This window comes from Amblyomma maculatum, chromosome 3 (assembly GCF_055883805.1).
Source record: "Amblyomma maculatum isolate TAMU_Amacu chromosome 3, ASM5588380v1, whole genome shotgun sequence".
NCBI lineage: Eukaryota > Metazoa > Arthropoda > Arachnida > Ixodida > Ixodidae > Amblyomma > Amblyomma maculatum.
In genome coordinates this window covers 212,673,285-212,778,685 of record NC_139346.1, presented here as the reverse complement: position 1 = coordinate 212,778,685, position 105,401 = coordinate 212,673,285, and the positions used below count along the sequence as shown (strand labels likewise).

The 105,401-nt window shown below is 46.1% G+C and overlaps 1 protein-coding gene across 1 annotated transcript; it reads right to left on the bottom strand.

Annotated features, from left to right (window-relative positions):
* Window positions 1–574: 574 nt before the first annotated feature.
* Window positions 575–58,843, bottom strand: fuss (SKI family transcriptional corepressor fussel). Its single transcript, XM_084597216.1, has 14 exons — window positions 58,757–58,843; window positions 33,176–33,247; window positions 31,162–31,962; window positions 28,361–28,752; window positions 21,020–21,246; window positions 20,252–20,358; window positions 11,202–11,235; window positions 10,305–10,385; window positions 8,530–8,586; window positions 7,212–7,286; window positions 4,052–4,126; window positions 1,498–1,563; window positions 763–810; window positions 575–698 (listed from the first exon to the last, which is right to left on the bottom strand). The coding sequence occupies exons 1-14, from the start codon at window positions 58,841–58,843 to the stop codon at window positions 616–618; spliced, it is 2,205 nt and encodes a 734-aa protein (XP_084453342.1). The 3' UTR covers window positions 575–615.
* Window positions 58,844–105,401: the final 46,558 nt, after the last annotated feature.

Genomic DNA, 105,401 nt, shown 5'->3' with positions numbered 1-105,401 from the left:
AGCAGCTATCAACCCGAGGCCAGGTATACTTGACTCATTGCGTGTTATGGTTGCTTTTGGGCCACCTAGCTATGGAGCATTTCACGAGGACAGAAGAAGTGGGGGCAGAATAGGAAGCAAAGTACATGGATTAGACACATGAATTTGTACGCTCTCCCTTCTTTGTTATTGGTTCCCAATTTTATCTATGAACAGAGCCTGAGGGAACGGCTTAGTCTTATATGAATTTGTTCCGCAAATAAGGTGATGCGACGCTACGGTGTCCTTTTTTTTTCTACCAGCAAAAACATCCAAAGAAGGGGAAAAAAAATGCTTCAAAACATGTCATGAGCGCTTGACCGGCTTCGTCACTTGCGGCTTTTCACTTCTGCGCGCATCCGCTGTTGCTTCAGCGTAGAGTTTCTTTGAAATTAAAACTTGACTCATGCATGCCGGCGTACGGTACCGCGCGGCTATGAATAGAACAGGGCAGCGCCATTCAAGTGCCGACACATGAGAAAGCGGTCCAGTGGACACAGCCAGCGACGGCAGCTTCGATGGCGAGTCGCAGGCCATCATCGTTGCAGCTCTGTCGCGATGAAGTCTTGCGTGAAGCCCAGCGCCGGCGACGAGACTTCATTCTCCTTTGTAGCTGCACTCGGCACAGTGTCTGGCGCCCAGCATCTTGCAGGCGAGATGCTGCATCGTGTCATGCGTGTCTGCACAAAATGAATGAATGAATGAATGAATGAATGAATGAATGAAACCCTTCGTGGTACCTACCGGCGATGATGCTCCTTTGCTGCATCTGCTGGTAGTGCAGGGAAAGCTCTGCGCGTGGAATAGAAGACAAAACGATTGTATTAACTTTGTTTATTGTGGACTTGTTGTAAAGAATGTGCACCGCACGTTTTAAGCCTCACCTGTCTTCTCTCAGTGTAAAGTTACATGTTTTAACTTCAGTTTTAAAAATAAAACCGTATCTCACGAGTTTGTTGCACTGATATACAGGTAAGTGAGTCACCTACACACTCGGCAATGATTACTATCGTCACGATCGCTGGGTAATATATTCGGATGCAAATGAAGAACGAAGTGGCAGGTACGTCTCAAGAGAAGATGCTCCAGTCAAAGGCTACGATCGAGTACTACGATGTAGCGTTTATTCCGTGTTTTACCCTCTTCCTCCTTCCAGTTCGCTCTGGTCACGCAAGCAGTTGCAAAGGACTAACTATATGACGTTATGGACATCGATCGATGTCCTTGCTGGAGGCTCAAGTGTTTAGGGGCTTTTACCTCTGCGTTCTCGAGTTGTATCCAACTACAAAAACAGTGACTTTAGATACGAGCATCTGGCTATGCTATTATGTCTATTTCTTATAAGCACTTAATTTTTTATGAATTTAGAGACAGAGCTTCGCGTTTCATACTCCAAAGCAGCCATTCGCTACGCTTGACCATTCGAATGGAACGCGTTAAAAAAAAAAAAAAGGCAAACATGAAAGTTACTGTACGCACCTTTCAGCTTGGCTTGCACAGTAAATCTTGCCTTGCGTTCCTGGTCCAGTTCCTGGCACAGAGCATCTGGGTGGGTAAGGTGAGCATTTGTGTCAGCTGAATTTTGAGAATACAGGGCGCGCGCAAAAGTTTGGTGGCGTTGAGATGTTACAACGCAGGTGCTTTAGAGCACGTGGCAAAATCGTAACACTCGACACGTCATTAGTTCTTGTTTCTTCCGCTGCGCGGCCTGGAGATTCATTGTTCCCGGAATATGGGAGGCGCTGTGGTTTTCGCGCGCTCAAAGCTAAAAGCAGAAATGTGTTTTAGCGCCGTTCAGTTCTACTGTTAGCGCTCTTCGAATGCATTGCAAGACCTGACTCATACTAAAACCAAGAGGAACGTGTAACTCATTGTCAAATCTCTGTAGCATAGGGCTTCAGGGAAGCTGCACCTGCTGGCCATTTTGATGGTATTGAGGGCCACTAGTCAGATTAATCATGTCGATTTGGAGGCCGGCTAGCCAGGCAAAATATTAAAACGAAGCACGCACTTTTGAAACGCCGCTTGGAAAAGACGTGAAGGGGACGTTTGCTACATTGTAGCTACAAAGTAAAATCAGAGTGCATTCCACGGGGGAGAAAAAACCCCGCGCATGCTCAAAAGTCGAAGGGACGTAGACAAAACCGCGAAAACAGTGGTCAGCCTTTCAGGTAATAAAAGGAATAAATGTACAGGAAGAATGTCTCGCTAACTTTAATATAGCTTTTGTTAAATAACTTTTTATCCAACCTTTATAACAGAATGTGTACGGATGCGCATGTCACCCTGATTTTACGTGCATCCAACTTTTCTCAGGCCTGCTGATGTTTGTGGCTGCCTAGCTGTGTGCGAAACATTGAAACCAAACCTGTAAGATTCATTTTGATGGTTGCTTCTGCTATATAGCATGCGATGCTTTGCTGTATTGGCGTTAGAATCAGCTGGCCAGTGCTCTCTGCATTCGCGTTACCCCTTGGCCACGCAGACACGTAAATGCGGATATGAACTAGCTGGTGGTAAAACGCAGCCGATGAAATGCAACAGCGCGAGAAAGAGAGGACGAAAACACATGGGCAGGACTAGTGCCCTTCCTGCGTAATGAATGTTTTGTCCTTGTGTTCTGACGCCATTGAATTTCGTCAGCTATTTCTGTAATATTTATTTGTTTGCGCATGCGCCGTGTTTTGCTCATCAGAGGACGCATTCTACTAATGCGATAGCGTTAAAGGCTCCGTCCGAACATCCGGCGCCGTCGCTGACGTTGTGAGCGAAAAATCGCTAGCGTAACGCTGGGAGGTGGTATAGCTGGCAGCTGAGATGGCCGCGCACTGACTGGACGTAAGCTTGTCTGACGTTGCGTTTGTCAGGAACTGTCGGCTCGGGTCTCTTTTTTGTTATCTTCATGAATAGTAAAGGAGAGGTTGGTGCCGCATAGCTGCTCCGACTACTCTTTTTCACAATCCGTACATATATGTGGGTCAGTGATATCAGAATCAGCCTACCAGGGCCCTTGCCCTGGCAGGCTGACAAGTTACTCCTGACAAGCCTATACCTATGCTATCGCAAGCTTATGTGGTCCCCATAGCTTTTTTTTTTTTTTAATGTGTAGCATCCGTTCTGTCCTTAATTTTTACAGCTACATTTTCTTTTACAAACATATTTCAGTAGTCGACAAAGGAGGTGCTGTAGAAAAAAAAAAAGGGAACAGAAGTGATATACGAGGAGTCAGTGGGGTAGAAGGAAGGTGTAGAAGGAAGGCATCCATGGCGTTTGGACGGTCTTATTTACAATGAGGCCCACAAGAGGAAATAGTCATTGTCACTTTTTAACCGCTATTATCATTGCCAACACAGTCCTCAGATCATGTTTCTGGGTGGGATATGTTAATTTGATCTACACTCAGCTATGCAACCTGATTGGATGATATGCTGCAAAACCATCAGTTACATTAGGCCTGATAACTAAATGGCGGGTACTGCGCACAAAAAGACACGGACCAGAAGGGAACACCACAAGCGATTGTGGTGTTCACTTCTTGTTCTTGTTTTTTTGTGCGCAGTACCCCCTTTTATTTATCAGGATTGACCGACTGGCCCAACGACGCTCTCTCTTAAAATTCATTAAGCTTCCCTTGATGGCGCTGACAGAAAGAAACCTCCATGAATGTCCGCATCTGATGCGGGCATAGTCACTCTAGCCGAGACCAATGGGGTTTAGAAGTAACAATGGAAGCGTGAACGAATCGGCGGTTGAGATTAGCAAGAAATGTTTGGAAGATTGGCGGATAAATAGCAGGGAGGGGACGAATTGAAGCTAAATCGAAATTAAACAAGGTTATTTAGAGGTAATCCGTGTCTAAAAGTAAAGTTATTATTGTTGAAGAGTTATCTAAGTTAAAAAGCAGAAAAAAGAAAGGTTGATCATGGTGGCGATCCTATTACCGCTCTGTTTCAAAGGTTTCAAAGGGGACGCACTTAACATCCACCCACCCATCCTGGCACATCGAGGCACTGCAGCGACTGTATCTTCTTACCTCGCACCACTTGCAATTGCTTGGTGAGTTCTTCGCGGTACGCGACTTCTTTCTGCACTTGCTCCTCGAAGGTTTCTGCGCAAAGAATTCGACGCGGTTATGTTTTTTTTTTGTCCCGTCTCATCTGCAAATGCCCTGCGGACAGGAGAGGCTTGCTAACTCAGTGCAGTGAATATAAGGCCACTCTCTGCAAATACTGTTGTGCCGCTAACCCAGTGGAGTGAGTATCTCTGCAAATACTGTTGTGCCACAAACACTGCATTTTGCTCAGGTTAAAATGATGCTCAGAATTACAGCGAAGCATTGATGTCGTGGTCTTCGTTTGCGTAAGTATTCGGTCTTCACTTGTTTTGTGCGCGCGCATGTTTCAAATTATTATTAGAAACATTTAGCTTAGCGCTACCGCTGACTGCCACCGTCTACCGCTACCGCGCTTTAATGTGTACACAGAGCTTTTACCGAAATAAGGTTATTTCAGTGTAACTTTCTTTGTTTGCAAGAAAAATACAAACGGTGTCTCGCACGTTGTGCCTCTATAGTGCGGTTAACTCGTTTGATAATTCGTGGAATTTAAATACCCTACCCTTAAATTCAAGTCTGAAATTTCGTCTTTCCAGAAGTATTTTCTTGTAGTTGTAATTTCTTGTACGTCGGAGCTGGTGGTGACATTGCGCGTTTGAATATTTTTATTGTTACGATGAAGCAATGCTATAGGGTACGCGCTTCGTATCAGGAGAATATACGCCAGCTTTGGTACATCACTAACTTCTTAGTCAATATTCTTTACAATTACATGGGGAATCTAGCTAACGTGAGCGCATAAACACGGACACAGAGAGAATATAAGGACACAGCAGGCACTATGTATTCGCATCAGCTTGCCCAGATATCTGCGCAGAATCTGACGCAGAAGCGCCTCATCTCCGCTGGTGAAAAACACATTGCAAAGATTTGGTTTGGTTTATGTATTTTAACGTCCCACAGTGACTCAGGCTATGAGAGACGTCGTAATAGAGGGCTCCGGAAATTTCGACCACCTGGGGTTCTTTAACGCGCACTGACATCGCACAGTACACGGAAGGCTTCTTTTTCGCTTCTATCTCAAAGAGGCCACCGCTGCCGGGGTACATCGCAAAGTGATGTGTTCCTGCGAAAAATGGCACTCTGATCATTTGTTCAGCAGAACGTCTCAATGTTTTTTCACTGAATGAAAAGGTTAGGGCTCAAGTGGCAAAATCTATTGAACAATCCTTATATATTCAGAAATGTGTCCCATGAAGTCTGGGACTGAACTGAGACAGCACGCGAGGTACGGAGGTCTCGAGCTCGCTCTTCACCGAGTAGCGTGTTGTTTTCCCATTCCGATTTCATCCTAATCATCTACAATCCATCACTTACCCACAGCAAACGAGAAAACTGCATTTCCCGATCTCTTTAATTGGCTTTTACGACTGTGATACCTGTCCCTAGTGGATTATTCATTCGACGAGCTTGTACATTCACTCAGCGTTTCCATCGGCCCAGATTTCTTAGCTCACGTGACTCGCTAGTCGTTTTCCACCGATAGCGTGAGACGGTGCTTACTCCACAGCTGCGGTGGTGTCAGCGCCGCCCCAAGGACGTCACAAGCGAGAGCTCCGCGCAGCGGCGCTTGTCGCCGCCAGCCACGCAGGTCGGCGCAACACCGATTCGGCGCCGCGAATGTTGATGCAAAACTCGCATGCAGGCGCTTTGGCGTAACTGTGTACCGGCTGAACGCCGCCGCAGGTAAAAACACTCCGACTAATGAGCCTCTCGGTGTCCCCCGTGTTTAACAGTGTGCGGCACGCGAGCCGAATATCGGTGCCGGGCTGAGAATAGGAGCGCTGTTTTGAATATGTGCGGAACCTCGTGTACACAGCAGTATTCGCTGACTCGCTCTATAGTTGTGCCGTCGCCAAGTGGCGATAGTAGATATAGCGATGGTTACGTGGCGGCCCTCGGCTTCGCCCTATCTGATTCTGTATAGGTAGCATGACTGCAGCAGATAATGAGTGCGGCTACGTATAAGTAACTTCACGAGGGCCTGCGCTCAACAGTGGCTCGCTGAATAGGGAGATAAACTTTAGTGCGATGACCTACGTGCTTTCTTGCACACAGTTTCGCGGTTGAGCGGCTATTTGTGCCACTTGTTTTTACTGTTTATGTTCCTCGTTTCAGCCTCCCACAGCTACCCATCAGAACTTGTATGTTGTTTTATTATTTTTTTGCTGCGCATTTATTTGTCAAAGACTTTCTTTCTTTCACCTTTGGGAGGAATAGTCCTTTTTCTATTGTTGTCTTCATTCACTGCCCTTAAAGCAGGCAATTTGCTTTATTTCAGCATTCTGTAGAAAATCAGTCTCTTTATAGAACAAAATCGTGGGCGGGGTTGGAGGGATGAAAACTGTTCGGGGAAAAGGTGGTGTATACTACCAGATCTTCAGTGAGGCTTCGCTGCCACCCCACAAATTCCCACCAGCAACAGCAGGAGGGGCAGGTAAGGAGGTCACTGTTTTGGTTTTGCTTAAGAGCCCACTGCCGGATTGATCGCTTCGACGTGTGGCTTTCTTGCGTGGAGAAAGCGTCGAAAAGGCACTGCAGAAGCAGGCAAGGGTTGGTATATATGCATCAATTTCAACTCTAGATAGAACATCGAGAAAGTCCTCCGAAATAGTTTACTTGCCAAGGTGTGTGCATATGCACTCTGACCTGGGTGAATCGTTTCAAGATTGGTTTGGTTTGTTTTGTGAGGGTTTAACGTCCCGAAGTGAGCCAGGCTATGAGAGACGCCGTAGTGGAGAACTCCGGAAGCTTCGACCACCTGGGGTTCTTTAACGTGCACTGACATCACACGCCACACGGGCGTCTTGCTTTTCGCCTTCAACGAAAAGCAGCCGCCGAGGCCTGGATTCGATACCTCGTCCTTGGGTTTAGTAGTCGAGTGCTCCCGAAAAATAATTCCGCCACCGTTAAAAGACTTCTGATCACTGAGTCTTTTTGCTGCATGCTAAATTAAGCCGTTTGCGCAAAAAAAAAAAAAGGAAGGAGGGGGGGGGGGGGGGGGGCGATATTGCCAACATCGAGAGCATTTGCGCACCCCCCTCCCCCTCTCCCCAAAGAAAAAGAAAGGCCTGCGTACCTCGCATGAGGCGAAATTCTCTCTCTATTTTCTTCCTGGCTTGGGCTTCTCTCAGCAGCACGTCCCGAAGTTCATCTGCGAGTAGATGGAAAGCAAAATAACGAAAAATAAAACACACGACACGCTGAATTGACTTTGCTTGGCTTTGGAGGATGGACGCTTCAGTTTCTGTGGCTTTAGAAAGACGCCGGCAGTTTAGAATTTTCACACCGGCGCAGTTTTTGTAGTAAAACGCCTGCTCCGTTGACATCCAAACTACATCCACTCTCTACCCTGAAACTTCCTAGTCGCTTCTGCCCACCTGATTTTGTGTCGCCTACTACTCCATTCGCCTGCTGTTGGAATACATCCCTCCGTAGCTTTTTATTTTTTTTTTATCTAGACGTTTACGATAGGAGCAACTACACGCTAAAACGATTGAAAAAAATATTTTGGATTGTTATATATTCGTAATAAATTGATAACCTCTTACTAACACACAGAATTCTTATATCTTTAAAATACACTGTGGCTACAAATGTCGGCCTGAGCAGCTGGTACCGCAAATAGCAGAAGTACTATCAGCGACAAAAGTTTCCAGGACGCATCATCAGGAAAGCCAATAGCTTTGTTATTAGTCGGTGTCCGGAGACCAGACCTGACGGTCTGAAGTTTGCACTCTCATGTTGGGCGCTTGTAAAGGATGGGGCGCTTGTACGCCAAATTTCCTTTTCTCATGTCCTGGAAACTTTTGTCACCAGCAGTACTCCCGCTGGGCTACCTGAAGTGCGTGAAATTAATGTAGAAGTCAAGTTTTTGCAGCAGCGGTTGTTTTGCACGCTTGAAGTGTGTGTGTGTGTGTGTGTGTGTGTGTGTGTGTGTGTGTGTGTGTGTGTGTGTGTGTGTGTGTGTGTGTGTGTGTGTGTGTGTGTGTGTGTGTGTGTGTGTGTGTGCGTGTGCGTGTGCGTGTGTGTGTGTGTGTGTGTGTGTGTGTGTGTGTGTGTGTGTGTGTGTGTGTGTGTGTGTGTGCGTGTGCGCGTGTGCGCGTGTGCGCGTGTGCGCTTGTGTTTCTTCTTATTTCTGTTAATCTGGGATAAAAATAAACGCTTTTCAGCTTTTCAGCTGTCAGTTTCTGAAATCTTCATTTCCAATTTATTACTGCATACTCCATAAATTGTAGCTAGCTGCCACGTCTAACTGCGTACAAATTGATCTCCGTACAACAGAAGGAGATGGATCTGCTTGCCTGCATCTTGTCTACAAATAACTCATTACTGCCTGTCGCAACAAGGGGGCGAATGAGCATGAAAATCTTAACGTTCAGTTTCTCGTGACTTACCTTTGCTTAGTGTGAATATACTCGAAGGATCCAAAGAGTGGTCGAAGGTTTGCGTTTCTAGAGAAATAGAAAAGCCAGAACAAACCGGCAAATTTGTGAGCAAAGCGATTTTATGAGCGTGCTACGGACCGCACTGAAACGTCACCAGAGATTAAACAAAAGCGGCACCTTTAAGAGTATGCGAGCACATGCATCACCACATTAAACCTTCTTTTCCCACTCTCTTCTTGACCGCAACGACATCGTCATGATTCACGTGCAACTCAGTTCGAGGAGATTGCTCAAAAAGATGGGTTCCAATGCTCAACAACAAGTAGAAGTTCAAGGGTAAACCCGGTGGTTTTGTTTTTAATCCTTCCGGGTCACGTTTATAATTGCGGCTCAGAACTATTTTTCGGCTGGAGTAGCCTATCTGGGCACAAAAAAAAAAAAAGTTTCTCAATGAAAAAAAAAAAAAAAAAAACCCACAGTGGCTAGCTCCTTCCACACATATGCAGAGCCTCTTATATACTCTCAAGACAGATAGTGTAACATCAAAATGCTAGGATTTGCGACCTCAGCACCCTAATGATCGTTGTGCATCGCAAGTGCGCGTGACGCAAGAAACCCATAAGTAATGGTACACATTCGTACTGACTGAAATGTCTGTCAGCCACAAGACGGCGAAAGAAGCTATGGCCAGCCCACTGTTTCATGGGACATTTTCTGTTGCGCACTAAAAAAATAATAAGGAGGCTATTTTCAATGAAAAAAATGTCCGATTCTCCTGAAAAGAGGAAATTAATGCCAGCTAAATAACACTCTGGATAAAAGACAAATAGTGTAGGTGGGGACAAAAGTAAATGGAGCCCGCTGCTGGCTTCTAACGTGTTGCCTAATTGCACTCGCTAGCTATGGTATGTGGATGCAGGTAGCAGACGCCGGCGAAGCTTTTTATGAGGAAGCGAAGATTCTTCTTTTGCGACACGGAAGGCGTGATCGGTTCAAGAACGAAACGTTTTGTTCCATTTACTTTTGTCCGCACCTGTACTGTTAAAACGTGGAAGCGCAATATCAATAGGCAGGGCTGCAAAGTGCTGAAATTTGAAACAGGATGGAACTAAGGGTACTAATTAAATATTATGCTTGCTGCTGGTTGCAGTTTGACTGGGTCCAGAATAATGAAATGAACTCACTGTCTTAGAGTTTTCAATCTGCATTTCTCGTAACAGCGCACAGCGCAGCACATTTTTGTGGCTAGAATCGCACCTCGACAGAAAGGCGGGAAAAGCATTGACAGGCAAGCAGAACAACTGCGTCTTTCTCTCCTCGAAGTGTTACATTTACTGTTGCTTCTGAATTACGCTAGGTTGAAAAACTTCATTGCTGAGTTTTTACCTGGGATTTTACCAATGCTCGCGAAAAATCCTTGCCTTTTTTGTGGCGGTCTCATGAAGCAGTGAAATACTCAGTCAGTGTCGTTACTGTGGGACTGCACCAATAAGTAGATAAAGAAATGAGCAACGACGCAATAAATAAATTACGATACCACAGTCACGATACCCCTCACATCACGATACCCCAGTCAAAAACGTCGCGCCTGTTTTGTATACAGGAGTGCATCATCACACAATTCGGTTCGTCGCCTTTCACCATTTTGTTGCTCATTTTGAAAGATCACGCTTCAACTGATGCAAACGTTGCTGCATCACTGTCTCGAGAAGTTCGTCAATGTCACAGGCAGACTGCAGAAACACTCAACGCGACATCGCTCGCAAAGCGGGCTGCGCACGAACCCGAAAATGGTGACGCTTCGAGGGCGTCTCGCTTCCGGCACTCTTCCTTGATCAGCTGCACCACGGACGTCACGGCGTTCTCTGGGCATAGGAAGATAAACACGCTGCAGCAGCGCCAACTGACAGACGCCGCTGAGATGGCAGCGGCGACGAATTACGTCATCATCATAGTCGTGATTATAAGCCGTGATAAGATTGCTGCAGATAAATTGCGCTTCCCGATTCATTTCCAGTCATCCTTGTCTCGCGCAAGTCGCAGGTTGTCATATTAGAGTTACGTTTCTACCTTATGCGCACGTTTATCCCCAACACCCTCAATCTGCAAAGGTGGTTGGTGGTTCTCTTCGAGCGTTCAGATGAGTTTGCGCCAGTTCTTTTTATTAGGTCTTATAATGTTTGACTCCCAGCTGTCGGTGCGAGCTTATAGAATTCGTTATCGTGTCAAAGTCAATGCACCGGTATTTCCGAGTGCAAGATGCGATCAGAGCTAGCCCTAAACCCCTTCTTCTCCTTTCATAGGTAGTTGCAAAAGAATTGTTTCGACACGTAGCGCACAGGGTGACTGCGCCCCCTTCGAACACAAGTGATGACGTTTACTATTATATATGTACTATTACTGTAAGCGACAATTTGACAATTATAAGGCTATATGAAGGATTTCTGCCTCAAAAGTTGTATGTGAGGGTATGCATGCAACACTTCTTAATGGAGGAGGAAGCGACCACGACTAGGTAAGGATAACTTAGTTTTCGTGGCTAGTGCGCTATATCGTACTGTTTTTGTATATTATAGGGATTTGATCGGGCAGTGTAGACACTTTATCGTCATAGAAAGTCCTTTTGCAACGATACGGTATGACGCAAAGAAGACAACAGGACTTAATGGTTTGCCTCTCACCTGGTTCAGCGTCGCGTTTGCTCGTCTCTTCGTCCTGCAAGAAACGACAGCCTTCAAGGTGTGACCGAAGAATAGCTGACACGATACCGCATTAATGCGTGTGTGCAAACATCTCTGCGATAATGAAAGCACATGTTCAACTAATATTTGCGGCGTTGTTGTCTTGTTTCCTGTTTTTGATGCAAAGCTATACAACTAAGAACAAGTGTATGTTTATTTAGAAGGAGGCATGGTAAAAGCTAGTGATAATGCGTGCAGACATGAGCCTGAATGTTTACGCGTATCTGCACTTTTATGTTACTTCGATGGCGCCACTGCAGTAGAAATTGCAAGAGAAAAAGCACCAGAAGTATCAAGCCGGCATTTCTCACCTCTATCTATAACTGTAACTATATATATACTATAACTATATATATATACAGGCAGATCAATTAAGGGGAAATGAGGGTGCTCGTTATAATACATGAAGGAAAGAAGCCAACAGTCGGCGAGGCCAAGGAAAGCGTTGGGGATGTTACTTTATGTCTTTATTTAATGTTTTACTTGGATAATCACAGAAATTAGTAATGTAATCTTGTTTAGGGGAAAGATAATTAAACACAAAGTAGAAGAAAAAACAACGTGCCGATGGTGGGAACCGAACCCACGACCTCCGAATATCGCGTCCGGTGCTCTTCCAACTGAGCTACATCGGCCGCTGTCCCCCCTGCTACTTGCTTGGGTATTTATGTTGTCTGTATACGAACCTTGAGAGTGTTGACCAGCGCCACCCTCAACCATAGCGGCGGACGTAGAACGTTACCGCCAGCGTCACGTAGAACGTGATCAAGAGCGAGGGCGAAAGCTGTATATATATATATATATATATATATATATATATATATATATATATATATATATATATATATATATATATATATATATATATATATATATATATATATATATATATATATATAGCTTAAATCGCAATAAATAGGCGTTTTCGAAAGAAGAGCCCTGAATGAATTTGCATTTCACACTGATAGATCGAGGATAGCAAGACGGGATACTTTACAAAATGAAAAGAACTGAACCTCGGCATATATAGCCTCAGTCCACCCAACTCTCTTGGAGGGTGACTTGTTTTTTCGACGAATGTACATTTAAGAACTATCTGTCGGACGGGAGCTCTCCTCCGGCATTCAGATTTGCCTGCTTTCATTAGGCCCCAGTCGGCTCAACTAGAAGCTAGCGAGATGTATATTTTTTGCCCTTTTACCTGCGTAATACTTGCACCTGTTCACTGTATTTCAGTCGACATAGCTAAATATGAAGGCTTTGCGGTTGAAAAAAATAAAAAAGCTTTGATCGAGGCGATCAAATTAAAACTTGTGTTGCCGACGCATTGTATGCAGCACACAAGTGAATAGAGAGGCGCCCGCGTTCTGGCTCGGTTAGCGCATCCAGCAACACCGAAACAGACAAAAAAAGAAGAACACCGGCTGCATTGAAAACCGGCGATGCGCGGTTCCGAATTGCTCACCGTGTGTGTACGCGCAGGTTATTTGTGGCTGTGCAAGATATTTAAATCCGCCTGGAAACACACAAAATGGTAAAAGTCTGGAGCTCGTAACAAGAGATGAAAAAATGACTACTTTGCATCTAGCCGTTCGACGCGCGAGTGTGCGGGCGTGGTTCACCCCCGTCTACTGGCGCTTCTATCTTTCTGATTTCCTCGTGATTCGCCGTGTTCAAATATGGCTCTAACTCGCTAGAGGTGCGGCGCGTGGAGGTGAAAAGTAACGGCTCGTGAGTTATTTTAGATGTGCCATCGAAGCATGGGGTTGTCGATGCGAATCTTTCTTCTTAAAGATGTGTATACTTCAAAGGAGGAGAAAACGTTAGAAAAAAGAATTAAATGGGTTAGAGGATTTGCCCCTCTAAGGCGAAGGTTGCTTGAGGCATATTCATTACAAAAACTGCATTCATTACTTGGAGCTTAAAAGAGTCTTTAGAGACTTCGAAGCGAACTGAGGAGAAGGGCAAAATGAAAGGTGCAAACACAAAGAGATCAAAGGAAGCTTTGAACGGGTGTATAAAAAGGAAAAAATGCTGTAATATTATGCATTTGTGCTGGCCACTGAAGAAGTACTTTATTGGAAGTGAGCATGTCTTCATCGAAGTACGATCAAAATTGACGACGGCAGCTGAACGCCGGCAAGCACTGTGATGAACAGAGATGGCCGTGCTTGATGAATAATTGGGAGCTAATTATTGTGCCGCAATATAGGCCCATACAAAGGAAACACTTTTACCTAGTCGTCCTTTTTATATTTGGAAGCTGCAACTAAAGAAAGTGATGATAGGACTTGTGCGAACAATTGGCAACGCTTTCGAACACCAGTGAAAAGTTGAAACGCATTCGAAACAACAAGAGAAATATAATAAACTCATTTAACGCTTTTCGCATCAGAGCACTTCAAAAAGCTAAATATATAAATTGTTACGCTCCACAATATGGTCTCTGCCTTCTTTTTTAACGTTAGCTTTCCCGCACTAATAACCTTACTGCGGCAAAGCACGCTTTACAAGCGACCGACTGCGTTCGGCTGTATAGCGTATCGAAGAAACGACCGGTGTCAATCTTGTATTTTCCTCTAAAGCTCATGAACTATCTTTGAATTTGTACAGACATGTGCTTCATTATGATACCATACAAATACAAAAGGGGTGTGAGCTGGAAGCGCCGTCACTAGGTCACTATATTTGAATTCATTCTTCGCCAGCCTGCCTTGTCATGCATTCGGCGCTGCTCGTGAGCGCAAACCAATGTAGGATATACTTTACCAAAGAGAAACTCCGACGTCTACCGCACCTGAGGGCACTCGTGTTATTCTCTAGCCTGTGTGAGCCTTGGGGAATGTGAAATACTCTTACTCATATGCGACACGCTGATCTATATGGCCAGCCTTGGAAGGCTGCTGTTGTCTGTCAAGCAGCAGCATGTCCTATGCACAATGTCCATGGATCACGTAGAACACACTCCTATCACGAGTTCATGGGATCTTCCTGGTTTTTATTATAATAATTATTATTATTTTTTTAATTTTTTCCATGGGGCCAGACTCGACTCCGACGGGACGGGGAAGGTGGGTTCCGAGGGCCGCGCGCGAACCGCCGAGGCCCTCTTTTGTCCGCGACGCGGTCCGGTGCCGTTTTTCTTCACAGGCATCGTCGCGGTAATCACTGGGCTGTCCATCGGGTGATCAAGTTGATGCCAGACCATCGGATGGCGCGAACCGGGGGCGCCATGCATTCTTGACGAGCGGAGAAAGCCCAATGGTCCGTGGTCACACCAGCCATCGGGCGTTGGCTCTCACCGACACAATGGCGCAACCCTGCGCCACCCCCACCCCTACCATTTCCCGTCGTCACGCATGCTGCACACAAGTCAATGGGGAGGAGGGGGCTATCATTTTACTGTCGAATATGAACGGACGGAACCCGACGCCGCCAATGAGGGACGGGCGTAACGCCATTAAGCCTTTGCTTAAGAGCTAACCAAATTCCCTTAACGGCACGCGGAAAACGGCACGCCTGCATGGTCACGTGTCGCCGGTACTTTCTGCGTGCGAGCGAACGCTTCTATATCTCTAGTCGACAGCTCAAGGAAACATAATCGGCCGAGGAGTGTTCAGTGTGCAGCTAAATGCACGAACAATGCTTAAGTAAAAACATCATACGCGTTTGCGCTTTAGGCTCCAGCGAGTGTTCGTTTACATTCTCAGATATATGCACAGTCTAGGTCAAAAGACTTCGATATGACTTCAGCTGCGTGAAGGACTTGCGGCACAACTGAAGACCGAAGCGTCTTGATAAGCGAGGACGAGGCTCCAAATTCTCGCTGCACATAAATTTGCAGCTTAATCGGCCTTTAAGAAAACCCTACGGCCTGAAGACTTTTGTTGGGACCATAGATGCGCATGCTTGCGGGCATCATTTTTTTTTCTTCGAAAATAATGTGCACGAAACAAGGACGTTTGTCGGTTTTATTATAAAAGCCGGCGATACGTTAAATAAGTTTGTGAAATAATGTGAATGGTTTGACGATCATCGGCAGGAGTACATCTGAGTAAAGCACGAACAAGCTGCGGTAAGATCACGAGATAAAAAAAAATTGTGCTCTAATCCGCGTAACACCTAGGTTACACCGAAGATATGCATACGTGTTGTACCAAGTTATGATAACATGCATATGCAAGGAAGACCGCAAAGAAGTCTTTTTTTGACCATCTCGCGATCGTATTCTGCATTCGTAAGAGAATAAAGTTTATCACCCGTCCGCGTCTTTATAAATGTTTCCTTAAGAGTTGGGCATGATTGCGTTATCGAGACCGTCCAGATCGCATTGCGCGTTCGCTAGGTTCACCTTTATTCAGCTTGAACCAACGAGCCTTCTTGGTCTTAAAGGCAGCGTGCTCGTCGCGCAGCCCGAAAGGCATGGTTCAATGCCTGTACGTACAAGCTAACCCAGTTTTACTTCGGGTCAATTGCTTGCTTTTAGTTCAAGAAACCTTCCTGAAAAATGTAGCATAAATAAACGTGTTTCTGATCTGCTTCTTTTTTTTTTCCGAAACTGTTATGCCCTATTGACATAGCCATGATACTGAAGTGTGGATGGACGGACAAAATTATTTGAAAATGCAGCCGTGGAATGCATTCCTGCAGTAAGAACGACACTAACAGGCGCTTACGAAAGGCGACACAAGGCACGGGGTGTTCGCGGCCAGTGGTAACGAAATACGGATCCCGCATAGCTGTAGTTTTCTGCGAGTAAGGAACGCGTGTCTTGTATGGCTATGAGCCAGACAGCAGCGATCGTGAAATCATATGCGATGCCCGACAGTTCGTCGCCGTAAGATGGGGCTACGTTAACAAAACGAACCACTGCAGCCTTCTCACTTCGCTTTTGGGGATCTGTGGCATTTGCGATAGGCTGCGCAGGCCGAGTTTCCGGGTCAAGTGTCGAGCTGGGCTGCATCGTGAAGTTGTGTGCGAAGCTCAAAATTGCACTTGTGCTGTGGTTAGGATGAATGTTAATAACAGGCACATACATTATTTCGGGCCATTACACCGCAGCATGCACACAATATCTTACACTAATGTATTCATGAACGGTATGATCACAAGACTGGTCATCGGTGGGAGCTCCGCGTGCATATTATTTCGCCGATACCGCCTGCAGTTATTGTACTGAAGAGCTCTAAGTATCTCCTCCCATCCGCGCTCTCGCGTTCACGTTGACAGTTGAGCGCTATCTGCTTGTTCGTGCCACAAGTTATCTCCCAAGGCGTGCTTCCAACGTATATAAGCGGTTGTATAGCTCCAGCTGAATAGCAAAGATAAGAACAACAACAACAACAAAAGAAGAACTTCGAATCAGAGCCCCTGCAGAGACATGATTGTCGTGTGCAATCTGCAGCATTAGTAATTATTCACAGCTTTGGCACATGCTCTACAGAGCAGTTAAGGACTCTGCCTGCTTCCTATATAGCTCTCACCCTTCGTGTGTGCGTGTTTGCCGCCTTCGGTATAGTTTGTAATTCAGATGGTAATCGAACTCAGTGGGGACAGGGATGAACACACTGAATGCTCCGTCTTCGCATTTTGCGCGGCGTTTCGAGCCTCGTTCGCTTACGCCGCCGACTGTGGGAGGGGGGGGGGGGGGGGGGGGGTTCCCTGCTTGTCGGGGATCGCGACCCTCCCCATCTCCTCCGCACAAGTGCGCGCCCGGGCGCACCTGAAAAGAACCTCCGGCGCGTTTTCTGTTCATTAACGGGCGCCACCCAGTCAGCGCGAGGGCCGCGCGGGCTATGCACATGCATACGCGCGAGCACCTTTTGTTTCCGGACCACGCTCTCGCTTCGGGGAATGGCGCCGTCGATCGCCTGCGGCGCTGGCGACGCCAGTGTCAACAGCGCGCTTAAATAAAGGCGCACTGATTTCATGCACCAGCGCGCGTTGAAGCACTTCGAGTTCAGAGAGAGACGATGATACATACTCACACAAGAGAGAAAACAAAAATGAGCGCCGCCTCGTGACTGCTACAGTACGCGACGAAAAAAAAAATAAATAAAGCCGAGAAGGCGAACACCCGCAGTGCATGCACATTGCTAGTACGTGGAATCGAAAATTCGCTTCAGAGTTCCTGGCGCTCGGCTGCTATAGAAAATATTTTCATTCTTTTTTTCTTCTTTTTTTTCTTTCTTTCCCGCGGCGTGCGTGTGTGCACTGCTACACAACAGCAGGCAGCGTCGGCAGAACCGGCGGATCGGCGCCGTTCGCGCTTCTCTCAAAGCGAAGCGACCGGTAAAAATGCGCACTTGGAGCGAGGTGCGGGAGGACTGCGTCAAAAGAAGGACGTCGACGATGAGCGGCTCTGTTTACACTGGCGGCGGCTTGCGATTTTAATCAGTGCTCAAGGACCCGTTGAAGCGCGCGTGTCGGACGTCGAAAGAGTTGCCAGGACGCCCTCTCTCCGTCTCCGCCGATCCTGCTTCTTTTCGCGAAAGGCGTCGACAAGCCAGCGAGCAAGCTAGGGAACTAGGCGCTGGAGCCGACACCGGCGGTCAAGCAGCGCTGCTGGCGACAATGCATGCGCTTCGATTAGCGCCGTCGCGCGAGTTGACACAGCGCCCCTTTTGTGCCAGCTGGCAAGCGACGACAAGTGACTCGTCCTCCTCCTCTCACACCCCTACGCGCTCAGCACCCCTTTGTATCGCGCCAAACCGGCGGCTGCTTTCCAATTTGCGCTTCGACTGAGCGTGCTCGTCACAGCATCAGTGTGTGTTCTCGATGACGGTAACCCTCTCTCTATGCGATCGGGGCTCCTTCTCTCCCTTGGCCCGCTACTTCTCCGCTCGCGTGCTCCACGTTTACACATTCTTGTCGTCGCTGGCGGCGGCAACGGCAGCCCTCGCGTGTTTGACGAAGAGGCGCGAACCGAGATTGGATTCAGATGGAATCCGGTTGAGGCGCGCAGGTAGTGCACAAGTAGGTATGCGCATTTCATTTTATTGTCCCGAGAGGTAGAGGAGGCGCAGAATTCGCCAACCGTAATGTTCTTTACGTTCTCTCTCTGTCTAGATGAGTCTTCTCATTTTGTATATTTTATACAACAGCTTTTGTTGCGTATAATGCAACCCTTCCCTCTGCTCGTTTTCTTTAGCTCCTAATACAACATGGGCTATGTGGCGGGAAATGTCAGTTCGTGAGCCCTAACTTAGCTATTCTCTGCTTAGGATGTAAAAACCTGCATCAGACTGCGTTTGGGTTTCGGGGATAAGATATATTTCTGCTGGAATGTCAGCTTTACACACTCAGGAGAAGTTGTCTGTGGCAGGACTACAGACTGTTCTTTCAGTGCCTGGTTCAGATATACTGATTTTTCCGTTGGCAGCTAGCTTATGACAATTGTCGCAGCAAGTGACCATGGAAACCCATCTGGGCCGTGTTTGTGCTTTCAGTGACTTATTTAGTCCCTTTAATTTTCAGCTCACGGCTGCCTAATATTGTACTGCATACGCTCAATTGCCGTGCTCTTCGCGACAGACAGCTTGTGCTACGGAGCTCTGTCGGAGCCGCATATGAATCAAGACGAAAAGAAAGCGCTGATGTGTAGGCAAGAACTAGACAGCACCACGGCATTCATCATCACCAACATTATCATTGCAATGTTTCGGCAAGAAGGAAAATACCACGATATGGCTCAGAAGAGCTTGATGAGGATGGTGAAGGTAATTAATTATACGCTCGTTCCTCTCGGACAGGTATTTTACTCTATACGCAGCTGACAGTATTAGAACCTTTGCGGGGGAAGGGTACTAAACAAATAAATAGCTAACATTTTTTTTTACTTTCGGACAACCGTTTCACAACCATCGTCGTTAAAAAAGTAATTATTCTGCAGTATACGAAGACCACTTCCGTTAATTTTTGACTGGGGCCTGTGACGTGGTAACCACGGCCTCGCTGCCGCAGCAAGTAGCCTAATCTTGCCGCCGCCGTAGTTCAGTGGTAGAGCACCGGGCTTGAAATTTGGAGTACGCGGGTTCAGATCCTAAAGGCGACATCTGGTTGTCTTTTCATCTACCTTATAATCGATTATCTTTACGATTACATTATTATTTCATATTGGTCAACCCATTAATGACGTCTTATGCTGATGTTGGGTCCCTTCTTGTGTGTCTCATAATGAGCCCTTCAACTCTCTATATGGGTTCACTCTTCCCATTACGTTATTCTGGTGCCTTCGGCCGCGTTTCCCATTCCTTGCTATCAGTCGTGCAGCGCGAGTAGACCGTCAATTATCTCCCCTGCGCATAACATATACACCATGCCTAAACCACTGTTTTGTCCTGCATTTAGTCATTTCTAGCAGTATGTTCAATAAACATCTTTGAAAAGCAGGCTACCAGGATCGAACTATATTTATTTATCTTTCCATTTCTCCTGCGTATTCTTTAGCGCTGTTTCGAAAGAAAACATTGACATTTTCGCGATAAGAATGGCCGTCTGAATCGCAAGGCAATATTTTACGCAGTGCAATGGCTTCCTTCTGTAGTGAATTACGATGCTTACTTAATTGAACATCGCTCTTCGAGGCAGAAAAAGCAGATCATGGTCCATGCGAACTGACGTACCGTAAATGATAGCCTATATATGGAAAGCTTGAGCGTTGCCACCATACAGTGTCGTCCGCTCTTAATGCGAACACAAGAGCAGGTGATCGCTTTTTTCAAAGTGTCACTGCGTTTGACGCGCTCTCGTATTGAAACGAACTGACTGGTCATGTGGAGCACCGTGTACAGATCCCTGTGTGTCTACGCACCTATGTGCGACCGCGTCGGATGCAATGGCCTTTGAAAAGAGCGACCTCCTGCCGCGTGCTGCACGTCACATTACACAGCGCTGTTTTTACCGATACGTGCATTGTCTCTGAACTTGGCACTTCCTAAGAGCGGTCACTAACGCCGAGTAGCGTTCTAGTTCGCAATGTAGGCGCTTACCTGCTTGTTGGCGATACCGGCATCGCTGGTGTCTGGCACCGGCGTGCGGGCGTCCTGCCGACTCTCGGGCGCTGTCTCCGATGCCGCCGGGCTTGGCGGGGGTGACGCTGCAAAGGCACGGATGAGTTCAGCGAGATATACCTGTTTTTACTTGAACCCTTGCCAATAAATGCGGCGGTAAGAAAAAAAAAAAGGAAGGAAAGGCAGACAGAGACGCGACCAAGGAGGCGCGCATAGGGTGGTGGGAATTTCTCCCTTTAGTTCATTGCGGCTACGTTCTGTCATGAAAGCAATAGTTTCATCAAATCGCCAACCTACTCCTCTGAAGATGAATTTTTGAGTTGACGAATGATCTAATAAGCTCCTGAAATAATAAAGCCCGAAGTCCTCACCGCGATGGCTCAGTGGTTGGAGGGGCTCATCCACTGACCCGGAGGACTGAGTCTGATCCCGGCCGCGGCGGGCATGTTTCGATGGAGACGAAACGCAAGATGCCGTGTACTATGTAATATCAGTGCGCGTTAAAGAATCCCAGCAGCTCGAAATCATTCCGATCCCTCCACTACGGCCTCCCCGTAGCCTTACGTTAACCCCCATAAACCAAACCAAATTAACGCAAACCTAACATACGAATAATGTTTAAGATCATTATTTACGGTACGGTTTACGGTAATATGTACGAAATGTGATAAAACTTAATTTTGACGGCGCTCTGTTTTCGTGGTTACTGTGGTTATCATTCTGCTCGACATGTTAATTTGCACTCACAGCTGGTGTGCGCCTGTGCGGCGGCGGCTACTGTCGCTCGGCCGTCGTCACTGCTTGTGTCGGTGACGTCCACCTCGCCGTGAAAGCTGTCCGAGTCGTCGCCGTCGTCCTCCTCCGAGCGCGCCCCGTCGCTGGCGCCGTCGGATCCTGCCGCTGCGGCCGTGCCGCCACCCGACGCGCGGCTCGGGTCCGTGGTCGTGTCGCAAGCGGGCGTCGATGACCGTAGCCTGTGCATGAACATCATCTGCTGAGGTCGGCCGAAACGACCGCTGTTACTTGTGTGCTCTTTAGAATTAGTTACACATAGATATAGTCTGCGGCCGTGAGATGAACGAAAGAACTCTTCACAAGCTTTTTCATGCGCAACGTGGCGAAGCCCAACTTATGCAGATAAATTTTGTGACTGTATGAATGATGAAGAATAAGATGCTGTGATAGTTATTTTTGTGTATGTTTGTGTTTTTTTTATTATCGTCTGTGCCCCTTTATTCATAGTTTTTTGCCGCTTTTCATAACATAGCATAAATTAATTTCCTTCTAGGGTTCTTGCGATATTCATACCCTCGTCACCACGTCTCGCACTGCTCTTTGGACGCTCCTAGTCTCGTTTACGAGGTGTACAGAACAGTGACGTTAAACGTATAAATTTCCAGATCTAGTCAAAAGAAAAGTAATAACAAAACCCTGCTAAAAATGCGACAAAATGTTTTACTGTTTTGTCCTGACGTTGGACTTTTCTGCAGTTGTTTAATATTTTTGTAGCTCTGTAGTCTCTTCTGTAGTACTTTTCTGTTAATTGTCTGTAGTTCTGCAGCGCTGTTCTGTTGTGACTATACAAACTCCTGATGTTTTGCAAAAAATTTTGTTGTCCTGACAGGTTCACGGCCAAAAAACAACTCAGAAATTCCGATGAACACAGTAACTTTGTTGCAGTTTTTTTTTTCTTCAACTGGGGCACCACCCTCCCTTAGCTGGAGGCATTATTGCTACTATCTACAGAAGCCTAAACTAAAACACGGGTCTTGCCACCTAACGGGAGTCTGACTCGACCAAGAGTATCGCAAGAATGTCACAGGCTGCATGCAGATGACTTATTTGTGCCGATAAACGAGCCATTCCCGACTCAGACCTGGATCCTATAGAGCACAAGCTCTTGCAGGAGCGAAGAGATAGAGAAAAGAGGATCCTGGAGGAGAACGGTTGCATGCCTTCTGGACATGCCCCCGCATGACCTCTGCGGGTGAACGGGTCCGCGAAAACCTGCCCGTAATTGGTGCGGCGAGTGAGTGGCCGGTATCGTAAATTGACGGTTTCACTCGTGTGCCAGCAACCAGTAATTGCGGCAGCTGACCTGCGAGGCTTAGCGGAGCCCGCAACTTTGTACAGCTGTAAGTGCCGCTGCGGTCGTCCGTGTTAAACAAAGACTCGCAAGCAGCGCGGGAGCTCTGGTCATTGTAGCGTGATTAACACCTTTCTTCGCGCAAAAAATAGCGGCAACCAGTTGATGGTTTTTAGTTTTGACCATCACGCTGCTTAAGTTAGGTCGCAACATGAGCTGCGCAGAGCACACTTGGTTTTTTGTGTTTCTGTTTACCAGACAGCTTGAGGAGTTGCGTCTTCATTACGATGAATTGTCGGCAAACGGGATGCTTATGAGTGCCCAGAGTGCGTCGGACGGCAGAGCTATACTTTGCGATCAATTTAGACGGCAGCTGCGGTTTTTCTGCGTGCAACTGGAGTATAAAGTCGCCACGGCTGGTGTTTGACCCCGCGACCTTTGCTATGTTCACCGGCTCTCAGGCAGCCACCGCTCGTGCCCCAAGAATGTATCGTGAGTGCCGCACGACGCACACCGCAGAGCACTCGATCAGCGAGCATTACTTGACTCTTTGAAGTCTAAAGCCGCGTTCAGACTACGTGCGCATCCGTCGTAAGTATCGTATTTATCGCAGTGCGCATAGTGGCTGGAACTCCCGTTTACGTAGCTTGCGACCGCGCATGTTCACACTGGGCCGTTCGGTAAGATGCGTTCTTTACGAACGGCCAATCAGCGCTCTCAACATGGCGCTGGTTAGCAAGCGGCTGATAGCGGAGGTCTGGGCTCTTCAAGCTCAAAATGAGATGTGAAAGAAAAGACTGGACACACAAATAAAATACGAAAAAGAACAATGGGTATATTAACAATTAACAACTCGATTATAAATACACTTCGTTTCACACACGCACGTTCGCACACAGTTTTCAAACGTCCGCTCACCGTGTTGACGCACCGCTCACTCCTTCGCACATTTCACGCGCCCGCTCTCACTGTCGACGCACTGCGCACTCCTGCTCGGTGTCCCGTGATCGCACTCTCTCGCACCAAAACAGGCGTACGGTCCGCCTGCATCCCTGCTTGCGATTTTACCAGTGCCCCGGAGCGATCTTGGAGACGGGCCGGGGCGGTGACTCAAAGGCCGTACTACTGACTCCAAACAATGAGCCGGGGCGCGCGGCAGACTCGGAAACGTCCGCGGAACCTCGTCCCCCTCAGAAAATGCTGTTTTCTTTTTCTCTTTTACGGTGAGCTTCTTTCAAACTTCGACGAGTCCCCACCAGCTCCGTTCTGCGGCCCGACCGCAACGTCTCCCCGCATCGGCCTTTCGCTGCAGGCCAACTGTTTCCTCACTTGTCAACGGAGCCGATGGGCTGCGAGAATGCACGGGGATGAAGCGGGCATCCCCCGCCTCCATAACCTCACTTTTCTAAACTAGAGGAAAGATTTGCTTGTTGAGAGCTTGTTCGCGCATGAAAAAACGGATTGATAAACCACTTACTACTTTGACTCAGCGCACTGGCAATTTGCAGCCAGGCATCGTTTTGCACTTCTCTCTGTGCGATTTCAGCTACTCGTAGTAGAGACAGTAGAGAGTCGGCCTCTGCCGAACTTTTTTTATGAGAGGCTGATAATTCCACAGCGAAGATTCCGCACTGCACATGATCAAGCTGCGGACAGACACAATCACCGACACAGACACAATCACCGACAAAACACCAATAACACCGGCGAGCCGAGACACTGCAGCAGAGTAGGAGCGTTGGATGATGTCGCCTACTAGTGGTTTGCGCGCGAAATCTGAAAGGACCGGAAGCCCCGTGACCGGAAAGGGAAAACCGAAACGGCTGTGCGCATTGGTCGCGCGTAACAGACGTATCTGTAATAGTCGTAAAAGTCGCGGGTCCTCCGACATTTACGCCCACGCTTGCTGCGTACGTTGCGCATTTTACGCTCAATACGACAGCAGTCTGAACAGACACGTTACGTTTTTTGCGCTTACGCTTACGATCCTTACGAACGATACGTGCGTTGCGCACGTAGTCTGAACGCGGCTTAAGTGCTGGAGATAGGAACAACATCTTTGTTTCACTAGTAGTGTTTCATCGACGCAATCCGCGAGCTTGTGCTGTCGGGGGAGAAAGCATGCTGTATTGCAGGAAGCGCTGCAATGAAGAGTAATCGAGAAGGTGACAATAAAACTAAAGAAAAATGCATTGTAAAAAATTACCAACGAGGGTGCGTTTGTTACGGTGTTTGGAAGCTGTTCATTACTTTTTTTTTTTTTTTGCGCATTTCGTACACATTGCTTTGGATTGCTGTAAACTTCTTGCGCACTGCAATTACATAATATCGTATACAGGTATTCTGGAGGAAATGTTCCTACACGCTTTGAGGCGTCCTAGCTTTGCGACATATAAAGAAAAAAAAAAAGAAGCGCGCCGAAAACAGCGGAGCAAAAAAGCTGAGAACAAAATCGGCAATGACAGGCGCCAACTACAAAGTTAAATTTATTTTTCATATATTGCTAAAGCTAGTTAAAATGTTATCTCGTCGTGTGAACGCTGTCGTGATCCTGACTTATCAGTTTTCGCAAACGTGAGAATGAAATTTGGCTAATATACTGTTCTTAGTCGAAAACTGCGCGTATGTGGGTATTCAGCGCCTTACTTTTTGTCATTTGTGTGCTTATTCTGTGCTGACTGTCTGATTCTGCGCTGCTTCTCTTGATATTCGATATGATGCAACTATTTACTTATTTGTACATACGAGATTTTAGCAGGGTGGGGTGCGTTATGATGTATAGTATTATAGGTGCAATTAGACAATACAGCAAGCATACAAAGTTCAATACAAAGCAATTGACAACTGAAGCAAAATAAATCATGGCAAGCAGAAACAATGCCATGCTTCTAGAATCGGTCACAAATAGACAAATAGAGGCGTGAGCAAAAAAAGGTTTATAGAAGGCATTAAAACAGTCTCATTGTCTGGCTTATTCCATTCAGTAAAAGTCCTGGGAAAGAAAGAATATTTTGAGCAGTTATTGCGAGTGAAATAAGGAGCTATTTTTAGGGCGTGTCCTTGTCTTGTGACATATCCTATATACAAAAACAAATTATATGTGAAACATCTACTTTATAATGACCGCTGATTAAATAAAATAAAAGTTTAGGCGCAATATTCCGTTCCTTTCGGTTAGGGTAGAGAGTTAAACCTAAATTTGGTAAACGTGATGTCATAGACTGCGTCCAAATCTGTTATAAATAAAACGCATTGCTTTTTTCTTTCTGTAAATTTTCTTTCTGATTGATATGTTTTTAAGTATATGAGTACTATATAATGGTGGCATATTCTATGGTTCGAAGAATAGTGGTTTTATAAGCAAGCAACCGAACAACGGGCGTGGATAGCTTTAATGATTGTCCTTAAAAAAAAAAAAAAAAACGTTTTTGCTAGGAATAATTGTTACACGATTAATATGTTTAGTCCAGCTTAGATCTTCAGAAATCCAGAGACAGAGGTACTTAAAGTGTTCAACTTTCGATAGAAAACATTTGCGAGCAAAATACCTGAAATGAAAAGGGTCCTTTGTTCGATCAATTTTCATAAATACAATTTTATCAAAACTATACTCCATCCGCCAGTCTTCACACCAAGAATAAAACTCATTGTAGAGCCTCATTTAGCTGTAATTGATTTCAGAATATATGACGCAGTCGTCAGAGTACAAGCTAATCTTAACAATAATGCTATTTACAATGCTTTTAATTAACCAAGAAACCCATCTTTATAATTTTATGGCAGAACAAAAGTATTAACTTCAGAAGGTGATAGATCTGAATGGTTATTGATGGATACACTGAGAATGGTTGCACCACGATGTTACGCGCAAACTGGAGAACGTATTCTGGCCGAAAGCACTCGAGCTCCTTCGTTTAATTACTCGCTATCCCGTTCCCCCAGTGCAGGGTAGCAAACCGGTTGCTTTTACTGGTTAACCTCCCTGCCTTTCCTCCTCATCCTCCTATTGCAACGGCTACCCTTATTTATTGCCTATTTACAGCTATTTATGTTTTTTTTTTTTAAGGTGAAAGCCGTTCTAGGCTCACGAAACGAAGTCTCGTACGCGAGAGTTGTGCGCGAGATCTGTGCGCGAGATTCCGTGAGGTGTGTTCTCCTTGTCTAGCATTCCTGCCATGTGCAATCCCAACGAACGCCACACGACGGGAGCGTTGGTGTGCCGTCCAAACACACCTGTCGGAGAAAGTGTGACAGATACTGCGCCTTTCCTTCCCTGTAAACCAATTATAATTATATGCAGCACTGCAACGAACGCCGATAAGAGGCAAACGATGAAGAGCGAATGATAATAGAGGAAGGGTAGGCTTTCGCCATTCTCCTCTTAAGAGGCCCTCTCTCTATATATATTTTTCCACCTTCCCAGTGATCGACCGTCGAACGAACTGTCTGGAAATGTATAAAATGTACGCTGTATAAATTCGCATGACTGCGGTACTCGGGATGTCGGCTGACGAGCCTATGGCGCAGTTCGCCCGCGGTTGCTCGGTTGGCGAATTCCGCGGAAGAATGAGACTGCTCTGTAGCATCGCCACATGACTGTGCGGCAACTACGCGTGGCGGCTACCTCGTTTAACGCGTAATCCGCTCAAATCGAGGCCTCCGCCGAAAGGCGCCGTCAAAGCCGCGGAGAGGCGCGCGCGCACTCTCCGTCCCTGCAGTTTGGACGCCGCGGATTATCCTCGGCTTGCCCGCAATTTCGCGGTTGTTCGGTCGCTTCGGCTAATCCGCGCAAAGGCACCCTACGTCGATGAAAGGGAGCGCCCCCTCATTTCTTCACCAGCAGCAAAGCCCCTCCCTGCTATACCTTTGTCGTCAAAAGGCCGCCGTTAATGAAACATCCTCCACAATTGCTGAAGGATGCCGCCGCCCACTCGTTGCTGCTTTTGACTTTCATATCTACCTCCGTTTTATCTCTTTGTTCGACGGAGACACTATTTTTTTGCAGCCAAAATGAGCTTACGCGATACTAAGAGGGGAGCCGTTCTCTCAGTTCCACGTGGAGAAACAGAGAGAGCTGCGCTAATTGTGGTAAGGACCCAGTCAGCGAGTGGAAAGACGCCTGTAATTGCGGACGAGTCAATCGTGGGCCTTGCTTTTGCGGCGGGAGCCGCGGAGACGCTTTGAGGGATTTTCGCGAGACCGTCCCACTCGCCTCCATCGTCCCGTGTGCGTTCCACGCACGAGAGCATTTGGATAACGTGGTTAGCGAAGTTTGGAATCGTTACAGAGTCCCCGTTGCTATGCTAACAGAGGAGTGAAAGTAGTCAAATTCATTTTTTTTTCTTCCCTATTCGCAAATCGGCTGCTCATTATGGTATAAGCATATAGAAGTAGTTAGATGCTGAACATAATATAATAGAAAGTAGCGAAGAATCTGCTGTTCGAGCCAACCTTGTACGCAAAGGTAAATCTAATTACCAATGGTGCTTTGAAGACAGAAGAGAGACTGCAATATAGGAAAATACGTCTTCGAGGCTTTTAAAAAGGCGACGCCTGGTGTGTACTCATTGAATTACTTCTTTTTTTTTTTTTTTTTTTTTTTTTACTGAGAATAGCATTAAGCATTGAACGAACACGCAAATTCTCAAACTTTCGGGTGCCTGGTACGCATATCAGCAAAAAGTAAGCTTATGCAAAAAAAAAAAACAAAACAAAAAAAAAACAGGATATGCTAGAATTCTAATTACAGCGCTCTTTATACGAGGCCTCTTCTGGCCCACGCAGTGTTGTTCGTCACACATCGCCAGCTTAGCGAGTCTTAAATGTGAGTCCTCGTCACCACCTTCTTATATCTAAATGACTCTTATGGATGCTGCAAGAGCGAGCTTAGAAACAACACTCTCAAGTTCTTTTTGTTGTGTTTTTTTTTTTTTTGTTTTTTTACTTTTGAGGCAGGCCGCACAATTTGTGAGGAGCAAGTTCAAATGCAAGCGTCAACTCACGTCGGCGACCTGGCGACCCGCCCCACGGCCGTGCCAGCCACGGGCCTGAAGGCGGACGCGTAGGACAGCGGTGGCGCGCCACCGAGGCTGCCGAGCAGCGCTGCCGGCGGCGCGTCGTCGGCGAGCGAAGAGCTGAATGTCGGCTCGGCCAGCAGTCTCGGTGGGCCCGGTGGCGGGGGCGGCCAAAGCGTGGCGGCCCCGTAGGGCGACTGCTTGGCACCGCTCATCCACACGTAGTCGCCGAACACCGGCGTCCCGCCGCCGGTCACCTTGCCACCGCCGCCGAGGCAGAGCAGAGGCGGCGGGAACAGCGCCGGTCCTCCGCCTGACAGCGGCAGCACCGGGAAGTACGGCGCCGGAGGAGGAGCTGCCACTGGCTGCGGCTTGGGTGCCTGCGTGAGCCGTTCGTCACGCGCTCGCTGGTCGCTGTCGCGTGAAAAGTATTTGTGTCACCTCTTAAAGTACCACTCACAAGAGTCACGGGACGAGCTGCGGCGCTCCTCGATTGGTATTTCGAAGTTCCACACTTATATCTGCCCATTGTGCTTGTCTCGAATGCCCTATATACTATGGACACCTTGGGGAAAAGAACAAATGGGCAAATTTATCTCAAGAAGGCCAATGGTATCGCATGACGTTGCGGTTAATCCGTTTACCAGCTAGTGTGTCACCACATCTAGCTGGCAGGTGCAAGGGGATTAATTGCGACATCACAATCCGTGCACGCCATTGGCTGAAGGCCTTTCACGAGGTGCATCTGCCACTTCGTTGCTGAGTTTTACTGTCTATGTTGGTATGCGGACAGCTGCAGCAAAGACTGATCGTTTATATTTAAAACCGAAGGCGGAATTCTCTACGTGCCCTGCTCTAGACTTCCTTGCGAGATTCTATTCAGCTCACTGGTGGCTGAAGTAGGCAGCTCAGTCACGAATGAAGCGTCGCTCAAAGCGAACCGTGGCAAGCTAGCGCGACGCGTTTAATGCACATGCGCAGTTCATCTTGATGCGGAGCAGCTTGGAGGGTGCAGGTAAAATTTGAGGGCCACATAAGCGGTCATGACGCGTCATTAACGAATGGCTCACCTTGCAGATCCTTGTTCGCTTATACTGTACAGGGTAGTCCATTCGTAGGGTGAACACGCGAGTGCGAGGCCATGCTCTTCAGAACACAAGCGAGTTCGACCTGACTGACTGTTTGCTTCGGCATACCTGCGCCACTTGGATGCGTCGCCGTGTCGGATGCAAAAGAGCGTCAGAAGGAGTGACCACCTCCTCACGTGTTCACACTATTTCCTATTTCACCCTCCTTAGAGCTCCTGCCAGTTCGGCCATATCGCGAGGCCTAATGACAACTCGCCGACCAGTCAGTGTCCGGTCATGTCACCTTCCTACTACCACCTGCCAGAAGCATGGTCTTCGCGCTCACTTATATTGACGCTGACGCCCAGTTTTATTCTAGAAGTTAGCGTTAACTCTGTCGAAGTTGTTTCCGGAAGAAATCAAGAGGTTATCTTAATGCACAGCTCGTGAATTTATGCGGTATTCAAAGCCGATGTCAACTCTGGCGGCACAGGTCTGGTTCCGTCAACTGATATTTTACACTGACGTCGCCAGCAGGCTGTCACAGAAAGCATGTACATGACGTAGCCGACCAGCGCGTGCGTTGTTAAGTGATTTTCTTATCAAGCTGAATGGAGCTGCAAATTAGGTTCGCATTCAGCCGTTTAAATCAAGCAAGTTTCAGTAAAGACGAAGCAGGAATAATCACAGTAAAGTAACAGCCCTGACGTCTAACCATTAGCGCCACAGAACTGTTTCATTGCGCTCCTGAAGGCGCTATAGAACGCTCAGCCTGTGCCCATTTCTGCGATCAGAACTTAACACTGCATCCACTGTCACGCTCCATGTGCAATTGGCATGACAACTGGGAACTGAACTTGCAGTCTAATACAGAAGTGTCTTCAAGACCGGAATTCAAACATTCAGTCAACGCTCTACTAGACAACACGAAGCCAGCTGCCTCATATATATATATATGTGTGTGTGTGTGTGTGTGTGTGTGTGTGTGTGTGTGTGTGTGTGTGTGTGTGTGTGTGTGTGTGTGTGTGTGTGTGTGTGTGTGTGTGTGTGTGTGTGTGTGTGTGTGTGTGTGTGTGTGTGTGTGTGTGTGTGTGTGTGTGTGTGTGTGTGTGTGTGTGTGTGTGTGTGTGTGTGTGTGTGTGTGTGTGTGTGTGTGTGTGTGTGTGTGTGTGTGTGTGTGTGTGTGTGTGTGTGTGTGTGTGTGTGTGTGTGTGTGTGTGTGTGTGTGTGTGTGTGTGTGTGTGTGTGTGTGTGTGTGTGTGTGTGTGTGTGTGTGTGTGTGTGTGTGTGTGTGTGTGTGTGTGTGTGTGTGTGTGTGTGTGTGTGTGTGTGTGTGTGTGTGTGTGTGTGTGTGTGTGTGTGTGTGTGTGTGTGTGTGTGTGTGTGTGTGTGTGTGTGTGTGTGTGTGTGTGTGTGTGTGTGTGTGTGTGTGTGTGTGTGTGTGTGTGTGTGTGTGTGTGTGTGTGTGTGTGTGTGTGTGTGTGTGTGTGTGTGTGTGTGTGTGTGTGTGTGTGTGTGTGTGTGTGTGTGAGAGAGAGAGAGAGAGAGAGAGAAAAGAGAGAGACGGGGGGGGGGGAGGCAGTTCGCCTCGTGTGCTCTGGAAGAGGGAATTCACTACTGAGAAAGGTTTCACTCTGCGGCGCTTGTAAAATGGATTCGCTGCACTTGGCGCGGCTCCGAGCGTGCTTGTATATTTTGTGCCGCACCGCCGGTGTTACCCACCTGTAGGGCGTCCCTGTCGCTAGCGCCCGACGAGCGTGCTCTCTTGGAGGCCGACGACGAAGATGAGGAGGACGAAGAAGAGACGGCCACGCGTCGCCTCGAGCCCCCATTGAACATGGCCTTGACGTCCTCCCAGGCGTAGCTGACGTCCTCCGGAGGAGTCCCACTGAGCTTGATGTGCCTCCGCCAGGAGTTGAAGTTTGCTGCGTCCGGTTGCACGTACTTGGAGTCCGGCAGGCGGTGCGAGTGGAAGATGAACTTGTTGGGGCTGAAGAAGAGCGAGCAGTAGGCGCACTTGATGCACTTTGCTCGCGACGAGTTGTAGCGCGCCGGGACGAAGCTGCCGCGGCAGCCCCAGGCGCACTGGTGCGTCACGTCGAAGGCGAAGTTCTCGGGCAGCTTGGGCGGCGGCGTGTCCGTCAAGAAGGACTTGCAGAGCCGCTCGGCCTCGCGCTTCGTGATCATGCCGCAGCGGCGGGACGACACCGGCATGGCGCCCGCGCGCCGCAGCAGCTCCAGCTGCACCGGTGTGCACTGCACGCACGTGATGCCCAGCGCCACGCGCCGATTGTGGATCTCGTTGTACGAGTAGTCTTTGAGCAGCGTGTTGGAGATCTGCGCCAGGCTGAGCCGCTCCTGGCCCTCGATCACCAGCGCCACGATGGGCACGCCGTACAGCAGCACAGTGCGCACCTCGTTGGCCGCGGAGGCCGCCTGCTGCTGTTGCTGGGACGAAGACGACGTGTGTCGGCTCCCGCCGCCCCCGCCACTGCTCCGAGGCGCCGGTGGATGCGGCTGCTCCTGCGGAAGACCGCACATAAGTGGGCTTCGACTATCGCTCTGCTGTCGCTTCAAGGCCAACGGGGTCATTCGAAGTGCGTGGCTTTTACAGAAAGTAAGGCGAAAAGCAATTTTTATGATGTATTGATTTTCATGATCTCGCACTGTGAGAGGAATAGGAGACTCCTCTGCCTACATGCACTCAAGCTCGAAGAAAGTATCGGTCATCCACACTTTAGAGCTTTCTGTACAGTGTACATTGAACTTAGATGGGATGTATATGACCTAATATATGCAGAAAATAAAACACTGCTTTTTGTGAGGCCTGAAGCATGAACATCGCGGGGCCCAGTTAATGTTTTCTTTTTCGTTTTCCAAAGTGAATTATTGGGTAAAGACTTATCAGCTAACCTTTTAATTCTTGGCTTTAAGGTCAAATGTGTTTATTCAAAAGTTGTACGTCGTGTTTAAAAACATCTGGCTGCAGTGTTTGTAGCAAAGTACCATTTACGCAGTTTTTTTTTTTTTTTTTCTTTACTGACCTTAATATAAGCAAGCTGCCACGCGACGAGATGCTGGTGCGTATCTCTGGGCCAGTGCACACTCAAAACGCCAATGGTAGAAAATGTTTCAGAGAAATTGGGCCTTGTTCTCTGGACTCGTTTAGGGACGCCTAGTTGACTCTGCTGTCACTTGGAAGCATTTCGACCGTTTGCGCGTCATCTTGCATTTTATAGCGACTACAGCGCCGTGGTGTCTTTCCTCTCGTCTTTGTCTGAAAGTTGCGATGTGTTGTTTTTCTGCTATCTTTTTAATCCGGTTATAAAACTCCATTGTAGAAGCGGTAGCTTGGTGGAAACTACATTTTTGTCAACTGTTTTCCAAGACAATCTACAGCTTTCGATGTCACACTGTGTCATTGAAGGTAATAATTAGGAAGTTACGTAATTAGTAATTACTTACTAATTACTTTGGAAAACGAAAAATACTGCAGACCATGTCACGCGACTCTCAACAGCATCCGCTTGTTTGCACACTGTGATATAAGACATTGTGTCTTTCTTGTTTGAAAGCTTGGTGTACAATCACCTGGGACACCGTGCAGTTATATCTTTGCACCTTTGCGCTTATATAAGTAGCTGCCAAGAGGTCGGACCCCATACTTTTCTGTTTACATGTACAAAGCACCTCAGGGATTCGTGTATTCGGCGTGCTTACCGCTCTGTACACTCACCTGTGCCATAGTCGTTCGGTTCCAGAAAAGGTCCCGTGGCTCAGGGCGCGTAGTTGATGGGGACGGGTGCTTCTGAAAAGTATGGTACAAGTCGTCACCTTTAAAGGCCACACGATCACATGTCTCATCATGTGACACACATAGACTGCCAGGAAAGTTTGGCTGTACATCGCGGCCATACAGATACTGAAACTTCATTTAAAACATGGCGAAAACGAAGCTTCACTTCTCGGACTTCTTTCCCTCCTTCGTTGGCAGAGAGGTCACAATGATAACTGTCTGCTCCAGTTGCTTTTCCATTCAAGGTCCTCTTTATGAACGCAGATCCTAAAACTGGATCACGTGGTCACAGACGGCTTATGTATATATATACATCGAAATGTGATCGATATAATGTCAGAGGACATGCAATTGTATACTCTCTTTGGTCAGTGCGTAACTATGTGATACTTGTGGTGTCACCGAGCTTTGAGACGAACGTATTAAGAGATAGTTTCAACAAAAACGACTATACTGCTACTGCAGTAAAGTCTAGAACGACGTCCCGGCAGACGCCCATGTAAGTCTATGGCGTCGGACGCTTGTTAATTCGGACGTGAGTTTACTCCGTTTAATTAGGACGGGCGATCGCGTCGAGGTAGGAACCGTGCAGCCAGCGATCATTGAAATAGACGACAGCCATGACGGCAATTGGAAGCTCCCCATTTCCGAAATATATAGCTCTGCACATAGTTTCGATTTCGCTGTCTAAGTCATGCCATCCCCCGGCTGCGATCGGGCGCACGCATCGACCACTCTCGCGATTTCGAACGCTGATTGGCACGTCGCTGTTCTTTGGCGAAAGCCCTACTTGGCTATGTTTGCGAAAACGGGTCCACAAAACGTGGAAGCACAATGTAACGTCTGATATTACGCCACATTAAAGTGAGACTGGTAGTCATGAGTGCGTTTGTAATGAAATGTCATGTAATACCTGGTCATGTCGTGCGAGTCATCATTGTTTAGCTATATAGTCACTTCTTATGAGTGAGTCATTTCGGAGTTCCAATGTACATAACTATGGCGTCCATGAATTGTGTAGGTAAAACTCATGAGCATGACTTGTGTCTAGTCATGACACTCTATGGGGCTACTAAAGAGTAGCAAACGCACATGCTTTCGCATTTATCCAATGCGGATCTCTGCAATGCTCTCGAAGTTGTTGTTCTTTTCCTTTTTTTTTGGGGGGGGGGGGGGGGAGGGGGTGATGGCGTCACGTTGCTGTAAGGCCTATATGCATATATCCTTCGCGTGTATCCATCCACATGCCGCTTCCGGTACGCAGTTTAACTGCACTGCGTGCTTTCATCTTAAAGCAGCTCGAAACACAAGACGAAAAGGAACAAGAGACGACACGAGCTCGTATCGTCTCGTGTGGACAGTGCGGTGAAGCATCCGCAAAATGCGACGGGGCTTTTTTGTGAAGAAGCTCCATTGCTACTGCGTCGCAATGCGAAAAAGCTAGCGGATGCATTTATGATGATTTTGGAGAACTTCAACGTTTTCGACAGTGTTCGCAAAACTTCGCACTTTACGAAACCGGGAAAAATCATCGCTCCGCTTGGGTTTCGTGTCAAACACAGACAACCATCATTCAGGTGTTCATTAAATAAAATTACTGTGATGCAAACGGTCTTGAATATTTTTCTTCAGGTGTAGTTTGAAATTGCAACTTTCGATTAATTAGAACACTCCTTTTGATTTCTTGAAGGCTGAATTAATGAGAGTTTTTACTGCTTATGGCAGCGATTGCGCTTATGTGACTCCGTACATTCCGCAGAACCTTTAGTATGCAGATATCACGTATGAAAAGCAGATCTGTTTTATTTAAGTTCGTTCATATTGTGCCCTGCGGTTACACTGGATATTGTTCTGCATGTGTAAACTGAGATGCATGTGATAGTAGCCATGTGCTTTCCTGCTGTTGTCCTGTCTGTCCGTATGCATACTCGAGCGATCAGCTCACAAAACGATAATAGAAGCCCGGGATTGAAGCGCAGGACCGGAAAAATATGGTCACGGCGTCCCGGAGAAACACGACTACAACCGCAAGAATAGAGCGCAGGATCCCATCACGAACCGATTCCTTTACGCCGTCTTGCCGCTCACTCCATCGTTTCGAGCAACGCGCCCAGTTTCGCCAATCGGTGCGCCCCAGGAGTAATCCGGAATCCCCGGCCGCTGCAAGCAGCATCCCTAGCTCCCGAATGCCCGACGCACTGGGGAGCCCACCTCCCCGCAACATGATCCGGTCGTCGATCGAGGCTGCATTTCACGACCCGTTGCCGACGCCCAACGACGGCGGCGTGTGTCGCTGCTTTTGGCCGACAGGATAACAACGCCACAACCGACGGGGGAGGACGATGGCTGGGGAAGTTAAGCCGCCACAACCGGCTGCAGTTTGAAAGCCCGCGGAGAGAAAGAAGCCGGCGTGTGGCCGCTATACAGGTCGGGGTTTGCGCGCACCTCCTGCTGTCGGCAACGAGGTGCTCTTCTCGTGGTTCCTTTGTACCGTGAAATGTCATTACACTGTTCCTCCTCCTTGGCTGTGAGGAGGAAATCTGGTCACGGCGCACCAACAGACGGGTCGAAAAGCCGCGCACGGATGAGAACGGAGGGCAGCAGGGGGAAAGCTCCCTTTTGGCGCGCTCTGCCGCTTCCCCCGCGGGGAGTGGATTGGGGATCTAACTCGTTTACTGTCGATCAGGGTGCATTATCGAGGGCAGCGAAGGAGTTTGCTTTAGCCGGATTTAATTGTTTCCTGCTGGTTGGTGTCGACTGTGTGGACGCCCGTGTCTTTAGCGGTTTCACTCCTTGCAGAAGCGGCTTAAGCGCTTTCTTTTTGCCTCATTTTTGTTTTCCGTAACGCGTCTGCGCTTCAGACAAAATGCACTGAACCAGCTACGGACAAGTTGTATTTTGTTGACTTGCGGTGTCTTCTTTTGCAGGAAATCAATCAATCAATCAATCAATCAATCAATCAATCAATCAATCAATCAATCAATCAATCAATCAATCGCCACCGTTTCTTTTCACGCCAACATAAAATATATGCAAAAATAGACAGGTGAGACCGTAAAATGACTGATTGCGCTATCCAGCGGACCAGATTGAACCGCAAATAATGTCGACGACTAATTTGCGCAGCTTGGTTTAGGTGAATAGTTCTGTGCTATGGCAGAAGTCTGACTGGTAGCTGTATAGAGTGCCCAGAACATTACCTATTCGTGCATTCATGTCTGTAAACGCCTAAATGCTGTTAAGAGCTCGCAGAAGGTCTCTATCGCAAAGACAACGCTGCGGCGAGCTACAACCAATGAAGCAATAAGCCTTGCCATTTTAGCAGATGTTTGCCGGGGACGAGCACAGTCCTTCAATGCTTTGAAGGACTCTGGCAATAGTCCCGGGTAACATGACAGGACAGCTTTAAATTATGTTGGACTGTTCGAGAGCTGATGCATGCTTCACGATTCTTTTGGTACTCTGTCCAGGTATCACTCAAGATGATCCGTTGTCGGCCTCCATGCATATATTAACTACCCTCCAGCAGAAGTTGCGTTGAACGGGGGCTACCAACTTTTCCTGAACGGCGCACTTCTTCAGCGTGTGTAACTCCGACGTGCATGCCTCTATGCTCCGTCGCCGTCGTGGGAACAGCTCCCAAATAACGCGAACGTGTTTCACTTCAGTTTTCTTATTGAAGGTCATATAGTCGCCAAATGCCATTTTCTTCCACACTGGGAGCATTCGATCAGCCTTTTTGAAGCTGCAGCTTGCTTGGTGGAGCAACCAGCTTCCGCATCGATAGTGTATTATTGGCTTTATTTTTATAGCGCTGCCTTTCCTTACTGAATATGACCGTTACTGACCATTCATTTTGTGCAGGCCAGGCTCTGTCGTCACCTCCGGTTACTTTATGAGCTTCATTCGCTCCTTGCATTAAAATATTTGCCGCCAAAACGAAGTCTTCCGCTTACTTCAGAGTCAGCTTTGGCCGTGAGAGTAGTGTTTTGTGAGGCTCACTATTTTGGGTTCCACACACAATTCTGTCTCGCAGTATGCAGTCAAATATGTTACCGAAGTTTCAATTGTTGGCAAGGCTTCGAAGTTCCACGATGAAATGCTGCGCCCATTCATCTTCGTTTTGGAAGCGGGTGGGGAAATGGAAGTTCTGCGCAATCTCTTTAGGCTTTGGTGTATGGAAGTTTTTCAGTGCTTCTACAGTCTCGGCGCTTGTTAACTCTTATTCTTGGCCCATGCTAGCACGTCGATGGCTCTTGAGCCTACATAGGGCAGAGGTGGCTGTGCCATTAGCAGACGGGATGAGAGCTCCGGAAGACTGACAGAAGTTTATTCTTGGCCAATGTACAAGAACACGTTTACAAGATGGTTTCATGCCACGAGCGAGGCAGTCACATGACCGTCGGCGCCAGGAAGAGCACTTGGTATAAACACAACACGCGTAGCACGCAGTACCGAAGGATCGCATGACGGCACGGCACGCGCATATATATCACGCACTTCCGAATCCTGTGTCGTAGCCGGCGCTCTCGCCCAGCAATCATCGACTGTCCTCAACATCCCTTCTATTCCCAACTATCATCATCATCATCATCATCATCATCATCATCATCATCATCATCATCATCATCATCACTATCACTGACTATATCGTCATCTCCCCTGTCACCATCACTATCGCTAACTACATCGTCATCGCCACTATCATCATCATCACTTTCATGAACTACATCGTTATCGCCACTACCATCATCGTTGTGACTAACTACATCGTCGTCGCCACCATTATCATCATCGGCATGGGCCTGGGTGGGCTTAGGTGGGCCGCCTTCTTGGGTAGCATCACGTGACCTAGGGTGAGCCTTAGGGTGGCCGCCATCTTAGGTGGCTAGGGTGGCAACCCACTATTGTTACCGCTGCTTTGGACTTCCCTAAATTCTAACTCTAACCTTCTAATCCTCTTTTCAGCCTAACTGTCTTCCTTTCCTGCCAACAAAGTTGCCACTTTGCCTGTTGGTAAAGCGACTGCCCCGGAGAAGCGGTGGTCTCGGGTTCGATCCCCGGACCAGGACGAATTAATCTTTAACTACGCAGTGTCTGAGAATGCTGTGTATTTTTGCTTTATAGCCGTATGGCAGCGATTAGGTGGGTGGTTATGAGTAATTACTCCTTTATTACAATTATATTTCTCCCTGAGGGATTCTCCTAAACATTCTATTTACCTGCCTTTGTTTACAGGAACCTTCCTCCTTGAGAATTTTCGCGCCAATCAGAACATTGTTTGGCATTCTCCTGATTTCCTTTAACTGTTTGCTCTGATCAGGATTTTTCGCTCACCGCCATCGACGATGACACGAAATCTTGTGGCACTGGATCATTAAAGTTATTGCGCTGATAATACTCGTGGAGTGTTGGTCACAGCATTGATCCCTGAATGGCAGCTTTATTTTTGTTTATTGTCTCGCGATAGAAAAAGTATTATTTTTAATAATAATGTGTGATCTGCTATTTAAATACTACAGATGAACTCAAGGTGTGGACCGGTGATTCCGAATGTTTCAGGTTTATAAACAAGTTTGTGATAGTTAATTGTATCAGAAGCTTTTGCTACATCGATGAAGATGTCTCCAAAAACAGCCATTGCCAAGGCATGTTTTACATTCTTCAATAAAATTTGTTAGTGCTAGTTGGAACCCGGTTGGAAGCGAAACTGTTCAGACGCTAAAATGTTAAAATTCTTGCGTAAAAAGTTTCTCCCTTACATTGCTATCAAAGGGGGGAAGGCAAATGGGACGGTAATTATTGATGCAGTTACATAGCCTGGCTTAATATGTTTATTTTTGTCCCTAACTTAAAAAGAACCTGAAAAACACGGGCCTTCTACATTGTGTTAATTTTAATTGCCAGAATTGGGAATATGTCTTCAAAAATGAGCTCAACTCACGAGCATTAAGTCTCCGACCAGGATAGCGTCGTCAGTGGATATATGTTTGCAGCAAAGACAAATATGGGGCGAAAGAGACGAGATTCAGCGGTCGTGTTGCTTTATTTAGCAATGTTCAATGCCTTAGGAAACAAGAATTATGGGAGAATATGTCTGTGCGGCAGGAGAAAACTGCAAACCATGTGTGCTTCACGTCTAAGGAAAACATTTGGGGTACACTGAAGCTCCACGTTAACTCTGTTTCCCATGGAAGCGAAAACGATAGCGATTTCTGCCGCGGCGGCGAAAAAACCTGTTTTCAACTATCGCGGCGGCTTGCGCGGCGAGATCGACGAAGTTGCAACACGTTGGAAATCCTTGGCCCTGTCGCTGCCGCTCACAGCAGAGTTCGCCCAATCGCTTGCATGTGAACCGGTCTGTATATAAACGTGTATGACGTATAAATAGCGTTAACGCGATTCCTCGGCTGCCTGGGGTTGTTTATGTACAATTTAGCTGACACTGGCCTTGGTTTTTATTTATCTACATGTTTATTTACGTTTATTTTTATTCATCATAAGACACACAAGGCATGCACCCTTAAACCAAGTCGAACCACAGCTGGTCTCGAGACACACACCTGCACCGGCAGCCTGGGGGTACGCCGTGTCTTACTCGTGGCCCAAAGGTTCTATTTCCGTCTAAATACCCGGCTTTTCTTCTCATAGCAATTAATTTACTTTACTATGTTACGTGCCATAATGATGTACGTATTTTGTAGTCATCTTACAATCACAACTTGTGTGACTGACATTTATATCAATTTTATTCCAAGTGGCGTCTCGACCAATCATAATTTTCTCGGCACAGAATACAGTGCCGAGTTTTCTTTGACGCTATCGTATTTAAATTTCGTGTCTTTTTTTTTATTGCGTAGATTTTCGTTTGGTAGAAAGCGGGAACAAATTTAAATGTAACTGTAATGTGGGAGCATTGCTTTTTGTAAGCAGTAGCTGTGTAATTTAATTACACTGGAGCAATTTTTAGAAGAGTAATTGGTAAGTGTAATTCAATAGCTTCTCAAAAATAATTTTGCCATGTACTCTGCGCAGCTGCAGCCGCGAGACGACGCCATCCGGTAAGCCACGCGCTCGGCTCATCTCAACTAGCTGCACAAAGAGCAAGCGAGCGCTGGCTACGCGACACGCGAGGGCGCGCTTGAAGAGTGACGCGTGGGCTGCTGGGGGATATCGCTTACCTTGGTGGCGCCCGGAACTAGCTTGCTTCCGCCCTCTCTCAATCCTGCTTTGCCACGCTTTGGCTGCTGCCCGCCTGCCACGTCGCTTTCTCCCTTCCAGGAGCTAAGAGTACGTGCTTTTGCCATTACTGCCGGAAAGCTATAACAGCCACGAACAAAATAACGACAATTCTCCGGAAGACGTACATATCGTTGGAAGGGAAGGAGAAGAGGAAGCGGAAGGAGAGCAGCCCAAGGCTATATAATTACCAATCATGAAGACAATTTAACGCACCGCTTCCTAATTATTGGACAAGTGAATGTTAATACTATTCTTCTTGATTTTCAGCTGCACTTGGTTGTTTTGCTCTGGTACAAGAGTCAATGTCGCTGCTGCCTTCCATAGCCAGGATTACTTTGAACCGAACGATGTTCTGTTGCCACGAAGCCGTTTAAATGAAAAACACGCAACTCGCATGTGGCAACAAAATTTTTCCGCTAGGTGACTTATTTTAGTTTATTTCACCAAATGCCATATTGCTCTTAACCTGGTTCTACACAGGCTCCATGCAGTTAGCAATTTGAAACTTAAACTTTTTAAACGTAGCGTCTAAATAGTTAAACCGCGTGTCAGACAGAGAAATGAATAAAGTATTTAAAGTACAGTTTCATTTAAGCAGCTTTTTTTTTTTTTTTTTCGGGTGTGTGCGACAGTGATCTGCATACGCGTGTGTGGAACAGTGTGCAGGCTACATATTTGGTACATTACTATGCGGAACTGCGCTCCAGACGAAGCAGGCTAAACGCCTGCAAGAAGCCCTCTAAAAGAAAAAAAAAACAAGAAAAAAAAAAAACGTGATACAGTTGCTTTGCGGGCAAGCCCAACATTTGGCAGCTTATCGTCCTCACATCGTATGACGCTGCATGGCTTAGCATGTATATGCACTGTCGAGGACGGAACGCCATTACAACTCGGTCCGTGAAGCGATCGCTTCACGGACCGCTTCACGCTTTCCCATGATTGATAATTACTCTCTGAAATTAGTGGTGGCAGATCCAGTATTCCACCCAACTGATTGATAATCTTCATATGAAGAGCAATGCTTGCAGCAACTAATTTACTTCATCAAACAATATATATGGTTGCGATTCTTTACCTTATTCGAAAACTTTACCACCGCGGCGACAGGGGACAAAGAAGAGAACGAAGGACAAGGGCTGCTAACAAATCAAGTTTATTTTAAAAAATACTCAGGCAATATACACACAAAATACAATCAGAAGCACATGCGCTCCCCTTCTCCTTAAAATATATATATATATATATATATATATATATATATATATATATATATATATATATATATATATATATATATATATATATATATATATATATATATATATATATATATATATATATATATATATATATATATATGAATATATATATATATATATGAATATATGAATATATATATATATATATATATGTGTGTGTGTGTGTGTGTGTGTGTGTGTGTGTGTGTGTGTGTGCGCGCGTGTGTGTGTGTGTGTGTGTGCGTGCGTGCGTGCGTGCGTGTGTGCGTGTGTGTGTGTGTGTGTGTGTGTGTGTGTGTGTGTGTGTGTGTGTGTGTGTGTGTGTGTGTGTGTGTGTGTGTGTGTGTGTGTGTGTGTGTGTGTGTGTGTGTGTGTGTGTGTGTGTGTGTGTGTGTGTGTGTGTGTGTGTGTGTGTGTGTGTGTGTTTTGTTTTTGTTTTGTTGTTGTGTTTTATGGCGCATAAGCAACTCAGGCTATCATGCGCCAAGCACAAGGTATATTATGGTTTTTTTAAAAAGGAATGAAGTGTTAAGATATCATAGTTTGTTCAGGAAGGATGTTTTTTCTAAGAAACTAAAAACACATGAAATGTCTACAATTGCATTCTCTCCTAGGAGAAGTGATGGATGGAATGGTATCTGTTTGGTGTAAAATAGAGTGAAATGCTTTTTCCGTAGCTTTTCGAGTTTTTTACATGAAATTAAAATGTGGTTTATCGTCAGTCCATGTCCACAGTCTTCACATATGGGTTCATTTTCTTTTTTGAGAATGTAACTATGAGTAAGATGCGTGTGTCCTATTCGAAGGCGACATAATATTACCTCCATGAAGCGTTTCTGGTGACTGCATGACTTCCATTCTTCGACAACTGGTTTCACGACGTGTAGTTTGTTGTTTATTTCATTTTTCCATGAGGCTTGCCATTTTTCCCTGAGCTTTTTTTGTATGAATTTCAAAACATCTTTGCGTGGTACATTTACTTTTTCTATTTTTGCTTTTCGGGCAGCTGCTGCACATTCGTCAGCTGTCTCGTTACCTACGATTCCGACATGGCTAGGTACCCAGCAGAATTTAATTTTGTAACCTCGTGTTTCGGCTGATGTTATACAATGTATTATTTTTCCCACTACAGGTTCTGTTGCATTTTTAGAGTGTAATGCTGTGATTAAGCTGAGGGAGTCAGTGTAGATTATACTCTTTTCAATATTGCATTTTATTATTTTTTCCACAGCTATGGATATGGCATAACTTTCTGCAGTGAACACTGATGCACAATTGGGCAACCTAACTGTTTTCTGGCGATTGTTTTCTACGACACCACTACCAACATATGAGGTAGTTTTAGAACCGTCGGTATAAAATGTAATGTGGTCTTTGTATTTTTCCTCTAATGTCAGGAATTCTTGTAATATGTGTTCGTGTGGAGTTTGTTGTTTGTCAAACTGTGTTAAAGTAAGGTCGCATACACAGGGAAATTTATACCAAGGGGGTAATGGATCAGGGCATTGTGCAATGTCGGGGAGTGTATCGAGTATTTTTATTTCTTCGCACATCTGTTCGAAGCGGAGGAGGAGGGGTCTGACTGCTTGCGGTTTGTTGTTGAACAGGGTTCTGGACGGGCACTTTGTTACTATGGGGTAGCAGAGGTGTGTTGGTAGCGAACGGATCTTAAGAATGTGTGTGTGTGTGTGTGTGTGTGTGTGTGTGTGTGTGTGTGTGTGTGTGTGTGTTTTGACGGCATGTATGTTTTACTTAGGGCGACGGTCGCTTAGAAATGGAGTAGATTTCAAGAGAAGGCCAATCATAGCAGAGGGCGACAAATATTCTCATCGGTGGATTAGGTACGTATGAATGAAAATCGGGTAGAGATGTTTGTCCTTAAGTGGATTATAGTTTGGCTTACGATGGCAGTGATAATGACGGAATTTACTGATGTATAGTTCTCGCGAATAGTACATGGTGCAATAACGCGATCGTCCTCCGAGTTTAATATATATGACAAGGTAAGCATATGGTCTCTCTTCAAAACAGGGGTTGGAAGCCTGATTCAATGTGTTAAGTGTGAAACTTCGCCTGTATTTAGCAAAATTTATCTTTCTTTTTTAATAGTTCCGAAGCTTCGTACTTAATTATCTGTAGCATTCTGTTTTTAAAAGTAGCGCCTGTGCAGCTTCAAAAGGGCCGTCACGAAATCAGTCTGTGCTGAGCCATCCCTTAATTGAGATATTTTTGAGGTTATGCAATAAAAGTTTGGTCTCAGACCGCATGCTCGGGTGTAGAACATGGTTGCTAGGTGAATAAAAAATCTTAGATGACACCTTATTGCCTCATGATTGAACCGTATCTATATTGTTGCGAAGAAGAAGATCGGCGGTGGCGCGAGGGGAGCCCTTGCGATAGGCCAGCCATTAAGTCATCCTTCACCATGTCACCATGCTGTGCCGTTCTCTTGCTTGTCGCCACGTAATATTCTGGTTGGAGGTGCGGCGTACGTCATCCCCATCTTCGCCTTGGAGCATCGACGCCATCCTTACGCCGGGACCATCGACCGAGAGCCCAGGGATATCGCCGCGCAGCTTGGCCCCAGTCCTTCCTGCCCAGACCCGACCATTAACTACCGCCGCCCAGCCCCCAGCCCGGATCTGAAGACAAGGCGCACACATGAAGTGACAAGAGACCAGATCAGAGCAAAGACCCGACGGACCCGAAGAACCAAAAGACAAGAACACGCAACCTCCGCCCCGCCCAGCCGCCCGACGTGACCTCGAGCCATCGGTCCCATGGATGCTTTGGTGGCGGATGGCTGAAGGGCTCCAGGGGAGGCGGGTCACCCAAGCATCATCGTGGACATCGTCATCATGGTGGCAAGCGTATCATTCCCATCTACCTTTTCTTGAGCATCCTCACCGTCACGTCACCACCGCCTTCAACCAACCGATAGGGGCGATCAGTCGGTGGCCCCGGGAAGTGTTGCGAAGAAGATCGGCAGTGGCGCGAGAGGAGCCCTCGCGCTAGGCCAGCCATCCTTCACCATGTCTCCATGTTGTGCCGTTCTCTTGCGTGTCGCCACGTAATAATATGCACATGTAATAAGAAGTGTGTGTTTGCTCCGAACTTACTTTAGCCAAAAAAGGCTGTGTGTGATTTTCAGTACACAACTTTAATCACTCGGGCCACATGTAGGCCTGGAAAGTTATTAAAGGTTATGCTGGGAACATTCTAGACGGTAGTGTATAGCTTTTAATTGTAATATTTGATCAATTTTCACACAGTCCTTAATGTAGAATTCCTTCCGGATATACTTTCGTGCAGCTATATGTAGTCGGTGTAATGGTTTGTGGGGTTTACGTCATAAACTGAACTTCGGAGGCATATGTTTGTTTGTTTATTTATTTATTTATTTATTTATTTATTTATTTATTTATTTATTTATTTATTTATTTATTTATTTATTTATTTATTTATTTATTTATTTCTACTACCTCAACGACCCTGGGAGTGCGGGGTTTTACATGAGGGGTATAGCTTGACAGGATTATCGCGATTAACAGAAAAATTGTTTAATGGCGGTTTTGAAATGTCTTGGGTTAGAGTGAGCGACGATGTCAGCGGGAAGATCGTTCCATTCGACGGCTGTCCTTACAGAAAATTAGTTGGGGTGCGTTGTCATTCGGGCATGTGGCGGATAAACGGCCACGGTGTGGCTGATGCGACTGGATGTCCGATGAATCGGCGTGATGACTGCTGTGCTAGGCGATGATAAAATTTATGAAGAAGATTCAGGGTGTATCGACATATGACGAGCGCATCTTGAACGATATCTCGTTAGGCAGCATTCTGAAACGTTAATGACGCAATAATATCTTGAAGTGTTTGATTGTAGACATCTGAGGGTCAAACGTACACCACGTAACACAAGAAACATATCAGATCTTTTCTGATGGTGACAGGTACAAGAATTATGTCAGCAATATAACTCCAAAAAGAAACGAAAGAATACAGGCATATATGCATGTACACCATGGACACATAAATATTATAGTATTTTATATTATTATCCGGAATATATTTTTATAAATCAAATTATTCGGCCTTTACTGTGCGGAACCCCGTTCTTCTCTAAAATCGAACTGGAAAACGGCGCCTCTGCGGTGCTTCACCTCGCGACGTCTTTCTTTCTTTATCATTTTCACCAAAGTTATCCCTGCTTTCCTTCTTACCTTCCCTCGGATTGAATGAACGACGTGCTCGGGATCACAAGGGCGCGGGGCAGCCATGCCAATGACCTCCGCTGGTTCCGGGAGTTAGGTAGAGCATGTATTCGACGCCACCGAATAATAAGTGATAAGATAGCGCTCAGCGACTGTATCATCTTCACTAGTATTTCATTCATCCTTGCGTTGTACGTAATTCGCCTTCGCAAGATGTGAGTGCTATTGTTTCTCCTATACTATCAGTCATCCTGTAGTACTCACTTATATGGTACATAACTTAGAGGATGATAAGTGCTCGGATAAGGCTAAATAACGGTGAACTGAATATATATATATATATATATATATATATATATATATATATATATATATATATATATATATATATATATATATATATATATATATATATACCAAAATGAAATCTTGGCCACGGTCAATAGTAGTGAAAAATGACCAATATATATATATATATATATATAGGGGATAACATTTATAGTCAGCAAACGAGGAGTGGTTTACATTCCTGTACCTGTGCAGCTGATTTCAACAGCATGGAAGGGGATTTGGATAGGACACGAAACACGTAAAACTGTAAGCCATGCACTGGTCCACTGGTCCATTATAACGGGAGGGCTGGATGACCGGGAAAAAAGTGACATACAGCCGAGAGAAGCAGAGGATCAGGTTATAGTGTTTATATGTGGTTCGCCTGCCTTGCGCAGGAATATATAGTGTGCATTGCGATCGGACGCACCGCAAGAACGTAACGCAGATGCCCCTCAACCCGCGCCCTCCAAGAAATGGTGCCATTTCATTCTCATGACGCCGAGAGAAACACCCTTGGACCTTCCAGACACCTGTAATGTCATGCTAGCACATCGGTATCATCCGAATACGCATGAGCAAGCAGCAGGTTAATCAGTTGCTATGTCATGCCAAGAAAGCGAGTCCAATGCCTGTCGTATACTGACCGCTTTCGATGGAGGCGAAAAACAAGGCACCCGTGTGCTGTGTGATGTCAGTACACAACCCGAAATTATTCAGAGCCCTCCACTCCCTTATGAGGCGATTCAGGCATTAAACTTTACAATCCTAACAAAACCTAATATGTACACGTATACGTATAGTTACAAAACTGCTCCGGTTTCGAAATTTCCCGATAAATTTGCGCTTGTCAGCCAATAGCCGCAACGTTCTATATCTGTCGAATCTGTCGATCTGCATGCGTGGATGAAAAGCTCCGCCGCAGAAGATTGCAGTTCTTCATAGATTCCGGAAAATGCAGACAAGTTCTGATATTCAGTTACTTATCGAAACACCTAGACCATCGAAAGATATCTTGTGGTCAGCCTTTGAACCCGAATAGTCCAGTATAGTTTCCGAAGGAGAATTTTTCACAACTCGGACAGATAACTATAACAATGGTGTTGTGTATACACAACACCATTGTTGTTCAACTTTTGCGGTAAATTAAAAGCTTCGAGGCTTCCTCCGAGCTCGGGTATTTTCGTTCTTCTCTTGGCAAAAATAAATAAATAAATAAATAAATAAATAAATAAATAAATAAATAAATAAATAAATAAATAAATAAATAAATAAATAAATAAATAAATAAATAAATAAATAAATAAATAAATAAATACTTGCACTCAACTACATCGTTATGTTCATGCGCGCACTATAGGATCGCAAACGCGTCAAAACGCAGCACTCCCGGACGATGCATACATACATGTGACGGTATTTTCGACAGAAAATAACTTACTATACCACTTCCTTTCTTTTTCTTTTTCAGAATATTGCTTGCAGTGCGAGACGTAGGCAAATTCACTTACAAAATGAATTTGCCTATGTCTCGCATTGCAAGCAACTGAATGGCGTACTGAATTTTGCATTCTGTACTCAATGAGAGAGCCAGCGCTTAAAGTTAGAATTAAGGGTCCCACCGTCCAGAAAGTGGCTAAAAACGAATTAATTATTGCTGCCTAGGTATTGAAGTCGACTAAAATGCTATAAATTACTAGCAAGCACTGTACAAAACTTTTGAAAGCATTCACTTCATTTTGACTCGAATAAATGTAGTGGTTAATTTTTCCTCGACTGAAAATAAATGTTGTTCTTCGCCTCATTGGATTGATGCATTTGAGCTCGGGCAACCTGTAGAAACAGCCTGCCTGCGCCCAAACGTCTCAAGCTGAATCCCGCGATGATCGAGTCGTCGATGTTAAGTCTAACCGCACACGCGACCATGTGTTCGCGTGAGGCAGAGGGCGCACATGCCGAGCAAGGATGTCACGTTGCTGCCGCTCAGGCGTGGACGGCATCGCACGGGAGCGCGCCCGTCGGGAATTGGGGAAAGCGATGCTTGTCACCGGACCCTGGCGACGGTTGAGCCGCGTCCAGCGCGCAAGGCGATCCGGACACTAATTACAAGAGGTCCCCACTGTGCAGCCCGACCTTGCCCAGCGCGGGTCGTTCTTCAGAGGCTCCATTAATTAGAAAAGGGTTGCATCCCCTTTCCCCCATTTTTTCGCTTTCCCCTACCTTCCTGCGTAAGCTTCAACTTGTCCCGCGGCTCCTGATTACTCGCGTTCACTGCCGATTGCTCGGTGGAGCAGCGGAGCTTTCCGTTGCTTTTGCTTTGTTTCCAGCGTTTGTTGCAGGTCGCCTTCGCCGCAGAACCTGTCTCATGTGTCTTTAAGTTTCCAGGTCATCCCAGAAAGAAGAATGCGAACAAAGAACGCACAAGTGCTGTTTACAAGAGTCGCCGGGTATTGAGCTTACACAGCGGCAGTCAGGTCGGCAGGTGATCGTCTCTCTGCGGCTTCGAAGAAGGAAGTTTCCTCGAACTTTTGTTGCCCATATGCAAGAACGTTTATCCGAGATCGTGCGAATGTTAATTAGCGATGAATTCCGCTGTTGCATTTTCATTTGTCTTGATTTCAAAGCTGCATATGAAAAGCTCAATAGTATATGATATGCTTTATCGTTGCTGTTCGACGATTGTCACTTTTCCTTCTTTCTCTATAGTCGTCTCTAGCGTATGCCATAACTTTCTATAAGAAGAGATTGTCTGTGTACGAAGAACTCAGCAGCATTTATAATTTTCTTTAGAACTAGCGGTTTATAGCAAATACTGTACACTTCTTTTCGCTTATCGCTTTTCGCTCACTGCATGCAAGTGTCTCTGCTGTTGCCTGGTATCTGCCATTTATTTATTTATCCAAACTCTGTTTGATGTCATTTTTATTTCAGAACTTCTAAAATGTATTTCTGATCGCATTCACATTTAAAAAGCTACTGCAGTATAGCTTTTTAAGCGCATAAGTTTTTCGGCACATATGCCTAAAAGAGCAATAGAAGAGCGTGCTATTATTATTTTTTTGAATAAGCTAAGAAGGATAGGCGAAAGGTTGCAGGGTGGTGTAGATATATTATTCTTCCCAGACAGGAATTACGAGTACATACATAAACGTTTATCCTATATGTATACCCTGCAGGCAGTGAATGCCGCTGCGTAGAGTTTACCGCAGAAGCGGCGTTTGGTATAAAAAGCTTATATTGTCACAGTCATGGAACGTTCCACAACTCTATATAGACAAGTTGAACCTTCTGAACATTTTTAACTAAATATTTTACTTTTTTTTTTCTTCCAGCAAAGCCTACTACATGGAGTACGCTCACCTTTTCCAGACTATATGTCGTCAACAAGCTCGCTTGCTCATTGGTTAGCGCAAATCGTGCGTTTGGCGCTGCAATCATCGGCAGCGTGACGATATCGGATGCTTCGCGAACCGTCATCCGTGCCACGGACGATCGGAAAGCGCAGACCACGGGTCGCGCTTCCCACGGCCATGCAAGGGGCAACGACGCAGCGTCACAGGCCGCATATATATCCCGGCGATTGAAACGAGCGCTGTGTTAGCAAACGAGCGAGCTGTGCTTAAAATGCAGGCACCGTTGCCCGCTGACGGCGGCCGGGCAGCGAGCCACGTGTGCTTGCATGCTGCATAGGCGGCGATTGCACGGGCGACAACGCGGCACCAAGCAACCTCGTCAGATCCACAATGATGCAGCGCTTCCCAATGCTGCTCCGACCCGCGCCCTGCAGTTCTGATCGGTGTTGTCCGGCACAGTAACGGGGGCGACAACCAAATTGAAATGCGTCCCCTCGCGCTCGCAATGCGTGCAGTATACACACGACGCAAGCGCGTACTCACAGCGATGCAGTGTTGCACGCTCCGCTGACTGCCAAGATTCGCGGGCGGCGTTCGCAGCCCCTGCGGCGAATGCTGCTTGAATAAACATGAGCCACGCCGCCTGTTTCCACCGTTTCTCAGTGGGCAAATGCTGTGCTGCTGTTTGGTCCACATAGGCAAGCAACGTGAGCAAAGATACACGCTGTTGGAAGGGTACCTACTTATGCTTTATCGCTTTTGTGAGGCGCACTCTCCATATCCTTCTCCATGTATATTGCCTGTTTGTACACGAGCTTCTTAACTCGCTGCAACTATATGTTCGAACTAATTATTTTTTATATACCGCTGTTTACTTTCCCGTGTACATTGCTGGCCCGGGCCTTTGCGAGCTGCTGCTGCTATTTGAGGCAGTTTTTATATAGCATGTCGCTTTCCGTTACTTACAGGTAACATAAGTTCCATTTTTTTCCACAACCTATACCTCACTGAATGCAAGCTCTTTGTTGTATAATGTATGCTTGTATACGTTTGACTGCGAAGTGATCTGGTGCTGTGAATCACACGTTGAAAGAATGGAGACCAGAACCGAAACCGGCGCAAGTTGACAGTATAGCACACCGCAATAACAAAGGCCGATAATTCGACATCATATATATAACGAACTTATTCATAACAGCAGCGCGGCCATCCATTTCCTGTTGATGCGTCTAAAGATCTTGGCGACACCTTTGCACGCACCCGGTCTGAACGAGACCCAAGCTGCTTGCAATGCTCCTTTCCGTGGTGAGCTGTTGAGCAGCGTTCATGGTGCTAAGCTCTGTCACAGCCGTCGTCATCGTTGCTGTCGGCCCGGATGTGTGGTTGCGCTGAACAGGGCCTCTTGCGTATACTGACTTCCAAGAGGTCACCTGTGCACCTTATGTCAGTAAACTTAACCTTATCGACTCATCTATCATCTGCCGCCCCTGCTGCTGTCGCTTCCCTTCTCTCGGGCCCGGGTGCGGTTGCCTCTTTTGGTCGGGCATTTTATTGCGAAAGCAATACTATACTCGCACTTTCAAGCCTTCGCGTGACCCGGCCGCAGTTACGTTTGACCTTAAGCGGAGTGACGTCACACCAGCTGCTAGATATGGGGGACCAACTCGCTCCTTCAGATTGCCCAGCCGCAGTTATGGTGCGTGGTTGCTGCGCCGCTCACCTGCGGCGCTACTGTCGCTGTGACGTCACACCAGCTGCTATGTATATGCTGGCGTTGACTGCTCTAGTCGAGATTCTTCACTATGTCTTCGACTAGTAAGGCTAAGGAGAGAGCTGATCGTCAATGTGAAGACCGGAAGAGACAAAGAGCCACAGAAACCGCCGAAGAAAGAGCGGCTTTTAAAACAACGGGCACGAGATGCAGCTCGACGAAAGCATTCTACCTCTACGGAATGATATCAGTTTAATGAGTTTGCTTAAAGCAAGTCAATCGCCTCATTACTGATTATACATAGACTAACCAGTTAAGCTAAACATTCAAGCCACGCCAAGTTTGAGCCCAAGCGTAGCCAGGATTGCTTTCGCAATTCTCCAGGCTTAAGCAATCTGAGCCACAGCCATTTTTTTTCTGGCACATACATTATAACATATTCACCTAAAACTGCCGTCCACTATACCGTAATGATGACTGCCCCGTGCGAATCGTTATCTCCTTCCTGGATGGTGTATGAGGGCTAAATAAGACGCGAGAAATTATGTGCCAGGCCTGTAAAAGCGACTGATGCGACTGCGGAACGGTGGACGATAGACGCGTGCTTTGGATTGATTTTGAAATCGATGACGTCGAGTTGGAGACTTGAACAACGGATGCATGACACAACCAGAAGCGCAACTTCTTTGCACTGCATGCCACTATAAGCAAGACCCAGCGACTGCCGAAAACAATCTATAGAAATGTTCTCACGGTGGAAAGAGTTTTAGCTGCTAAAGCTAGGCCGTTTTGCTTGTTTTCTTGCACATAAATTTTAATGGGCGCATGGTATAGCTTAAATTACGATATGCCAGTCGCGTTCTCCATGCACTATTATTTTTTTTTTCCAGCAGCCGCGCTTAGCGCGGTCTCCATTCAGCTGTGGATGGAAGACACGTAATAGATATGAGGCCATTAATATGCTTCTGATCCCATAGATGGCATAAGGCAATAACGAATTGCAGAAATAGTTATATCGAAATGGAATCTGAGTGAAGCACTAATCATACCTACGCTTTCTACTTCCGTTCATATGGATAGCAAAGCACCATATACATGCAGGCCTTCACAAGGCCTGCCGGTATATTGGGACGTTCCTGAACAATACTCCTCACGTTTACGTTTTTCGTATGTCTATACCTTTGTTAACAAATTGCATCTCGTATTCACGTACGTCCACAAAATAATATATATATATATATATATATATATATATATATATATATATATATATATATATATATATATATATATATATATATATATATATATATATATATATATATATATATATATATATATATATATATATATATGTAATAGAGACTATGTGCCCGATAAGGCCAGTGCTGTAAGCTCGCGCAGTGACATCTATATAGCCTTTCTCGGCAGCATGGAAGCGTTTACATAACAGGGCTTCCAAGTATATATTTCTGCAGCAAAACTCTGACAACGCCTGAGCATGCCGGCGAATCATGCGCGGCGTCAATTTCGTGAAAATCCCCCCAGTATTAGTGAACGGGTCAGCTACTCCGCCGTTGAGTTTCTTAAACGGTATAAATCCACAAAATAAACGGTTTGCTATTTGTTTTCATGCGACTTTCAGCTTCACGTCACCGCCCACCATATCCACAGCATTTTACCGTGCTGCAGAAGGGAAAAAATCGGATGAATGAAAGAACAAGAAATCTCTGCACTTCAATCCTTGGTCGATCCCCCTGTGTGGTTATGTGCCATCAGTTTATAGAGAACAACAATAACAACAATATAGCCAATACAGTGCAATATAGCCAATCCTCAAATTCAAAACATCGTGCTACTCTGTAGATATATGTCCGAGGCCTAATGCCTAATATAGGAGGCCGAACATATGATTTACAAGGGTCGCAGCTGAAGATAACCGATCTTTTAAACAGCACCGAGTGTCTATATATAGCCAACGAAGCCATCTGAGTGCTGTTGATAATCGCCTGTAATATAGCCCAGATCAAGTGTTTTGCGTTTGCTGTAATTAATCAATAAATAACAACTAATAAGCTCATAACCTAATTATTGGCTTGATAAATAAAGTGTTGATTCAAAAGTTGTCGATCCTCTTGAAAACAGCTATAGGTGGCTTACTAGCTGCAATGTTTTCATCGAGGTGCGATTTACTTAGCTTTATAGGCCGTAAGAAGTTGTCACCTGACTAGCTGATGGCATATCTTGCTCTCCCAGTGCACGTACTCGCTGTCCCATCGGGAAGAACGCTCTAATGATAAGCAAGTTTTATTCCCTATAGGGCTCCTCTCGGGGCTTTGAAGTACGTGGCACCTCTATACTTGCCTGAGACGGTCTTCCTGGTTCGGTGTTCTGTGAGGGGGTGGTTAATTGGGGAATTTCTGACCTGCTAACCTGCTAGTCTAGTGGGTGGATAAGGGTAAATCTGAAGGTGAGAAGGTTCCGCTCGATGAGTATAATTGTGAATTTTATAGGGTATGAAACCTAATGTTCCTTTCCTTAAGTGGAGAAATATGGGAGAGGCCTTCGCCCTGCAGTGGGTATAGTCAGGCTGATGATGATGATGATGAAACCTAATGTTCACAGTCTCTTAGCCGGGAACCAGGCGGCCTGTGGGTTGAAGATAAGTGAGGTATAATATGGAAATAGGCACCACTAACTTTAACGGTGAGTGGCGAGTTTGACCAACACCATTCCCACTCTGAGTTTTAGATCAATTCGCTCTCGCCCTACCATCCGTTCTGCTGACCGTCCTGGTTAGCTCCTTTGGTAAAGCGACTGCCCCGGAAAGGCGGTGGTCATATAGGTTCGATCCCCGGACCAGGACGAATTTTTCTTTAACTACGAAGTTTCTGAGAAAGCTGTATAGCTTTCCTTTGTAGCCGATATGGCTGCACTTGGGTGGATACCAATGAGTATTTTCTTCCTTATCATTTTAACGGTAGCCTATCGCTTCAGTGGTGAGCCGCAGATGTGTGTCCATTTTTTCATGTATTCCTCTCGTTTATTAGTCGATCTAACCCATGGAAGTTTGTGAAATTTTAAATATGTATACGTTACACGATGTCTACTCCTGTCAATGTATTCTCCTGCGTCCACGCTCGCATGTGTCCTGAATCGTGCATCGCTGTGAATCTCTCAAACGTAATACGTACTTGTCATTGAACACATGGCTGTCTAATTGAAGACGTTCCCCGTGTGGTACCGATGCTAAACTTCGACATGTATTTGGCTGTCAGTTAAGATACATGTTTTTCTGACAACACCACAATCTAACAAAAAAGTGTGAGATTGGGAGAGTCGCAGACTCCTGTTTCTGATCCTCATTTTTCAGAAAGAGTGATGAACAGAGGCAGTCAATTCATGCTACTGTTCTGCGCCCATGCGTCTTAAATGTAGTCGCCACTCGATCGAGGCCAAATAGTGCGTGCGTAATATTTCTGGCTACACCACTGCTGACACCAAGATGAGCTATATAAACAGCCGTATATAGCGTGTCTCGGTTGTCGCGCGCAGGCTGTTGCTGGAGAGAGAGCTTGTGATATACACCTTTTCCGCTTTCTTGTAATGTTTGAAACGGCTACGACTGAAGTATATTGAAATGTGTAAATGGGAAAAAGAGACATGCAAGTTCCACTTTTGAGGGTATGACGCGACAGTGTTAATGGCTCCCGGCTCCCCTTGCTGATGCTTGTTCGCGTACTTACGCTTTGCTACTCGCCTAATCAGTAATCTTTAATTCGCGCTGATATTATCTTACACATAAGCACGCATTTGTAAGATACTATGCATTATAAGAAAGACCACCCGACACAAATACAAATAGCCGCTCTGCGTGACTAACTCGCGATCCAGTTAAGGGTCCTGGACCGTTGGATTCCGATCCCACCCTCCCATCTGAAAGGTAAGGCCAGAATTGGCAGCTGAGTCATGTCACGTGGTCTTATGGAGTCACACAACTCGACGACTGTATATCAGTGCACGGCCAGTTCACGGAGCAGCTACATATGCCGCTAACGACGTCGCCGGATTTTCTGGAAAACGGAGTCTTTAACACTGTCACGGTAAAACAGTTTGCAGATAGCGATGTGTCACTATTCGCTATACATTTTCTTACGCATTTCTTTTCCATAGAACTACCATTGTAATGCAAAGTAGCTTAATTATACAACAGCATGCCACAGTGCACGAAATAGTGCATTTTGCTGTCTATTTACTTGCTGTCAACGATACACTGCTTCTTTGTTAGGAAATTAAGCGAAAACGATTTAGTTGGTGCATGCAGCTGCTCTTCGGGAGTGGGAATTGCTTCAGCCCATGAGGCGAATTAGACTACACCTTTTCAGCGTCGACGTTACGAAAAGTGGGTTTCATGGTAATACTCACTAAAGTATTTTATATCTTCACCTTCAGTGGACCCTAAAAATAATAGGTAAAGGGGAAGCTAAAAGAGTAATGCTTCCAGGTGAATTTGGTAAATGGGAACTCCTTCATGAGCGTATCCCCGATCGGTGGGTTTTCTTTCAATGCTCTCCTCGCGCGCGTTTTCTCTTCCCTCTTCACCAAGCACGGGATGCATGGCGTCAGTTGGAGCGAGAGGAACGGCGCCTGAGCGGCGCTGCGATTACGACCTGGTGTCAGAATTTTTGCAACAGAAATGGTAAGCTGCAAATAGAATTGGTTGGTTTGTGAGATTTAACGTCCCAAAGCGACTCTGGCTATGAGAGACGCGCGTATACTTATAGGAGAAAACAACAGGAACGACAGCCAACGTGGGCGATGTGGACAACGTAGAAAACGGCGACGCCCAGAGAACCGTTATTCCGACCGGAGCCGAGGGACACACTGACGGAGCGCCGAGCACCCATGTACCACCTATTGCAACGCTTCCAACATTTTCGACCGTTTTTGTATCTTTTCTGAACTCAGTGCAAAGCATGAGTAACACCAAGCGGACGCCCTGCTGTGATGAGGTTGAAAAAACATTCAATACTTTCAAGCTGACCGTCGAGGAGTACAAAACGCTCATTTTTGTGATCGAGTGACTTGATATAATATATATACTTCACTCCTTGTCGTAACATGTCTTCGAAAGAGCGTTTCAACACTTTGCTAGCTCTTTAGAGGTGAGAATTAAGCCCATTGGGACCCTTGGAACCCTGAGTTCAACATGCACGCTGCTCCCATTCAGTCGCGTTCGTACAGTTCACTTATTTTTGCCTCATGATGACATAAACTATACCACAATGGAGGATTGACCAGGGTTTGGCGCCGACACAAATAATGTTTTCACCCTGATTTGGGCTGTATATTGGTTACATATAAAACGTTCTGCGTGAGGAAGTTTTTACATCACGTCGTCATCTTCATCAACTTGCACCATCATGTGAGTGAGCGCATCATCTTCATGATCACCAACCAGACTACACCCAACGCAGGTCCAGGACCTTTCCTATATCCCTTCATTTAAGTGTTCTTGTTGTGGCAGCTGCGTCCATTCGATCCCGGCAAACTTCCTAATCTCATCCGCCCACTTAACTTTCTGCCGTCACATCATGCAACGCTTTCCTTCTCCAGCCTCTCACCCCTTGAGACTGCCAGTTATTTTACCTTCACCTTATATGCTCTGCCAATTTCTTCTTTTTGATTCCTATTAGAATGCCATTAACCTGCGTTTGTTACCTGACCCATTTGGCATGCTTCCTGTGTCTGAACGTTACACCATACTATTTTCAACTTCCATCCGTGCGCAGTGCATCCAGAACACACAGCTATCGCAACTCCCTCTTGAGGTGCGTTGGTCGGTCGCAAAATTTGGTACTGCGCTGCCACTAAGACCCCTAATCACTTCCAATTTAAAGCAAGCAAAACTATGTAAAGTAATGATCGAAACCAGGGATAACTGTGCTACAGTGCACGTTGATTCGATATAAGCCCCATTGCAAGTTAAACCACCCGCAATTCTTAGTGCACTGTGACCTGAAAATAATTTCGAGCTAAGTCTGTCCATACACTTCATATAGAATCGTCTCGAATGGTAAGCTACTTTCAATTACACCATATACAGCCCAGCTCAATGTGTTTAGTAACAGGCAAGAAAGAGGTTTTCAAGCCAAACAGCTGTCAGCTGCACACAAGGCAAGTTTTCCCTCGTTTCCACCTCTTGAAGATTTGAATTGCGCTGGGCTACATAAGACAATATCTGGTTGTAATATATGGGTAAATTAAGATGAGTTTTCTTGATGTTTCTTGAGCGAGACCTCATCATCATTTTCAGTCGTTATATGTAAGTTATTTGCGATACGCACAATGTGTTACAGCTGACTATATATCAGGGAGAGAGCAGTTTAGACATATGGATCAAGGGTGTAAAAAACATTTCCTTTTTTTTTTCCCCTGGATACTTATTCACAGCAGGAAAGATGAGTGTCGGCAGGACACCATTGGCAACTCGTACCATTCCAAATTACTCCATTCCGAGTGGATATTTATATCAGGAGCACGAGGCTCAAGGCGGCACTCATGCAGCGGAGAGCGCTCGCATTAAGCAAGGCTAAAAAGCGGAAAAATGAATGTTTGAAAACCAGAGACGATGGGTCGATCTGAAGATGGCTCATTTTGGGAGGCTTATCGACTGCTTTCGCTGGTCGCTTCTAAATACAAGGAGAAAATTAGAAGCACGTAGGAATGAGAACATTTGCCTTCGCCTTCTGGTGGCTGAGCTTCCACAAAGCTCGCTGACAATAAATCTTCCGCGAAGGGATAGCTCAAGCAAGCTTGGAAACGTAAAACAAAATTTGATGGAAGAGACCATCTCATGGATGGCCAACGAAACATGCGGTCAGTCAGTGTCTTTTTGACAAGAGTTCATGTTTACGGCCACCTGTGGTGCTTTTATGGGAACCTTTACTTGTGCATGTGACATGACAAAGAAAAAAAAAAGCGATTTCAAAGCGCGACCATTCACGTCGCAATTCTGATTAAAGTGACGTTCCATAAGGAACGCTGCCCGGGTTACGTCCTCTTGTCTGCCTTCCAGTTTGATGAAAAAAGGAATAAATTGTTGGATAGGCGTTAACAGAATGGACTGTATTGAGGGCTGAAATCGAGCAATATTAATCCCAAAGGCACATGTCGCGGAGCATAACGCGGAAATGGTTTTCGCGCTTCGCTTTATGTAGTTTCGAATATGTGAGTTAGTGCGCGCGTATACGCGTCGAAAGTCCTTCATGTCGTGTGAATTGAAGATGCTGTCACACGAGGAGCGCAAGCTCTTCCTATGACAATCGATGCATGCCGGTATGCGTTATGCGACTTTCGCTACCTGGTGATGTAATTCAGTGCGTATATCATTTAGACAAAAACAAAACAATGTATAAAAAATGCTTTTTACTCACGGAGGTGACGACCTGGGCCGCCTGGGCGCTCATGTCCGTAGCGCAGCGCTGCGGTTGCTGGTGGGTGGCACTGGATGCTGTGCTCATCGCGGCCTGGGCGCAGTAGATCGACACTGCAAATGCAGCAGCGACTCAGCGTCCCCGAACGGCCTGACCTCGCAGCCGGTGCAGGCCGGAGTGAACGGTGCAAGCCATGAGCAAAGGTGGCGAACCAAGAAATGTTCCGGAACACAGAGGTATGAAAAGATGACGCACTCACAACATCCTGCTGTGATGTGAGCCGCCGAAAAGTAACCGCCCTGACAGACGACGAAATAACTTCCAGGGCAGGAACAGTACACAGCGACGCAGTGCTTGGAGGCGATGCGCGTGTTTTCGGGCGACCTATACGAGTTGACTGTGCTCTCCACTTGCTTGTTTGAATAAGAATGATTCACTGAATCAAACCGAAGTTTTTGCTCTCAGACGCTTCTACCGAAGGTTTCTTTTCCGCCTTGTTGCGGTCGCGTGGGTGGCCATCCCTTGCAACGTCTAATGTGGCGGCATCACAAGGGTCCACGTACGTGACCAAGTCTGGTCAGTTGTGCTTTCGGATGCAACAAATAACAGCGAGATCCCTGGCATTGCTCAAGTCCTTCATTCACTTTTCTTTTTGTTCACATTTCACTGTTTGAGTCTGCTGCCAGAGGCTTTGGAAATGCGCAGGGTCTTCCAGGAGGATGCCTCTGTCCACTCGCTGCCTTCGGCCTCAAGTCGTTTCGGGACACGGCCGACGTCCTCCTCACGCACTAGGAAGCGCGTGGCGGTCACGTGGCCCGCTGCAGCCGCGCTGACAGCCGCCGCTCGCACAGCGACGTGCGTGTGTGTTGGCGGCCCGATTTCGCGAAGAGGCGGCGAGCGCTTTTCCCGCCAGTCGAGTGGGGCGGCTTCTGCGCGCGCGCACCATCGCCACGCCTCGCTGCGGAGTGCTCTGCTTCGATCCTCAGCTGGCGCGGCGCGGGGGAAGGAAAGCCAGGGGTGGTTACCGGTGTTCCCCTTGCGCCGTTCCCATTGGTCGGGAGGCGTGGCAACGTCACATTTTCCGACGATCCGACTGGTGGCAGTTAGAAGCCACGAGCGCGCTGCCATGAGCGCAACTTTCCTCGCGCTTTTCTCTTTACTTTTCCCGCGCTTTTCTGCTTTCTTCCGAAATGGTGCTTGTCCCTCCTGCGGCACGGTTTTCTCCTCGGAAGCGCGATCAGGCGCATCAATCGCCCGGCAACGAGGCCAGGAGATATATTTAGCCGCGGCACTCGGGTTTCGATTAGGGCGGCTTCGATTTTCTTCCGCGCGCCTGTTTTAAAGCGCACGCTAAACATCTTTAATGAAGTGCAATGAAGTAATTATGGTCCGTCGCGAGGGAGCCCTGCCGCGGTGACTTCGGGCGCTGTTTCGCTCGGCAAATTTGATGAGTTCGTCGTAGCTCCCTGGTCGGTAAAAGGGAGATAAGCAGCGTGTTTGATAAAACCTGTCGATCGGTTCGCTTAGCATTAGAGACTAGGCACACTTTGGATAGAAGGTACTTTACGATGCTGGACGATGGATGGCCGGGGGGAAACAAAAAGCCTTGCTGAGTGGGCTACCATTAAAGTGCGTTAATTTCCCGTTAAACTGAACGAAAGAGGGATTCTAATTTGAGAATTAATGTCATGTTTACACTGCCGGCTGATTCTGTTGATCGAGAATGTAAATGGTGGAATTCTCGATGCCTTGAACCCAGGCCTTATCCTGCGTTGCGTTACGTCACTCCTCTGACCCATGCTTTCCCATAGCGTAGCACCGAACCGCCATTCGAAATTAATGAGTTTTTACCCGCCGCGGTGGCTACCAAAGGCGCTCGACTGAAGCCAAGAACGCGGCTACTTTTCGATGGAGGGTAAAAACAAAAGCGCCTCTGTAGCGTGCGATGTCAGTGCACGCTAAAGAACTCCGGGTGACCGAAATTTGCGGATTCGTCCACCTAACATACATCATCGTTTTAGTCGCTTTACGACGTTAACCCTGTAAACCAAACCAAACAGTAAGTGTTAAGTCGCTTTACGACGTTAACCCTGTAAACCAAACTAAACACTACGTGTTAAGCCCTTTGTACAATGAAACGCTTGTGCGCACCACGCAAACAGGATGAAAATTTATCTGCGCATTTTTCATGATTGAAATATTGCTACCGTCATTCACGACGAATTTTCGCGTAGCACAAGGAAATGAGTTAGGTAGCCATTTTGAAATAAAATATAACAAAAGATTTGTTACATTTTAGACAGCTAGTCCTTGGAAAGCATGCTTAAGGGGTCGTCAAAAGAAATTTGCCCGGTTGTAATTTTTTTTTTTTTGCTTTAGTGAGCATTAGAAATATTGATTCCTAAATATTTCAGCACAATTTTGAGTCGACATTTAATAAAGACCGTTTGAAATCGTAGCCTTTTCGCATTCCTGGAGTGGTCATGCGACCCTGTATGCCGGGATAAGAGTTACTAGCATACGTCATCTTTCTCTGATTTCATGTTGAGACGTTCATAAACGTACGTAAACACAATGTTAACCTTAATTTGCCGTACAATAATAGGTTTCTAAATTTAGCAGTAAGAAAGGAGTGGACTAATTATTTACTCGCGAAATGTCTTCCGCGCACGTGACCGCGATCGAGTCTGCTCCGCCAGTTTTTCAGGGGGTAATGCGTCTGGAACCCACGCCGCGTGCCTGCGTCCTTTCATGTTTGTTCATTCCTTACAACTTCTACCATGCTCAATTTTAGCCTCTTTTTTCTTGACCCCGTTAGGTTCTGGCTTCTGGCGTGTTGTGCGCGACTGTGTGCTCGCTATGCCAATTGTGTGCGTCGCGAGACAGCAGCACGACTTCTCGGAGTGAAAGTATATGTTAGCTTTACGTTAGGACTCGCAGGATGTCCTGACCGCAGAGTAAGCGCGAACTTCGCCTCGAATAACGGGCGACCCAACACAATCCACCAGTTCTATTTGATTTTTTCCTGCCAGACTGCCTTCTTAGCAGTAATATGCTCGTTTTCTTCCCATATGTCAGGAGTATTAGGCCGTAGTTTAATCACGGCCTATTTTGCGGTGTTTTCAACATTCAGGATCTGGAAGAGGGAGCAGAAATTGATTATAGTTTTCTATTTCCCAGTGATATTATCGAATGTTTAAAAAATTGTGGGTGTGGCAGCAGGGCTTGTCGGTTCCAACCTGGGTAATGTTGTGGAGGCGTGTTAAACCAGTTTTTGAGCCAGTGAAGGCAGTCATGCATTTCACATGCAGGTAGTGATAGTATATGGCTGATGTCAAGTTGGCAGTCACCCGTCCATGATTAGCTGATATTGAGGCATCAATCGATAATGTACTAAGAAAAACATTGTATGTGTAGTGTCACACCAACGCTCGGTGATTGTCGACGATGACAAAGAAGACGAGCGTTGGTGTGACACTACATATGAAATATATTGTCCTATTTTATCATTGCTTGTATTGTTTATGTTCTATAAGTAAAGTTATATTTACATAAGAAATTACACTTGCCATTACATGTCTTATTCTCATTTCACCAACTTTCAGATATCCAGGTACACGCACACCGTGAGGCCAGCATAACAGGTGCCCCCAATAACATACCGTACCGCCCATGCAGAACAGAGTCCACTTTGATCGAGCTCTTTGATCACGTTTTCCGCAGCACTCATCTAGTCCCATAAAATGTGATGACTTAGAGAGGAGGGTCATGCACTTTGAGCAGAGCTCAGAATCCTGCAAATCATTTAACAAGACCTTCCTAGGGTAAAAAATCACCCCAAAAGTTTGTGCGCCCCATGTAATTGCATTATGGTGCTGTGATTATCAGATCAACTATTTAGGAGAAATACGAGTACATAAAGGTTAAAAAGAAGTTATTGCTTGGAAAGGCAGAGAGGTTGGCTGAAAAGTTGAATGTCTGTCTTGCTACAGGGGAAGGTAAAGATAAATATAGAAAGGGTCGTGTCTTGATGAAAATATACACAAGAATAGTAACTTGCACCACAGTCACGAGTCGAGCCCTGTGTCACTCAAGGAGTGGCAGAAAGCCTGCATTGCCAGGGGAGCTTTCCATTTCTGGCCAAGCGGCCAGAAGTAAGTCTTTTGAAACAGGCATGCTGTCAATTAACACTTCAAAGAAGTGGCTAGAGTTATTGTTTCGCACGCACGTAACGGGGCACACCACTAATACGCGCTCCGCAGTCTCCGTAAGTAGTAGTAGTAGTAGTAGCAGTAGTAGTAGTAGTAGTAGTAGTAGTAGTAGTAGTAGTAGTAGTAGTAGTAGTAGTAGTAGTAGTAGTAGTAGTAGTAGTAGTAGTAGTAGTAGTAGTAGTAGTAGTAGTAGTAGTAGTAGTAGTAGTAGTATGTGGTTATTTTATAATTCAAAAGGAAGGAAAAGGTGTTTGCCAGCCACGGTATCTGCTATCTGATATCTGAAGCACCTGAACTGGGGCGGCGTAATACGTTATATCACATGTGGGGCATTCCAGGCAGTCCACTTGTCTAATTAAGTATAAATGCTTCTGTATGAAAGCCACGTTTAAGTGCAATCTACGGAAAAATCATGCTCGATGGCGCAGAATTTCACACAGGACACAAAATGATGAGCCGAGCCTTGTAGGAGTGATGTTTCGAGTGTCTGGTTAGACCCAATACGCCACTACAGCACTACTGAATTAACTCGAAATAAGACAAACGGTATCCATACTAGTAAAACGCACAACTGTTCGGAGGCCACTGCTGAGGATGCTGTTTGCTTCAGCATCGGCCTGCTCACTTCCATCAAGCCTGCAAAGCACTATCTTGGGGCCTTGAGCACCAGTAGATATAAGGAACGCAGTGATGTTTAGTGTCAGAGACTGGTAGAGGTGTGGCGTATAGAAAACTTCCAAAGATTTGTAACACCTGCTTTGGAACTGCGAATACACACCACTTCTAAATAGGTTCCCCACAGATGTGACAAAACTCCTACCAAAGAGCCACAAGATCAGCAGCGGTTGGTGTAGAATTATGCCCAAAACTAGTCGTGTTCTGAGCGGCTATCACCACAGTTGCAGGGGACGCTTGTGTTGATACAGATCCATCTGTGTATACATGAACGTAGTTCTGATATTCTCACCAGATGTAAATGTCAGATTAAGCTGCTTGAGTCTGTACTAATTAGTACCATGGATTTGTTTCAGTATCCTGAGAACATACAAATGCACCCGGTTCAGTCCTTATACAGAAGAGGGCGGGTAAAATGATATGGGAAGTCATAGCGTGATAGTATTTGTGACTGATGGCATGCGGAGTGCACTTGAAGATCTGCTGTTCAGCTGCTCTTCATCAGTGGGTGGTAACGGCGTTGTGCAAGAGGCGTAAATACACACGAAGTGGTTCATGTCACAAGTATACAGACATTGGGCAGGTACGTGGCACTGTTAGAGGCGCATTGCAGCAGCCAAGGTTTATATAAGCACCTGAACTTGTACATGTTAAAGAGTATTGGGAGTGGTGCCCATAAGGGTGTGCATCATTTTCCTGGCAGTGGATGAGTTAGTACTGACTCATCTTAAAGCCAGCCAGAAAACAAAACACATGAGAAGAGACGAGAAAAAGACAAAGCTTGACTAACAACTCGAATGTTATTGAAAGAAATAGGCAAAAGAAAATTCGCACAGAAATGTGCGCGCACGAGACTCCAATGCAGTGAAAAGGTGAAAAACCGAAAGTCGCCATTGTGCTACTGAACCATCTAAAAAAAAAAAAAAAAAGCGAATTCCTTAAGGTGAAGGACAACCCGTTACAAAAGGGAACCCATATATCCAAATCCAAAGGCACACTATATCGCAAGGGCTAAGGACGTGTGTGCGGCTAAGCAGTCGGTCAACATTCACCATAAGTAATTTGCTCTATTTAGATGATTCAGTAGCACAGGGGTGGATTTAGGCTGTTTTGTGCCCTGTCACTCTTTTGGGGTCTTTTTTTGCATGCTCATCTCCGTGCATATCTTGTTTTGTCTCTTCAGTAAAATTTTAGTTGTTAGTCCAGCTTTGTCTTGCAGTTTTCTGTCCTTTTTCACAATGAATAATGTGATTGTGAGGGATCGGTGAATATGCTATATATGCGCCATTTGGACCGTCCGCTCGTTTTGGGTCACTTGTTCAACTTGCCCAGGAGCCGGGAAGAAGCGCACAGAGAGACAGCTACAGCAGGGTCCGGTTTAACGGAAACGTAGGCAGAAAGGGAAAGCAGTCCCTTCTTCCGAGGACTTTGCGGTTGCGTTCGAAGACGCGGGGACAGGCAGTTTGTTCTCGCCGCTGCTTCACGCGAAGGCCTCTTTTTTGTAAAAGAAGCTTTAGGAGGTGTATGCGCCGATAACCCAGTAGTGCGCCGACTGAACCCATCGCACGGATGCAGCGCAGCTTTGAAACGAGTGCCTTTTTTTTGTAATGACGGCATATGGCCAAATAACAAACGCTATCAGGCTGATGGGTGTAAGGCCTGCGTCTTTGACGGGGAGCCCATAAAAGTGACAATTAGTCGATTCAGGCGCGCTGAGTGGGCCTCGGTGACGATTTCAACCCTGGATGCCAACAATGGTGGAAGAAGGTGGCGTTGAACGGATGTCTGGGTGGTGGTGGTAAAAACTTTAATTTCCAACAGATACAGGGTAGGCGTCAGCCTACCCGCCTACACGACGGCCTGGAGCCCTTGTACCCGGGCGGCGTGTTCGGCCAGTCGGATTACACTTATCTGAGTCTCAGGGTGTGAGCTCAACAGTAGAGTCTCCCAAAATTCTTCCGTTTTTGTCGGCTCATTCATATTTTTTATTTCTGGACACGTCCATCTCGTATGTACCAGATCCGCCTTATCCTGACATAGTTTGCACCTATCTGAGAATTGCTCCGGGTACTACTGGCTTAAAGTAGCTGGGTTCGGAAAAGTCCCTGTTTGTAAGCGCCTCCAAATGCTTTCTTGGATCTTATTCAGTGTCCTATCTGCCGGTGGATATTCTAACCTGTTTAGCCGATAGTGCTCTGTAATCTCTTTGTAGCTGACTAGCCTGTCCCTGCTAAGAGTGTATTGAGGATCAGAGCATACCCGGAAGGTGAGACCGCGGGCAAGCTTATGAGCTCCCTCATTTCCCTGAAGCTGGGAGTGGGCTGTTGCCCATATTAGCCGGATTATTCTATCATCCTGACATGTTTTCAGTATCCTTTCTGCCTGTGGAGAGACTCTTCCCTTGAGAAAGTTGCATATTGCTGTTTTGGAATCACTTATAATTTTAGTAGCCACTGTCCCTGCTATGGCAAGTGCAATCGCCACCTCTTCAGCCGTGGCAGCTATGCTCGTTCTGACTGAGCCACTTACTCTTAGTTTTCATTCATCATCTGTCACTACCGCAACCATAACCTCCCTGTGCTCATACTCGGCGGCGTCGACATAGACCACGCCCTGTCTTCCTTGATATATCTTCTGCAGTGTTTCCGCCCTTTTCTTCCTTTTTTCCTGGTGGTGCTCTGGATGCATGTTTCGTGGCAGCGGAGGGGATTTTGAGACCCTTCCTGACTTCCATTGGGACATCCGTCTTCTGGTCCTCTTGGCTTTCGTATCGAATACCTAGTTTTAGCAGTATGCTTCTTCTTGTCCGGGTCTTTGCCAGTCTTTCGTACTGGGAGATTTGGTTGGCCTCTATCACCCCTTCTAGCGTATTGTGCAGCTCCAGCTTCATTAGCCGGTTCGTAGACGTATACTGATGGGGAGACCAAGGGCTATTTTTATGCTCTTCCTGATGATTGCTTCACTTTTAGCATTCTCGCAGTAGGCAAGGTGCAAGTGCGGGACTGCATAGGCGATCTTGCTTATGACAAAGGCATGTACAAGTCGTAGGAAGTTTGCTTTTCTCACGTCCGACTTGCAATTTGCGATGCGTCTGATTAGACGTATCGTTTGTTGAGCACAGCCTTCGAGTTTCTTTATAGCTTCTCCGTGACGATCATTTTCCTGCAGCCACGCACCTAGGATCGTAATCTTGTCCACTCTGGGGATGGGAAAGTTCGATTCTAGGTTGTTCTTTGTCGAATCTGCTGCGTGGTGGCTGGGCTCGTGTGTAACAGTGACGGGTAAGATGCGGAGTGGGAGGACGCAGTTCGGCTGTTCTGATGTGATCGGCAGTGGTGCCGACTCGGACGTCGATAATTGGCCGGTAAAAGAAGCCGCCAAGGGTACAAGCTTTGGGCGACGGTTGCGCACATGGGAATGCGTTTTGATGTGTTTTACTGTGTTTTCTTTTTCTTTCCAATGGAAGAGAGTTTGTGTAACACTGCGAAAGCATGAGGCGTGGCATGTATGTGACCTAGTGAGCCAATAATTTCCAGGTTCATTCTGTAAATTTTGTTTGTTGTGAAACGAATTTGTTGTCCCTTTTGCGTTGTTTGGTTTAGGGAGAGGGTGAGGAACCTTATAGAAATGGAAAGACATGCCAAAATGTTTGTAAACCAATCATGTGTGAGCTGTGATATGGTCATGAAAATGTGGGCCGGGCTCCGAAGGTGGTAAAACCGGTCCCGCGGCCTGCAGAAATTGTTCTGGGCTAGATTTTGATCCCTCGCCTCTTCGGCCATGCCGGAGAGTTTAGCCAGTTCCATGTTATCGTGCTCGTTGTTTCCCCTGTTGTAAATATGTACATTCCTATATAAAGTTTTCAGTACATTTACTCCTCAAGAGTCAAGGTGTTGGCAGGTGCAGTAAGTTCACAGTGATATTGACTTTACAAGCATTACGCACAGTGCTTAAAGTTTGGCTCCGCCGGAGGGGGGTCTCTAGTGATCAGAGCAAATAAAGAGGGGAACAGAGGAAGCGGCTAGGGGCATGCTCTGCACACCGTTTTATGCAAAGAGGACTGGTCATTGTTTCTCTCCCTCTCACGTTCTAGAAAACATGTTAATTTTTTTTATTAAGACTTACTGCGAAATTCGAAACGATAGGAATGTTCCGATTACCACTGAAAAGAATAAAAAAATGGCTGCCTGTTTTGTATTCATGCAGTCATACATTCAAGTGCGGGGGGGGGGGGGGGGGGGTCTCAGACCCCGCTTAAATATTGGTGAGATGTCTCAGACCCCTCGACACCCCCCTGACTTCAAACCCTGCATACTGGAAACCAGTGTAACTGTCAGCTGGAAACCTCTCCCTTATTTGGTTTAATGCACAAACAGAGAGGGCTTTCCTGTGATGTCTGCCGAGACATCCCCAAAGCCAGTGCGCAAGCTGGCTGTATACAGATGTGGCGGTATACCTGCTGTTGACAAGAGAAAGAGCAATATTCGTTTTCAGCATAGCAAAACGAAAATGTGGTTTAGGGCTTTTATAATTCTGAAAGTTATTCATGTTGCCAACATCTGAACAGTTAATTCCAGTCTAATAGGTTGCAACCTGCATAGTACAATTTATTCTTCTTGAAAGTATGGTGAACTTTGAATTCTGCTGCAGGTGATTGAGAGGTAATGAGACCCACCAAAATTGATACTGCCGTGCAGTCACAATTTGCTACTACAGCAGGGTAATGCCTTAGGGGCGCAGTGCCGCTTTTGACTGAAAAACCCTGCCAGACGTCTTACATCATGTGTACATGCAGATACCGATATTATCCGCACAGCACGAAGATGTTAAGAATGCGACTTATGCTTTAGGCAGCCGTGTGCATATTTGAAGGAGCCATAAACGACAGGTCCGCTTCTGTCAGCGGCTCTCAAATGTTTCCCCGCAATACGCCGCACTGACTTGCTAAGGCAAAGCATGACCAGCACATAAGGAGGCAGCAGTGAAACTGTTCGTTTTTGATGGCAAATTTCTGCACGTGCCAGCACAAGCAAGTGCTGCAAAACTACTGTACATGACGTAATCATTTTGTCAACTCCATTTGCTAATTGTAAAATGTCCAGCACGTACTCTAGCTGTGGAAGTTTCCGGCCTTTGGAAGAATGTCTTTTCTTTTTAGTTCCCGCGTACTTCAGCACACGTAAAATGCTAGCGTCAAAGCATTTTGAAGAGGTTAACTGTGTGGCTGGTAAGTTGCAGTTTGTATACCATGCCCTCACAAAATTACGTTCACAGATCGGGGGCGGTGGTGATGATGGTATGAATAAAGCTAGACAATATTTTTTTTTTTTAAGTTTTCACACTATGGTACGCTGTCACCTAATGTAAGTGGGTAAAAAAACAACAACTAGCAAATAAAGCTTTGAGTGCTGCATGGTATGGTGATTGTTCTGGCAGCGAGTGGGGACAGGCTGTAACAAGAGTGGTTGTCGGGCTATAGTGTATTTATTTATAGTAGCCTCAGGGTGCAGATGTACGTTACAGAGGGGAGGGGCGGATACAGGATATACATATATATATATATAAGCAGATAAAGGAAGGGGAAATGAGGGTGCTCGTTATATGAAGCCAACAGTCGGCGAGGCCAAGGAAAGCATTGGGGATAGTTCTTTATGTCTTTTTATTTTTTTTTAATTTTTACTTCGGTAATCACATAAATTAGTAATGTAATCTGTTTAGGGGAAAGATAAATAAACACAAACTAGAAGGAAAAATTCACGAACGTTCTACTACATGGAGCTTAAATACGCGCGGATTTAAGGTTAGCTTGAGCCGCTCAAATGTCCTCCGCTTAGCTTTTGTCATGTGAACAGAGATACGGCTCCGCGGACTTCGGCACATGGGAGAAAATATGTTCGTTATTTCTGTCAGGAGTAATTTGTCAGTCTGACGCTGATCTGTGCGACTTGTATACCAACTAGTATATGTGCGAAAGACATAGTGTTTGTCACGCGCATGCGGCAGTACAAAAAGCGGCTTGCATGCACACTTGAAGTACGCGCACTGAACGAGAATTATAGCCCCATTTTGGGCAGTGAGTAGACGTTGAAAAAACAGTAATGCTAGCGACTGGGCGACTTGCACTTGCGCGATCATGTTAACATGAATTTTCCCTGTTACGACCATAGAACGAAATACTGCGTCGCACCCGTGATAACGAACCTATATAAAAGAAAGCTTTCTGATACGTCGGGTTTTGAACACGGACATGCCCGGAGAAAGACAGCTCCGGGACCGTGCGACGTGCAGTTAGCCATTGACAGCCTCAAACCAATGCGATCCGTCCGATGTGCCGTCAAGTTGGAACGCCGTCCGACATACGTTTCGCAACTGCCTTTCAATACTGCCCTATACGGCAACGTTGAGAATAGTGGAGCTGGCGTGAATAAGTTCCCATCAGTCGATGCATTAAGGGAAGATATGTTCATGAGCCGACTAACATTATCGCTATATATGGTCACATAGGCTTGCGACGCACATGTATCGCGCATGCGCGGATAGGATAGCACTATAGTTTACGAATGCACAATGCCTCGCTGGGCGCTGGCGAGGATGGAATTGTGCCTCCACGGGACGCAGAAGTAACACTTGTTTAGCTTAAACTCCCAGCTTCAGCGGCATATATATACGCAATCTACGTACGGTATACATTCGTCACCAGACCCTCTGCATTTACAACCACATTATGAAACGCTGCGCATCAGTTCTTTTTCCTGGTTATTTTGTTTTATGAGATTATTACAGTCCGAGAAACTATATACCTAAATATTCTACATCTCACTGCCGCATAAAAGCGATGATCGCCACCAGGTCTGCAATTACCGTCATGTTCGACTTCGGTTTTCGGCAAAACTCATGAGAACAAAATCTATTGGGGATTTGTAGAGTGCCTTATAACGATTTTTTTTTGTTTTCTTTTTCATCAGCACAACACGGTTTTCGATCAAAAATATATTTTTTTTAATAACGTTGTTTTTTGCCTCAGGGCATAATGGAATATGTAAAAATTAAAGGAGGTATATTAAATGAAAGAAAAAGGGTTAGCTGTTCTAATAAAGTTCGAGAGAGAGCGATGATAAGGCCCTTGAGTCCATGCAATATGTATCAGAAATATCTTGTCCGACGGAAACGAATTCATTCATAACGTTTCATCCGGCAGTAACAACCGTTTTTATATTAACGCCATTTTTCAAGTTTTTAATAAGACGTTTGATGTTGTGCCACTCTATACTTTCTCCTGCAAGAGTTGTCAGGCTCTCGTATTTCATTTTCATGGGATCTGTGGTAATACCGGCTAATAGTGAATTTTCGAGCTCGGTTTGCGGGCATTTCTTGTACACCGGCAACCTGTTCCTGCAGGTGCGCATGGGTGGCAGTGCTTACCGCATTGCCGGCGTGGAATAATGTCAGCCATCTGGCGCGCGTCGCAGTGAAGACCCCCTATATGTGCTCGCACGCACAGCGGCGCTTATCTGATTTGCGCGCCAAGAGGCCGACGAGGCCATTACACGCTCGCCGATTGGGGGCTCATTGGATTTGCGGCTAAAGAGCCAAGCCCGGCCGGCGCGGTTTGCTTTGATGCGCTGGTTAAGCAGGAGAACCCGGACGCATTACGTCAGGCGCTTTTAATCCACCGCGCTGCGCGTTTCTGTCCTTGCGTGTTTCTTTTTTCCTTTCACGTCCATCGGCAGTGATTGTGTGCAAAGAGGACACTGTGGCCATGTTGGGGTGGGCCAGAACGCTCGCGTACCCCGGAGCACTGTACAGCGGGGCTGGAAGAGTTCGACCAGAAACGAAGAGCAGCCGCGGAGTGTGCACGTATAATTCGTCGGGACAGAGACGGCCGCGATGATGGGTACAGTAACGACAGAGGGTAGAGTGCTAAAGAGGGAAGGGAGTGGGGATGTGCACTCTATGTTCTGTCCACCGCCGGTGTTAGTGCCGCACGACCGCTGTTTTGCAGCACATCCGTGCCCTTTCTTGTACGCATAGTGGATAGCATTTGCGCCACACGCACAGAAAATAAAATAATCACAATGGAGAGGCGGGCGCGCAAAACAGTCAGGTCAGGTTGCCATATGGCGGATGGCTGGCAGCTCCGCGGCGAAGGGTTAGGTGCCGGCACGGTTTGATGCCAAAATCGCGGAGCAAGAAGTCTTTCGGCTCTTGCAACTTGCCTGTTACAGGGGCGAAACAAGGCTCGCACCCGCGCATGATTCTCGTGAGCTTGGCATGCTCGCGTGTACACGGGTGCTTTCCGCAATGTCGCGGCTAGATTATGAAATAACTATGTCGAGTATATGCAGCGCTGTTTCGCAGCTCCTGAGTTCGTATCGTTATAGCCGTCTTCTTATGACGTGCGGCAATGGAAGCTGTTGTGCACATCGTTGGACGCTCTCTTTCTTTGTGTGTGTGTGTGTGTGTGTGTGTGTGTGTGTGTGTGTGTGTGTGTGTGTGTGTGTGTGTGTGTGTGTGTGTGTGTGTGTGTGTGTGTGTGTGTGTGTGTGTGTGTGTGTGAGAGAGAGAGAGAAAGAAACAGTGAATGAGTGAGAATTCAGGTTAGTTGGCTGTAAAGCATTGAGTGCATGCTGTTTATTGTGCTGCAACATGGGTCAGAAGGAGCCTCTGTGCGCTTAATACATAAGGGGTCTGTCTATTAAAAACTAGTCATCCGAATACGAAATCTAGCAGAAAAAATGAACAAAACGTTATTGGAGGTTTAATTTCATACACAGCAGTATGGAGTAAAATTTGAATTAAAGAAAACTGTACAAGTTCAAATATTCTTGAATCAAGTTTCACGAACGTAAGCCGGCACCAGTTGCTGCTGCCGCTTCTATCTTGGCTCGCTTCTGTGCTATGCAAGCATCTTGGCGACGGTCTAGTTTGGTTTCTGGTTGTTCGATGGTCTCGGCAGCCTTGCGGACTCTGCATTTAGCGAGATGGCGTATGTGAATGGCGTATTAACCTAGGTTAAATTAAGGAGCGGCGCAGATGGAGTTTCACGAAGGCGATGATGTACAATGCGCAACGCGAGAATGTGTTGCGCATACTTTTAACTTGATGAAGACGAAGGCGTTTGCTGCACAACACAGTAGTGTGTTACTGTTTTAGGCGAGGCGTGATCGGCTTCGGTGATAGCGTATAGCGCTCTCATGCCTGGACACGACGATGAAGACGACGATTTTTGCTACAGAGCGAGAGTTCAAGGTCCAATTTGAGAAGACTCATTTATTCAGTGCTTAATCAATGACGCCGTGGTGCCTGTCATGTCATTTGTTAATAAAAAACAAAACTCGCTATTAAAATGAGCTATTATTATGAGGCGAATCTGCACAACATCTTTTGGATGGGAGCGACCATCTCTGTCCGTTCGTCTGGTGTGGTGCCTACTCTCATGTGGTTGCGAAACCAATGAACACAAAATACTGGCGCACGCAGACTATTTTGGTTCTTTGAATATTTTTATCTAATGTATCTTGATGTAGAGCTTTTTTTTTTTTTTTTAGCGCAAACAAAGACAAAGACAAGAAAGGCGAGACGTACACACACAAGCGGAAGTTTTAATGATTATCTAATGTAATCGACACAGCTTGTTGATGATATGTTTTATTTTGTCGATTACGATTGAAATTCCGCGGCTGCTGAATGTGCTTCCATAGCTGTAGTAATAATAAGCATCGTGAATGCTTTCCCCCCAAACAAGACATCTGACATGCAACCATAAAGGGTACTTTAATGCGAAAGCATTTCTTGGCTTATGAGTGGCGCGAATGCGAATTGTTAACAGAGGGTGTCCGCACGAGTTGCAAAAAGACAATTGTCCGGACGGGGATTCGAACCCTTCCCTGAAAGCACATATCAGCTTTTCTGGCCCATGCATTGGACCACTGTCTACTATCCCTACTTTTCTAAACATTTTGTTGCGCTCAAAATATACAATATTTACACAAGAACCCTCACCCGTATTTTACTGAGGTATACCATGACTAAAATTATTTCGACGTCCTTAATGTTTCAATGTGCAGAAGCAAGTCAGGTGCTGAGTCCACAAGTTTGACAACTTCATAATACCTTACAGTGGCTTCCAGAGTATTCTCTCACTGCCCGTGCGTCAAGATCTGTGTGTTGCACCGCCATGTTCTCCACCCCTGCCACCAAATGTAACGGTGTGGGATGGCACCACAAGACACAGGCAAACCGCCGTTAAATCGTCATTGTCTTCTTTCTCCCCTCCTCCACCTTGGAGACGTGCGAGAGGGTGCGCTGGCGCTCAACCTCCAGGTCGCGCTTCAAAGCTACCTCCGTAAATGGGCCTCTTGGTCGGGGTCCTCGCTTGCTCCACTTGCTGGCCACCTCGATGCCACGGATCGAATCAGCGGCGCACGAGATGGATCTGGCGTCTTGACCTCGGGATCCTGGATGGCGTCTGCAAAAGCCTCGGTGCCGATCAGGGCCATGGCGTTCTGAGGCGCCCCTGCAGCGATTGCGACGCCAACCGCTGGACATCTGCGGCGAGGTCGTACCCGCGCCAAGCACATCATTGGCAAGCACCGACACCGTTCCAATATGCCGGCCTAATGGCACGACAAGTATAGGTCATAAGGAAGGCTCTATTTCTTATGACTTAGACTATCGCTACAGACGATCGCACCTCGTTATTGTTGTTGTTCTCATCTAATTTGATATCGCATACCCACACATGGTGATCGTCAAAGAATTAGGGTGCAGAGATATTCGCTTTTGATGTGTATAATTACATCGAAAAAATAAAAAAATAGAAGAAGATATGATTGCTTGGAATAGAGAAGGGAAGTAAAATATGAAAATCCAAAATAAGAAATAGAATTCATAACGCATGCAGTAGGAAAACATTGAGATTTGTATTTACAGATTAAAAAACTTCAAAGCATATTAGCAAAGCAGACGTTTTGATTGTATTAAAAAGTTTTTAATGGCGTTAAAAACAGACCAGTGGCTGTATCCAAGCATGGTGGCACCGAACGATAATAAAATTTGACTGCTCAAATTAAGTCCCAGCTTTTGCAACGGCTTATCCAATTATCGTTTTCTCATCATGGTAAAACAGTGGCAAAACAGTAAGAAATGGTCTATTGTTTCCGGTTCCCCACAATATGCGCAGACGGGAGTAAGCGCCAAACCAGACTTGTGCATAAATTTGTAAAATTGCAGCACACTCTGCCAATAAGCAGTAAACATCGTCTTCATCGAGTTCCAGATCCAAAACACTCTTATGCTGTGCAGTGAACATCATTGTCTGTATGAATCTCCATCTACGCCACTCCTTGATCCCTGATTTGAAAGCATAATAATATTTTCTACTGTTACGACCAAGCATCCGCAATTGCGCGCTCTATTGTTCGCCTGTGGGCATGGATAAGTTTTGTGAATATGTGGTGATGGTCCAATGGCTCTAAGTGAGCCTGTTTCCAGGAATCCTGTTTTGTAAGCCTGTTTTGCTTTGTGGACAACCTGCAAATGCCAAACTGACCCTGTCAAGAGAACGTCTGGAAAAACACAAAGAAACGTCCCCCTGCGGGAAATAGCAGGAAGTGCTTTCTTTCTTTTGTTCACCCTTCCAGTCGAGAAGTGCTATCCTCCAGTGATGAATGCCTCCTATCCAAAGGAGACGACAGAGTGACATGTCCGCTGACGTGCAGGACAAGAAAGGAGCATGACTCATACGGCCATTAAGTGATCTCCCGGGAATGCAGGAAAGATTTGCAATTGTCGAAAAGGGACCATGTTGGGAGCCCTATGCGGCGCCACGTGCACTCGGGTTTCTGAGAAGTAAAACCCCTTGTCAGAACCAGCCTGTGGTTTCTTTGCTGAAGAATAGAAATGTACCTCCTCTCCTCGCCGTTCCCAAGCTTTTCCCGCCAACAAGTGATCACGCCCAACGAATGAATGCCGGACCAGTCAGTGCTTCAGACCATCAGTGCAGTGATGTGTTCGATTGGATGCCAATACCTGAGGGGCGTGCCCTGGATTTGGTTGGTCAGCATCTTCAGAGAGGGGCTGGACATAGGGGGTTTTAAGGACGCTGCAGAGCACGAAATGTCGCTCTGGGCCCTGGGTAAACGGCTCATCCAGTCGCTTCTCGCTATGAACTCTTAACGCTTGCCATTTTGCTGATGTACCCTTCTTTTTCGTGTAAATAATCATGTAAATAAGTTTTCTCAAAGTGCCATTAAACCTGCTTGTACATATTTCACCAACTTCGAAGATTCAATCCTACTTCAACCCCGAGTCTCTGCACGCTACCAAGTGAAGGCCGGGTCGACATAGCCCCAGCGTCACGACAACTGGTGGCAGCGGTGGGATCTGAATCTACAAGCCCCAACACTGGTGATCAGCGGTAGGATCTGAATCTACAAGCACAACGACTGGTGACCAGCGTTGGGATCTGAATCTACAAGCCACAACATCTGGTGATTGGAGGTGGATCTGAAGCTACAAGCCACAACACCTTGTGATCGGAGGTGGCATCTCAAGCAACAAGCAGGAGCAACAATCGGCCAAGAGGGCAGCTCGGAACATCGATCGCATGTGTGGGTGAGTGCTTGGCTTTTCTTCTGATGTGGACCAGGTTCTAGAACAGGGTTAGATTTTAGAACTGGTAAAGAGAGTGTGGAAACGCCTTTAGGTTGGTAGTTTGCACAGTTGTTTTGGAAGTAGCCGACACTCGGAGCGATCATGGACCTACAAAAGCTGCAGAAACCGGACCTGTTGCTATTGTGTGAGGAATTGGGAATTGATACAAGTGGTTTGGCACGAAAACCCTTGATTTTAAAGGCAATCACTGATTTGGGAGCCGATGATGAGGAGCTCAGTGAAGCATGGAACCTCATCGCCCAAAACAAGGAGGAACAACTCAGCCAGGAAAAGAGGCGTGAGCGCGAACGTCAGAGGGAAAAAGAGGAAAGGGAGCGCGAACGTCAGAGGGAAAAAGAGGAAAGGGAGCGTGAACTTGAGAGGGAAAAAGAGGAAAGGGAGCACGAACGTGAGAAGCTTGAGAGAGAAGCAAAAAAGCGGGAGCTAGAAATTGAGCTCCGGAAATTAGAAGTAGAGTTGAGCAAGAGGTCGGGCAATTGTCCCCAGCTAGCGGTACCTCTTCTCAACAAGGAGGCAGATTTCAAGATGTCAAAGTACATGCAGCCATATGTGATATCAGGGGATATCGGTCTGTATCTGGGTAACTTTGAGCGAACTTGCGAAGAACTGTCCTTCCAGCGAGACACGTGGTCTCAGAGATTATTGACGGTTCTGCCCTGCGAGGCAGCGGAGGTTGTCGCGCGGCTAAACAAGGAAGACGCGGACAACTACGAGAAGGTCAAAGCTTGCCTTCTGATTTTCGGAGACAGAGATGTGCAGGCCTTAACACGTTCAAAGGCGCGAGAACTAGCTACACTGCTCATTCCAGAAAAATCCACAGCGGAGGAAACGGCAGTTAAAACAGTGGTAAATACGGCAGATAGCAGGTCAGAAAACTTTGAGAGCGAGGCATCTCAGATATGTCAACTTGAAAGTGAGCTTGATGAGACGCGGAATGAGGACGTTCTTGAGAGTAACCTCTTGCCGCCAGTGTCTAGTAATCTCACGAGACTTTTAAGTGGAACTCGAGAGGACTTAGCTATGGAACAAGCCAATGATCCCAAGAATAAGCTCGAAGTACAGTGGGAAGGACCTGCTAAAGTCGTTGCAGAGCTTTCTGACACTAACTACGCAGTGAAAATCCCCGATAGGCGTAAAGAAGTGCGCATTTATCATTGCAATCTTATGAAGCCTTATGTGCAGAGGGAAGCCGTGGTAAATCTAACGTTAAACCTTCCCGAGGAGATGGGGGACAACTTGATTTGCCTCAGCGGAAAAGGAAGCAACGCTCAGGAGCTTCTCAAAAAGACGGAGCAGAGAGGAGAACTAAAGAAATCCCAGCTGTCCGATCTGGGCGAGATAATAACAGAGTTTGAGGCCTGCTTCGTGGACAGGCCAGGCAGAACTGATTTGACTGAGCACGATATTGAGCTGACTTCAGACGTGCCAGTGCGATCAAGGTGCTACCGATTTTCTCCAAGGCAAAGAGAAATTCTGGATAGGGAAGTAACTCGCATGCTGGAATTGGGAGTAATAAAACCCTCGGAAAGCGATTTTGCTTCGCCTATGATCTTAGTAGAAGCTCCAGGTAAAGACCCTAGGCCTGTGGTAGACTACCGAAAGCTAAATTCTCTCACCAGGGATCAAGTGTATCCTATTCCGAATATTGAGGAGAGAGTAGAACAGGTCAGTAGAGCGGCATATGTGACTACGCTGGACCTTACTCGAGGATACTGGCAAGTACCGCTCACTGAACGCGCCAGCAGATACGCGGCTTTCGTCACTCCGACGGGCAGCTACCAGCCAACAATGATGAGTTTCGGGCTCAAAAATGCTCCATTTTGTTTTTCCCGACTCATGGATAGGGTTTTAAAGGGGTGTGAAACATTCGCGGTGCCTTATTTAGACGACATTGCGGTTTTTTCCGACTCATGGGCGGACCATATGGTACATCTAAGAGCTGTACTGAGCCTTTTGCGTCAAGCTGGACTAACCGTAAAGGCCGAGAAATGTTGCCTGGCAAGGGCGACCGTGGACTACTTGGGTCACAATGTAGGTCAGGGTTTCAGGAAACCCAGCGAGATTAAGATTTCTGCGGTAGCAGACTATCCGCGGCCGAGCACGAAGACGGAAATTCGAGCATTCCTGGGTCTGACGGGATACTACAATCACTACATCCCTAACTATTCAGCTTTGGCTAGCCCTCTGACCGACGCTCTCCGCAAGACAGAACCGACAAATGTAGTCTGGGACGAACAAAAGGAAGCCTCCTTCGTAAACCTGAAGGCTGTGCTGATTAGCCGTCCGGTATTGCGAGCTCCAGACTATGGCCGAGAATTCACGGTCCAGTGTGATGCCAGTGATCGAGGGTTAGGTGCTGTTCTCTGCCAGAGAGATGACGACGGTAATGAGCACCCCGTGCTCTACTTGAGCAGAAAACTGAGTTCTAGAGAGAGGGCTTATTGCGCGTCAGAGAAAGAATGCGCTTGCATTGTATGGGCCATTCAAAAATTGCAGTGCTATCTTGGAGGGGCCAAATTCACCATAGAGACGGACCATTGTCCCCTGGCTTGGCTGCAAACTGCGACATCGAAGAACAGTCGCCTTCTTAGGTGGAGCTTGATTTTACAGCAGTACAATTTTGAAATAAGATACAAAAAGGGGAAGTTAAATGGGAATGCGGACGCGCTTAGCCGCTCTTTCTAAGCGGTCCGAGATGTTCCTCACCATGTATCCAAATTGATAATCAGGTTTTTTTTTTTTTCGTGCGCTTGTATATGTGTGACTATGTAAAGCAGCACGTTTGGTTTTCTAGGAATACGTGGGTCCTGAACGTCTTGAGAGTGGGCTTTTCTCGAACAACAATGGCAGTTTTCTTTTGACCTGGTCTCTTCAGACGGGAGCCGAGTGCTTGCTTCGACATGTGGTTGAGTTTCAGACAGCTCGAGCAATTTGGCCTACAACAATCAAGACAACGCGACAAGCAACAGCGAGCTTCAAGCGTTCACGTGCAGGCCATTAAGTCGTCTCTTCATGCAGCAGCTGGGACTGCTGCCCTCCGAGACTCTTCTGGCGGGGGAGGAGGCTGTTACGACCAAGCATCCGCAATTGCGCGCTCTATTGTTCGCCTGTGGGCATGGATAAGTTTTGTGAATATGTGGTGATGGTCCAATGGCTCTAAGTGAGCCTGTTTCCAGGAATCCTGTTTTGTAAGCCTGTTTTGCTTTGTGGACAACCTGCAAATGCCAAACTGACCCTGTCAAGAGAACGTCTGGAAAAACACAAAGAAACGTCCCCCTGCGGGAAATAGCAGGAAGTGCTTTCTTTCTTTTGTTCACCCTTCCAGTCGAGAAGTGCTATCCTCCAGTGATGAATGCCTCCTATCCAAAGGAGACGACAGAGTGACATGTCCGCTGACGTGCAGGACAAGAAAGGAGCATGACTCATACGGCCATTAAGTGATTTCCCGGGAATGCAGGAAAGATTTGCAATTGTCGAAAAGGGACCATGTTGGGAGCCCTATGCGGCGCCACGTGCACTCGGGTTTCTGAGAAGTAAAACCCCTTGTCAGAACCAGCCTGTGGTTTCTTTGCTGAAGAATAGAAATGTACCTCCTCTCCTCGCCGTTCCCAAGCTTTTCCCGCCAACAAGTGATCACGCCCAACGAATGAATGCCGGACCAGTCAGTGCTTCAGACCATCAGTGCAGTGATGTGTTCGATTGGATGCCAATACCTGAGGGGCGTGCCCTGGATTTGGTTGGTCAGCATCTTCAGAGAGGGGCTGGACATAGGGGGTTTTAAGGACGCTGCAGAGCACGAAATGTCGCTCTGGGCCCTGGGTAAACGGCTCATCCAGTCGCTTCTCGCTATGAACTCTTAACGCTTGCCATTTTGCTGATGTACCCTTCTTTTTCGTGTAAATAATCATGTAAATAAGTTTTCTCAAAGTGCCATTAAACCTGCTTGTACATATTTCACCAACTTCGAAGATTCAATCCTACTTCAACCCCGAGTCTCTGCACGCTACCAAGTGAAGGCCGGGTCGACATAGCCCCAGCGTCACGACACTACATAGAAGCTATATATATATATATATATATATATATATATATATATATATATATATATATATATATATATATATATATATATATATATATATATATATATATATATGTATGTATGTATGTATGTTATGAATGAATAAATAAATGAATGAACTATACATATAGTCAGCGTTGCTCATAGCAGCATTTCATTCGGCTTTATTATAGGATGCAGTGTATACAAAACGATTTCACCATCACTTAATAAACCAAGGAGCTTCTAGCAAGTTCATGAAATCAGCGTTCACACCGATATTTATCTCGCGTAAAGAGAAAATGCCTTTTTTGCTAGATTTTTCGCGAAATTCCCCAAAACCAGCTCAAATATATCTTGTGCGAACACGACCGGAGCCATGGCGTGCAAGAGGTTCCAAACGCAGTAGCAAAGCCAATTTCCCCCGCTGTTTTCCACTGGGGCCGCTAGAGAAGAAGACGATGGCCGTGTGTTTGCCCTGCTTCCATCAGTTCCGCAGCTATTGGTCAAACTCTGTGCGCCCCGCCCCACTCATCTGGATGTCAACTAGGGGTCTTCAGGCCGCTTTTCTCACAATGGCCCCAGGACTAGGAAAACAAGAAGAAAAGAAAAAGGCATCCGAAGGAAATCCACGGTTGACCAAGCGCCAGGGAAGAAACAACTGTAGCTGCGCATAGCTACGGGCCAGCTTTCCTCTGCGCTTGTTCTTTTAGCCGAACTGGCCGATCAGAAGTAGATTGGATTAACGCGACGATTGCGTCCCTCTATCTTCGCTCCGATAGGCAACAAAAGTTGTTGCCGTTGTTAGATTGTGGTAGACATTTTTTTTTATTGCTTTCGTTCTTTTCTCCCCAACGATGATCGTCGGTGCTCTCGGTGATGACACGTGCAGAGAGAGGGTCGACATGGTAGGCAGTCCCCGCGAGCTTTCCCTGCCCGGCGGGTGATCGGCTCTGCGGTTCTGTAGTGTGCAGTTTCGCCGAGGCTGACAGTTTGGGACAATCGCTCGTGCGCGGAGCATTTCTGCTTTTAACGCGCAAGCTCTGTTTTTCCACGTTCTGAAGAATAAAAGCGTGGACTATGCAAAATCTAAACCTCGGCACTCACGAGCATGTAAAGCCGTTATGCCATGATTTTATTACGACTCCAAGTATAAACGATCAGCCGGGCCTCGAGTCTCGGCAGGATACACATACTTTTTTTTTTTTTATCCCGCGATGCCGTTCTGTAATTTTCGCGGTTTCCGCTGTAACTGCAGTTTTTTTTTAAACGACCCTTAGTAGCAATGAGTCTGTGTTCACTTGTTTGCGGTTTTTTTTCACCTGTGCTTTTCTCAGCAACGCATGCTTGTAATGCAAAACAACACTGCTTTCATTTTCTATTTTATTTGTGAGCGTGCTGTTGATCTCTGTGAACTAATTCGAGCGATGGTGTCGACATATCATGACCAACTGTCTATGCGCTTCTCTAATCGACTCCAGGTGTTGTATAAAACCGGGTTTACCTGTCAACCATTTACGTTTTCAGTTCAAAGCAAGAACGCGTACGAAGTCAGCCACTGACGCGGTCGGATGCGCATAACGGAACACCCGCGTGCATAGAAAAGGCAACCCGCAGCTCTCCTGACGACCGAGATCGGCCGACAGGTTGATGCACGCAACTTCCTCAGAGGGGCGCAGTGTGTGGCTGTTTGTCCTTGGGAGCAGCTGGATAAGTGGCGGAACAAACAGGCCGTCGGTCTGGTCGCAGTTCGGGAGCCCGGGGAGTTCACTTGTAACGCGATTACCAATTGAGATGGCATCTCGTTTTCCCTGGCCAGAGCTATATTGCTCGTCCTCAGCTGCACCTGAGAGAGACAAACGCAGAAAAAAAAAAAAAAAAAAAAGCGTAAGAGGAGCAAATTACGGGTACGAAGTCTCATCGCCATTTATAGGGCAAATGATATGTTGCCCATTGTACATTGTATATATTCTTAACTAACCAATCTAAGCTTCTTACAATCCCATATTTTGAGGGCAGATGTAAAATTCTAGAGGGCACTTTGGACCACTTAGGTGCGATGAGGCGAAAACCATTATAGCGCGGTGGATCGTAGCCCTCCGCTACAGCATCTCTATCTCCCTCTCTTCTTTCACTCCCACGTTCTTCCCTTCCTTTACGGCGTGGTACATGTGTCCGCGGAGATTTGTGACAGATACTGTGCCTTTACTATCCTGTAAATCAATTTCAAACGCCGCTGATGCCTGCTCTACTAACGCCTCCTATAGACATCTGGGTCTGCTTTTGTTTGCTGTGTGGTGCGGCGTTCGAGGAAGCGCCAAGTGAAAGGCGCCGCACGGACGCCTGGATCGGTCGCCCGGCGGGGTCAGCTTCATATATTCATGAATCGCCTGGTGACGTCATGACCTGTTGTGAAGGTACATCGCGCGCCCCTTGTCGAACAACCAGCATTTCATTGAACGCATGAAAGTTCGTCGGCGTTATATAATCCGTTTACAGGACAGGAAAGACGCAGTATTGGTCACTCGCGGAATCCCGCTATCATCCTCAAGGTATAGACAAAGGGAATTATGAAGAGCGTTTCAAACTTACAAAAGTTCACAGGATTTTTGCCGTCTTCATTTGGGCGGCAGAACGGGAACTCTACAGTAGGACGAATTTGTTCCGGTGGTTCAAAGATGGGGGTTTGGTGCTCGGGCATCTCTTTTTGCGCCAGGTGATCAATCGACTTTTGTTTTTTCGCGACGTTTCCGGCCCATTATTGCGCACCATCTGCTAAGTTAGGCTGCGGCGCCTGTTACCTGAGTTTGTTGTCTCCACCGAAGAAGTAGCTTGTGGGATTTATGGATATTACAGGGAGTTCATCGAGAGTGTTAGATTTCTTTCAGCGCGTTTCTTTCTGAAATATTTGTTTGGTGTAAATAGGAAAAAGTTGTACCGCGATCTGTGTGATATTGTCTTCCCAGAACCCTTGTACGGGGCCATATACAGTGGAGGCCCTGGCACAGGTGTATTAAAGAAAGTAAAGAAAATGCAAGTTCCGCCAGGAGCTAAGACATTTTTATTATTATTATTTTTTTTAATTACATACCGGAACATTACCAGTAAAGAAGTTTTTGGAGGGAAGGGGCGCTTTTTTTTTTTTTAACCGTGGGGAGCACATTGTTTATTCTGTAAGCAGCCGGAAACAATAGATCATGTTTTTTTACATTGTTGGGGAGGGGTATATTTTTGGGATGTATTACAATGGACCATACAGAAGGACTTTTCACTAGGCTCGCACGGCATTCTATATTTAAGCATAGAGAATGAGGATGGGGTTCCATTTGACGTAATTATGCTTTTGGGACTCCACTGTATATGGCGCTCCAGAATGGCAGGCTACCACTGTGACAGGGATACCAGACCTGCTCGAATTTATTTTCGAGAGAGTATGGAGTGGTTTATTGCCATTGAAAGAATGGCTACAGAACCTCCCGAATGACTCTTAAGGGTAGAGCCTTTGCTGTCGCTGCGGGAGTTTTAAAGCGACGAGGCCAGTCTAACACTGAATGATCATGGCATTCATTCATGTACATTGCCTTGTGTGTCTTTTTTCATGTTTTGATCACAATTTCCTTTCATGTTATGTTGTGTACAAAAGACAGGCAATAAAGAAAACAAATATCGGGGCATGGCGCAGTTGTAAACCGGTTGGCGTTGGGATCCAAGGGATGGAAGGTTCGATTCCGGGTGGAGACGAGGTTTATTAATTAATTTTGAATTCTCGCTCTCGAAACCGGGACACCTCTGCTGACAACCTCCTGTCGCCACGATGAGGCATATTAGAGACTTTCGCCTTAATATCAGGCCTCTTCGACGTCATTAGAAACGATGCGCTATATAGGCCTTTCTGATTGATATAACCTTCAACAAAGCACTGTTGGCTAAACAGTACAAAACTAAGTTACGCGAGTATGATGAGACCAGGAAATGACCGGTAATTGCCGCAAAAAAAGTGAGCACTGCCTTGCAACTGTTCCTATGTTCTGCACTTTTAGTAGCTAACCATGATTTAGCTATAGCTTATAATTAAGTTGTAGCTGGGCTACACACTGGCGCCACCAGTTCTGTATTTAGCTTTCGCTTAATAAGGCTGCGTGATTATGTCTTTTCACAGGTGGTCTTAGCACAGGGTTCGTTCACAGTTGCAGCAAATACGTATTCCTTATACAGTTGACGAAAACTTGCCGCGATGGCGCAGTGGCATTGACGTTTGGCGGCTGATCTCAAGGTCGTGGGATCGAATCCCAGCTGTGGCGGCCACATTTCAATGAAATTCGCGAAATGCGATGCTGCTCCTTGTTGTGCGATGCCAGCCCACGTTAAGGAAGTGAAGGTGAGATAAATAACCTTGATCCCTGCAATATTTGACCCCATTATAGCCGATCTATGGGTTCGAGATGTTGAAGTCTACATACTGAAGGATACAATCAATAAAAATGCCTTGAATTGGGAATTGTAGCGATTTCTTCATGATAAAAGGTCCGCTACGAACCTTTCAGACACGGAAAAAAATAACCAGTTCAAAAATATATGAGCACTGCCTTTGTCGAGAACATGTCATGAGATTTGTAAGCGTGAACATGAACGCTCGTGGCACAAAATGCAGACTCGTATAATACTCGCGGTGATATGCGGCCGCCGCTTCCAGAAATAAAGTGTTTGCCAGAAGCATGCCATGCAGCAGAACCCTTGGTTTTTGAGAACAATGACGAAAGTATAGCTTCTGCATATTGCCACGTATGTAAGGTTCGAGGACATTTGCCACGCGCTCCAATTTTCACGCTTGTAAATTTCACGACTGTACTGAATACCATTTATTTCCTTGCTGTCATAATTTAGCACCAAGATAAGGACAAGATGCTCATACAGAACACAGGCGCTGGGCTTCTGTTATGTTCTTTGCGCCTTGTCGCGCGCTCTTAACTCGCAAGTGAGTACCAACTAGCCCGTTTCAACCTTTGTCATATTATCAATTCCGAACTTCGCAGTTATTTGCTGTGCCCCATCAAAGTGACCCCACTAAAAGCGCAGAGTATTCGAAAGGAAGTTACCAGAAACCGACCTCTGTGAGTTTAAACTTATCTGCTATGTGCACAATGAGTGCGTATACTTGGCCTGCTCATAAATTGTAACGCACACATAACGCACACAGCTTTCGTTAATAAAAATACTTGAAATATATGTCTGAATATGGCAGGGGGATGCATCCGAGGTGACATGCGTACTAGTGCTCAGTTTTCCTGAACATCTCATGCCCAGCACTTCTGACAGTCAACAGCATCTACGGTGCATGGCGCGCTCTTCCTGCGCCATGCGGAATGCTTGATGGTTTGTAAAGCCAGCCCAACAGCCTTGATACAGTGAGAAATATCCAAATGTTTCGCCTTGTTCCGAAATATGAATAACATCCTTTGTCACGAGGATGTTTCATGTACATGGTATACTACGGCAAAAGGAGCGGTGCCATTCAAGCCACTTAGTGAGGTAAACGGCGGGCGTTGGGCGTCAGTGGAGTTGCATAGGGCGCACACGCCGGGAGGTATCCTTGAAAAATGAAGTAAAATGGGCTTCTTGATTATTGCTATAAAATGCGGATGAGTGTTCGTTTCAACAGAGGCTCCTACGGTGAACATTTTCTTCAATTGCCTTTTGCCTTTTGGGGAGACTTGGTTCGACTCAAAATACGGCCGCCTAAGACATGAACTGTGATCACACAGTATACCGCAATGCTGGAATGTGTCCCTGGGCCTATATAGTCTATATAATTTAAAGGATACGGTGTTGTAACGACAATATTTTATTTTATTTATTTACGAAATACTGCAGGCCCTAACTGGGCCCTAGCAGGAGGGGCGAAAAGAATACAATGCAATAAAATATGAATTCATCAAAAGTAACATACTAAACACAAGTGACAAGCAAATTACGATAAGACATGTTCAACACTAACAAGAAAATATACACCAATATGAAACACGACTATGGTTAAAACGCCAGCAATTTATCAATAGATTCAATGGACACTGTTACATATGTATAGTTGTGCAGGATTTTGTGCAAACATGTGTGCGCACATGCATGTCGTCTAGCCTAAAATAAAATGTTGCATATATAATTGTGGCATATATATATATTATTTGCATATGCAATTGTTCTACCTTGCAGGCTTGCCCCATACCCTTCCCCCCCCCCCCCCTCCCCCTCATTTTTTTTTCTTTAGTGCCGGGCAACGTATGTAAAGCAACAACTGTTTCTGGGCCATACCCATGCAGTGTGCAACAAGGACGGAAATTAATCTTTTGTGAGCACCGGTAAGTAGGCTCTGTGATTAAAATAGTCCTCAAACAAACCTACGCCAAAATGTTATATAAACAAATGGTGGTTCTCTTTCCACTATCGACGCCGCGCATGCGCAAAAAAAAAACTATATAAGAAAAAGGAACGATGAGCAAAGCAAGTTCCGTCGGCGACAGCGCATGCAGAGCAGACAGAGACCTCGGCATGGCTTTCATTAAGCAAATCAAGCGCTCTTCTCTCCCTTGACTGCTCTTCTTGTGCAGGCGCACGCAGTTGGGCACATAGCATGCGCTGTGCGGGAAATAATAAAGTTAATCGAACAACGCCGGCAGTTCCAAGCGGGGTCGCTTGTTTAATTCCGCGTATCCGCTATCACAAATACGGAAGAATTAAACATGAGCTGATGAGCCACCCTCCTCCGCTACCCTTTTTCTCGTCTCCCTTCTCTTCTCGGCGGCGCGTTTCGACAGCGCAGAGCTGGAACAGACCTCTCCGATCGTGTGTTTTGCCGTTCTTCCCTACTGTCTCATGTTTCTCATTCCGGCTGGTGCAGATGCCATCCCAAAGATTAGCTATACGGAGCCGAACCAAAGGTGAAAGGTCATAGGAGAAGCAGCGTATGCGTCAGTGGAGCACCGCGCTATGTCTGCCGTGAAAATATTGTTCAATGCAGCTCGAAGATTACCAGACGAGAGCAGAAACAGACATCTTAAGGATTTGCTAATAGTTTTATGAGTAAGGAGCAACATTTGAGAATTTACTACCGCTTAGTTCACTCACTGGAGAGGGAAGATAGGGGCGCTTCTGTTGCTCAGTAGTCATTTCATTCGGTGCACAAATTAGTGGGGCACTGCACTGCAAACTTGATTCACATGGGGGAGAGGGGAGTTGGAACTCATAGGAGCAGGCTTATAGTTCTCCGGCCTCCTTTTATTTATTTATCCTTCATTGACGAAAATTCAAGAAAGTGTTTTTTAAGCAGTGTGCGCACCTGCAATCATTATGGATATTTTTGAGCACGAGCATCACATCCAAAAATTAAAACTGACCGTACACACAGCTGAAGCACTTCCGTTTACGCCAGCCCTTGGAAACAAATAGATTAAGCTTCAGTAAACTCTTAGGTCGTCTATAAGCATGCTAGCTACTCGCTGGAATTATTTAAAGATTATAAACTGAGAATATCATTTATACAGTGAGTATACCGAAGCATGCAGCTTGGTGTCACAGTTTGTATTCAAAATATTTTACTGACAACAACTCACTCAGCACAAACGCCATTCATGATGTCATCTACGCATGCACTCTCTTCCGGTGTGCATCTCTCAGAAGTTAACCAGGGTATTGCGCGAGTTAATCATTTTATGATTTTTTTTTCTGTGACTGCTTTGTCATTATTAATGATGCTGCAACTGTATGTACCAATGAGTGCATGATATAGCAGTAATCAGTAATCGTTCCTGAAGTCTTCCTCGAATTCAATCATGCATGCCGCGGACGCTCCTTTTCCTGTTACTAAGAAGTTTTCGCAAAGTGCCACTCTATGGGTTTGAGTGTGGAGCGGATCTTATCCTTTGCCCGTATTCCGCTAAGAGATGCATGATGACAAGAAGCAAACATTCCTCCCAGCGGGGTTTGGTTTTGAATATGGTCTGAAAATGGCCGTTCCTCACTAAAGTACTCATTTTTGTCTGGAATTCGTTCTCCCGCCTTCTGACGACATCATCCGCATGGTTTCCGGAATAATCCTCGCGTTGGCGTGACTGAAACGATACCTTCGCTGTCAAGGACGCCAGTTTACTCCCGTCTGTTGCTCTCAGAGGCCCTTCCCTATTAAATGCATTGTGGTTATGTGGCCGTTTGCCCTGCGAACAACATGCGATGAGCCGCGTCACTGCGTGATTTCTTTGTTCCGCAATGAGCATTGTTGCAAGAACAGTTGCCGTTCACATTTACTTCAATGAACAGTGTTGCTCTGTGTACAGGCCGACGTTTCGTCCTCGCTCCGCGTAACTACTGACGTTTCTATCGGCGCAGCGTCATGTGCTTAATTTTAGAAGCAGTCGATATTGTTGTCGCGCATGTTATGACAGCGATTCTGCGATTCAGGGCCAACCAGAAGGGTGCTATGGTGATAGTTTCACAGACGTACTACTCCTCTCCCACACGGAAGCGCAGGACGCGAGGGAACAGGGGTAATGATTGCTGGGAAGCGGTGTATATTTTTTGTCGGTGACCGAAATTCTCCCATCAACGCCCGACGGGACACCTCGCGTTGGCCCGCCCGGAGCCGTGTTTGCTGTGGCGCACCTCGTAAAACGGCGAAGGCAGGTCGGCGCTCCTTGCGCAGTCTGCTTCCTTTATGCCCCCACTCCACGCCTCTTCCCGAACTGGGTAGATGAAAAGAAGGAAGGGGCCGAAGCTAACGCGGAGCGGTCAATTACGTCCCCGCGCCATATGGTGCGGGATGCCCGGCCGCCGCCTTTCCCCTCTGGATACGGGACGCTTACGCGCGTCCCGCGATCGAGTCGCGCCTGCAGGAGTCACGCTGCGACCGAGAATGGTGGGTGGCGGGATACTCTCGCGGCCTGTGCTGCGTGCGTGTGTTTGTGCAAGTGCATTTCCCGTCTATAGATACCGAGTACCGTGCGAGCCCCATTGGCCTTCTGTTCGAGCGTCGATGATGCGTGATGGATGCGGATTAATTGCCTCAGAGGGGTGGCAGCATCGTCGCGCGCATGATCTTTGTGCTATTGTGGTGTCAATGTATACGAGGAGCGCGCTGTTGGTGTAACTTAATACTGCCATATTTCCCCTTCCTGGGCGAGTGCTGTGGTTATAAAGCACCAACGGGATTTCTCTCATGTTTCATGTGATGCGCCGATTGGGGCTCTCTGAGAATATATACTGAGGACCGCGGTCAACGATGCAATCTACTTCGCCGTGTTCAAAGCTGGTTGAGTCAACTGTCAGCCGCCCACACGAGGCTATCACCAATTTTGCTGTCGAGCGGTTTCTCGAATGGGTGAAACTGTAGTCAGCGGCCCGACGGCTGCAGTTACGTGTCCGTCATGCCGCTGTAGTGGGCTGCCATAAGTGACGATGCTAGCTTTTAGTGCGAAAGGCCAGTGTTTCTACCGAGATGATTTGGACGGAAATAAGCGAGTTATCGGCGGGAGAAACCGTTCATTTCCACCTGTTCGCCTTAGTAAGCGGTCATTCAAAGTTTGGTACAGCTGTGCTCTGTGTGAGGAACACGGTATATCGGCGGCGCGAGCTATCTCCTTGAAAGTTCGATGGAATGAACTCACTTTGAACTTATATTTGCTGCATGCGATTGTTATTGAAAATGGAGACAATAACACTTTAGTACATATAAAAAGAGCTGGGTGAGTTCGAGGCTGCCTTATGATGTATTTGTGGGAACAACAGTTTCAAAGGTTCAGAGAAAACACAGAAGACGCAGACACGGGAAACGCGCATTTCCTGCGCTCCTTGATCGTTCTCCTTTTTAAATATGCGCCCGCGAGGACATCATGAAGAACTCTCCAGCTGCATCAAAGAAAAAGTCGTCATATCAGTGCATGTCTAATTGGCATGTATCTGCAGGTTTTTCGACACAAGTGCATCAGAAATAAGATGCCAGATAGTAGCTCTATGAGTGTGCGTCAACATTTTGATATTGGTTGCTGTCTGGAAAATGAGACTCCTTTTCTTGAAAATTGCAGAGGAAAATGCAGCATTGGATAAACTATGGTCTGAGGGAGTCAGAACTGTGGGGCGTTGTCATTACAACATATAACTGGTTATCACGCTGTTTTAGCGCATAAACTCCTATCACGGCTCTTTCCGTTAAAAAAAATTAACAAAGGAAAGCAAAAACATAGGAAGACGGAAGCAGTCAATACAGAGCTAAGCGATATTTGATGAAGACTCTACTGAGTTGCAAATATGGCTGCTGTCTAAAGCTCTAGATAGGTTTTAGGGTATAGAGTGACGACTCTTGTTTGATTCTTCCGGCATTCATCTCTTCGCCGATTATGATAAGAAACCCTGACAAGCTCCCTGGTGTATGAAGATCCCTTTGCAGCTGGTATTTCAGCCAATGACGTACTCAAACAAGCCGTTCTCGTATTTTCTATGATCCTCATTTGCAAATGGACCTAATCGTGTTCAGAGGAAGAACTCGAGTTTAATCTCGTGCAAAGTAAACCGTTCCTTACGTTTGATTCATTTCTGCTTCACGCTTAACAACTGCTGAAACACGTATATTCTCTATTCTCCCTTATTTTCTTATTTTCTTGTTTTCTATTTCGCAAAGCACACTTTCGAGTGCGCTTCTTCTCGCGTTCTCGTTTGAGAAGCCGAACTGCCTTTGGTCTGCCGTCTCTTGGATCTAGATATAAACACCAGCTTCAGTGCAAACATGGGGCACGCTGAGTGACTTCTTGAATGCTAGTATTTAATTTTTAAGCTTTCGTGCTCGCCTGAGTGTGAACGGAGACGCGTGCGAATAGAAAACCCCTTAAATTACCACGTGGTACACGAAGAATTACAAGGGCGATAAAAACTACGAAAAATAGAAAGACAAAAAAAAGAAAAACTGCGCCTTAGTACGGCCGCGCGATGCGAAAATATCCGCCCACAAACACTCATACATTCTCGCATTATAGCTAAAAACAAGCTCTGCAGAGACGGAATATGTATCAGCCCTGAGCTGGTTTTTAGCTCGCGATATTGTATGAGTGTTTGCAAAGAATGGCAGGGAGGAGAGAAGAACCTAGTTTGCGCGAAGAGCGAGCACCTGTATATAGCGCTGAGCGCTAAACAAGGAACGACGAGATAGAATGACGGCGTTGTGGGCAACAAAAAGAGAAAATAGAAAAAAAGAACGCGAAAGACGCCGCAGCTATGAAGCCCACGTGCAGAGGAGAAAAAAAAAAAGAGAGAAACAGAAAAGAAGATGCCTAGAAATGAACATGGAAACGAAGGCTAAACGAGGCTCCTGCCGCAATCATCCTGAGAGAGAAAAGCGGTCGCGCGGTGCGCATGCAGCAGCAGCAATATAAGCGACGACAGCAGCGCCGCCGCCGCCGCTCGCATCGCACGCGCCGCCGTGCAAACACTCGCGACGACGCCGTGAATAATGATATTTGCACGGATCGTCTTCGCTTGCCCGCGGGGTGCGCGGCAAGGCTCACGGTGGAGTTAGCGTGCGCTCGATCTTGCTGTGCTTCCTACACCGCTCCCCATCTCTCGAACCCCCTTCGACGCAAGAGCCCAGTGCACCTTGTACGCGTGATTGGCTCTCCCTCCGACCGAAGCTCAGCCTAGCGGGCTCACAGTGGTTTCGCGATGGCCTTCTCCATAGATTTGTTTATTTTTGCTCTAACAGCTTTAGATATACATGCGATGCCAAAAACCTGTACGGTATACGAGACAAGTCGTCTTGGAGAATCGAGTATGTTTATGTTTGCCTGCCCGCAGCGCCGATAGCGGTGAGGGTGCCTGCTTAAATGCCGTGGGCAGCAACATGGCGGCTTGCTTTCGAAGATGATGCAACAAGACATCGGTCGCGGAGGAAATATTGACATAATCGTTGCTTGCTGCCAGCTCTTCGTGCAAGTTTCGATACTGGTAAGACTTAAGGTTAAAAAGGTTGGCTCCGATACACGACAGTGTCTTTCTCAGCATCTGGTTGGTCGGCTTGCCACCGTACCTTCCTAACGCAAGTGGCATCTACAGCCAAAAGTACGCTATTTACTCCCTAGCCGATAAAAATTAAGTTGTGCGCACTGACGTTTTTTTTTTTTTTTTTTTTTTTGCTTGCGCTGTTTATCTTGTTTATGGTAGGAAGAGAAGGAATAGCTTCATTTCCAGGCGCTTGTCTGCACCATCGCGGCATTTGTACTTTTTTTTATAAAGGAGAGAAAATCACATGTGTTAAAACAAAATTTACATCCAAAATCATCATCTGCGTGCTACTGCGCCTTTAGCGTTTATATCTAACTTGATTTAAATACTTTTCGTTCGAAACGAATAGTGTAAGCACATGCAGTGGGTTGACCGCTCGAGCTCGCTGCGCGACTCAGGCAGCGACTCAGGGCTGTCATGGCATCCAGTCACTTCTATACAAAACACCTTGCTATATTTTGGCACGCATATTGAACGTTAGAAGTTTAGTTCTAAAAGGCATTATAACACCATACTCATTGTTCCTTCGAGAATACAGCGTCATGCGTCTTGGTACAGCCATCTTAAACAAATCCCGATGCCGAGGTGTACTGTCGTTAATTTATACTGCACGTATAAAAAGGCTTTCACACATTATATTGACTCGGTTGTCGAAATAATTTGATTTGATTTTGGTTCGTGTTTTTAACACGCGCTTTAATAGTAATTCACAGTTTACGTTTAGTTGAGGTGCCTAGTCTTTGCAGTCGTTTGAATCACCTCTCAAACCGTTGAAGGTGGCTTCTCCTTTTAAAGTCTCATGTAGCGGCAGAGTATGCTTTACGGGGGCTCCCAGGTATGAATGAATGAATGAATGAATGAATGAATGAATGAATGAATGAATGATAATAATAATAATAATAATAATAATAATAATAATAATAATAATAATAATAATAATAATAATAATAATAATAATAATAATAATAATTCGGCAAACGCGATGCGAACGCATTTCAGTCCCAAAGGAGAAATTGTATCTTCAGAGGTTTTCGACAGAGATTGAAATCATTGTAAAACGTAAAATGTAAAAATGTAGGTTTGGTCTGGAGGAAAATAAAGGCGCAGTATCCGCCACAGTTCTCGACAGACGCCCGAACTGCGCCAGAAGGGGAAGGGGGGATGAAACGAGAAAGAGAGGAAGAGGTGCCATAGTGGAGGGCTTCGGAAAAAAATCTAGAAGACACTTTGGACCACTAAAGGGCGATGAGGTGAAAACTGTTGGAGCGCAATATAGCGTAGCCCTCGACTATGGCACTTCTATCTCCCTCTCTTCAATCACTCCCACCTTCCTCCCTTCCTTTAAGGCGTGGTACATGTGTCTGCTTAGAAATGTGACAGATACTGCGCCTTTTATATCCTGTAAATCAATTTAAAATTCCGCTGATGCCTGCTGTACTAACGCTTCCTAGACATCTGGGTCTGCTTCTGTTTGCTGTGTAGTGCGGCGTTCGAGGAAGCGCCAAGTGAAAGGCACATCATGGACGCTTGGATCGGACGCCCGGTGGGGTCGGCTTCGTCTATGCCCGAATCGCCTGGTGACGGCATGAGGCTGCTCCTGGCCCTACGGCGCTGGCACTGGTAGGTCACTGCTGCTTGCGGCGGGGCTAGCCTGCTACCATATTTTTATCTGTAGGCCCTCATTGCACCCACTGCCGTTTTGGTGGTGGACGATGGCTGTTTCGACGCGCGTCTTTCTCTCCGTTTTCTTTTTTTCTTCTTCTCTATTTTCTCTTTTGTCCGCACAAGGCAGCGGAGGTGGCTGAGCTACAGAGCCAGTAGCAGGCCCGTGCATTTTCTTTTTTGCGGTCAACAGTAAATTGGAGCATCCATCACGACAATGTTCCTGCACATTCCTTGCACTTGATTCAGACTTCTTTGGCGAAAAAAAAAAAGTTCAAATGGTCCCTTACTGTCCTCATATGGCCCCCTGCGACTTCTGGCTGTTTCCCAAAATCAAGAGGCCATTGAAAGGAGCTCGATTTCAGACAGCTCAGCTAAACTCCGCTCCGAAAGAGGCCTTCTCGGAATGCCTCCAACAATGGCAGCACCGCTGAAAGAAGTGTGTGGAGTCTCAAGGAGACTACTTTCAGGATGATTATGTTTCCAACGCTCCAGTTATTCTAGTTTTTCTTTTGTTTTGTTTTTTATTCGGCCAAAGGTCGGATACATTTCTAACAGACATTGTATATAGACACCAAATATTTGCCTTGACATTTCCTTTTTTTTTCTGTTTCAGAATGACGCGTTGGATATTAGCGTGTATAGATTATCTCGTGGTATTGGCCTACAACCACTGATATTTTATAACTTTCTTTTTTGTAATCCTGTTTCGTTTTTTATAACAAAACGATGGCTATGGTGTGCAAGAAGTGTCTATGCCGCGTGAGACACGAAAGAAACTGCAAAGTAGCCGCTCATAGGAGGTTCTAATTAACTACAACATTTACACTAGCCTGCTTCAAGAACTGGAATTGCAACAAACGACGTGCCAACGATAATATTGAATTTTTTTTTTCTTCGCGCTTCAAGTTACTAACACTTCTTCAATGTCACGATGATAATTTGGTTGGCGAATCAGCATCAAGAAAGAGTAGAATTAAAATTTATTGGTTATAACAGAATGCCGGGTAGAATTTAACACATTGGAATGTCTAATGCGTTCCCTTCAGACAAGGACACATAGAACTTACATTAGGTGCATATTAGCCTTTTATGTTTCCGTCTTCCCAGGACGCGATTAGCACAAAGCACAGCAGGTATTAGGGCTCGTGAGGTATTGAATATTAATAGCTTATAGTGAAAAAAAATATATAAGAAGGGGTCGGGGGACACCTTAATTAGAAGATGGCGTGCACTTTACAAGCGTGTACCCAAAGTTTAGGGCCCTTACTTTAAATGGTGGCAGTATAGTCGATGGTTGTTCTTTGTACTGTTTTTATTCAGCACAATGGTCGTTGTTCTCGCACTAGAGGGTGCAGTTCAGAAAGGAACAATCAGGGTGACAGTTTCCCTGCATAGGTGGTATAATTGTTTAATGTTAGGTCGGATGTGCGGCTAGCATTAAATGACTTAAATTTCATGCTTTGGTGGGCAGTGAATGTTTCAGAGAGAAAATGCACCTGGGAGCAATCCTTTCGTATACTTTATATGTTTCATAGCGCTCTTTTTTCAAACATGTCCCTTCAACCAAGAAAAAAAAAAGTCACTTCGTTGTCGCCGTCATCATCATCATTATTCCTTTTTTGAAAGAAAGAAAGAAAGAAAGAAAGAAAGAAAGAAAGAAAGAAAGAAAGAAAGAAAGAAAGAAAGAAAGAAAGAAAGAAAGAAAGAAAGAAAGAAAGAAAGAAAGAAAGAAAGAAAGAAAAGGATCACCCAGCGCTTCAAACACTTGAGAGCCGTTATTTTCTGGCTCTCGTTTACCCCCATATCTTTGTATACGCGACGCCACTTGTGTGCTCACAGTGTAGCGACGATTAAATGCAAATGTTCGTCTTTTCTCATTTAAGAACGAGCTTTTGTAGCAGCTCATGCTCCACCACTATCGCAGTTGGCCTGAGCAGCGGCAAGGGATGGGCGTGCCCCATGCTGCATGATCGCACATTCTGCTGGCACACGCACGCACGCACACACAGGGTGGGCGCTTCTATCTTCGTTGCCTTTGGCCAAACCACCGCAGACAATGGTCAAAAGGCGTAGGTCCGACCAGCTCCCCGCATCACTTAATACTGATACGGTAAACAGAGCCGCACACAGAACGGTGAGTTGACAAAGGGTGTAGGCGCGCTTAGTATGGGCGGATTCTTTTGCCGTTCAGCCGTGCTTCGATACATGTAAGTTATTTCTCAGAGCACACTCACAGAATTCCATGATCGATGGTGTTTCCTGACGTCGCTTTATTAATGCTTAGAATACAAGAGCAGTCATTCACGCATTTTCTATCAATTTTTATTGTCAAAAATGTCTACCGTATAGGCCTGTCATGTGCAGTCACGCTTCCTTTCCCCGAGTTTGTTCCTTACGCATGTTCGTTTTTTTATATGCAATGCTATCTAATATGTCTTGGGCGTTACCGATTCTTGATCATCTTCTAGTGCGCGCCATTTTGCTGTTCGCAGACGTGTGTGCATAGGAATATTTGGAGCCAACAGAGCCGTAAATTATAACACTTTAGTTTCCATGCCATTTCCTTGGGAGTGGTGCTGATCTTTACAGAAGTGCGCCGGTCTTACTGAGATTGCACTCGCGCTCGTGTATGTATGTATGTATGTATGTATGTATGTATGTATGTATGTATGTATGTATGTATGTATGTATGTATGTATGTATGTATGTATGTATGTATGTATGTATGTATGTATGTATGTATGTATGTATGTATGTATGTATGTATGTATGTATGTATGTATGTATGTATGTATGTATGTATGTATGTATGTATGTATGTATGTATGTATGTATGTATGTATGTATGTATGTATGTATGTATGTATGTATGTATGTATGTATGTATGTATGTATGTATGTATGTATGTATGTATGTATGTATGTATGTATGTATGTATGTATGTATGTATGTATGTATGTATGTATGTATGTATGTATGTATGTATGTATGTATGTATGTATGTATGTATGTATGTATGTATGTATGTTTATGTACGCGGGCGTGTGCGGGTGTGTGTACGTTGCGTGTTTTTAAACGCTGTAGGCTTTCGAAAGCAAGAATTGCGAACAAAAAGTGCCGGTGATATACTGGCATTCTCGCAATTTGAGGCTGCACTTCCTCTCTCCCACTGTACAGCCGTACAGGTCACCGTTGCGACGGATGTGCATATGTCACCTCCTATTCTAACGGCGAACGTGAGTTTTTTAATTCAGGGTAGGCAACCAACTACCATTTCTGCCATTTCTTTTTATTCTTTATAACCTTTAACATGCAGGATTAATCACATCGGTGTTGCTGTCATACATATAGGTGTTTTAACCCCCTTCCCCTCACCCCTTACACTGTTCACATTCATCGTCGCAATTCCGCGGTCCCTTCGGCACAATGGCCCGGTTCTAGTATGCAAGCGTCATCTCCCCAGTCCTTCTCCTCCTTCTCCTCTTCCGTCGACTGCGTCCCCGCTCGCCCCACTCGGGGTGCCCTCTTTATTATAGGTCACGCGTCATTGACCACCCATCGCTCTATTTGCAACGGTTCTTGGAGAAAGGTATTTAGTTAATGAAAATGGCGCTCCCTTGTCCCGAAACGCCTTTACGTTAAACGCGCTGCACCCCTCGTCCCTTTTGTCCCTGCACGTCACGCCCCAGGCCTCGCGCTTCATCTGTCTCGAACATATAGACGCGTTGCGCGGCGCTCCCTGGCCACACGGTATTTCTTGCTGTAATTTTTATGCTGTGGTTTTATTAACTTACCCTGGCCCTCTTTTTCACATCCCCCCCCCCCCCCCTCAACTTACATCGTCTCCCCCTCGGGCGAGCAATCATAGTTAAGATACTTTACCTGCCGCGGGCCTTGACTATAAGCGGTTGTATGCTTAGAGCGAAGTGAAAATTTAGCGGCTTGTCACACTGTGCTTAAGGTAATACTGTACATTACGTGATCAATGCAGTTTGTGTAAAACTGTGAGGATTATGTTGCAATAATTTCTGCGGAACGTGTCATTACTAGTCTAATCCAGAGTAGAACGAGAAGCGCTGTGTCCTGTTTTCAGTGTTTATTTTGTTCCTATCTTCCTGCGCTAAGCCTCCAGAGAATTAATGTTCAGCGTATTTTCAATGACTAGCAATGGGCACCAATGCGAACGTAAACTCGGAAGAGGAGTAACAAATAAGAGCCGTTAGCACGATAGTGCGATAACTTTAACAGCAGGGCTTAGGGAATGCGCAAATTGCTCAGTGTGAAATATGCTCAGAAGACAAAGCACCCACATCGCCCAATGTCGCTTGAGGCGAGACCGACGAAATAGGCTGGTGGAGCCTCTACGTAGCCATGAACTGGGAAAGGATCGGGTGCAAGTTAGAGGATGGTTATGGGGAAAGCGTAGCCTCTAACTGCACTATATAGAAAGACAGCTCTCTTAAACCCTTTACCTCAGCATATCACAAAACTAAAATGCATATATAGCTGCGCTCAAATTTCGAATTGCCGAGAACGGTAATCGTCGTCTAATGCTATTTGTCCTTACCGAAACTACGATGCACTACTATGATGGTGAAAACTCCCTGGTTGAGACATTTTGTGAATTTAGGAGTGCTGAATAAACTAATTGGGTTGCGCTAATACTGAGAAGACACCGAGTGTTTTCTGGGCTGCAAGGCGGCACACGCAGAAATGTCAAGAAATTGAAGTACCACCAAAAATTACGCTTTTCCGCTGGTTTATTATCTGCAGAAAACACTGATAACTGTTAGAAAAGAGGAAGAAACATTAAAAAAAAATGGCACTGCGGCTAAGAAACATGTTGTTTGGAAAAAAATTAGGAGGCCCTCAAAACCCTTAGTGAACCACGCAAGCCGACCACTTGTGATCATGGTCCAGCAAGTGTAGATGGTTGTTTCGGCTTGCCTCTCATGGTGCGGCAGTTTTTTTGGCAGATTATTAAGGGTTGAACAGCATGCAAGAAGATGTCGTGCGGAAAAATATTTCCCTTTGTAGGGAAAAAAATCATAAGCAAGCGTTTCAAACTCTAGAAAGGCTACCAAACATAATTATTGTAATACCACGATTAATGGGCACATCAAAACCGCCCCAGCAATATCTGGAGATATCTAAGTTCCCAACGTACAAGCAGCAATTCAAAATCTACCGAAAGAATCAACGCTGACGCCTTTTATTCATTGTTCGCACAAGATACCAATTGTGCTGACTTTACACTTGCTTTCGCATATAAATACACGCTGAGTGGCTATCCGTCTCTATCCGAGGCGGGAGTGCTTGTTGATAAAAAATGGGATGGGTCAGATGGAATTCCAATCAAATTTCTCAAGCGGCATCTCGAGCCTATAAGTAGATACTTCTTCCTGGTGTATCAAAAAAATATAAGTGGGCGAGTGCGGCCTTCCCGCTGAGTGGAAAGCAGCAAAAGGTATTCCGGTGCATAAATCTGGCAATACTTTATCTGCAACTAATTATCGACCGGTGCCCTCACATGTACATGTTGCAAGTTACTGGAGCATATTAATTTGAAATTTATGGTATATCTTTTTGCAGTTGATAAAATAGTTTATAGAAACCAATGCGGAACTTTCTGACAAATCTTGTTGAAGTTAATAACATACTATATAGTAACCAATGCGGATTTCGTAGTTCATTGTCTACGGCTACACAACTGCTAGAGATTATTCAAAATCTTGCTCAATTCCTCAATCCTCAGTCACAAATTGACGCCCTTTTTCCTAGACCTATCGAAGGCTTTTGACCGAGTCTCCCACACTTAAACACAAATATTTTCGATGATGGACCACTGGTTCGGTGGCTTAAGAATTGCCTTTGTAACCTTATGAGTTTGTGAAATATGATCATCAAGCCTCTGAATTAGTAATTGTTCTTTCAGGAGTCTCTTAAGGTCAGTTTAAGCCCTGCGGTTGTCCCTGTTTATTAACGACATACCAAATTAAACCAAAGTAAAGATGCGGCTACTCGCGAATAACTGTATACTATATCAAGAAATAAGACTAATGATTAGGAAAAACTCAACAATGGTGAACAAAAGTTTCAGAGTGGTGCAATAAATGACAACTAACAATTAATTTAGAAAAAAAAAAAACAGCCACTATACCCATTACCAAAAAAAGTGGAAACTAAAAAATATGTGCTCTCTAAATAACGTGAATATTCTTGTGTGACGGAGTACCCATACTTGGGCGTAGTTATCACATCCGACTTAAACTGGACAACGCATGTTCAAAGCATAACCAACAAAGCAATGAACAAGTTCTTCCTTAAACGGGCCCTTCACCGTTCCACATCTGATAAAAAATTCTTGCTTACCTCACTTTTATCCTTCCGGTTTTAAAATAAGCTAACATAGCTTGGTTGCCTAACACTAAAAACAACGTCAAGATACTTGAAATGGTGCAAAGGAAAGCAGTGCGCTTTATTTTCAACTGTTATGGCCGCATGCATTCATCCAGAAATATTTTACGCACGGCAGGGCTTCACACGCTGTGCAGCCATGCTAAACTGCATCGTCTAGGCTTTCTCTATGTATACTGCTTAATAACACATTGAAGATGTCCCCCACAGAACATTGTTCATATCAACCATACAAGAGAAGCACGTCAAAAGCATGTACTCACCCTTGAAGAATTCGTTTGCCACAGTAATATCTTCCGATATTATTTTTTTCTTTCAAACGTTGTTTGATATTGGAATCACTTGCATCTTCCAGTCTCAACCCAGCTAACCATAGACACATTTATTGGGCTGACTGAGAGCTGTGTGCTAATATACTTCTCACCATAACCCTGATCACAATCTTGTAATGCAGTGTTTGACTCGGTGTTTTTGGTATGCAAGTGCCATCCTCGATCTATTAATTGATTGTTTTATTTATTGTTACCGTGCTCTGCATGTTTATTTTGTTCTGATTTGCCTTGCTTGTTGAAGATTCAAGCTTTAGACACTGAACATATATTCGCATGCATTGCACTCTCCTGTAATGAGCTCGAAAAAACTTTACACCATTTGAAAATAAATAAATAAATCGATGCTTCCCTTTGCCCCTCTGCGTGAGTATAGGGACGTAATAAGACAGCACAGATATGTTCAACTTTTCATTATTTTGTTTTCGTCGAGTTTGTGGCGCCTGACTCGACATTTGTTGCTCTAGTAGTTAAACAAGTACGATATTGAACTTTACCCTTTATATAAATTCAATATCCATTCACGTATACCGACTTTGAATCAGAAACTTGTATCTTTAGGACACTGTCAGACTTTTGCGCCGCCAGTTCTCCAACCACTTCTTGCTAATCTATACCGCGATTACACTCACATTATTTTTTACTTGGTCTATACGTGATCGCTACGGCTGCGTAGATACTGATCATGCCCCTATAGATATATGGATGGATATACTCAAACGTTTTTTCAGTTTTACCTCACGCTTCACTCGAATCATGATCATGGACATTTTTTTTTTTTTTTTTTCAGATATATGAACGCGCAGCTGTGCGCGTTCTAAGGCACGCTGATCTCGCTTCTAATAGCTGGGCAACGTCTTTTTAAATATCACAGAACGATTATTTTTTGATCTACTTCTTACTCACTCCATGCAGGTCCGCAGTGTACGACTCCACCATCGATTTGATAAATTTTCCACCTTCCGCCTCTTTCACAAAGTGTTTAACGCTCTTTTACTCCCCTTCCTGCTTGAGTTCTCACGCACACTTTATGTTTCGATTTAGACCACTTGATATGCGACATAAGAATGGGCTGCCCATATACCGTAGAAGGCCATTGGTTACGGATTATTTTTTTATAGCCCTTTTCGTCCGTTGTGATGGGTACACGCTTTTTTACTCCGCAAATTGTTTTTCAATAACTAATTGGTCATTAGTTTCCGTCCACTATTCTTGAGACGTTGTGCTTACAGCATTTTCCCCGTGATTGATTCAGACAGCGTCGAGCCCAAGTCCGCATCTTACGCTCCAAGCCGCAGGCGCAAGTCACTTGCGTTACAAACCGCGCACACAGAAAGTACTGCTTCTCGCTGCTATCAGCTTTGTCTGTGAGCGCAAAAACCTGATTTCTGCATATCTCTTTTCATTTTCCTGTCAGCCTTATCTATAGTTCCTTCTCCAACCGAAAGTTTTCTTTCGTATTGGCGAGAAGACGTACAAATCAATATCGGCAAGCGACGGCCACTTTATTTTGTCACGCGCAGCCTCATTCTGCACTGCGTCTGCTTTAATTGCGGCCAAACTGACAGGTGCCTTGGTCAGTAGCTGAAGCAGCTCGGCGGCACAAAGCCGGCATGGTCGTCAGCGTGCCGATCATTAGCAAGACGCACATCCCTCACACACACAGGCACACACAATCACGCACACACGCACGCTCAAGCTTAGTCCATGCGACGGCGACTCGCGCGGCAACAGGACCCGTTGCTCGATCCTGCGTCGGTCGCTGGCGTGCGCACCGGTCCGTGCGGCGAGCAAACGTTGGGGAAACAGTGTTGTCCTATCGGCGACATTATGAGCGCTGTTTGTGGAGCTGCCAAGCGCGTCCAATCAAACGAAAGGAAGAAGGAGAAGGGGAAGGCGCTGGCGGCTGCGGCGTCACCGCCGCGGCGCTAACGACACCCGCGCGGTCGATTGACGGGCTGTACACACTGCATAGTGCTGACTCGGCCGCTTCGCGACCGCCGCGGCTGCTGCGCGCTCAACGGAAGCAAATCTGCGTCGCCGGGGGACCTGTCCAGAGGGCACTTATTCACGTGATAGGGAGTTTCAGCACGTTGTTAGCGAGTAAAGCAATACCATCGCCAGTTCCGTCGGGCGGCATGGCTATACGCGTATGTATCGCAAGCGTGCGAAGTTGTACGGACGTTCTAAATTATACCGGAAGTTTAAACTGCCTTTACCGAGCCTCCAAGAAACTGCTAGTACGCGTTGTACGTTTGTGCAGCTAGCACCGTTCCGTAGCGGTATCCTGCAATTTTCTAATAGCGACATCTTGCAATATGTTCGCAAGAGTTGCACATCAAGCAGGGCATATTCCCTTTTATTAAAACCGGGGTCGAATTCAGGAACCTGCTGGCGCATATGTACGGCGTGACGAATCGATAACATGTACCATTGCACTTTCAACAGGAGAGACCAGAGACGCTCTATAGCCAGGGCGGTATGTACGGGGTGATCCACTTCTATCAATAACTAGCTAGCTTCTAGCAGCATTGCGTCGGATGCAGGCGCTTATCGAAGCAAAGCGATATATTCACAGTGGGACGCGGAGGTGATGCTTCGCATGGCCTGCCGCCTAGATTTATCGAATGGCAGGGTCGGACGCAATGATGCTTTGAAAGCAGTGGCCGTGTTATAGCTAGAAGGAATTACCCTGCGAGAAAGAAATGCGAACACCGGCGCGTCTACCCACTTCGGCATTCGAATTCCTTCCTGCCGCGTTTGTACTTCGGCACTAACAAAATCACACCAGAGTAGTCCATGATAGAATATTAGACCACTCTAACGTTTTCTTTTTGTTAGCACACAGGTATAATCGCGACGGTAAGAAATTTGAACAGCGAAGCGCTTCGTCTCTCACAGTTGTTTCTATCGAGACAGCACGCATGCACCCCAAAAGTGAAAAATAGAAAAGTTGACTAACTGCTGTCCTTTCTCCTTGTCGCTCACCTCTATGATTTCCTCTACCGTTTATTCACTACCCCTGTGTTTCCGCCGCCCCAGTGCAGGTGCTTCAGATATCAGAAAGCAAATACCGAGGCTCGCAAACATCTTTTCCTTCCTTTTTGACATCTAATAATAAATAAATAAATAAATAAATAAATAAATAAATAAATAAATAAATAAATAAATAAATAAATAAATAAGACTTGAAATTTCTCCAACCAACACTTTTATTTTATAAAACCCGACGTTTCGGAGCCGGCTCGGCTCCTTCTTCAGGGGTGCATGACGCGGGGCTGCGTGCAGCTATAAGTAAAGGAATGGTCGAGGGGGAGAAGAAGGTGTGTGGGGGGGGGGGGGAGAATGGGGAGGGGGTGGAATGTGTGTGAAAGGAATGAGAAGGAAGGAGGGGGGTTTTGACGAGTGAGGGTGCCGCAGGTGCAGGTGTGCTCGCTGGCGACTTTTTTCTTTTCTTCTGTGAAGTGGCCAGGAGAGAGCGAAGACCTTGCAAGTATACAGCAGGGAGGTTGCCTGTTGTCCGGTTGATGTTATTTGCGGTAGACTGTATGTGCCATGACTCGAGGAGGCGTCTTTTGCGGTAATTGGTCTCGGTCTCCAAGATGAACGTTTCTTCGAAATTTATTCTGTGGTCGGAATCTTCTGAATGTTCAGCAATGGGGTTGCGTTCTCTTGAAAAATTTCGTACATCGTTCTTGTGTTGCCGAATTCTTTCTTTTAGGTTTTTTGTTTCGCCAATGTAGCTAGCATCACAGTCGGCGCAGGGAATTTTGTAGACAATGCCTTGGGCTCTTTCTCTTGGTGGTCGATCTTTGGGGAAGGGTAGCAGGCTCCCCAAAGTGTTTGAAGGCTTGTGCGCCACTCGAATTCCCTCTTTTCTTAGAATACGGGCGATGGTTTCGCTGGCGCCTCGGACATAGGGGACAGTGACGTACTTTTGAGATGTAGTTGTTTGCTGCTGGTTATTTTCTTCCCGGGGCCTGTCGTTGCGTTTTTGGCGGCGAATGATTTTCCGGATAAATTTTTTTGGGTAGCCGTTCATGGTTAGTTCCTTGAATATTAAGCGTTTTTCGTTTGCTTTGTCGGGCTCTGTGGTGCAATGTGTTTCCACTCTTTGTAATAAGGTCTTCACAACTGACGCTTTATACCGTATACCGTCTCCGTATACCGAAAACCCACCCACACAGGGCGATATCTGCATTTCACTTCGAACCACCCGACAAGCCATAAAGCGTCAGTTGTGAAGACCTTATTACAAAGAGTGGAAACACATTGCACCACAGAGCCCGACAAAGCAAACGAAAAACGCTTAATATTCAAGGAACTAACCATGAACGGCTACCCAAAAAAATTTATCCGGAAAATCATTCGCCGCCAAAAACGCAACGACAGGCCCCGGGAAGAAAATAACCAGCAGCAAACAACTACATCTCAAAAGTACGTCACTGTCCCCTATGTCCGAGGCGCCAGCGAAACTATCGCCCGTATTCTAAGAAAAGAGGGAATTCGAGTGGCGCACAAGCCTTCAAACACTTTGGGGAGCCTGCTACCCTTCCCCAAAGATCGACCACCAAGA

Bases quoted from the DNA above. Each gene is read 5' to 3' on its own strand.
- fuss (XM_084597216.1), bottom strand. From the start codon at position 58,843: ATGAGCACAGCATCCAGTGCCACCCACCAGCAACCGCAGCGCTGCGCT. The intron at 28,753-31,161 runs GTGGGTAACACC...CGGCTCACGCAG, and splicing joins GCGACAGGGACGCCCTACAG to GCACCCAAGCCGCAGCCAGT. The intron at 4,127-7,211 runs GTACGCAGGCCT...TTCTTTGCGCAG, and splicing joins AGAATTTCGCCTCATGCGAG to AAACCTTCGAGGAGCAAGTG.